Source organism: Vipera berus (genome assembly GCF_964194415.1).
Source record: "Vipera berus genome assembly, chromosome: 4".
Taxonomy (NCBI): domain Eukaryota; kingdom Metazoa; phylum Chordata; class Lepidosauria; order Squamata; family Viperidae; genus Vipera; species Vipera berus.
The window spans coordinates 102,329,034-102,473,212 of record NC_138206.1 but is presented as its reverse complement, the minus strand read 5'-3'; positions in this window follow the sequence as shown (position 1 = coordinate 102,473,212).

The window sequence follows — 144,179 nt, the reverse complement described above, 5'->3', positions numbered from 1 at the left end:
TGGATGGAGAAACAAGGTCTTTTCTCGCATTTTCAAAGACACCGGATCAGGCAAGCGCTACTTAATACTTGGAAAAAAATTAGATCTCACAATTACACCAAAATACCGGTCTGGCTATCCACCCTTGAAGCGATAGTTTACCCAAATCTGTTTGATTTGGGTAACATAATCTCATACAAGGATATTCTGAATGAGGAGGGGGAATTGAAACTTAGGAATGAACTAGAATTACAAGGTATAAAACTCGATTGGTGGGCCTACTTACAAATCCAATCGAGATTTAGGAAGGATAAAAATGAATGGGGGATATATACCTCTGAAACAGCATTGGACAAAATATTATTGGGACCGGACTCTAAACAAATAAGGAATTTTTATAAATTACTTTTGGGATATAAGCTGTTTGAAGAGCAAATGAAAGACCCCATGTTGACCTGGGCTAACAATTTAGGACATAACATCGACCTAGATACTTGGCAAACAATTTGGGATAGGAATAAAAGGATAACACTGGCCTCATCGTATAAAGAAAATTTATTTAAAATGTTTTACCGATGGCATCTTCCCCCAGCCCGCTTAGCAAAAATGTACACAACAGCATCTCCCAAATGTTGGAAGTGTTCTGAAGAGATAGGCACATACTTCCACACGTGGTGGTCTTGCAGTAAAACACAAAAATTCTGGAGAATGATTTGGATTTGGCTGAAAGAAATATTGAAACAAGATCTGGAGTTTAGTCCAGAACTTTTCTTGTTGGGAATCACGAAAGAGAAATATCCTAAAGATGTGCTATACTTAACGATCCATATTATCACAGCAGCTAGAATATCATTTGCGCAAAAATGGAAAAAGAATGAGATCCCAGGACAAAAAGAGGTTATTAGGAAAATTTGGGATTGCGCTGAAATGGACAAATTAACTTTGGAATTAAAGAATAAAGATCAATCAGACTATTATAGAATTTGGAACAAATTGTATCTTTGGATGGATAAAAAGAAAGGTCTCTATTAGGTTTTACAGACTAGCTCACTGTTTTAAATATTGTGGTATTTCACCGATTTGTAATCTAAGTGTATTTAAGTGTATTTTTGATGTACATATATACATGTATATATATATATTTAAACATCGTAGACAAAAAGGTTTGTCAGCTCGCTGGTACTGTGTCCAATGTTTTTAAATAATAAATTTAATAAAATTTAAAAAAAATAAAAAAAATAAAAAAAACAAAGCATTACATATATATTTTAAATACATTGACATCAGTGGTTATAAGCAAAGGTAAATTTGAATTGATTACCTTTTTTGCTATTTTTGATAAAGATAAATACAATGAACATCTTTCAGGATAAAGTAGAATCAAACTATGTTGGGCTTATAACCAGGTTAATACCTGAATGGGAAATCATCAGAAAATCTCAGGGTTATAGGCTACACTGGATATAAAAACAAATTGGGAAACAATGGCAACATGGCTATGTCCATGTAGTCACAGGAATCAAGGCTGACAAGACAAATGTTATTTCCCCCCCCCCCCCCCGTTGAATTAAAAGACATTAAAATGGTCAACCTGGGTTAATTCATGTCAAAATTCTAAATCCTTATCTATATAATAATTACATTGGGGTGCAAACATTTTGATCGTGAAGTCATACAAGCTGCCAGGATAGATCAGGAAGCAGCACTTATGTATGAATTCATTCTTGTCACTCTTTCATTCTCTCTCTTTCTCTCTCCAACACCCCCATGTTATATCTATCAAAATTTTCCACAATGTCTCAACATTGCAGAGACAGCTCCATACAGTATAATGTGTCATCCATAGCCTCACTGTCCTCCCAGGTAATGAGGTTATTGTAGTCTGTGTGATGCCATATTCTTTAGCATTCATTCTCCCCACCCCCCAGGAAAGATAACAAGAGTGCCCTTTGATGCTCTTCATTGACCTTGATCCAAATAATTTTAGGTTTCATTCATCAGCTGAATTAAGTAGGTGTCATTTGTTTTAAAATTAAGTCTTGTAAATTCAGCACCTTGCTTGGTTCCCCTGACTTTTTAAGGGTAAATAATACTTTTTTTTGGCTCTATATTTTGCTGTAACATTACTTACTTCTGATTTCTCAAAGCCTACAGTCAATGAAACCAGTGCATTTTTAAAAGATGTTTTTAATATAAATATTGCCAATGATTCCTTTAATTTATAAAACCACCAGAAATATTATCTGAATAGGCAGCTGACAAGTCTTGGCATATTCATCTTATTAATGGTCAATTCCAAGATGTAATAAATATAAATGATCTTACCGGGTTGAATAACCACATATTTCTACCTTTTTCACCTGAAATTAAATATAATACCCTTTTAATGATGTGTACAATCCGGCTTATATCTGTTTTAGAAAACTATAGTTTTATTATGTTATGGACATGAAGAGCCATGGTGATGCAGTGGCTAACATGAAGTATTGCAGGCTAACTCACTGCTCACTTCCAGTGACTGGCTCAAGATTGACTCAATCCTCCATCCTTTCAAGGTCGATAAAATGAGGATCCAGATTGTTGGGGGACAATATGCTGACTCTGTAAACTGCTTAGAGAGGCCTGTAAAGCACTGTGAAGCGGTGTATAAGTCTAAGTGCTATAGGTAAGTCTTTTTTAAATATTTAGTAATCAGATTTATCTTGAAACAAGGAATATTTATTGAGCAGCACTTAACAAAGGCTTGCTGTTTAAATTGCAGTGCTGATATCAGTACAGAGAAAGGGAAGGGAAGGAAAAATACAACCTGGAGAAATATCCAATAGTGTTATCTTTCTGCTAGAGCCAATCTTCACCACGTCTCTCTTGGGCTAAGACTAAGACATGACTGGGGATTCCTAGCCAGAGGAAGGGAGGCGTGGCAAAGGTTGATTGACTTAGTCTCTAGAGCAGAAAGGCAAGATCAAACCATTTGCGGATTCCCCACTCGTCATGCTGGAGAATCTGTGCATCATGATCTGTCACTGTTTTGGTCTTCACTTGCTGTGGTTGGAGCAATCTTGCAGGCTAGAAGTATAGAGCCTTTACAATGGATTGAACCCATGCACAAGGACAGTCTGGCAGAATGCTCCAAGTCAATAGCCAGATCTGCAAATGTCACATGTAACAGTTCCAACTCTTCTCACTCTCTCCTTCTGGATGAGATCTCCTCTATCTAATACAGTTCATTTTCCATTTCTTGTTGGTTTCCTTAACCTTTGAGCTACAGGTTCTCCTCAACCTAGAACAGTTTATTTAGTGACTGTTCAAAGAGTGACTTATGATCATTTTTCTCACTTACGATGGTTGCAGCATCCCCATGGTCATGGGCAGTGGCGTAGCGTGGGGGGTGCAGGGGGGGCCGGCTGCACCAGGCGCAACATCTGGGGGGGCGCGCTCGCACTGAGCTGCTCAGGGAGCCCCAAGGGCTGCACAGAGTCGGCTTGGCTCCGCTCTCGAGCTGCTCTTTCTTGCAAAGCGAAACGAGTCCGGCAGGTGAGATGGGCGGCCACATAAACTGAATAAAATAAATAGAAGCGCCCAACTCTCCGCCCAGGCTCAGGCCAACCGCAAGCGCCCCGCAGGCGCCCCGGCAGGCTTGGCCGAGCGAAGACGGACCCGCCGGCCGGCTGGCCTAGCTTCGTGCGCATGCGTGGCTTTATTTAGCGGGGCTCACGTGCGAGCTTGAATGCAGCGGCTCTTGCAGGTCGGAGCCCTGCCCAGCCGCCCTCGAGAGGGACCCGGAAGCATCCCGCATGCGCGCGACTCTTCTTGGAAAGTCTACGCCGCTGCGGGACGCGTCTTTTCGGCGGTGCCATGACGTGACCGGGTTAGGGGGCGCAAATTGCCCCGGGTGCTGACAACCCACGCTACGCCACTGGTCATGGGATCAAAATTCAGAAGCTTGTCAACTGACTCACATTTATGACATTTGCAGTGTCCAGGGGGGAGGGTTCATGTGATCACCTTTTGTGATCTTCTTACAAGGCAACTCTGTGTTACTGACTTAACAACTGCAGTGCTTCGGTTAACAACTGTGGCAAGGAAGATCATAAAATGGGCAAAACTCACTTGACAAATGTTTCACTTAGCAACAGAAATGTTAGGCTCAATTATGGTAATAAGTAAGGACTACCTGTGCAATCTCCTTCCCTAGCTGATGCCATGGGCAAATCATTGTTTGTGATTCCCCCAATTTTCTCAAACACATTGGCATTCTTGGTGGTCTCCCCCATGACTGTGCCCCTGCTGCTTCCAAATTCTTTGCTGGCTCACTTCTGCCACCTGAGGTTCCCTTGCATTTCTACACTGCTTCTTTTCCCAGTTTCACTAAAGGGGGAATTCATGCCTTCCCCTTTGCAGAGGTGAAAAACCTATTTATTCCTCCTTTTTACCTCTTGGCTTGCTCATGGGTGTTTTTGCCCCTTCGGTTTCAGAAAGAGAAAAGATTTTCTATTTTTTGCTCCTTATCTTTTTAGGTTACTTCCCTTAGGCTACCTCTCTCTATTTTCTTGCCATGACTCCATTTGCCAGTCTGGCCTTCTGCTCCGTATCTTTCCCTGCCCAGTGTATCTTCCTGTGCAAAGGGCAACACACTCCCTTTGAGAGCTCCTACAGTAAGTTGTGTTTCTGCAGTTTTGCTCTTCTAAAAAGGACTTATTTCTTCACTCACTTCATTCTGTTTAACATATGCTTTGCTAACTAGTTATTTGCTCTGTATTTCTAAGGTTTTAATTTCCCTTGAATTCTTCACAACAAGAGTAGCCTTTTAACTAACATACAACTAAAGTCAGATTAGTTTACATCAAACTTTAACACCATAAATTATTCCCAAATTCTGTTGCAACCAAGAGGTTTTGAAGGAAGACCTAGGCCCATCTTTGACCTGATCCTTTCAGTTCATTCTCAGACATATAGTCTCTCTCTCTCTCTCTCTCTCTCTCTCTCTCTCTCTCTCTCTCTCTCTCTCTCTCTCTCTCTCTCTCTCTCTCTCTCTCTCTCTCTCTCTCTCTCTCACACACACACACACACACACACACACACACACACACACAAACACATACACAAAGAAAGAGAGAGAAAGCATGTAGAATCACAACATTTAGTCTTTTTTTCTAACCATTCTAGATAAAGGAATGTATTTGAAGTACAAAAAATGTTTTATTTTGAACCCACGGCAAACAATTCACTACTATCAGAACATTCAGAATTAGCAGCCTTCCAAAACTAAGAATGTCACCAACATTCACAGTTCTGTACAAAAATAAAATCCAATACTTTTGAGGTTCTGCATGGGGAACACTGTACATGTTGTATAGGAGATCCAAACCTTCCCTTTGCACCACAAAAAAAAAAAACCACATTCAACATTGCAGAATAAAAGAAATAAATGTGTTCAGAACATTCAGTCTCTGAGATCTGTTTTTTTTCCTATTTGCAACTTTCATGTATAATGGGGAAATACGTGCAGTATTTAAATTCTCCCAATAATGGGATGGGCCAAAAAAGTGAGTATGATCAGGCTTAAATTCCCTTTAAGTAGGGAAGAAAATCTTTATAAACTTGCAAATGGAATCCCCATTTTAGTGCAATTATATAAAATGGGTTTCAAAGAAGAATTGTGCATCAGATGCAAAGAAAATCCGCTTACTGAAGTTATTTTAGAACAGAAAATATATTATTTAGTTTATCACCTGTTTTTTAAGAGTAAAATTAAGTTGGGGGGAAGAGGGAGAGAGAAAGAGAGAGTTTTTTTTTAGATTACTATCAATGAAGGAGATTATTTGTAGCTCAGGAATGAAATGAGGGGTCCTTGGTGCTTTCTTAGCCTGCTTGTTTTCTTGCTAGCACTGATGATGTTACCTAGTTAGAGTAATGAAACATCTGAAAGAAAACAAGCAAGCTCAGAGAGCACCAAGGACCCCTTAGATTACTAAATTTTACTATGGCATGTTCTGTAACTTAAAGCTTTGCATATTATGAAGATTAAAGTAACTACAGAAAAAAAAGCTTAAGTATGGAAACATGCCAAAACACATTATATTTAGCGACGTTTGTATAAACATTTCTCCCAAACAGGAATCTTTGTGAGAGGATAAGAGCAAACTTCATTACATAAAGAAGAGGGCAATCACTCCTTGGTTGCCATGTCCTCTAGCCAGCATGATTAAGCCAAGATATCCAGAAATCAAAAGTTCATGTACTTGTCCATGTTCTCAGGTCTCACAACCAAAGGGATTCAAATCAGGTCAAAATGTGAAGAAACACCTAAGTACACCAAACGCAACATTCAAGTCAACAAAAAAATGAGTACTTTTATTCTCCAAAATCTGACCACTAGATCTCTGTGGTTCCATTACATTTTCTTAAGCAAATGATAATACAGTCATTCCTTAACCTGCAAAAGCAGGGATCCCCAACCCCCAGGCATGGCCCACTAACAAGCCATGGTCTTTTTGGAACTGGTCTGTGCAACTGGCACATTTCAATTTACCCAAGTCAAGCTGCACATGTGCATGCTGGCCCACTGCTCACGCAGCCCGGTTCCCCTCTTTCCTCCCAGCCAGGTCACCAAAAGTGCAAAGGTTGGGGGCTGCTGTGCTAAAGAGCTTTGCTAGATGGATATCACAAGGTTAAATTTCTTTGTAGCCTTCACAACCACACAGTAGTTATGTTTGCTACTGTACATGCTCTGGTATTGCTCAAATACTCTGAATTGTCTAAATCAGATACCTATGGCTGCTCCAAGAGCAATGAGCCTGAATAAGTTATTTAGGTAAGGAGTCCCTAGCTCAGAAACATACCAGAAGTGACAAAGAGAATCAGCACACCTCCTTGACCCTTCTAATCAAGCCAATGACTAGGACTATATAAGAACAGTCTCTCAGTCCTAACCCTTCTGTTGAAAACAACTCTCTGACTCTGGCCCTGAATTCCTGTCATTCTTGCTGTTTGCCCTCTATTTAGCCCCCAAACTTACAATTGAAGTAGCTCAACCTTGGGATGCTATAGACAGTTCTTATGGCTCTTCTGCCTGCAGTTGTTCACAACACAAGTTACAAGGCAAGCCGGACTTTCCAAGTCTGGCTAATTATTTGCATGACTGCTAGTGGGAAATTTATAACATGGCAATAATGCCTTTCAAACTTGTAATTACCTGCTTTCTATTTTGTGTTGGCTTGTACAGGACATTGCACTAAATATGGACAAAGTCTTATGTCTTTTGCTTTGAGCCATTCCCTGTTTTGCTATCTCACCTGGAAACTCAGTCTTTAAAAAAGTAATTGACTCACGACCTCATCTCTCTTGCCAATCCTTAAGTCAGTTTAACAGGATCACAGGTTATGGTTTCTGGAATATCACCTAGAATATTGAAGAATCCATCAGCTTTCAGTAATTGTCCAGAGCTTGGGTCATATTAATGAATCATTCATCCCTATGGGAGCAATGAAATCATGATACCATGGTTTTGCTACCTTATAGCTTGACTTATTATTAACCTGTGCAATATCCAGGCCTTTTCAATCTGCTTCCCTTGTTAGCCTGGTCTTAATGTTTTCTTGCTGGTGAAAGAGTCATTATGCTTGTGGGAATTTTAGATAAGTGAAAAGTCATGCAGTGATGCAGCTAAGGAGAGTTTGTGTCATGTTGGTATAGATACTCCCATATTAACTGTCAGGGCTGAGTTAAATAAGTTAATCTGTCAAGTCATTGTGCATTAAGGAGGAATCATTTCTGACCTTGAAGAGATGAAATGGGATGGTGTGGTGTGATCACTGTGGTACAGAAGAAACAATCTAGCCTTTGGGGGTTGTTTGTATTACTGTTTCCTCAAAAGTAAGACCTACCCTGAAAATAAGCCCTAGCTTGATTTTTGGGGGTGGGGTAGGCCTAATATAGGCCCTACCCCAAAAATAAGCTCTAGTTTTGGGGTGAGGCATACACCTAATAATCAAGCTAGGGTGTGGGTGGGAGGTTGGAGTTACTCCACAAGCCCCACACCTGCTTACATGGCACCCAGGCCTCTACTTGCTGGCCCACTTATTCTGCAGTCTTCCGCAGCCAGGCCTGCATTTCTCAGCCACAGGCCTTTCCGCAAGGCCTGTGCAGCCAAGCTATGGATTCAATCCATAGCTTGGTTCTGCAAGACCTCTGCAGCTGAAGACCAAGCTATGGATTCAATCTACAGCTCGGTACTCGGCTGCATAGGCCTTTCAGAAAAGCCTGACTGCAAATGTAGGCTGGAATGCAGCTGCAGAATGAAACTGCAGCTTCAGCAATGGGATTTTCTTTGCATCTGATGCACAATTTTTCTTTGAACCACATTTTATATACTTGCACTAAAATGGGGATTCCATTTGCAATCTTTCTAGTACAGTAAGTTTTAAAGATTTTTCTTCTTCTTCTTCTTCTTCTTCTTCTTCTTCTTCTTCTTCTTCTTCTTCTTCTTCTTCTTCTTCTTCTTCTTCTTCTTCTTCTTCTCCTTCTCCTCCTCCTCCTCCTCCTCCCCCTCCTCCTCCTCCCCCTCCTCCTCCTCCTCCTCCTCCCCCTCCTCCTCCTCCTCCTCCTCCTCCTCCTCCCCCATCCCATTACTGGGAGAATTTAGATACTGCACGGATTTCCCCACTATATGTGAAAGTTGCAAGTAGAAAAAAACAGATCTCAGAGACCAAATGTTCTTAGCCCAACATTTATTTCTTTTAATCTGCAATGCTGAATGTGTTTTTTCTGTGGTGCAAAGGGAAGGAGTGGGTCTCCTCTACATCATGATGTACAGAGTTCCCCATGCAGAGCCTCAAAATATTGGATTTTATCTTGTACAGAACCTTGAATGTTGGTGACATTCTTAGTTTTGGAAGGCTGCTAATTCTGAATATTCTGATAGAACGTTCTTAGTAGTAAATTGTTTGCCTTGGCTTCAAAATAAAACATTTTTTGTACCTCAAACACATTCCATTATCTAGAATGATTGGGGGGAAAAAGACTAAATGTTATGGTTCTACATGCCCTCTCCCCCCCCCCAGTGTGTGTATCTGTTTGTTGCTATCTCTATCTCTTATTGGCACTTTCCAAAATGTGATAATACAGACTTATTATATAGGAACCACTGGCTATCATATTGGAAATTTATAAGAATATTTTAAAAACCCCACTTTGTTAAAAATGAGGGATTACTAAGGCTTCTATTTTTAAGGGTGACAATTATCCTAGTCAATGAAGTGATAAGAGTTTGTTTGTTTGAAGGAGTTTCACTTCTTGAATCAGGCTAACTCCTAGAGGACCTTGGAAAGAAGGTCATGATAGCAGAGAAATTGTCTCATTATCTCGAGCTAGCAAATCAATTATCTCCTCCTTTTTTATTATTTGCCTTGCCTTCAGCATATAAAACACAACATTTTTTGTTTTAATTCATTCTTTTTTCTTCAGGAGAGTTGGGAGTGTATGAAAGAAGGAGCTTTATGGATTTGTACAATTATTGGTCATAGAGTTAGGGACAGGGAGATAAGTACTATAGTGATCCGCAAGATTTGTATGTCATGTTTGTGTTCTTGTCTGAGGAGGATTCCAACTGTATCTGCACTAAGTGCAAATTCATTACACTGTTGAAGGAAAAAGTAGATGGTCTAAAGGGCTAACTGATACGTTGAGACGTATTAAGGAAATCAAGGAGTTTGTAGATTAGACAACAAAGGATGTCTGGAAAAAGAAGACAGAAATGAAGACACTATTATCACCTCCCCCCTCAAAAAATAGGCCTATGGAGGAGGTCTGGTAGCAGGTAAGTAGAAGCACTAAGAGAACCAAGAAACAACTTCTATTGCTGGAGCTCTGCAATCACTTTCAGGTCCTCCTCCTGATAAGTGATTCACAGATTTCTGAAAAATGTATTTTCACACAATGTTTTGAGAAGGAGAGAAATTTGGACTTCCATGGCAATGAGGAAACCAGGTAGTTAACCTAAAGAGGAAAAGAGGTATAGTGGTGATGGGTGATTATTAAAAAGGTATTTGATAAAGTATTATATTTATATTTATTAAACCTATATACCGCCCTTCTCCCGTAGGACCCAGGGCGGTTCACAAGGCAATTAAAACAACATTACAATACAAAAATTAATAGCAATTAAAATAGATTAAATTTTCCTTAATTAAAATCTAAAACCCCTATAACTCTGATTAAAAACCCAATTACAATAAGTTAAAAAGAGAAGGCCCTCCCTGTGGGAGCACACAGGACGAAGGGAACTTGATGCCGGCAGCAGGTGTTCCCTCAGATATCCCGGACCCAAGCCATTTAGGGCTTTATAGGTCATCACCAGCACCTTGAATTAGACCAGAGTCTATTTATTGGTAAGATAGAACAATGTGGATAGACAATATCACTTATGAGGGGGATTTGTAGTTGGGTGACCAACAACAATGAACATGTAGCACTCAACAGAACTACATCTACATGGAGGGAAGCAAGTAGTAGGGTACTTCAAGGTTCTGTCTTGGGCCTTGCACTCTTCAACATCTTCATAAATGACATCGATGAGGGGATTGATGGGACAGTCATCAGATTTGCAGATAACCCATGCTGGAGGGAATTGCTAGCACTTTGGAAGATAGACTCAAGATTCAGAAGGACTGTCCTCCACAGCAGTGGTCCCCAACCTTTCTGGCTTTGCGGACCATCAGGGAGGGGATGGTTCCATGCAATCATGTGCTTGCCTGCCACTTTTGTGCCCTGGTTCTGAACGGGCCACAGCCTGGTACTGGGCCATGGCCTGGGGATTGGAGACCCCTGCTCCACAGGACCAATAGGAGCAAGTGATGAAATATAACTAGACTGCATTTGACACCAGGATGCATGCATGAAAACGTGGTGTTTGTACCTGTTGTCACGTCTCACACAAATAAATGTCAATGCCTAGGAAACCACTATAATTAAGAAAGAGCTTTATTATTTGCATGTTATAGAGGGGAATAACATGGAATGGAAGATTTTATTTATTTGTTTATTTTATTAGATTTATATACCGCCCCTCTCCAAGGACTCGGGGCAGTGTACAGGGCAATTAAAACGCTAACAACACACAAGGTATAAAAATTAAAATAAGATTAAATCAATAGCCCTAAGTAACAAATACATTCTAAAATTTAAAATTTTTAAAATTTAAACTCTAAAATCCAATCCCTCAGTCCAGGCCGGCCTGTTCAAACAACCAAGTCTTCAGGTCGCAGTGAAATGAGCGAAGGTTGGGAGCCATCCAGAGCTCAACTGGAAGCTGATTCCAGAGGGCAGGTGCACCCACAGAGAATGCTCTCCCCCTGGGAGCCCCCAGTCGACATTCCCTGACCGACGGCACCCTGAGGAGGCCCTCTCTGTGGGAGCACACAGGGCAATGGGAAGTTAACGCTGGCAAGAGGTGCTCCCATAAATAACCCGGACCCATGCCATTTAGGGCTTTATAGGTCATCACCAGCACCTTGAATCTCACTCAGAAGACAACTGGAAGCCAATGCAGCTCATGGAGCAGAGGTGTTACATGGGAGTATCGGGAGACCCCCATCACAACTCGCGCGGCCACATTCTGCACCAGCTGGAGCCTCCGAGTGGTATTCAAGGGCAGCCCCATGTAGAGAGCATTGCAGTAGTCTATCCGAGAGGTCACGAGCGCATGAGTGACTGTGCATAGGGCGTCCCGGTCCAAATAGGGCCGCAACTGGTGCACCAGGCGAACCTGGACAAAAGCCCCCCTAGTCACAGCTCCTATATGATCTTCAAAATTGAGCTGTGAATCAAGGAGGACACCCAAGTTGCGAGTCCTATGTACGGGGGGGTAACACCTCACCCCCTATAGATAAAGATGGAATAGAATGGACAACCTGAGATGCCGATACACACAGCCACTCGGTCTTGTCGGGATATAGACGAAGCCTGTTCCTCCCCATCCAGACCCTCACCGCCTCCAGGCAATGGGACATCACGGAGAGGGCATCACTGAGTTGATCTGGGGTGGAAATAAAAAGCTGGGTATCATCAGCGTACTGATGATACCCCACCCCAAAACCACGAATGATCTCGCCCAGCGGCTTTATATAGATGTTGAACAGGAGAGGCGAGAGGACCAACCCCTGAGGGACTCCACAAACGAGAGGCCTCAAGGCCGACCTCTGTCCCCCTGTCAACACCGACTGCGAACGACCCAGAAGGTAGTAGGAGAAGACAGTGTAAGACAGTGCCACCCACTCTCAACCCCCTGAGGCGTCGCAGTAAGATACCATGGTCGATGGTATCAAAAGCTGCTGAGAGGTCTAATAGGACTAGGACAGAGGAGCAACCCCTGTCCTGAGCCCGCCAGAGATCGTTCACCAGTGCGACCAATGCTGTCTCCGTGCTGTACCCGTGCCTAAAGCCCGATTGGTAGGGGTCCAGATAATCCGCTTCCTCCAGGAACAGAGGAAGCTGATGAGCCACCACACTCTCAACAACATTGAGCTATATAAATTTGCCCTTATTTAAAGTGCTATTGGAATTCAAATGACTTTTTCTTCTCTTTGTGGTATGTGTACATCTTGGAAACATTTCACTATGCACAACTTTTAAGTTATACACAATTCTTCACAATGACATGTGGCAGGGCCAATATTCAGCTTACTCATGGTAGAGTTAAACATATAAAATCATTCAAGAGGCCCCTATTGTATAGAGTGGTTTGTAGGTCACAACATTCATTGTGCACAATCAGCAGAGGTGGTGTGGCTAGAAAAACCTTCATTGGTTTTTGAAATAACTGTGCTACTAGAATGTTCCAATCAATGAAAACTTGAACTTTTATTGATTTGCATCCCTCTGATAACATAAACTCTCTTCTGTCTTTCCATTCGTCTATCATGATTTATTGTTCTGGGAAAAATGGCTAAAATATGCGACAGATTTATCTATGTAACTATACAGTTCAGGCAAAATTTGGAACGTAGGCTATACATAACTGATTACAAAATAGACATGCATGGTACAAGTCTATATATTGGCAGCCTCCTTGTAACTGTGACAGGAATATCCAGAGTGACTTTTTCCATGACCTTGCTTGCATCGAGGGGTCTCATGTATATGTGAACTCCAAACAGCTGCATCGACATTGAACAAGGATGTTGCATCATTTGTGTGAAACCATAGTTTTGATTAATACACCAATCTAATTGAAATTATCCAGAAGTGAGGGTCCTAGCAATCAAAAATTGTAAGTTGCTTAAAAACTAATAATGGAACTACAACTAGTCTGGAATGTTGAGGACACTAAATTTCACTCTCCCATCTTCAGGTAGGCAGTTATTTATTTATTTGCTTATTTACTTGTTCAGTTTACATGGCTAACAACATTTTTTAAAAAACATAAAAACTACAAAAAGCAGGGTATGTAGAAACAGACTCATCAGTCACAAATCAGCATAATAAATGTACAGGCTGTTAGGAATTGTTGTGCAGAGGTCTCCTTATGCTAGCAAAGAGTTGCACAGACAAGGAAGGGTACTGAGAGCAGTAAGAGTCACACAGTAACCACAAGAGTACACTGAGTTGTGAAAACAGAAAGTATTTTACTTTTGAGGTGGTGTAAAAACAAAAATGCACGGTCAAAAAGAAAACGGTCCAGGTCATACACAATAGTAACAGTCCAAGGAGTATTCCAAATACAAAGTCTTCTTACTGGTCCAGAGGTCAATACACAGTTCAGGTTTATCACAGTAGTAAACCAACAGCAAAACAGCAACAGTAGAGAGAGCAGTGAATTCAGAGAGAAAGAATCTATGTTCCTAGCTCCCTCTTATGGCCATGAGAACACTTACACATTCATTGGCCAATTAACATCTTAAAGTCACAACATCATAGTTTATATATTTTCAACCCAACTATGTAGGCTATCACCATATACCTAACACAGGCTCAGCTTCACCTCTTGGCCCCCAGGCCCAATCACAAAACCAATTCTTTTAAGGGCTTATGAAAGGCCTGCAGCATTGGGAATAATCTGATCTCTGGGTTAATGATCTTCCAGAGGGTAGACGCCATCACGGAGAAGGCTGTCTTACTGGGCCCTGTCAGATGATACTCTTCAGCAGACTCAGAAAATGAGGCAACATTTATAATATCATATTAACACAATCACATTAACATATACACAAAGATCACATTAACACAATACAACCACATAATCAGCAGCAGCCCACTTGTATTGTACAGGGAAGGAGACGAACAGTTCAAAAATAAGAAAAATAAACAAATAAAATCTCAATACCTGAATATTTGCTTAAACAATTAAGCATTTCACTCTACCCTTTTCTTTCTTTTCCCTCTCTCTCTCTCTCTTTAGTGTATCTCTTATTTACTTATTACTGTTATTTTTTCACATTCCTTTTTAAAAACGTGTATGGCTTTTATTCTGTAAAAAAATCCTGTAATAAAAAATTAATTTTAAAAAAGAAAAGATTGATAATTTAATAAGAATTACTTTAATAGTAATTCTAATTTAAAATATATTTACCAAACACTAACAAATTATATATCTATCTCTACCTCTATCTCTATTTGATTGAAAAGAAATGTATACTGCAGTATGAAATGGAGACATTTCAACCAGAATAGTTAGAATAGGTTTTCCATCAGGTGTTAGACTTACAACTCTCATAATTCCAGAGGTGTCTGCACTCTTGACTTTTTTTTATCCTTACAAGAATGCTTGTGCATGCTGGAAAACAACAATTTATGGAAATCACCTACTGCAAAAAGCTGTGTTAGAAAATTCACCTGGAACCACAGAAAAATCATTCTAGCAGATCATAAATGAGATAAATGCTATTTTTCTCTTTCTCAGAAAAGTTCTCATTGGCTATTTTTTAAAAAAATCACAGCTTGTTATTAAAAGTACATTACTCATCTATTGTTCTAATGATGGTAACTTTTCATTTTCACAAAATGTGTGAGGAAACCTAGAAGATAAACAAGGAGACCATAAAATTTTGATGCATTTCTGCAAGATGAAGTATGCTCCAGATGTTTTGAAAATCAGTTTCCATCACCCACAGGCAGAAAAGCCAACTTTAAAATCTTGAATGCAGTTTCAGATGCTCTGTTTTTTTAGTGGGATAAAGGATCTTTGAAAAACATCTGAGGAGTAATCACTATTAAACTATATTCAATCAATGTAATTTTAATTAAATGTATATTAATTGAATCAAATTGCATCCAAAATATTGTCCAATCATTATGTGCAGCCCTTAGCTGTACAGAATTAAAGAATAACAGAGTTGGAAGGGACCTTGGAAGTCTTCTATTCCAACCCCCTCCTCAAGCAGGAGACCCTATATTATTCCAGACAAATGGCTGTCCAGTCTCTTCTTAAAAACCTCCAGTGATGGAGCACCCAAAACTTCTGGAGACGTGTCCTTCCACTGGTTGATTGTTCTCACTGTCAGGAATCTTTTTCTTAGTTCTAGACTGGATCACTCATTGATAAGTTTCCATCTGTTACTTCTTGTCTTACGCTCATGGGCTTTGAAGAATAAGTGGACCTTCTCTTCTTTGTGACAGCCCTTCAAATGTTGGAAGACTGTTATCATGTCATCTCTAGTCCTTCTCTTTGTTAGACTAGACATACCCAGTTCCTGCAAGTACTCATCATATTCTTTAGCTTGCAGTTCCCCAATAATCTTTGTTGCTCTTCTCTGCACTCTTTTTAGAATCTCAACATCTTTTTTGCATTGTGGTGCCCAAAACTAGATGCAGCGTTCCAAGTGTGATCTTACCAATGCAATATAAAGCGGTACTATCACTTCACGTGATCTTGATATTATCCCTCTGTTGATGCATTGGCTTTTTTGACAGCTGTAGCACACTACTGGCTCATACTTAAGTGATTGTCCACTAGGACTCCAAGATCCCTCTCATGTTGAGCCAGGTACCACCTATTCTATACCTGCACATTTGATTTTCTTGCCTAAGCATAAAATGCTACTTTCCCCCCTGTTTTATTGTAAAATCTAAAACATTACAATGAAAGAACTAATTAATCAAAGATTTTCTTAGAATTATTTTCCCCAGCAAAATATAATATTAGCTACCAAAAAGCCCCATTTGTTTAGTGTGTTTCAGTTCCTTCTACTTTTCTTGTTTTTCTACAAACAAAAATTCTAGTGATCAATAAAAAGTTTCTGTTTTCCATTACTGAGTCATCACAAACCTCAGTACAATCTTCCAGAGAGGCTGGCTGAGTCAGAAGTATATTTTATCTTACACCTTGTTTGTTCCATGGGATTATCAGAAGACTATAATTAGCCCCTTATAAAATAAGCCCCTTATATAAAGCTACTTTTATATAGCAGATTTAGTCATCTTAGATTATTAAAAATTTGCACATTGGTTCACCTAAGAATGTTTTCCCCTCATTCATGAAGGACTTTGCCATCACAGGTAACTAAAATAACATTTCTGTAATACCAAATATTGTCACAGACATTTTGTTTTGTTTTCTTATTATTTCCAACTTAATTCATTTTTTTTTAAAAAAGAGTTTTCACAAAAAAGGGTAAATATCTAATACCAAATTAAGCCTTTATTGTAGCCAAAGACCAGCATAAGAGGTGTGGGGTACAAGGGATTATAAAGCATAAAAATGCAACAAAATAAAATTACACAAAAAGCTAAAACATAATAAAAAACCCTTAAAACAAAAAACCTAAAGAGGTCTTAAAATAGGATAAAAGGAATCAATGGAAATAAAAACAATATGACAAACTGAATATGATAATATAAAATACAATAACTAGCTAAGTCATGGGTAGGCAACCTCGGCTCTTTTATGACTCATGGACTTCAACTCCCAGAATTCCTGAGCCAGGAATTCTGGGAGTTGAAGTCCATGAGTCATAAAAGAGCCGAGGTTGCCTACCCCGGAGCTAAGTGTTCATTAAAACTGCTTTGAGGCATAGGTCACTTTCTGATGGATTTTAGGTGCTTCTGCATAGAAACTGGCAACACTATATCTTGTAGCAGTGTTGCTACCTGAAAGCAGCAGGAAGTTGTAAAGTTGTTCTGTGTTCTGTTCTGCTCTGGGTATTTATACAATAATGATGAAATAAATGTGTCCATAGTACAGGCACTGGGGGGGGGGGCAGAAAAGAGATGTTCTATGGTTTCTACATGGCCAGAGTGGCAGAGACATTGTCTTTCTTCCTGTATTGATACTCAAGGACAGCTGAGGGGAGGGTGTGACATCCTGCCAGATTAAAGGCCTTCGGATGATCAGGTACTTCAAGATTTATTAAGTATGCCATAAGGAAGGCAGAGTACCTGTTGGATTCACCAGCAATAAAGGTTGGGGGCCTGGCTAGGTCCAACTGGTACTCTGGGCCTGCTACATGTTTAATAACTACTTTGACCTGATCATATCCCATGCTGAGTAAAAGATCTGGAAGCCCAAGGATGAAGGCAGGGCCACTTCCTTTTCCCATGTGGACTGAAAATCATCCCTCATGGTTAGTGGGGCAAAGGCAAGGGAAAAAAAGGATAGTCCAAACCAGTCGTTGGGTATAATCATACTCACACTCTACTTTTATGAGGTCTACTTCTAACCTCAAGGTGGCATTAGAGATGCATTTTGGGCCCTGAAGGGCTGATTTTAGGTATTTGAACTGAACAAGTTCTAATAGTGCAAAATGGGAGAAGGGGCCCAGATGGGCATCATAGAGAAGATGTGCTATTGGCTTAACTTAAAATAATTTGAGTGCCACAGCAATGTGGTGGCCAGCTCTTGTCTTGAAGAACTTAAGGATGGCAGATGAACTTTAAAGGGTTTATTTGTTTACTTCGTGGAATGCTTGTCAACTTATTAACAGTAATTTAATTTCTAAGGCATATATAGCATTGAAATAAGAGCATTATTTCCCTACTTTGTTCAAAATGCACAGTTTAGCCTTTTGTTTCCAGAGTTCAATCATTTGGCCACAATAATCTCCTGATGCTCTAACCCTGTTTATTACAGCCCTGACTAATAGATTCTCTGTTTCTTGACTCTTCCTAGACTGAGAGGATGACAAAGTTTTGTCATTTTTGGATAATGTGGGCTAGAAGGGCAGTGACAGAATTATTGACACTTGTTTCACTTTTTTTTGGGGGGGGGTTGGGTATGAATCCTTTTGCCATTGTACTGTAAAAAAATGGGGAGAGGGCAGGAGGGCCATCTTTCCAGTGTTCCATCAGTGAGCCTGTAAAAAAAAGGACCTTGGAGTGAGGACACAGAGACTAGAGGGGAGGGACATTCATAGGGAAAGCCAAATAGCCAATTAAAGTCTGTCTTCAGTGGAATGAAGACACAAGTCAGAAAAGACTACTTTTCATGTGTAGCAGAAAAATACAGGCATGGCTACAAGACATGAGGGCAAGTTGGTATTGCAGATCAGCCAATTAAGATCTGCTGGGCAAGAGGGAGAAACCTCTCCCTGGAGGACTAAACAGACTGTTTATCAGAGGATTTGAGACTAGTCTAAGGGCCACTACATAGATGATCACATCACAGCCCTGGGGGAAAATAAGCATCTTTGGAATGTGTTTTCTCATTGTGGAATAAATGTAGGAGATGACCAGGTTGAGGCTGAGAGAACGGTCCAATGTATCATAAGCCATGAGTCCCTGTACACTCGCAAGAGATCTAAGTCCAACCCACCTTGAATGCCTCTTATTTCCTGCTCATTTCCCTTGTAGTCCTGGTTCAGATTAATGAGACAGTTAAACAAACTTCAGGCACTTTTTTATGTAAAAAGTCTTAATAATGAAATGCAGCATCGGCACTCATGGATGGATACCAGAATCTGAATTCTCCTCCCCTTGACACATCATATCCTACAGAATCTCCCTCCCTTAATTACACGTCATGAATCACATTCACCAATTAGTTTTACATATGAAGTTTCACTTCCCTTTCTGTGCGCGGCTATTTCTTATCTTCTCAAAATAGCCATTTGACATTTCCCTCCCTTCTGTGATTCAAAGCGAAGCAGTTTAAACAAAAGGCTGTCTCTTATATTGTCAATGCAAAAACATGTCAATGTTTGCAGCATTGACACCTTGACTGTTAGTAGCTCAGATTCTTGTAGAGAGCTTAATCTTGCAATAAATCTTTATACACATTTGAACTGCCTGAATCTCCTGATTTCCCTGGCATTTGACAATAATGCATCTTATCTCCTCACAAGGATGAAAAGTAGTCTGCCATCCAGCACCATTTTCCTATTGTAGGGAATTGCAATATATAATCCATTACACCAGTGCAGAACTTTGACATTTTAAGTTGATTGTATCCACATAAATGTTTTTGTGAATTATTTTCTCAGCCAAAAACTTTCATTAGAGGTTAGTGTTTAGTGGATTCCAAAACATCTGATTAACTTACTACAGAATACTACAATAAATGTGGAAGAGAGAGAGATAAACAAGGGGAGGGAGAGAGAGAGAATTGTCACTTAAATTCTATGGGTTTTATATTAGCATTTTGAGAGCCATAACAATTTTACATTTCATTTTATCGAGGCAGAGATCTTTAAAGTAGAACTCATCAAAGATCTGTAGTGCAATAAAATTGGCCAGTTCTGCTGATCTATTTGTCCCTGCACTATTTAACAAAATTAATTAGGCTGTAATCCTATGTAAACTAACATGAGTGATAAGCTCCATTGAACACATTTCTTTGTACAGATGGAAAAAGGGTTAGGTGATTGTAAATGCTGGCTGATGCTTTTGCACTTTGTACTTTTACATGAAGGATTTAGTTTTGTTTTAGTTTTGCTTTAGAGCTTTTTTGATCTAGATAATAAAAGTACAGTTATTTCCCCTAACTATTGAAAATAGTTATTGAGGGTGGGGGGTATTCATGATAAAATTACCAGCAAAAAATATGACTTGGTACTTTGAACTCCTTTGATATTTATAATTCAATTATATGCAAAGTGGTTTAATTAATAATTTAATTATTTGCCATTTAACCATTGCCCACCAGCGTTTAGATTGTTCTGCTCCAGAATTGTTTTAATCTAATGAAATGGCGGGAACAAGGATTCTTAAATTGTTTTGTCTAATGTTCATAATACACTTTCCTATCAGGACTTTACAAATCATTTTTATTCACAATAAATGCAAAACATTTATGTTTGTTTTGGACAACATCTGTTTGGCTATGATTTGCTTCCCTATGTATCTGCTTTTTTATTTCTCTGTAAAAAAAATGCAAAATCTGTGGTTTCACTTTTAGTAGACTAGGAGGTCTAATTTTAGTCAGAGATATATTCTAAGTAAATTAATGGACCACATCACAACAGTAGCAGTATCTAGATCAGTGGCAGTATCTTGCTGATACTGAAAAAAATCAGTTACAGTTTGATTAGGTGAGTAATAACTAGGAAGCTTTTAAAAATGCCTTAAAAAAGGAATAGCAAATTACTTCAATATTGATATGAAAAAAACAATATGGATGACTCCAGACAGACAACTCTCAAGCTTAACAATCTACTTTTTATCTGCCTCCATTGAAGTGCTTTACAACTCCACAACCTGAAAAGAAAATGACAGAATTATCTAATTCTAAGTACCATTTGTGGAACTGAATTACTATAAAAGGTAAAGGTAAAGGTTCCCCCGCATATGCCATGCCATGCCATGCCACTCCCCGCTGCTGGGAGGTGGAACCAACCAGGTGGTTCCGCCCCAGGTGCCTGATGGACCCAGATAGGTTCCAGATGGCGCTTGGACTGATTCCTTCCTCCCTTTCCCACAGCCCGGTCGAGACCTTAGTTGATGCCTGGCAACGGGCTGCTTCGGAGGCTTTCGACCGTGTTGTGCCTTTGTGGCCTCTGACCCGGCGCAGATCCCGGCTCACTTTTTGGTTCTCCGTGGGCCTGCGGGAGATGAAGCACCGGAGAAGGGGCCTAGAGAGCATTTGGAGGTCCAGTCGGTCCGAGTCTGACCGAACACAGTTAAGATCCTTTTCTAGATCTTATCTTGTGGCAATGGAGGTGGTGAAGCGTGCTCACTTCGCCACCCTCATTGCATCCGCAGATAACCGCCTGGCTGCCCTGTTTAGGGTGACCCGTTCCATTTTAAACCAGGAGACGGGAGAGGACCCCTTGCAGGGACGTGCCGAGGAGTTTAGTGAGTATCTGGTGGATAAAATTGCTCAGATTCGAGCTGGCTTGGACTCTGACTGGGCAGTATCTGACGAAGGGGAAACGATGGGTTTGGCCGATAATATTTGGGAAGAGTTTGATCCTGTGACTCCGGATGAAGTGGACAGGATCATGGGGAAATTAAGTGCCGCCACGTGTTTGTTGGACCCGTGTCCCTCCTGGCTGGTTTATGCAGCTCGGGAGGTTACACAAGGCTGGCTCCTGGCAGTTATCAATGCTTCCTTGAGTGAGGGGTGCTTCCCTGCCGCCTTGAAAGAGGCGGTGGTAAGGCCCCTCCTCAAGAAACCTGCCTTGGATCCAGCTATTTTAAATAACTTTTGTCCTGTCTCCAACCTTCGCTTCCTTGCGAAGATTGTTGAGAGCGTAGTGGCACGGCAGCTCCCTTTGGTCCTTGAGGAAACTGAGTATCTGGATCCGTACCAATCGGGTTTCAGGCCCGGGTACAGCAAAGAGACGGCATTGGTCGTGCTGGTGGATGATCTCTGGCGGGCCTGAGACAGGGGTTATTCCTCTGTCCTGGTCCTTTTAGACCTCTCAGCGGCTTTTGATACCATCGACCATGGTATCTTGCTGCGACGTCTTGAGAGGTTGGGAGTGGGAGGCACCGTTTTACGGTGGTTCTCCTCCTACATCTCGGGCCATTCGCAGACGGTGTTGGCAGGGGGGCAGAGGTCAACCCCTAGGCCCCTTAGTTGTGGGGTGCCTCAGGGGTTGGTACTGTCACCCCTCCTGTTCAACATCTATATGAAGCCACTGGGTGAGATCATCCGTGGTTTTGGGGTGAGGTATCATCAATATGCTGATGATACCCAGCTTTTTATCTCCACCCCGAACCAACCCAGCGATGCCCTTGATGTGATGTCCCGTTGCCTGGAAGCGGTACGGATTTGGATGGGGAAGAACAGGCTCCAGCTCAACCCGGCCAAGACTGAGTGGCTTTGTGTACCGGCATCTCGACTTGTCCAAGAGGTTCCATCTTTGGTTATGGGAGGAGAGGTGTTACCTCCCGTTGATAGGGCACGCAATTTAGGCATCCTCCTGGACTCACGACTCAGTTTTGAAGATCATATTGGAGTCGTGGCCAGGGGGGCATTTGCCCAGGTTCGCCTGGTGCGCCAGTTGTGCCCCTATCTGGACCGAGATGCCCTACGTACAGTCACTCATGCACTTGTTACCTCTCGGATAGATTACTGCAATGCTCTCTACATGGGGCTGCCCTTGAAGACCACCCGGAGGCTCCAACTGGTGCAGAATGCGGCCGCGCGGGTAGTGATGGGAGCATCCCGATACTCCCATATTACACCCCTCCTGCGTGAGCTGCATTGGTTACCGGTTGTCTTCCGGGTGAGATTTAAGGTGCTGGTACTTACCTTTAAAGCCCTACATGGCCTAGGCCCGGGATATTTGCAGGACTGTCTGCTGCCGGGGACGACTTCCCATCGCCCAGTGCACTCACACAGAGAGGGCCTCCTCAGGGTGCCATCAGCTAGACAATGTTGGCTGGCGACCCCCAGGGGGAGGGCCTTCTCTGTGGGAGCGCCAGCCCTATGGAACCAACTCCCCCTTGAGCTCCGGATGGCCCCGGATCTCCGGTCCTTTTGCCGCAACCTCAAAACTTTCCTTTTTCATCAGGCTGACCTGGATTGACGATGGGTTTTTAAAATGTTTTAATTTTTAATTGTTTAGTTAATTTATTTTGGGGCTGTTTGTTTAATTTCTTTTAACTTTTGTATTGTTGTTTTTATTGTTGTTAGCCGCCCTGAGTCCTTCGGGAGATAGGGCAGCATATAAGTCCCAAAAATAAATAAATAAATAAATAAATATGCGTGCTAGTCGTTTCCAACTCTAGGCGCCGGTGCTCATTTCTGTTTCAAAGCCGAAGAGCCAGCACTTGTCCGAGGACGTCTCCGTGGTCATGTGGCCGGCATAACTAAATGCCAAAGGTGCACGGGATGCTGTTACCTTCCCATCGGAGTGGTCCCTATTTTTCTACTTGCATTTTTACGTGCTTTCGAACTGCTAGGTTGGCAGAAGCTGGGATGAGTAACAAGCACTCACTCTGTTACGCGGCACTCGGGATTCAACCCGCCAAACTGCCAACCTTCTGATCGACAAGCTCAGCGTCCTAACCCACTGAGCCACCGCATCCTTTTTGAATTACTATACATAATTACTATTATTATAAGAGTATGATAGAATTTTGAGGAGGAGGAGTAACAATGTCATGGGAAGCCAACAATAAACCACATCAATATTGATTTATGGTGGACCAGAAAAACAAACAAACATGCTCATGACCATGAAATGACATGGAGTCCAGCTGAAGGGGCTCCCAGCTATAGCAGCACCTAATGAGCTTGAATGAAATGGCAGCTGAGGTGGTGTCTGGGGCAGGGCTTTTGGATTAAAAGGGGACTTGTAAAAAGACCCCATCCATGCAAGCAATCACTGCTGTGTCTTCTCTAACACTCCTTGCATTGTTGTTGTTGTTAGTTGCGAAGTCGTGTCCGACCCATCGCGACCCTATGGACAATTTTCCTCCAGGACTTCCTGTCATCTACCATCTTCTGGAGTCCATTTAAGCTCACGCCTACTGCTTCAGTGACTCCATCCAGCCACCTCATTCTCTGTCGTCCCCTTCTTCTATTGCCCTCAATCTTTCCCAGCATTAGGCTCTTCTCCAGTGAGTCCTTCCTTCTCATTAGGTGGCCAAAGTATTTGAGTTTTAGCTTCAGGATCTGGCTAGAATTGTAGTGGAGCTCAGGGAGCACAAATGCATATGTGGGTAGCTTTAGCAAATCTAATCAATAAAACCAGTGTGTTCTTGTGTTATCCATTCCTGCATAAGATTTGAATTCAAATCTGTAAACACAATGTTGCATTTCCTGGTTGTTGTTTTTCATCAAAGGAATAATCGGATTTCTCCTTTGTGGCAAAAGGAAAAGCTCCAAACTTGATAGGGAGAATTTAATGCAGTATTTTTTTTCCACTCCTGGTTTGTTTGTTTGTTTCTTTGCTAGTTTTCCAATTTCCAGAAGAGAGGAAAATACGTGCAGTAAGAATTTGGCAGAGGACTTTTCAGGATCAGGAAGAAGAGGAGAATGAGATCCAAAAGAACAGGAGAGGAAATGATGCAGACCTCTCTTTGCCAACAGCATGACATTGGATTTTTCTAAGACTAACATTTGAACTCTCCAAGGGATAGTTTATTCTGTTCATAAATCAAATATACATAATGTAACTTTATTATCCTAACCAAGAATGCTTGCTTAAAATGTTTCAATAACATGGATAGGACCTCTGGGGTTTATTCCGGACAGCCATCAGATAAAGTTGCTCAGAGCTGAACACATCTTATGGATGTTCTGAAGTTATAAACCTGCTTCAATATCTTGGAAGAGTTTGAAATTGTTAGTCCAGATGAAGTGAAGAGTCTTTGGAGCTGGGAATTTGGACACCTGTATCCTTGTCGTTTCTCCTTATTCTTGTTGTTCCTTGTTGGTTAAAGTGTGATCGCCCAGGTGAACCCCCGTTTAGAGGAGTTGGAACCAGGACTATTTGATGGAGATGGCATGGTTCTCCTGGAATACCTGGAGAGTCCAGGGCTCAGGAAGGGGTCAGCTGCAGAGGGCCAGTGGTGATGACGGGCTACAGATCACCTCCGATGAGGAACAGCTGACTCCCCTGCCTGATCTGCAGGTGCAGAGGGTGAAGGGAGGCACAGGGGAGGTTTTTGCGGTTGCTTGCGATGAAGTAGCTCAGTCTCTCTTCACCGGGAACAACTGGTGTTGTGTGATTTAGCCAGATGCTGGGGGAAGGTGCATTTGTTGGGAACACCTGTTTGCTTTGGCACACACTTTCCCGGCTTTTGTGGACCCTGTCTTGTTAACCTTGGTTTGTATTTTTGGGGGGGCTCTAAACCTTGGACTTAGCTTGAGGACTTTGGAGTTGACTTTCTGCTTTTGGAATCTTGGACTGTCTTTTGGTGTTCAGAACTTTAGACTTTGCTTTGTGGGTTCACAATTTGTGAGCATTGTGACTTCCCTCTTTACTTTGTGAGCCAACTTGGACCTAGTTTGTGGTTCTGACTGAGGGGGACTGTGGGCAGGGAAATTGGAGTGGATCCTTACCAGTACCATTGGTGGGTCACTTGACGCTGTGTAAGTTGCACAATAAACTGATTCTAACTGGCATCTGTCCTTGCCAGTGTGATTTGGGTCAGAACATTGGTTGGGTCCATGAGGTGGTTAATTGTTTTTTGTGGGATGGGGTGAGCCACATACTTTGCAAGAGGTGTCCTTCAACTTCTCCTTAAGACGTCTTTGCAGGACCTAGCAGCACTTTCATACTGTTTCTCATCTTCCTTTTGGAAGAGGATTGTGGCTCTGAGTATTCCCAGGACTCTGCCAGCTTAAAACAGATTGCCCACCACAACTGCTTACATCAACTTCATGCAATGTTGACAAGCATCCTTCAAAGTTATTTCGTCCGTTCAGTTTAAGGAGAACAAAATCCTGTGGGCTCTGACTAATAAAAGTTTCACACTTCCATGGACAAATTATTATTAATGAGATTTAGAAGTGCTCCCTGTGTCTATAATATTGCATCAACAGCTGTATGTATAAAAAAAGAAATTGGATATTAAATTAGAAGTGAACTAATCACCAATTTAAAATATTTTTCTGGAATACAAATATATTTGTGCTTGCAGCTTTTTCTCAAGTATGGATGGAAATTGTTAGTAACTGGGGACCAATTATGCTATTAAAATGATTTGTCACATTACCGTTCTTACACAGAGGTAATAAACACAGATGGTGGATCTGCTGCTTCTCCAGAGAATTTCTTCCCCTCCTAGATCTAACACCTAAGCATTAATTTTTCAAGTTAAACTATCTCCATAGGAATCTAATTATTTTCATTATTTATATATTATGATAAAAACATGCAAGATTATTTTAAATTAACAGGCTTCATATTTTGCAGAAAACTGAAAGTCAACTGAGAGGTAATTTTGCATTCCCTGGAAGATTCTCAGTAGACTTATTCATTACCCAAACATCGTTTAAAATATGAGTATGGAATTGTCACAAAATTATTAACTGGGTAGTACTATTAATGTAAATTGTATATAATTAAAGCCATAGTAATTAAATGGTTTGCATTTGAACAAATAAATACTTACAAAGTGATCTTCGCTGTACAGAACATTACACATATTTCAGTAATCAAATTTCTTACATACTGCTCCATATCAGGGCAAGATTTTAGGCTGATACATATTGACTTTATAATTTAATTTGCATGTTCTGTCACTGAACGTGATGAGGGAGAGGGTCTATTGCAGCTTGACAGGTGAATGGACAGGGTAGAAACCATTAGATTTTTTCCTTGTAATAGGAGGAATAACATCTTGATATTTCCTCTGATTTGAGTACATATGACTAGAACATCAATATCAGTTATTGACCAAGTCATCTTTTAATCAAAGCATGCCGCAAAATTCCTAATCATACTGATTGTAAGAAAATGGTTCTATAACTTTAAAAATAGTTTCTTACTCTCTCTTCTTCTTTTAGAGGTCAATCTCTCAGTTCTTGGGATAGTCCATCTGTCTTTCCAAATCTCTATATAAAACAAAGATAAGCGCAAGGAATGTTGCACATAAACCAAACCAAGGTGTTTTTTTTATTTTTTATTTTGTAATATACAGTATGCTTTAAATGAAGTTCTGCCGTTTTACAACAGAGATTGATTTGTTTGAAATAATTACTCAAGTTATTCACCCTCTTGTTAAAGCAAGGAGTATTAATTTTTTTAAAATTTTATAACAAATTTTATTATTTAAAACTTTGGACAAGGTGCTAACGGTTTGACAATCCTTCTTGTCATTACATCATTTTTGTATTTTATATACATATATACACTTCATGTACATATCATTTATATACAGTTATAGAATATTCAATCTTATCAACCACCTTATTCTAGTAATATGTGAAATCAGCATCCTGTGTGTTTCTGTTGTGACCTTCCTTTCTGATCCCACCATGAGTAAAACTTATTCCAAATTTTGGAGTAATCTGACTGGTCTTTATTTTTAATTTTCAAAGTTAACTTGTCCATTTCTGCGCACGCCCAAATTTTACTTATCACTTCATTCTCTTCCAGTATTTTACTGTTTTTCCATTTCTGGGCAAATGTCATTCTTGCTGCTGTGATGATATGTATTATTAAATATAACTCTTCTTTGCTAAGAGTATTGCAAGGAGTATTAATTTGCTGTGTGCTGCACTTCTGGATGTGAAGATTCACACTTACAGATAGAAAGGCCAGTTGTTCTGATAGCTATTGAATCTGCTTGCTGAACAGTAGAGTGTATCTTAATAAATAATAATTTAGCACACTAGATGGGTAAATTGTTTGACCTGAGCTGCTATTTATCTTGTAAGTGTTGTTTCTCTTCTAAATGATTATCCTCCAACCAGCTTTATGGATCTTTTGGATTCAGTGTGATGCTACTGTTTGCTTCATACCTGCATTGTCAGAAAATTCAGTTGCCAGTTCTCCTATGCATATATATATATATATATATATGTATATATATGCATCCCTATGTATATATGTATATATGTATATATATATATGTCAAATGTTAACTATTTAGATTACCTTGCTAGGCCCCAAACATGGGGCAAATCTTTATTTCCTGTTTTCAGCCTATCTTGAAGGCCATCGAACAGGCAGTAGTCACACTGGACAGCTCATATATTTGTGTAAATTACTAACAAAGAATTAAGGGAGACTGAAATGCATTTCTAACTTATTAGTTTTCATCAGTCAGCCATACCCTTCTGAGATTCGAACCTGGGCTGATTGCACGTTAGGCAGTTGTTTTTACCTCTTGAGCCACAGGATCTCTCTCGCTTTGTTAGCTTCTGCAAGGGGAGAGATCCTGTGACTCAAGAGGTAAAAACAACTGCCTAATGTGCAATCAGCCCAGGTTCGAATCTCAGAACGGTATGGCTGACTGATGAAAACTAATAAGTTAGAAATGCATTTCAGTCTCCCTTAATTCTTTGTTAGTAATTTACACAAATATATGAGCTGTCCGGTGTGACTACTGCCTGTTCGATGGCCTTCAAGATAGGCTGAAAACAGGAAATAAAGATTTGCCCCATGTTTGGGGCCTAGCAAGGTAATCTAAATAGTTAACATTTGACATATATATATATATATACATATATACATAGGGATGCATACACACACACACACACACACACACACACACACACACACACACACACACACACATATATATATATATATATATATATATATATATATATATATATATATATATATATATATATATATATATATATATATATATATATATATATATATATATATATATATATGTTTTCTGAGGTTTTCTGAGGCCAGAGGGGGTGTGTTCTGTGGGTGGAGGCTTGGCTGTGTTCTGATGGGGTGGAGGTGTGCTCTGATTGGGTGGGGGCTTAGCTGTGTTCTGATTGGGTGGGAGTGTGTTTTGAATGGGGGCTGTGTTCTGATTGGGTGGGGATGTGTTTTGAGTGGGCTGGTCTCAGCTGCCAGCCTTAGACCTGAACTGGTGAGTTGTGCTGCTTTTGTTCGGCTCCGTGTTTGTGGTGGTGCCATGTTTATATAGTGGGTGTCAGTTTGCTTATTGTGTGGTTTGGAGGGGTTTAAAGTGGCTAATGTTGCAGCTGTAGTTAGGTTTCTGTTTTGTGGTTGTGTGTCGTTATCGTTGTGGGTTTGGATTTGCTTTTTGAATGGTTGTGTGGTGGTGGAGAAAGCTAGAGAGTTCCAGAAAAACATCTACTTCTGCTTCATTGACTATGCTAAAGCCTTTGATTGTGTGGATCATAACAAACTGTGGCAAGTCCTTAAAGAGATGGGCATACCAGACCATCTTATTTGTCTCTTGAGAAACCTATATGCGGGCCAAGAAGCAACAGTGAGAACTGGACACGGAACCACTGATTGGTTCAAAATTGGGAAAGGAGTCCGGCAAGGCTGTATACTGTCGCCTTGCCTATTTAACTTATATGCAGAGCACATCATGAGAAAGGCAGGGCTAGATGAATCAAAAGTTGGAATTAAGATTGCCGGAAGAAACATCAACAACCTAAGATATGCAGATGATACCACTCTAATGGCAGAAAGTGAAGAGGAACTGAAGAGTCTCTTGTTGCGAGTGAAGAAGGAGAGTGCAAAACTTGGGTTGAAACTAAACATTAAGAAAACCAAGATCATGGCATCTGGCCCTCTCAATTCCTGGCAAATAGATGGGGAAGAAATGGAGGTAGTGACAGATTTTATTTTCCTGGGCTCCAAGATCACTGCAGATGGGGACTGTAGCCAAGAAATTAAAAGATGCTTGCTCCTTGGGAGGAAAGCCATGGCAAATCTAGACAGCACACTAAAAAGCAGAGACATCACCCTGTCAACAAAAGTGCGTATAGTCAAGGCTATGGTCTTCCCAGTTGCAATGTATGGCAGTGAAAGCTGGACCATAAGAAAGGCTGAGCGCCAAAGAATTGAAGCCTTTGAACTCTGGTGCTGGAGAAGACTCCTGCGAGTCCCTTGGACTGCAAGGCGATCAAACCGGTCAGTCCTAGAGGAGATCAACCCTAACTGCTCTTTAGAAGGCCAGATCCTGAAGCTAAAACTCAAATACTTTGGCCACCTAATGAGAAGGAAGGACTCACTGGAGAAGAGCCTAATGCTGGGAAAGATTGAGGGCAATAGAAGAAGGGGACGACAGAGAATGAGGTGGCTGGATGGAGTCACTGAAGCAGTAGGCGTGAGCTTAAATGGACTCCAGAAGATGGTAGAGGACAGGAAGGCCTGGAGGAACGTTGTCCATAGGGTCGCGATGGGTCGGACACGACTTTGCAACTAACAACAACAACGTGGTGGTGATGTCATGTGATGTTATCATGAGTTTGGGTCTGGTATCATTCTTGGTGGTTGGGACTCATCTGTCAATCAAGGCGGGTTTCCAAATGGCTGGTAGGCAAGAGGTATCATCTTGTTTGTTCATGCTGTGGGGGCGTTTTTCTATCTCGATGGCTTCTTTGATCATTCTGTTGTTAAAATGTTCAATTTTGGCGATAGTTCTGGTTTTTTTAAAATTAATTTCGTGTCCAGTGGCTTTAAAGTGTTGGAACAGGGATGAAGTTTGTTCTCACTTTCTGAGTGAGTTCCTGTGCTCTTCAATGCGTGCACTTATTCTTCTGTTGGTCTGTCCTGCTGCCGGCATCAACTTCCCTTCGTTCAGTGCGCTCCCACAGAGAGGGCCTCCTTAGGGTGCCGTCGGTCAAAGAGTGTCGACTGGTGGCCCCCAGGGGGAGGGCGTTCTCTGTGGGAGCGCCAGACCTTTGGAACCGTTTACCGGTGGAGCTCTGGATGGCTCCCGACCTTCGCTCCTTCCGACGTGACCTAAAAACATACTTATTTGAACAAGCCGGCCTGGTCTGATGGGTTTAGGGGTATTTTAACGTTTTGTATTAATCTATTGAATTGGGCTGTTGTATTTAATATTTCTTTTAATTTTTATATATTGTATTTTATTGTATTGCCCTGTACACCGCCCTGAGTCCTTCGGGAGAAGGGCGGTATAAAAATTAAATAAAATAAATAAATAAATAAATTGATAATTTTGCATTAGTAAAAATGTGATATTTTGCTAACACAATGGTCTTCAACTGATGATGTATAAAAAAAGGTAAAGGTTCCCCCGCACATGCATGCTAGTCATTTCTGACTGTAGGGGCCGGTGCTCATCTCCGTTTCAAAGCCGAAGAGCCAGTGCTTGTCCGAGGACGTCTCTGTGGTCATGTGGTCAGCATGACTAGATGCCAAAGGTGCACAGAACGCTGTTACCTTCCCACTGGAGTGGTCCCTATTTTTCTACTTGCATTTTTACGTGCTTTCGAACTGCTAGGTTGGCAGAGGCTGGGACGAGTAACGGGCGCTCACTCTGTTACGCGGCACTCGGGATTCGACCCGCCAAACTGCCGACCATCTGATTGACAAGCTCAGCATCCTAACCCACTGAGCCACCGCATATTAATTAGTATGTATCACACATACTAATTCCTTATTCCACCACCTCCACCACAAGGTCCTTGCATATCTAACATAGTGCTAAAATTTATTATAGTCATGAACCAGCACGTCCATTATACAGTAGTATTCTAAGTACCATTTATAAATAAATGTTATAGGATAATTGTAGAGAAAGATGTTTAGATCCTCTTATTCTGCAGGTTAGAAAGAGAAATGTAAGGGTATATTCAGTAAATCAATATAAAGAAATCATTATATCACCATTGTAATCAGTGTTGAAAAAATTGATCACAGGTCCCCAGGATTTAAGAACAATAGATAATTTGGTTATCCACTTGTGTCTTATATTCTCCTTCCTGCTACGTAAAGATTAAAATAATCAGAGAACATTCTCTTCAAATTATTGTGCTGGCTAATGTATATCCTATCCATACCATATTCACATTTGCAAAATATTTTACACAACCCAGCAAAAATAAAAAAGAAATCATGGGTAAATGAAGCAGCTGTTTATTTAATTTTTATATGAATGTTCTGTTCCATATGCCACTCTATTTTGCCTGCAACAGCACCAGTTTTAAAACCTGTCAAATTAAAACAATTATGCATTTTATGAAATCTTCTCCAAATAGTTGAGCCATTTCATCTATTTCAGGATTGGCCCACAGAAATGTGGTACCTAAGTAGGTTCAGACAAGCTGTTCATAGTTGTGGATGAAATTGAAAAAGTACCTTAGTTTGATGCTGCCTTAAGTTTTGAACCAATTCTAAATGAAGAAAGGACTTTGGAGGCAGTAAAAATAAAAAAATGTATTATTTCTAAAACTGTCAGACTAATAAATTCTTCTCTAGAAATGTAAGTCATGATGTTTTTTGTCAAATCTCAACATGCTGGGTTTAACAACTGTAAAAACCAGATGCAAATTCCACTGTTGCAAGTAGAGATGATTAAGTTACAATACATTGTTTGAGGTCTTGCTGGTTTCATGATCCTGATATGATTAAACACCACATTATCCTTAATTCATCAGATTTAATTTCACAGATTCAGGCAGTTTCTCTGCAGCAGTGTCTAAATTCCCATGTTTCAATTGCAGCCCTATGCTATTAACCTTGGTCAATCAAGAATATATCTATATAAATTTATGTGAATTTATATGCTGCCCAGTTTCTAGCAAGTTTCATAATGTGGGAACAGCCTGTAATGAGTTATACTGTAAGAGAAGATAGTTAAGAAAATAAAGCTGCTCCTCTATCATCCAGTGGGGCAATATTTAGAAAAAATGTTATTGTCCAAGAATTTAACAGTTCCCTTTATAGTAAATCATTTTCAAAATGATTTGCAGAGCTTATGCAATTACAGTATGCATTACTGGTACTTGAGTATTATCAGAGACAAATCTATTAAAACTTTGTCATACTGCCTTTTTTAGAGAGAGACGGAGAAATACTCAGTAGTATTAAAATGCTTAAAAACTGAAATCATGGAATGAATATTCATTAATAAGGCTGTATGGAGCTTCAAAGAAGCACTCAATTCAACAAACTTCAATTGAAACCTCCCTTCAAAGTAAAGTATTGAATCAAAGTGGAGCCCTAGAGTTAAGTATTGGATTGGAGTGGTTCTACCATACTCGGTTGAGATAATAAAGATGCCTTTTGCATATATGCACACATGCACGAAACACAATTTCCTCATTTCAAAGCAGCTGATCAAAGCAAATTGATCCACTTTTATGCTGTGATTTGAAGCATCAAAGTAGTGTCCTTCTTTTTCAAATTGAAAAGATGTTGGGAGTCAGATTGAAGCCGATCAGCATAGCCCTATTTATTGATCAAATTGATAGCAATGATATTGGTTTCATCCACCCTGTAATCATGAGAAGCCCAGCTTCAAAGGAAGAGTGATGGAAGCAGGGAACCCACATCACTGAAGGAAGCTAACAGGGAGAGAGAGAGAGAGAGAGGAAAAAAAGGCCAATTTTTGTGATTAAAAAGAAAGGAAAGATTACATGATACCAGCCTATCCCAGAAAAGAAATAGCTGCATCTGGTAGGCGAAAGATATGTTTCAAAGTAAGATCCCTTCCCCCCACCAAAAAACAAACAAACCTGAGATGGTGGGAAGAAGAGACAGAATGACTGGAGCAATTTCACCAACTTTCCTTCTGGTCAGTGAGTGTGTAGTAAGTGGCCACAAATAGGTAACAAGTAAGCCCCTGAACAGTAGCCATTTTTGAAGACACCAATGACAAAAATTAGTGTGGAATAGGGAAATTTTGTCTCCATCTTTTGATTCAGAATTTTGTAGCAGAAGACTGAGCTGGGAGGAAATATCAAAGTTAGACCTCACTTGAGAAGACCAGGCAAGCAAAGCAAGGCAGCAGGAAACAGGACCTTGGACCATTTGTGTGAGTTCATTTCTCCCATATTAGAATAGCATATATCATAACAGAAGTGATAAACATTATACGGCATACCTGCCTTTCAGGGACAACTCAATTTAGGTAAGTGATGCCATAACAAATAAGCTTGCATATTAAAATATTTTACAATTTAATTCCATTTCTGGATCCTTTTATATCCACACCTCAAAATGTACATAATAATTAAAATAATGTAGAGAAATCAGGGTAGATTGTTGTAGAACTACCTATATTAGGGAAAACTGCAGTAAAATAAGCATATATAGATATTAAAATAGCTACAAAAGATTCTCCAATCTCTTCAGTGTTGGAAGAGGTTGGACAACCATTTGTCTGAAATGGTATAGGGCTTCCTCCCTAAGCAGGGGGTTGGACTAGAAGACCTCCAAGGTTCCTTCCAACTCTGTTATTCTATTCTATTCTATTCTATCCAAAAAATTGGGCAGAGCAAATTTAAAACTGTAAATGAGAAGTTCAAACTATCAGGTTTGCACATTCCCTTCCTGAGTAAGCTTTAAACTTTAGTTTCCTAACTAAACATTCACTATTTGAAGAACTGGGGAAGAAGAAGAAGGAGGGGAAGTAGCAATGCAGGGAGAAAAAACCAATTAGCATTTGGTAAAACTCAACATAAGAATGATTAGCTGGGTGAGAATTAAAATCAATGATAACTATTTTTAAAATGACTGTAATGATACCTGCCTTCCTTCAAGCAATTTTAACTAAGATGCCACTGCTAATTTAATTCTGGAAGATAACGCAGTGTATTGCCAGAATCAATAATTTTTACACAAATTTGTACTGACGTTACATGGCTAAACTGAATATATAATATTAAAAACTGAGCTTTGTTTGAGCCTGAACCAAGCCAATCCACTTCTTCAAAATAAATAAGCAAATGCTTTTTTCAAAAATGTGGCATATTTGTCATACATAATTATATGCTGATTCATACTTTCAAAATGCCATACAATATACCAAATAACACTTTTAAGGTGATTTATAATATAATGTGTTTACTGTGTTGTTTTCCTGAGAGAAAACAGATATATCCCATATAAAACCAAAACCAAAGAAAATAAGAAAAAGTTTTACTGCCAGCTTGGTGTCGTCTGCAAATTTGATGAGTTCCCCATCTATCCCCTCATCTAAATCGTTGATGAAGATGTTGAAGAACACTGGGCTCAGAACAGAGCCTTGGGGCACCCCACTAAACACTTCCCTCCATGTAGATGCAATTCCATTGAGGACCACATGCTGAGTACGGCCAGTCAGCCAGCTACAAATCCATCTGGTGGTGATGCTGTCTAACCCACAATTTTCTATCTTATCAAATAGTAGGTTATGGTCTACTTTATCAAATGTCTTACTGAAGTCCAAATAAATTATATCCATAACATTCCTCTGGTTCACTAATTTTGTCACCTGGTCAAAGAATGCAATAAGATTTGTCTGGCATGATCTGTTTTTGACAAACCCATGTTGGCTTTTAGTAATGACTTTGTTAGCCTCTAGGTGCTCGCTGATTCATTGTTTGATTATCTTTTCCAGAATCTTCCCAGGTATAGAGGTCAGGCTGATAGGTCTGTAATTTCCTGGATCCATTTTTTCCCCTTTTTTGAAGATGGGAACTACATCAGCTCTTTTCCAGTCCTCTGGTAGTTCCCCAGTGCTCCAGGATCTTTGAAAGGTCGATTACAGAAGAGTTGACTTTAAAGTTTTTTGATTTGGGATCCTTGGTTAATTTGGAAAATTATTTGTAAGAATGTTATATCATGGAATGGATAAAATGGATGGAGTTTATTTAGGATAAGTATAGGGTTGAGAAGGGTTTTTTTTTTCTTTTTCCTTTTTTCTGTTTTTAATATATGTTTAATACTATTAAGGTTTGTTCCATTCTATATAAGCTAGAGAGTGTCCTTTTCTTATTCTAGTTTTTTTATATATATATATTTAATATTGTTAAGGTTTGTTTTATCCTATATAAGCTAGAGAGTGATGGATTTTAGAATTTATAGTTGTTAGTATATGGTTGCTTAGGTTTGCTTTTTTTTATATATATATACCTTGTATTCAGCTCTGGGAAGTAGGGGGGGGAGGGGGGGAGGTGGGGGGGGAGGAGGGAGGGGGGAGGAGGGGAGGTAGGGGGGGAGGAGGGAGGGGGAAGGGGGGTTTTTCAAGGGAAAATTGTATTTTAAAACTTTTCAATAAAAAAAAAAAAAAGAATGCAATAAGATTTCTGACAAACCCATGTTGGCTTTTGGTAATGACTTAGTTTGCCTCTAGGTGTTTGCTGATTCATTGCTTGATTATCTTTTCCAGAATCTTTCCGGGTATTGAGGTCAGGCTGATAGGTCTGTAGTTTCCTGGATCCATTTTTTTCCTCTTCAAAAAAGGATAATTAGTAAAACTTTACAATGCCTTGGTAAGGCCACACTTGGAATACTGCATTTAGTTTTGGTTATCACAATGTAAAAAAGATGTTAAGACTCTAGAAAGAGTACAGAGAAGACCAACAAAGATGATCAGGGGACTGGAGGCTAAAACATATAAGGAACAGTTTCTGGAATTGGGTATGTCTAGTTTAATGAAGAGAAGGGCTAGGGGGGACATGATAGCAGTGTTCCAATATCTCAGGGGCTGCCACAAAGAGGAGGGAGGCAAGCTATTCTCCAAAACACCTGAAGGCAGGACAAGAAGCAATGGATGGAAACTAACCAAAGAGAGAAGCAACCAAGAACTAAGGAGAAACTTCCTGACAGTTAGAACAATTAACCAGTGGAACAACCTGCCTCCAGAAGCTGTGAATGCTCCAACACTGGAGGTTTTTAGAAGAGACTGGACAGCCATTTGCTTGAAATGTTATAGGGTTTCCTGCATGAGCAGGGGGTTGGACTAGATGACTCTAAGACCTCTTCCAATTATTATTATTATTATTATTGTTATTATTATTATTATTATTATTATTATTAAACTTTTATTCATAAAACATGAAACTCAGTCAACTGAACACTCAAATTGACTGGCACTAATGGTTGACACGGGTTGCTGCCAGCATCCTAGGTATCAACCAGGTATCTCCTTAAAATGTAAGATGTTCTGAGTAGTGCACTTTTTTTTAGCTTTGCTGGAGTTATTGCAGAAAGCTGCAATTTCTTGACGTATTTTGCAAAGTTTTTCGACATAGTTCCCAGTGTCCTGATAACAATGGGTATCACTGTTACACATTTCATCCATAATCGTGCAGTTTTGATGGCCAGGTCGCGGTATTTCATATTTTTCCCCAGTTCTTTTTCTTCAACTCTGGCATCTCCTGGTACAGCAATATCAATCAACTGTACGCTTTGGTTTTCTATGACTGCGATAACTGGCAGGTTGTGTTCCAAATGGCGATCTGTCTGTATTTGGAAGTCCCACAAGATCTTCACCCTCTCATTCTTGACAACTTTTTCCACCCTATGTTCCCATGAGTTTTTGGACACAGACAAGTCGTATTTTTTACACAATGCCCAGTGGATTAGTTTAGCAACTCGGTCATGTCTAGCTTTGTAATCAGTTTGCGCAATTTTGCTGCACTCACATATTAAATGTGAAACAGGTTCAACTTTGTCATTGCAAAGTCGGCAATTTGGATTGTCAGTAGATTTTTGTATCTTCGCTTTCATGGCATTAGTTTGTAGTGCTTGTTTTTGAGCTATTATTATTATTATTATTATTATTATTATTATTATTATTATTATTATTATTATTATTATTATTATTATATTTGTATCCTGTCTTTATTATTTTTACAAATAACTCAAGGTGGGAAACATATCCAACACAACTTCCTCCTCCTATTTTCCCCACAATAACAACCCTGTGAGGTGGGTTGGGCTGAAAGAGAATAACTTCCTCAAAGCTACTCAGCTGGCTTTTATGGCTAAGCTGAGACTAGAACTCACAGTCCCCTGGTTTTTAACCTGGGGCCTTAACCATCAGACCGGATTGGCTCTATATGCAGACAGAAGTTAAAACCAAGAATAATGACAATTATATTGCAAGAACTTTAACAAAGAATTAAGAGTTAAAAACCCAAGCAAATGATAACTCAATTTAGTGTGCAACAGTTAAGGATATGTTAATACTTCCTCTACTGAAACAAATGGTATTTTCAGTCCATTGCTAAACTGTGTCATTTAAGTTGTTTATCTGAAAGGTATTGCTCATTGGTTAACTCCTATGTAAAAACGGAGATCCAATTTCACCAACTGCAATCAGAGGGAATGAAAAATTGATTAACCCTAATTGTGTTCAGACTTTACCACTGCTAATTTAATGTACTTTTAATTAACTAGAAATATTTTAGCTGAATTCAACTGTTTTGTGTTTCTGTACATGTGTCTGTGTATATAAAGTTTAAATTATGCTTGTTTTTCCAAACTTCCCACGAGACCCAGAGTCGGCAATAAACTCATATCCAGTTAAATTGTACTAAAAATTCAGTCTGAACAAAAGCACATCTCAGTTTTTCAAAATATCACATTTTACTACACAATGAATTAGTTCAAATGTTTTAAAAAGAAATAATTTAAAAATGATGCCAGAAAAAGTAATTTGATATAGTAAGAAGAGACAACAGTGAATATTGTCCAAAATTAATTTGAAAGAAAAAAAAACAGGTTTAATAATGTTAACTACAAAAAGGAGAGAAGACAGCAAGCTAGCAGAGCAAAGCTTTGAGGCATACATAAAGTTTTATAGTATGAGATGCTCAATATTTGATACACTTCTCAATTTTTCTTAACATTATTATAGCTTATGAAGATTTTTCACACGACCATTGCCGCATCCCATGGTCATGTGATGAAAATTCAGATGCTTGGCAAATGACTCCATATTAATGTTTGTTGTAATGTCCTGGGGTCATGTGATCAGCTTTTGTGATTTTTGTGGCAAGCAAAGTCAATAGAGATGAGTTTCACTAAACAATCCTATTACTAACTTAACAACTTCACTTAAGCAATTATGGCAAGTAAGGTGGTAACACAGGGCAAAACTCACTTAACAACCTGTCTTGCTTAGCAAGGGAATATGTTTGGCTCAATTGTGATCGTAAGTTGAGGACTACCTGTATACATTTGACTAATAATGCTTTTCCCTCATTTTTCCCCCTAAGCACCTTTTAGAATTAGAATTAGAATTCTTTATTGGCCAAGTGGTATTTGTCTCCGGTGCATACACTCTCAGTGTACATACAAGCAACGAGTGATAAATCATGATCATAATCATCATAAAATTCATCATAACTCATAAGATACAACACTCAGTGATTGTCATAGGATACTAAATAAGCAATCAACATAAATCATACTAAATGAAACAATTAATATAAATCGTAAGATACCGGCAACAATGTTATAAGGTAAGGAAATAGGTAATAGAAAAGATGATAATAGTAATGCAGCTTTACAAGGTAGTTTGACAGTGTTGTGGGAATTAGTTGTCTAGCAGAGTGATGGCACAGGGGAAAAACTGTCCTTGTGTCTAGTCGTTCTGGTGTTCAATGCCCTATAGTGTTGTCTTGAGAGAAGAAGTTGAAACAGTTTATATCCAGGATGTGAGGGGTCTGTAGATATTTTCACAGCTCTTTTTCTGGATCGTGCAGTATACAGGTCCTCAATGGAAGGCAGACTGGTAGCCATTGTTTTTTCTGCAGTTCTAACTATTTGTTGAAGTCTGCGTCTCTCTTGTTTGGTTGCAGATCCAAACCAGACAGTTAGAGAGGTGCAAGTGACAGACTCAATAATTCCTTTGTAGACCTGTATCAGCAGCTCTTTGGGCAGTCTGAGCTTTCTGAGTTGGCACAGGAAGAACATGCTTTGTTGTGTTCCCCCCCCCCGTTCTATAATTCAATTTAAATAAAAAGGAAAGCTATATTGAAACAGCAAATGCAGTTTTCCAACTCAAAAGGCAAAGAATCATCTTTGCTGGTATGCTATTCAGCCTCTGGCCATCCTGCTTTTAATGTGAAGAGTGTCATAGTACAAACTTGGAAATCCTATGGTGTCTGCAGCAGTACAGTTGTGAGCCATCATTATGCAAGCTTTTCTTGAGCTAAGCAAAATTTGGAATGGCCATTATTTATTTTTATTGCTGACAACAATAACACATTTAGCGTTATTAGTTATGTGTCAGAAAAAAACACATTTTTCATCTTGATAGCATTTTAGTGACATGAAGCTCTGTGGGTCATGGAGGAAGTTAAGAAGCATTTGAAGGAGAAAGCAATCCAGGTCGCATTAAATAGGTTAAACAAAATGGTGACTCAGATTTGATTTCATGGAGAGGTCCTAGAAGTCAGTTAAAAACTTACATAAACATAGAAAGCTTCATGTAGACCTATTATAAAAATGTAGTTCAGGTATTTATAGAGTTCTGCTAAATGCAGATGAGAAAAAATGATTTACTGATAAGAAAAAATGGCAAACTTGTCTGAAGCTGTAATTTGATAAAGGCTTCAACAACAAGGGCAAAATTCCAGTTCAGTTGTCTTGTTCCACATAATTATTTTCTTCAAGAAAGTTTCCCAGCTTCATATTTATATTAAATTATATTTTTTAAAAATAATTATAATAGGAAAATCTAATATAAACTAAAAACTGAACTAAAAAGGGAGGCCCCTTCATGGATTACTGCCTTGTCGTGGTGAAGGGGCTTGCGTATATCAATAAAGCTATGAGCTATGCTGTGTAGGGCCACCCAAGATGGACAGGTCATAGCAGAGATTTCTGACAAAACGTGATTTACTGGAGAAGGAAATGGCAATCCACTCCAGTATCTTTGCCATGAAAACCCCATGGACAATACCAAAACTACTAGTAGCACCGGAAAGAATGAAGCAACTGGGCCAAAGCTGAAAGGACGCTCAGCTGTGGATATATCTGGTGGTGAAAGGAAAGTCCGATGCTGTAAAGATTTTTTCTCCATAGGAACCTGGAATGTAAGATCCATGAATCAAGGAAAGCTGGACGTGGTCAAACAAGAGATGACAAGACTGAACATCGACATCTTAGGAATCAGCGAACTAAAATGGACAGGAATGGGTGAATTTAATTCAGATGACTATCAGGTATACTACTGCGGGCAAGAATCCCTCAGAAGAAATGGAGTAGCCTTCATAGTCAATAAAAGAGTAGGAAAAGCAATACTGGGATACAATCCCCAAAATGACAGAATAATCTCAGTTCGAATCCAAGGCAAACCATTCAATATCACAGTAGTCGAAGTCTATGCTTCAACCACAGGTGCTGAAGAGGATGAAATTGACCGGTTCTATGAAGCCCTTCAGCACTTTATAGAACTAACAACAAAAAACGATGTCCTTATCATCATGGGAGATTGGAATGCTAAAGTAGGAAGCCAAAAAATAACCAGAATAACAGACAAGTTTGGCCTTGGAGTACAAAATGAAGCAGGGCACAGGCTGACAGAATTTTGTCAAGAGAATACAATGGTCATAGCAAACATTCTTTTTCAACAACCCAAGAGACGGCTCTACACATGGACATCACCAGACGGTCAACACAGAAATCAGATTGACTATATGCTCTGCAGCCAAAGATGGAGAGTCAGTAAAAACAAGACCAGGAGCTGACTGTGGCTCAGACCATGAGCTTCTCATTGCAAAATTTAGGCTTAAACTGAAGAAAGTAGGGAAAAGCACTAGGCCACTCAGGTATGAACTAAATCACATCCCTGATGAATATACAGTAGAGGTGACAAATAGATTTAAGGAATTAGATCTGATAGACAGAGACCCTGAAGAACTATGGACGGAGGTTTGCAACATTGTATAAGAGGTAGCAATTAAAACCATCCCAAAGAAAAAGAAATGCAAGAAAACAAAATGGCTGTCTGAGGAAGCTTTCCATATAGCTGAGGAAAGGAGGGAAGCGAAAGGCAAGGGAGAAAAAGAAAGATACACCCAATTGAATTCAGAATTCCAGAGAATAGCTAGAAGAAGGAAGAATGCCTTCTTAAATGAACAGTGCAAAGAAATAGAAGAAAACAATAGAATAGGGAGGACCAGAGATCTCTTCAAGAAAATTGGAGAGATGAAGGGAACATTTCATGCAAAAATGGGCATGATAAAGGACCAAAATGGCAGGGACCTAACAGAGGCAGGAAGAGATTAAGAAGAGGTGGCAAAATTACACAGAACGAGCTTAACATCCCTGATAACCATGATGAGGCGGTCACTGACCTCAAGCCAGACATCCTAGAATGTGAAGTGAAGTGGGCCTTAGAAAAGCTGAGCAACAACAAAGCTAGTGGATGTGACAGTATTCCAGCTGAGCTATTCAAAATTGTAAAGATGATGCAGTAAAAGTACTACACTCAATTTGCCAGCAAATTTGGAAAACTCAACAGTGCCCACAGGATTGGAAAAGATCAGTTTACATTCCAATTCCAAAGAAAGGCAGTGCCAAAGAATGTTCAAACTATCGCACCATTGCACTCATTTCACATGCTAGTAAATTTATGCTTAAAATCCTACAAGCTAGACTCCAGCAGTATGTGGATCAAGAACTACCAGAAGTACAGGCAGGATTTTGAAGAGGCAGAGGAACTAGAGATCAAATTGCCAACATACGCTGGATCATGGAGAAAGCTAGGGAGTTCCAGAAAAATATCTACTTCTGCTTCACTGAGTATGCTAAAGCCTTTGATTGTGTGGATCAGAACAAACTGTGGCAAGTTCTTAAAGAGATGGGCGTACCAGACCATCTTATTTGTCTCTTTAGAAACCTATATGTGGGTCAAGAAGCAACAGTGAGAACTGGACATGAAACCACTGATTGCTTCAAAATTGGGAAAGGAGTCCGGCAAGGCTGTATACTGTCACCCTGCCTATTTAACGTATATGCAGAGCACATCATGAGAAAGGCAGGGCTAGATGAATCAAAAGTTGGAATTAAGATTGCCGGAAGAAATATCAACAACATAAGATATGCAGATGATACCACTCTAATGGTAGAAAGTGAAGAACAACTAAAAAGCCTCTTGTTGCGGGTGAAGAAGGAGAGTGCAAAAGTTGGCTTGAAACTTAACATTAAGAAAACCAAGATCATGGCATCCGGCCCTCTCAATTCCTGGCAAATAGATGGGGAAGAAATGGAGGTAGTGACAGATTTTATTTCCCTGGGCTCCAAGATCACCGCAGATGGGGACTGTAGCCAAGAAATTAAAAGACGCTTGTTCCTGAGGAGGAAAGCCATGACAAATCTAGACAGCACACTAAAAAGCAGAGACATCACCCTGTCAACAAAAGTACGTATAGTCAAGGCTATGGTCTTCCCAGTTGCAATGTATGGCTGTGAAAATTGGACCATAAGAAAGGCTGAACATCAAAGAATTGAGGCCTTTGTACTATGGTGCTGGAGAAGACTCCTGCAAGTCCCTTGGACTGCAAGACGATCAAACCAGTCAGTCCTAGAGGAGATCAACCCTGACTGCTCTTTAGAAGGCCAGATGCTGAAGTTGAAACTCCAGTACTTTGGCCAACTAATGAGAAGGAAGGACTCACTGGAGAAGAGCCTAATGCTGGGAAAGATTGAAGGCAATAGAAGAAAGGGATGACAGAGAATGAGGTGGCTGGATGGAGTCACTGAAGCAGTAGGTGTGAGCTTAAATGGACTCCAGAAGATGGTACAGGATAGGAAGGCCGCAATGGGGTCGCGATGGGTCGGACACGACTTCGCAACTAACAGCAACAAAAAGGGAGGAGAATGAAAAGGAGTAAAAAGTAGTTAGAAAAAGAAGACAAAATACAGAAGAAAGAGAAAAGTCAGAATATAATATAAATAAAAAAGGAATAGTAATGATTTCCAACCTTCATCATAAGTACAAACAAATAATATTTAAAATTGTTTGTAAGATTACAAACAATTATGTCTTCATCCCATATCTCATCTCTATAAAATATCATCTATTTGTTGTGATTCAGGGTCAGCCTGTGGGTTCGGCAGTTGGGTCGGATGACTCGGATGACTCAGATGAGGGGGAGGAGGGGGGTGTTGAAGAAGAACTTGCTGATGATGGCTTGGAGGCTCCGCAGAGCCCTCAGCCAGGCCCCTCTTACTTGGTGGAGACCCAGCTGCGTGAGCTCGACAGTGTGGATGAAGATGACCCACAGCTGGCCCTGTTCAAGGACGCCCGACGCAGGAGGCAGTCAAGTAGGAGCAAGCAGAGAAAGGCTGTGAGACTTCTCGGAAGGAGGCAAAGAGAGGCCACGCCCTGAACTCTTATAAAGGGAGTGTTTGGGGGAGGGCTGGTTTGCTGAAAGCAACCGCTCCGATAGAGGATCAAAGCTCCGGTATCTTGTTTCATGTTTTGTTTGTTTGTGTAATAAATTTGGCAGACGTTTTCCAGCCTCTGCCATTTGTACAGGGGTTGCCTTTCTGCAAGGCCGGTAGCAGGCTGGTACAGAACACTATTTGTTCTGGTGTCAGCAGAAATTTCATAAAGCGTTGCCAAAAGTAACAACATTTTTTGTTTTAAATTTGATCAAATAAATGAACTTTATATTCCTTCTTTATTTCTAACACTCTTAATCTTTCGCTCATTTGATTACTGGATTTGTCTTTGTCATGGTAATAAGCCTCTTTTGTAAATCCAACAAGAAAGACAATTGTCTTTCAGTTTGTTATTTGTATTTCTCTTTTAAATGTTTTCTTGGATCCAGTAAAACATCCTTTTCTAAGTCATCCTCTTGGCTTGTCAGTTGTTAATCCACTGAAACTTCTCCAACTTCTGTTACTGAATCTAGTCTTGCTTTAGCTGTTGTTTTCTCCTTCTGTTATTATTCTTTAACAATAACATTTTATTATTATTCTAGAAAACGTGGGCTATATGATCAGGGAAAGCAGCAATTTTAGAAGGATAATGGATGAGAGTGGAACCATTTTTTAAAACTCTGTCCCAACAACTGGAGTGTTGTGGTTCAAAACATTTTGAAAATATCTTCCTTATCCATTTTGGATAAAGTTATCATTGGCAGTGTGCTATACAGGACTATCATTCACTTTCTGCGTTAATTAACAATTAACATAAGAGTTCATCAGCAGTTAATATACTGTAGTGTCCTACTGGATCAGGGATAATTGTAATCAGACATTTGTTTCAAGGGTTTTGTTTCAATCAGTTGCATCCTGAGATTTTACAAGCAGACAAGTGGGTAATGGATAAAGATGGTCACTGTGCAGAATTTTCTTTGCAACAATATGTAAATGTTATGCTACTGAAATTTCTGAAGCATTTTATTTTATTTTCAGTATACCCATTCTTAATAAACGTTTTCAACTTTTTCTGTCAAGCAATGGCATTCAGTGGTGCTTCTTTCATTCAGGAGATAACATACAGACTCCAAACCTTGTAATAACTGAGAGCCCCATCCTCCATGAATTCTTTTTTAAAACCATCCAAATTGGTGATTCCTTTCAGCTGGTACTTGTGAATTTCATAACTTAATTATGTGTTGGATACACACACGTTTTATTTTGTTGATTTTGAATCTCCTCACATTTGAATTCATGTTTGGATGGAGGCAGATATGAATGCTTTTCTCAGCTAAAGAATATACTGTATAAAACAGATAGATGTGGCTAAATATTTTAGGTAAACTAAATTCAGATACCAGTGAAAATTCAGTAACAACTTGCATTTATTAGTGGGCAATTTTTAATCTGCCATGGCTTAATGATGGAGGCCTTTGCAGCATTAAAGGTTGATATCGTAGTAGCAAAATAGATGTATACCTGTAAACTACAGAATGAGACAACTCACGTGGGACAATGTGCCATGACAATTGACCACAAGACAACTTGCCACAGAACAATTCAACAATTCAATATAATTATTTTTTTAAAAAAATAGAAATTATTTCTGTCATTCACATTTCATTTTGTCCCTCCTTTGGCATCCTTTCTTTTATTCCACCATTTCTTCAATATTAGGGTAACTAATATTCGCGATGGTAAGAAACGAGGACCAGTCGCCGACAATAACCAATGGCGTACTGACGAACATCCTATTCCCAGGATGGTGGGGAACGGCAGAAGGTGCACAAACAGAGGGCCATATCGTCACTGGGAGTGTCATCTCCGCTCTGTACAAGCGGTGAGACGCTCCGACCCTCTGTACTTCCCCGGAGGACCCGGGAGCGAAGGTGTGCAGCCTCCTATGCTAAGGCTGGTCTACCTGAATGCCAGGTCCGTAGCTAACAAGGCACACCTTGTTCGTGACCTAGTGGAGAGTGAGCACGCGGACCTGGCTTGCATCACGGAAACCTGGCTGCGCCAAGAGGGTGGTGTCCCTCTGGTTGACCTCTGCCCGCCAGGTTTCCAGGTGCTGCACCAGCCTCGGACCCATGGGAGGGGCGGGGGAGTGGCAGTTATCATCAGGGAATCCCTTAGCCCGCGAGAGATCACCGTCCCTCAGATGGTCGGGTGTGAGTCTCTCCTACTGAGATACGGCCCGGGGGCGCAGTTGGGCCTGCTGCTGGCATACCTACCACCTAATCGTGCAGCGGCAGCCCTGCCCGAGCTACTCGATGTCCTCTCAGGGTTGGTGGTTGAATTCCCAAGACTCATGGTCTTGGGCGACTTTAACCTACCGTCCCTGGGAGGATCGTCCGATCTGGCTCGGGAGTTCATGGCTTCCATGGCGGCCATGGACCTGTCGCAAATAATTTCTGGACCGACTCATGAGAGAGGCCACACCCCAGACTTGGTGTTCTTGTCTGGACGGTGGCGCGATGATATCGGTGGGGGTGCCACGACTGTTATGCCCCTGTCATGGACCGATCATCACCTCGTGCGGCTAGACTTCCCCTTTGCCACCCCCCGCCGTGGGTGCGCAGTGCCAACCAGATGGTACCGCCCTAGGTGCCTAATGGATCCTGATAGGTTCCAGGCAGCGCTTGGGGACGCACATGCACTCCCTGCTCACAGCTCGGCGGATGCCTTAGTGGAAGCCTGGGAAAAGGCAGCCACGGAGGCTCTGGACCGAGTTGTACCCTTGCGGCCTCTGACCCGGCGCAGATCCCAGCGAGCCCCATGGTTCACCGCGGAGCTCCGGGAGATGAAGCGTCGGAGACGGGGCCAAGAGAGCCGTTGGAGATCCAGTCGATCCGAATCCGACCGATTGCGATTAAGAATCCTCACCAAGTCTTATCTCACTGCGATAAGGGTGGCAAAATCCAACTACTTTTCCACCCTCATTGCGTCCGCAGATAATCGCCCGGCTGCCTTGTTCAGGGTGACTCGCTCCCTACTGAACCAAGAGGTGAGGGAGGAACCCTTGCAGGGTCGAGCCGAGGAATTCGGTCAATATCTGCTGGATAAAATTGCTCGGATCCGAACCGGCCTGGACTCCAACTGGGCTGAGCTGGAAGAACAAGGCATGGACAGTCTTGTCGACGTCATCTGGGAGGAATTTGATCCTGTGACTCCTAAGGAAGTGGACAGGATTATGAGGAGGTTGAGCTCCTCCACATGCTTACTGGACCCGTGCCCTTCCTGGCTGGCATATGCAGCTCGAGAGGGGACACGAGACTGGTTCCTGGCGGTCATCTCCGCTTCTCTGAGTGAGGGTCACTTCCCCACCGCCTTGAAGGAGGCGGTGGTGAGACCTCTCCTCAAGAAGCCCACCTTGGACCCATCCTCATTGAATAACTTTCGTCCAGTCTCCAATCTTCGCTTCCTTGCGAAGGTTGTTGAGAGCGTGGTGGCGCACCAACTCCCTCAGATCCTGGATGAAGCAGTTTATCTAGACCTGTACCAATCGGGCTTCAGGCCGGGCTACAGCACGGAGACGGCATTGGTCGCTCTGATAAATGATCTCTGGAGAGCCCGGGACAGGGGCCATTCCTCTGTCCTAGTCTTATTAGACCTCTTGGCGGCTTTCGATACCATCGACCATGGTATCTTACTGCGACGCCTCAGGGGACTGGGAGTGGGAGGCACGGTTCTGCGTTGGTTCTCCTCCTTTCTCCAGGGTCGCTCGCAGTCGGTGTTGGCAGGGGGACAGAGGTCGACCCCGAGGCCTCTCGCTTGCGGAGTCCCTCAGGGGTCGGTCCTCTCGCCTCTCCTGTTCAACATCTACATGAAACCGCTGGGCGAGATCATTCGCAGCTTTGGAGTAGGGTACCATCAGTATGCTGATGACACCCAGCTTTTCATCTCAACTCCAAACAACATCAGTGATGCCCTCAACGTGATGTCCCGCTGCCTGAAAGCGGTCCGGGAATGGATGGGGAGGAACAGGCTTCAACTGAACCCGGACAAGACTGAATGGCTGTACGTACCGGCAAGCCAGGATACTCAGAACATCCCATCCCTTAACATCGGAGACAAGTTACTACCCCCTGTTGATAGGGCCCGCAACCTGGGTGTCCTCCTTGACTCGCAGCTCTCCCTGGAAGATCACATAGGAGCTGTGACCAAGGGGGCCTTCTCCCGGGTTCGACTAGTTCGCCAATTACGGCCTTATCTGGACCTGGATGCCTTACGTACAGTCACCCATGCTCTTGTGACCTCTCGCCTCGACTATTGTAACGCTCTCTACATGGGGCTGCCCTTGAGATCCACTCGGAAGCTTCAACTGGTGCAAAGTGCAGCGGCACGGACACTCTTGGGAGCCTCCCGATACTCCCATATCACACCTCTCCTCCGTGCGCTGCACTGGCTTCCAGTTGCCTTCCGTGTGAAGTTCAAGGTACTAACAATGACATACAAAGCCCTACATGGCATGGGTCCGGACTACCTACGGGAGCACCTTCTGCCAATGTCAGCACCCCACCGTCCTGTGCGCTCCCACAGAGAGGGCCTCCTCAGGGTGCCACCGCTCAAGGAATGTCGGCTGGTGGCCCCCAGGGGGAGGGCATTCTCAGTGGGTGCGCCAGCCCTCTGGAACAGCTTACCAACCGAAATCCGGATGGCCCCCGACCTCTGCACCTTCCGACGCGAATTAAAAACTTACCTGTTCCAGCAGTCCGGCCTGGCCTGATAGCTCTAACTGGGGTCCCAGTTTGTATTTTACTATTGTTTTTTTCACTATTGTTCATTCTGTATGCCTACCTTATTCTGTACACCGCCCCGAGTCCCTCGGGAGAAGGGCGGTTTATAAAAACAAATAAATAAATAAATAAATAAATAAATAAACTCTCGCAATGAGTTGTCCTATGGTGAATTGGCCATGCGAGTTGTCCTAGACCTGTAAACAATACAGATTTTAATGTATGTGGTGTGTAAATGTTTCTGTAGTTAAATAATTACATTTAAAGGTAAAGCAATCAGTTTGTCTTTAAAGTGAGAGGATCAAATCAGATTGTGCTGAAAATATGAAATTGAATCTTTCTTTGAAGAGAGGCTCACTGTTAATTAAGGAGTTTTATTTGGGTAAACAAATCCCATCAGAATCAACAGCCCTTCTAAGTAAAAATACATAATACGCTATCAATTTTATTCCTTACAATAGCTTGCCATGATGCAGTGTCAGAAGGAGATGAAGGTTGAACATATTAACTGTCCAAAGATTTCAGATCTTAGTTTTAAATCCTAGTTGGAGATTATAGGCTAAAGTGGACTGGAGATTGTCTTCAATATCTGTGTCAAACAATTAAATCTTTATTACAGACCAGTGAGTTGTATCATTTGACAAATCCTGTGACAATTTTTGAATACCGTATATATATAACCTAATTATCTTTTCCAATGGAAAACTGATGACGTTTTGGGTGTCTCTTTAAGCCAATGTTGAGATTAGATTGGTTTGACTTCAGGCAGAACTCATTACTTGAAGAAGTTCTTCACTTTTTCACCTTTGACTTCCAATCATTTAATCCTTTCTTTCTGTGCAAATACTTTAACCCATCTTTAACAAGAGAACAATGACACAATGGAAATCCATAGTGTAAAAGTGGTTCTAAATCAGTCCTAACTGATTAATTTCATTTGTATTCACCAAACTTAACTCATGCTGACTGAATCAATCAAAAAGCTATTACTTTCATACTTGCAAGTGTTGCCTTTAAAATCAATAAAAACTGAGTTCATTTTTAAGATACAATATATTACCAAAATAAAAATTCCCATTTACTTGAGTGATAAATTTTTCAAAAAGCATTGCAGTCAGCAGAAATCTGTTTGTTGACCCCACTTCCATTCCACTGTTTGCACTCTTCCTACTTTTCTGCACTCTTACATTTATTTCAGAAACAAGAACATTATTAGTTCTGTAGTTTCTTCCTATGTCTTTCAAGAAGCAGCTTAGTTTATGATCAATGAGTTCCCTGGAGGTCTTTCTGCCTCATAACCTTGAATATGTATTATATTTTTGCAAACTCCATTTCTATCAGAAAGATGATTCATTGCACACTCAATGTTTTATCTATCAAACTTTAGTAGGTATAACACATTCCTTCACCAAAAACTGTATGGTAGCAACAAATATGTCCCCCACAACTTACAAATCCTTCTTTTATTCCCACAGCAGAAAAAAAGGTTTAAAAGTTTGCAAGATTATGTCTCTTTTAAAGTTCACTGGTAATTCATTGCATATTTGCTCTTCTGCAAAATAACAAGCAATGACTGTTATTGATTGCTTATTAGGCTTGTGCAGGTCTTTGAAAGGACATTTTGCTTTGTCAAGACTTTAACTGAAACATCCCTTGCAAGGAAACCAGACTTGTGAAGTGGTTCCTTACTTCTGTTTCTCAAAATAGAAGGATTATCTTACTTTGCTAGGTCACAGTGACTTCTGGCATAAGCGTAACATGCAAGGCACTTTTAGCAAAGTGGGATGGCTGACTGAGATATTTTGAGCCCATCATAACTCTTTGTTCTGGTAAAGTGAAGGCTTTCCATCAAATTTTAATTGCAGTGATATTCATGTATCTGCATATGTATCTTCATGTATGTACTTATCTGACTGAGTTGCCGAAAGGATGCTTGATCTAAACATCATAGAATCATAGGACTGGAAGGAACCTTAGAGATAATCTAATTTGTAAATAATATGTGTACATTAGATGTTCATAATGGAGCATTTACACAGAGACCTTCAGATGAAGGTCTTTATGCCTTTACTAAGGGGACGCGGTGGCTCAGTGGGTTAGGACGCTGAGTTTGTCGATCAGAAGGTCGGCAGTTTGGCGGGTCGAATCCCGAGTGCCGCGTAACAGAGTGAGCGCCTGTTACTCATCCCAGCTTCTGCCAACCTAGCAGTTCAAAAGCCTGTAAAAATGCAAGTAGAAAAATAGGGACCACTACGGTGGGAAGGTAACAGCGTTCCGTGTGCCTTTGGCATCTAGTCATGCTGGCCACATGACCACGGAGACGTCCTCGGACAAACGCTGGCTCTTCGGCTTTGAAACAGAGATGAGCACCTAGAGTTGGAAACGACTAGCACACATGTGTGGGGGAACCTATGCCTTTACTAAATATGTAGGTAGAGAGTCAAACTGGATTACAATAGTCATAAACACTGACCTATAAAAATAAACACCTGCAGCATTCTTAAACAGTATTTTTCCTTTTCACTAGTTAGAAGCCCATTGTCTTTCACATTTGTAGAACTATAACTTCTACCAGCCCCTGCAGTGGCCAATGGAGAGGATGGTGGGAGCTGCAGTTTAGTAAAACTGAAAGCACTATTTAATTGTATTAATTACGGTTTCTAAGAGTACTACATGGTTATGTTCACACAGTACCCAAATTTTTCGTGGGATGGAGGATCAAATTGATCTATGCTGAAATAAGTAATGATGGGTTCAAATAAAAACCCTCATCCAAAATGTTGATAGGCTGAAGGCTCTTTCGAAAGTAGTGAATAGTAACAATAGGTCAGGTTTCTGCACTTGTCTTCTGTTCTTCTCCAGAAAGGTCAGACTAAAATGAAAATAGTATTGTATTCTGGAGAGACAAGATTTATGAAGTCTGATAGACTTGAATAGTAAAATCATCATCATCGTCATCATCATCATCATCATCATCATCATCATCATCATCATCATCATCTTTGGGAAATGTGCATCAGAGCGCCTCTTTGCATTCCAGAAATAAGTAAAAGAAAATAAATTGGTTGTTATGGTAGATGAATGTGGAAATATGGCCTCAGTTTACACACATTATATATTTTTTTTAGATTAATGCAATATATGTAGAAAATAACTTCAATATCTGCTTAGAAGAATTTTGAGGGAATGAAGAGTCAGTCAGCACAGTTTGCCGGGCAAGAGGCTTCTCTTGTTAGCGGCGTAATGGGCCTGAGATTGATAGATGTAACTTTCATCTCTTTTCATTCCTTTTCATGAAACAGATGTCCTGCAGACTGCTGAAACCTGGATGTAACTTGTAACCCACCAAATAAAATTCTATGTTGCCCCCCCCAAAAGCTTCATAAGCTTTTTTTGTTTCCACAATGCAGGTAGAACAGGAAATGGAAAAGTTATTATAATCCATTTCTCCATTACAGCACCATCTAAAGCATATCTTTAAAGTCACCCTATTGTCATGGTTCCAATTAATGATACAGTTCAAACAAAATTCAGGCTGCCTCTTATATTGTCAGTGCAAAAACATGTCAATGTTTGCAGCATTGACACCTGTGGCCTATGCTTGTTATAAGAAGCAACAATTGGCTAAAGTTAAATTCTTACAGCACAAGAATAATTATTTTTTTTTATGGATGCTGTTCAATTGATGTAGATTTTTAGTCCTTGTTAAACACAAATTGAACATGTTTCCAAACCAATGTTTCCAAACCAACTAACATCCAATCCCAAATATTTTTACAACATTACAATTTATTGGAATTCTGGATACAACGTGATATTGTGCAATCTATTTAGTAGAGTGATATAGTGCATGTACATAGATTCCAGATTTATTAATCAACATTTTTCTATTTTTTTTATTTTAAACTGTACACCTACAATTCTTCATCAACAGGAGACAGATAGTGATGGTACCATTGTAGCCATAGGTCTAAGCCCAAAGGCTGGTATTTTATACTTGTTTCCCTGCCTTGGTGTAGATACTTGGTACTTATTCCTGCTATCATTTATTTTGGGGGAAAATGTTTTTACTTCAACAAGTAAGATAATAGATAACTCATATCCTGTGCACCTTGATTGGAAGAAACCACACCAAAGCAACAAAAGCAAAAATGAGAGGTGGTGGGGAGGGAGGGAGGGAGAGAGATAGAACTTCTATAGCTATCTGTAGCTCTGGAACACAGAAGCATTTTACTAAGAAAGCAGATTATTTCCACATATTCCACAAGTTAATTGTTCTCACTGTCAGGAAATTTCTCCTTAATTCTAGGTTGGTTCTCTCCTTAATTAGTTTCCATCCATTGCTTCTTGTCCTGGTCCTTTGAAGAATAGGTTGACCTGGTCTTTATGTCAGCCGCCACAAATATTGAAAGACTTCTATAATGTCAGTCCTTCTTTTCACTACACATTAGATACTCAATTCCTGCAACCATTCTTTATACGTTTTAGCTTCCAGCCCCCTAATCATTTTTGCTGCTCTTCTCTGGACTCTTTCCAGAGTCTCAACATCATTTTTATATTGTGATGACCAAAACTGGATGCAATATTTCAAGTGTGGTCTTACCAAGGCTTTGCAAAGTGGTACAGACACTTCACGTGATCTTCATTCTATCCCTCTGTTAATGCAGCCTATGATGAGAAGCATGGTGTACATGATTCTCATCCTAGGCTTTATCCTTTATACATGAGATAATATAAATTGCTTTTAGTACTCACATATAAAAGCCATCAGTGGTTGAGGAATTAAAGATAAGTGCTACTGAAATCACTGATAGCATCTTAAAAGAAACTCCCTCCCACCATATATTTCTTTGATTCTGTAAGTCAAGAAGCTGTTGCCCTCCACTGGGCGGATGCTAAGTTCATCAGATGATCTCTACCCATTTCCCCCAAAATAAGACCTACCCTGAAAATATGCCCTAGCTTGATTTTTACACATGTGCCTAGTATAAGCCCTACCCCAAATATAAGCCCTACTTAAGACTCCACCTACTCCATTGCACCTGGTTGTATGAGGTGGGGTGAGGCACATGGGTAAAAATCAAGCTAGGGCAGGGAAGGGGAGGTGGAGCTGCCCCACACACCCCATACCCACTTACCTTAGGACAGTTGTAACCAGTCCTCCCATGCCCTGACACCTCTTCACCTCATCAGCCCACTTCTGTGGTAGCTAGCATGCATCACCCCCGACCCCCATTTTGCCATCAGAGGCCTTCCAAAAAGGCCTCTGGAGCTGAGAAATGAGCTCTGGATTGACGAGTGCAGTGTCCCCCAACCTCCATTTCACCTTTCGGGAAATGCCTCTGATGGCAGAACAGAGGCTTGGGGGGGGGGCACCATGCACATTGATCCAGAGCTTGTTTCTCAGCTGCAGAGGCCTTTCCAGAAGTCCTCTGATGGCAAAATGGAGGCCAGGGATGACGCGTAGGAGTGGTGGTGAGTGGCTGCAGAAAAGTGGGCTGGTGAGGTGAGGCAGATGTTGGGGTGTGGAGGCCTGTGGTGTGGTGGTCCTAAGGTAAGCAGGTAAGACATCCCCTGAAAATATGACCTGGTCCCTCTTTTGGAGAAAAAAAATAAGACATGGTAGTATTTACAGAGATCAGAACACTTCCCTTTTCCCTGCAGATTCCACCAAATACAGCCAAGTTACTACTGCTGCCCTCACTCCTATCCTGGATCATCCTTTGGTTCCACCAGCTGCCATATAAGGTGGCAGGGAAGAGGAATTCATGAAGAAACAAGTCTCCCAGGGTGGAAGGGACAGCTTGGAATACCAGATTCATTGCAAGGCATAGCTGGACTTATAACAGAGAGCAGATGGCATCTATGTCCCTTTGTCTGTCTCCATAATAGTATCCTCAGAAGCAGAAATTACATGTCTGGCCTCACATTCTAATTCCAGTTCCTGTTGACAGTTTTGATTCTGCAGGGAAATAGACGGCTGTATGCCTGATGAGAGAAAGAAACAGAAAACTGCCCCTCCTCCCAGACAGGATGAACAAAAAAAAAAAAATCAGGTTTGGGCTAACAATGCCTGCAGAGTAGGCCAAATGGACAAGATGACAACTATACACTGCAACCGAAGCTCCTTTTGTGCATATGTTGACATTGCACACATACCGAATTCAATCCTGATACCACAACAGGCCTCTGTGGATGCTACTCAATTGTAAATAACTGTTGATAAAGAAGTAAGGAAGATAGAATTTCCCCCACTTGACATTGCGTGGTCAGGGTGATATCTGCTAAGCTTGTAAGCCGCCCTGAGTCTTCGGAGAAGGGCGGGATATAAATGGAATTAAAATAAAATAAATAAATAAAATATCTCTCTCTCTCTCTCTCTCTCTCTCTCTCTGTAAATCCAGAAAGGCAGGAACACTCTCCAATGTCAGCCACAGAAGAACTATGCATGGTGTAGTAGGTGATGTCCTGTGTAGGTTTGAATCAAAAGCTTGCACTAAAATTTTGATCTAATTGTGCTGAATTCCTAAAGTTTCTGTTGTTAGCTAACTGTTGAATGGTATTTGGGCAGAATTGATTATCAGAAACATCTTGATAAAATGTTCTGCATGGTTACTCTAAACTAAAAGGGCCTGCTTTTCCTTCCTAGCAATTTCTGAGATGCCACTTCCATTGAAACTTTTCACTTCACTGAGAACACAGGACATTGTCACCATGAAAATAAACAAGAAAAAAATAATCAAGAACTCCAGCAACTTCATATATCTTTAAAGTAACTCTTCCTTCCATTCATCTTTCCTTCCTTCCAACAATAATAATTAGGCTATATTCCTGCTAGATCTCAGCTTGCTGTGATGGACCTGCTAGGAATAATACCAAATTGACTTCCGGTTAAGATCTGTAGGTAAATTCTTTCTTCATGGCTTTTATCCTAATGTGATCTCTTCTTGCCATTCTTATGAAGTTAAGCTAGATTTACATCTGCTTCAACAGGTCTACTTCAAAACTTCAGTTCCAACATCATCAGTTATACTCAGTCACAATGTTAAGCTCTCCTTTAGCTTTTACCCTGTCTGGAATAGTATAGGGTCTCCTGCTTGAGCAGGGGGTTGGACTAGAAGACCTCCAAGGACCCTTCCAACTCTGTTATTCTGTTCTTTTAGTTGCAATGCACAGAAGGTGGGGCAACAAAATGGTGCATGTGACATGAGGGATAGAACTAGTTTGTTCTAGCCTAGTCTCTGCTTGCTTTATTAAAAAAAAGATCCTTGGGCAATGTTAGTTGCAGGGCTAAGCTGGGATTCAAGGCTTCAAAAATTTATTGACTTTCAATGTCCAAAACAAATATGATTTTAGAATATGGTTTTACTAACTTCTTATTACATGACTTTATTCCCTAACGACCAGTGTTGTCTTTCCTGCATGTTTGTTGTTATTCCTCTAAATATTTCTACATAATTAGCAAACAACTTGAAAGATTTGTTGATTTCTTAGAATAAACTAATAGGAGAAAGAAGGAAAAAAAATTGAAGCCAAATTAACCCCAACCTTCTAAATTAAAACAAAACCCATTACCCCTCACTCTTATATTTGATTTGAACATAAGGGTTTATAGCCAAAGTAAATAAATCATAGGTTTTTAATTCACTAAGTTTCAAATTCATTTAGGCCTGTCATATCTCACAAAAGAAAATTATCAAGGATAAAGAAGCAGTCAGCCATGATATTAAATAGCTGAACTTGTCAAAATAATCGCTATGTAGTTATGAAGTTCTGTTCCATATTGCTACATGAATTTGCTATCATGTTGTCTCCCTGCCTTAGGAAATCTGATTTGTTTTGAGATCCCTTCCTCATGGCATGCAATTCCTTGATTAGATAAAATTAAACCAATAAATGGCATTGTGTTTTATTTGATATCCCAAGAAGAATAGCTTAATGCTTAGGTGGCCATCTTCTTAGTGTATCTATTTCATTGTTTTTAATTGCAAATCAATAGCAAAACTATTCAGTTGAAACAGTTCCTGTGGTGCAGCTAAATGATGGAAAAAAATAAACACTATTAAAACTAAAGGAGCTTGACAAATAAAAAAGTCATAAGCAGTAACAGCAAGAGCAATTTTAGATACTGTGAATAATGTCCTTTGACATCCTCTTTTTGGAAGATAATGTATCACTTCGTTTAAACATTAGATATGCCAGTTTTCTGTTTTGGGGCCTTAGATCTCTGCTCCCAAATTCTAATAGAACTACTTATTATTTTTATTATTTTCTTATTGTAAATGATGCTAGTAAGCACTTTAAAATCTGGATGTTTGCATATTTCCATTGCCTTACAAAGCTCTCTTACAAACATAATTCTTGTGTTGCAGATTTGAAGCATAACACCCATGCTTGCCCCCCTATTTAAGACCCATTGTAGATTTTTGTTTTCTTAACATTATTACTTTTCTCTATGTGACTCAAAAAATGCAATTATGAAGATTTTCCTATGAGTGGCAGGATAGAGGATTACTATACAGAAACAAGTGGAACAGCAAATTACTTCATGAACATCAATAATATTCTGTTTTGTTCTTGTCCATGATTATTTTTCCCCTGGGTGTTGATAGCATGTTGCAGCTTCCCTAGGCAGAAGCAACAATACAGAATAACAGAGTTGGAAGGGACCTTGGTGGTCTTCTAGTCCAACCCCCTGTTCAGACAGCATAAAGCAGTACTAACACTTCACATGATCTTGATACTATACCTCTGTGGATGCAGCCTCAAACTGCATTGGCTTTTTTGGCAGCTGCAACATACTGCTGGCTCATATTTAAGTGGTTGTCCACTAGGACTCCAAGATTCCTCTAACAGTTACTTCTGTTGAGCCACAAAGTACAATATCAATATTATTAACATCAATCCACCTATCATTTATATTTAGAAAACTTGTGATTTGGGAATATTAACCAGCATTTTGTTAAGCAGCAATGTAGGTATTCTTTCATGGAAGCATGAATTTAGTATTGCTTATGCACCACAAATTATTTACGTGCAGCTACTGTTTGTCTGCCTTTCTTAACATCTTTCTTTTTTTACTTTTACCTTGGTTGGGGGGAGGGACTTGTTTCCATCTAAATTCTCATTGCTTCTTGAGCTTGACGGGAAAACACAGCAACTTTAGGCAGATGGTTGCAGCTGAGAGATTGTATTAATGTACGGACCATTAGCTGAACTGTTGTGTAAGTCATTAAAGACTTAAGTGGTTTAACAAATTGATATCTATGCGGGGGGGGGGAACCCCAAAAGTTCTATGAAATGATGTGTTAGTTCTTATTGGCAGTTTCTGAAATCAAGAGGACAGGCTGATACCAAAGGGAAATGTGCTTAAAAACAAACGGAAACCTTAAAGCAAAGTCATTGATGGCTTTGAACATAGAATTATAAAACACCTCAATATGTTCTGAGACTGTATTGTCCCTGCTGTCTTATATATATCCATATTCTATTTCTTCTCTTTAGCCCAGCAGCATTTAAAGTGACATAGAGAAGCCTGTAAGTTATACCTTCCAGATATACCATGGTACCAAGAACCCACACAGATTTGGTGGTTTTTAAGATGTAAGAGTAGGGAATAATAATGAAAGAATCAACTCCTATGAGGCAGTTGAATGTCTATGGAGATTCTCAGTCATCCAGGTCATGGTTGACCCAAAGGTGCTTTTTTACGAGGCAACTGGACTTTCTGGTTTTTCTTTGAAAATATTTTGCTCCTCATCCAAGAAGCTTCTTCAGCTCTGACTGGATGGTGAGGAATAGAAGGATTTATACTCCTTGCAGACAGCTGCTGATTTGCATTCTTTTATTGAGTTGTTGATGCCCCTGGAGGCTTATCTGTGTCATCAGGGTCACCTGAGAGGTACAAATGGGTGTGGAGCCTTTTTGGAACAGTTGAAAGGACTGTGTTGTAGACTAGAGATAGATCATGTCATATCCGTCTCCCTCTGTTGAGAGAGGCTGTTCATTTTTGATATAGATGGCCTCTTTGACCCCTCTTTCAAACCAGCGGTCCAAAAGGTGGACTTTGGTGTCTTTGAAAGAGTGGCCTTTGTCTTTTAAATGCAGATGGCCTACTGAATCTTGTCCTGGTGGGTTTGTTCTCCTATGTTGTGCCAAGTGTTTATGAAGTTATCTGTTTTGTTTTCCCAGTGTGTAGATATGCACATGGCTCCCTGCATTGTACTGCATACACCATGTTGCTCAGTTTGTGCCTGGGTGTTTTGCCACTTCTGCCTTAGTGTATTCTTGGGTTTGAATTGTGCATATTGTTGTGTTGGCTAAAGATCCTCCTGAGCTTTTTCGATATTCCTGCAACATATGGAATGACTATGTTGCTTCGTTTATTGTTTTCTTTGTCTGTTATGGACTAGCTGCTGCTGGCTCTTTTTTGAGATTTGATATGAGGCAGCTGCTTTGAAGAGTATGTATAAGTAGCAATTGATTCAAAATGCAGCAGCTTTTCCCTTAACTAGTGGCATCCTTGAAATCTAGAACTCTTCAAGAATTTTCCCAAGGACTCCTCTAAATAATTTTCTAGGTCAGTTAAACTGATGGCTTAGAAACCCCCAGGTTACAGTATTTGATCTCTTCAGATAGAGCCAAACATGCAGGCGTCTGAAAACTTTCTATAAATATGTGGCATGTTAGCATTGCCATTCCAGGTAGTCCTCAATTTACATCCACAATTGGAACCAGAATTTCTGTTGCTAAACAAAGTGGTTATTAAGTGAATGGTGCCTGATTTTGCAACCTTCTTTTGCCATGGTTGTTAAATGAATCACTTCTGTTGTTAAGTGAATCATGTGGTCATTAGGCAAATTCAGCTTCCCCATTGACTTTGCTTGTTGGAAGACACAAAGATTATAAATGGTGATCGCATAATCCCTGGATGCTGCAATTATCATAAATACATGCCAGTTTCTAAGTGCCCAACTGTATGACTGGGGGATGCTGCAATAGTTGTAAATGTACAATGGCAGTTTTCAGTGCCATTGTAACTTTGAACGGTTACTAAATGAGTTAATGCAAGTCAAGGAGTACCTTTATTCAGTGTCAGACTGATGCCCAATATATGGGATTCATTGAAGTAGTAAAGAAACAGTCTGATTATTAACTGCTTAATTTCATCACATCAGTCTAAACATTTCAGAATAGAAATCGGAAACGGAAAGGCTCAAAAATCCACCTTGTAATTGTAAAATATTCAATAAAATCTTCATTACACAGGTACTTTAATTAATTCATTGTGTAATTTTTAACTCAAGACTTAATTGTTTAAATTGGAAGAAAACCATTCATTTTTTAAAAACCCATACAGCAAAATAGATCATGTCAGTATTCTCCACTGACCAGGAGAGGAAATTCAAAATGGTGCAAAAACTTTTCCTTGCAGTGTTTGGCAGATTCACCAAGAGAAAATCTTATGATTTCTCTTCATGTTAGTTTATAGTGTGGATTACATAGGTGGCTTTGGGTGTTAGGGTAACTGAATTATACTGTATAGGTATTTGGTTCATTTTATAAAGCCAATGAGCTTTGCTTTCAATTACCAGCTCTGATGTTCCATGTGGAATTTATGCTACACCTGTACAAAAATGGATGACCCTGTCTGCCTGAAACTAATTGGTCAGTGAGGGAGCAAATGACCTTCAAGAATTCACCAATTTTCTTTCTCAGTTTTTGCAGGTATTAATACCTCTGTGATGAGCTGATTTTTTTTAAAAAAAGTGGAATAAGTACATTTAATAAATACATTTTTACTGCAGTGACAACAAATAGGGACACAAATGTATAGATTTTTGGGAGAAAAAGGTCTTTTTCTCCATCAGGTATTAGTGGACCAAAAAAATATAATACATAGCAACAGTGATAGAAAATCCAAGTGGTGGACAGGGTAACAAAATGCCACCTGTTAGTTCATTGAGCATGAATGATTTGCCATGATCAGATCAGAAAATTCACATTGAAGATGACAGGAAAATGTCTCATTTCCTTTGTATTAGTTTCAAGGAACAAGATGTCACTAGGAATCAAAATACCCACAGCAATTTCAGACACATCAGCTAGTAGGATAAGACTCTGGGAGAAGGGAAAAATAATATTCAAAATATTGTTTGTCTGTTAGGAAGAGAATTTAAATAATAAGTCTGATGTTCATAGTTGGCATCTGAATAAACTGGAACATATTAAGCATGGACCTTCTGGGGCAGGTGTTGAGGGAAGGAAGAAGCTATGACTATACAACTGAAGCCTTTCTTTTTTTACAGGACAGACATAAAAAGGCACAGGACTTCAACTGCACAGTCCCAGCTGCCATCTTGATTTTTTTAATTATTATTTCCTTTTCTCCCCAGATCCCCTCAGCATTGACAAAGTTGACAGATTAATACAATTTTGATTCTATCTGAAGATGGATGCCTTTGGTGGCTTTTATATCTACAAGTATACAAACAAAAATGCTCAAAGTGCAGTTCATTTCATGGGTGAAATTTCCTCAATTATTCCCTGCTTTTTTTGGGGGAAAAAATCTAAACTCATTTGAAATGACATAATTCTATTTTCTTGACTTTTACACATTATACCACAGGTGTTACATAAAAAAGGCAGAGCTTATAATAGAAACTTGTATTACTAGTCAGAAAAATGAAATGATTACAGTACAATTATTAAATACTGAAGTGATTATGGTGCCATGTCTCATCTGTGTCCCATAACCTTCAGAATGGGTGGTGACTAACTTTCAATCAGTTTGAAATTACTGTGGATTTTTGTAAGGGACTCTGCGTAATTTCTCCAAGGTATTTCTGTGACTCTGCCTACCAAGAAATCCCAGGGTTATACGTAGACTAGATCAGTGTTTTTCAAACTTGATAATTTTAAGAAATGTGCACTTCAAGTCCCAGAATCCCACAGCCAGCATGCTGGTTGATGAAGCCCACACATCTTAAAGTTGCTAAGTTTGAAAAACTTGGAACCAAATTATAAAGTTGAAAAAAAAAACAATCTTGAAGAAGGCAGTGGCAAACAACTTCTATATTATTTAGTAAGAAAACAAGATGGATGTGTTCATTAGCTAAGTTTGCCTTGAGAGAGCTTTTGATATAGAAAACGTCTGCCCTCATTAATTGAGATTTCTTCCATCAGTCATGTCGTGTTACTTGCATTGAGAACCTCAGTAACAGCAACACAGAGCAATATATAATTTTTGGTGGCAAAAAGCAAAAAAAGTAATTCCATGCTATAATGAATATGCTCACAATATCATTAGTACAGATTTCCAGCTGAAATCCTGTGATATTTATTTTAATTGCCCAATTAACTAAAAGCAATATTTTTTTTTTACAAAAAACCTTAATCTTTAATTTAGACATTAATTTACATTCTGATCAATTATTGTTGGCTCATATGTGATTTCATGTTGAAAGATGGGTGAGTCTTGCTTATTTGCATTTGGCTGGAAAAAATATTGATTTTTGCTTGTAATAGCTTTCTACATTTATTTATTTGTTATATTGACTAAAGGCAGCATACATAACATTCCCCTCTGATTTTTTTCCCTTGCAACAATAACTCTATTGATGGATCCAAAGTCCTCCATGGCTGAGGGTGGAGTTAAATCTGAGTCTCCTTTAACCACTACACTACAGTTTAGGTCATTGAGTTTCTAGAATACCTTGCCCTAAGCTAGTTCTATGATCTGTATTCTCTTGCAACTTTTGTCCAAGAATATATGTATGAATTGTTGATTCATTCTAGATGAGAAAGATAGCTTCTGGGAGTAAGTTATGGAGCAACCACAACTTACCTCCAGAAGTTGTGGATGGTCCATCACTGGAGGTTTTCAAGAAGAAACTGAACAGCCATTTGCCTGGAACGATACTAGCCCAATTATCGTTGAGAACATAATTTGAATAAATTTATGGCAACAGGGTATGAAGGTAGGTGCACACCATTTTGTGCTTATCAGTTGCATTTTTGAATTGAATGGAATGGAATAAACATTGCACCTAACATCAGGAAGGATCTCTGAATTTCAGTCAGTACTAATTATTCTACTAAACTTTCCCATCAGTAATGCTTGGACAGAAACCAAGCTGGATTTGTACATATATACACAAAAGTGACGGGCTCAAATAGTAGAAAAACAAAACAAAACGATCCTCTCCACAAAATATTTTCCTGATCACCTCTCCCTTTGGGGGGGGGGCTTTCCAATTTTGTGCAAACACAATCCTAGCTGTGGTGGTTATATGAATAATTAAATATGTTTTCTCTTTGCTATATTTCTCTGGTAAAATACCCAACAGGAATGATTCTGGTCTTAGTTCTATATGTTCTTGTATCATCTTTTCTATCCATGTTCTAATTATATTCCAATATGTTTTAGCTTCTACACACCATATGATAAAAAGAACCTGGTTTTTGATGGCATTTCCAGCATTTCATAGATCCATCCTTGAATATTTGAGCTAATCTTTCTGGAGACATGTGCCATCTATAAAACATTTTGTACATATTTTCTTTATACTCTGTTGCCATTGTCAGTTTATAGTTTCTTTCCCATAACTGCTGCCATCTATCTAATTCAATCGTATATCCAAAATTTGACTCTTTCACTTGTTTCTTCTCTAATTCCGTATGTAGTAACTATACATTTTTTAAATCCATTTTTCTTCAGTTCCCATGAGTATTCCATCTAACTCTGTTGTCCCCAAATTAAAACCATCTATTTTAACATCTTTTCCATATCTAGATTGTATTTGGTGCTCATCTACCAATCCATCTTTATTCCTTGTTCCTCTAATTGTTGTTTGGTTTTCAGCTCCCCTGTGTCTGTTAGTAAGTCTTTATATCTTGTAATATTTCCCATATTAAACATATTGCGGTGTATTAGCACTTCCATAGTTGAGAATCAATTTGGAATCTTCAAATAATGTTTTCTCTTTATTTTCTCCCAAACCACCAATAAAGAATTCCTTATATAATGTCTCTGGAAATAGCTATGTATTCTATGTTTTCCATACCAAATAAAAGCATTCCATCCCAACTGCAAATCATGTCCCTCTAATGTCCATAATCTCATGTTCCTCAATAAGATCCATTCTCTCATCCATGATAGTGCTGCAGCCTGATAATGTAATTCCCAATTAGGTAGAACAAACCCACCTCTGAGTCCTGCATCTTGTAACATTTTTACATTAATCCTTGCCTTTTTCTCCTGCCATATATACTTCAGAATTATTTTATTAAGCCCCTCGAAATATTTCTTTCCCAATCTTATTGGTATTGTTGAAAACAAAACAATCGTAATATATTCATTTTGATTATCACAATCCTTCCCATGAATGATAATTGTACATTTTTCCATTTATCCAAATCTACTTTGATTTGTCTTTTCAATTTGTGATAATTATCCTCTTTAATTTTTGCACATTTTGCTGTCAAGTGAATCCCCAGATATTTTACCTTCTTTACAATCTGTATATCTAGCTTTCCCATCAATTCTTTTTTTTTGTTTTTCAGTAATGTTTTTCACTAGCATTTTTGTTTTATTTTTTTATTAATCTTCAATCCTGCTACCTCACCATATTTTTCTATTTGTTCTGTTAATACAGGTTCCGTCTCTAGTGGTTCCTCCAAGATAAATACTAAATCATCTGCAAAAGCTTATAGCTTATATTCTTCCCTCTTTTTCATACCTTTTATGTCATTATTCTGTCTTATACTTCTGTTTAGTACCTCTAATGTCAAGACAAACAATAATGGAGATAGAGGGCATCCCTGTCTTGTTCCCTTCATAATATTAATCTTCTCAGTCATATCTCCATTTATCATTATTTGGGCTGATTGCTTTTTGTAAATTGTTTTAATTACATTTATAAATTTCTCCCCAAAGTCCATAGTCTGTAATTGCCTTATCATGAATTGCCAGTTCACATTGTCGAATGCCTTCTATGCATCCAGGAACATCAATGCCATCTGTTTTTCCGGGTGTGCTTCATAATATTCTAATGTGTTCAATACAATTCGCATATTGTCTCTAATCTGTCTTTTAGGTAGGAAACCATTTTGATCCAAATGTATAAATTCATTTAAAAACTTTTTAAGTCTTTCTGCCATTATTGATGCAAATATTTTATAGTCCACATTCAGTAAGGAAATGAATCTATAGTTCTTTATTTTCTGCATTTCCGTTTCTTCCTTTGGTATCAGGGTAATAAGTGCTTCCAACCATGAATCTGCTATCTTAGCTTCAGAGAGAAGTTCATTATAGAGTTCCAGCATTACATTGCCTAGCACTTCCTGCAATGTCTTATATAGCTCTGCTGGTAATCCATCCAGTCCTGGTGTTTTGCAATTTTTTTGTCTTTTAATTGCTTCTGTTAATTCCATCATTGTTATTATTGTTTTATCCTATCATCTGGAACTGTTTGTTGCTTATATAAGTTCTCATAGTATTCCCAAGCTATTTTATTCTTTTCTTCATTCCAATGTTGTAAAGTCCCCTCAGCATCTTCCAGTTGTTTAATCCATCTCCTCTCTTTCTCCTTTTTAATTTTATATGTCAACCATCTCCCTGGTTTATTTGCATATTCAAAAAAGATTTGTTTGGCTGCCTTTATTTTCATTGCCACTTCTTCATTTTCTATTAAGTTCATTTTATGTTTGTTCAGCTCCATTAAGCTTTTAATCTTTTTGTTTTGTGTATCTGTAATTCTTTCTCAAGTGTCTTATATTCTTCCTCCAGTTTTTTTCTTATTTTGTCTTTTCTGTTTATTCTTTTTCCCCAAATAAGTCATTGCAAGTCCTCTCATATACGGTTTCGCCATGTCCCAAACATTTTGGAGTGAAGTATCTTCTTTTTTGTTTTCCTTGAAAAAGGAAGTCATTTCTTTTTTCATATATTGCTGAAAGTCTTTTTCATTCAATACAGTTTGGTTTAATGTCCATCTTGTTCTCTTTTTTTGTCCTTTCCATATGATTGTAACTGGATTGTGATCTGCCCATGTGCTTGTTTCTATGGCTATATTTTGCATATTTATAAATAAGCCTGTTGACATCCATATCATATCTATTCTCGACCAGGACAGGTGGCTGTTAGAGTAGAATGTATATTGCTTCTTTTCCGGGTATTTTTCTCTCCATACATCTAATATATTTAATTCATCCGCCATATTTTGAAAAGATTTTGGAATTGTTCTCCTTAGGGTCTTGGTTTTTTTTTTTTTGTTGTATTATAATCCAGCTCGGGCTTTACAATAGCATTAAAATCACCAATCATACATATACTTTCATATTCTAATTCTATAATTTTCTTGTGTAATTTTGAATAGAAATTTTCTTGGTTTTCATTTGGTGCGTAAAACACTACCAATAATGATTTTTTTACAATTCATAGTTAATTCCACCATTAAGATTCATCCTTATTTGTCTGAGTATATCAATTTAGTTTGTATTGCTTTCTGAACATATAATGCCACACCTCTTTTACTCTGATCTGCAAGTGAGGTATATAATTCTCCCAATTTTGGATATTCTAATAGATTTTTATGTTGTTTCCTAATATGAACTTCTTGCAAACAAGTTATGTCCATTTTTAATTTCCCCAGTTTATTTAGTGTTCTTTCCTTTTTATGGCTGAGTTTAGTCCATTTATATTTATCAAAATTGCTTTTATCTCTTCTTCCATGATTAAAGTTTTAGCTGATCTCGTCATTCTCATCTCTCTTTGCTCTTTTACTTCTTTTGCTCTTGTCCCTCCTCTCAAAACCCTTTCCTCCTGTTCTTTACTATACTCACTCCATTGCTTCTCTGTCTCATCTCCCTGATATCTAATTTCTCTTTCCTCTCTCAGCCTTTCTTCTTCTTGCTGCCCAAAGTAATGATCATAAAAGAGTTCTGTTTTCTCTAATGTGTCCAGTCTATGTCTCTGTCCTTGCCAATTTACCATTACTCTCTCTGGTATTAACCATCTAAAATTTATCCCTTCTTTAATTAAGCATTTCATCAAAAATTAGTACTCCTTTCTCAAATCTCTCACTCTTCTTGGAATCTGTTTTAATATCACTATCTCTCTTTATATTTTACTGTGGCAGTTCTCAGCTTCTGTAATATATCTGCCCTTAATGTTTTTTTAGTAAATTTTATATGAACCTCTCTAGGAAGATTATTCCTCATCGCGTATCTAGTATGTATTCTAAATATCTCATCTATATCATTAATTATCTTTTCCTTGCTTTCCTCCAATGCTTCTGCTAATGTTTCCACCATCACATCTGCTAAGTTCTCTCCCTTTTCTTCTTCAACATTTTGGAATCTTAAATAATAATCAGCTCTATCCATTTCTAAAAAGATAATCATTTTTCCCTGATTCTTATCTGTTAATATAAGTCGATTATCCATCTCCTCTACTCTCTTATCTGTTGATTCATTTTTTTTCCTTCCACTTGTTGCAGTCTTTGCTTGGAAAGGTCCTTAGGACCTCCTCTCCTGTGCAGATGTTGCAGTCCTTATGTTAGTTTTGAGCTCATAAAAATCATGGGTTATAAATGAATGGGTACAGCATTTGGAAGGCATCCAGTTTTCTAAAGTACAAAAGTTGTTGTCTGTAACTTTAACTCTTTGGTAGTCCCTTCTAATTTTGGAGCTGCAAATATTTATTTGGGAGGTCTGCTATTTGCCTCAATCAGAATATCACAAATATACAGGCAGTTGTACTGAAGCTGCCTGAATATCTCTGGGCAACTGTTCTATGTGCTTGGATGTAGTTATTTGTCCTGTGCAGGTGTGCTGATTGCCTTGACATTATATACTGAGTATTAGAATTGACATTATCTACCAGAGGCCATACTTAAAGCATCAGAGCCAAATGGCTTTTGAGCATCTGTTGGGTGAAGTGATACGACTGTTCCAATCACATACGGTAAGTAAAAAACAACATAGATACTCTTTCCTGGATTGATTAATTTGACAGAATCCCTTTTGAATTACAATTTTGCACTGAAAATTTTCACAGCTCACATAATGATGCATTTGGAGAAAATGGGAGGAAATATGATGGCTTTGCATATTTTCCAAATAAGCATGCTTCAGCCTTCGTAACACCAAATGTTGCATACTGATAGATGTGCACATGGCAATTATATAGTAACCTAAAGTAATCTAGATTTTATCTTGCATACCCAAATTAATTTCACTTGAAATTGGTCTTATAACACCGATAAAAAAACTTACTGCTTTAATGAACCAAACACATCTAATAGCAATGTATCTTTTATTACAAAGTATTAAATGGGTTTAAAGTATAATTAACTCCAAATTAATGTGATGCTTATGATAATGTAAATTCTGACTTAGATTTCTTTTGATCATTTGGTTTAATCTCATCAGTTTCAGCCCTGGGAAGCATTATGGTTTTGCTTTATACAAATATAGAGAATATCCTGTAAAATAGCCTCTATCTAAATTTTGCATAGCCATGGGCATTTACGGAAGTAAACATAATAGAATGGTTATTGTAATATTGAGATAGTAGTCATGCAAAAAGAATGATGTTGTCAACTAGGAAAAAAATAGCAATGCTAACCATTTAGGGAAACCTGAGATTATATGTACAAAGTCAATCTAACTAATTAAAACATATTATCTCTGACAGTCTTTAATGAACTGTTATCACAAGTCGTGACACTGTTTACAAGGGAGCCCCTGATATCTCTAGTAAAATGTTTCATTTGAAAACATTGAAAAAAGCCCACTTCAAATCACATACAGAAGACCTAGTAAATAAAATCTTTTTCCTGTCTAAATAGCTACATTGCTCTCTGATTTGCTACTAAGCTGACCTCAGGCTACTTCTTACCACTACAAAGTCTTATATAGCTTAGGAGTTGGATATCCCTTAAGTTATACCCCCTCAACTAGGTTCTAGTCACAGGTAAATGTGGAATCATGTACTGAGGTGCAACATTTAGCTGTAATTTGATATATGGCAACCTGGGTGGAAATATTCTTGATACATATGATTGGTTGGGAAATTCCTGTTGAGTATAAGTGCCATAATTGTACCTCTTTGTCAACAGTTTTTTGATGTTATAGGTTAGTTTTGCTTTATTTTATTGAATGTATTTTTATTAGTTAATGACTGAACTAAAATTTATGTCAACCTCATCATCTCAGCATTTGGTTAGCAGGTATTGCTGCGACTTCTAATCTGCCTCAACATTGATCTTTATTTTGGTTTTCAGCATGCTTTCAGTCTGATATTTTAATTCATTGTAATTTCTCTATAACATTTGTTTTAAACATTGAAAGACAGATTAAAATGGGATGAATGTTTAAATAAATGTTTGATTATAGGATCACTCAACCAGTTAATCATCCACGTGAACTGCTCATTAAGACTTCCATTCACATAAAAAAGGAAGAATTTCCATGTACTTAACTTAGAGTACTACTGCTATCTGATTCTTCAATAATATACTCAAATTTCATCAACATTATTTATGTACAATGATACACTTGCTGCACCAGTTTTTTTAAAATTGTATAACATACTTCTTCCTTTTCATACTTCTTAGAACATAAAATTCCCAGAAGGCATAGCCTTTACCGGGCTTCTGTGAAGCTTTGATTTGAAGCTTTGATTGAAAGGTGATTCTCTGAATCACTTGCTTGAATCAAATTTTCAGGTTAAGCCTAGAATTGGTTTGTCATGTCAAATTGTACCAGACACCTTCAAATTATTTCAACAGTTCAATGCATTTTTGTCCATTCGTGCATGTACCTTTATCAAACTGAATTTTCAATCTGATTCAGCAATTCAAGTAGATGATTCAGCTCCACCACTCAACTTTTTAAATAACACCGACAGTTTGACTGACTGAATCAATGATTTAATTCATAATGACAACCTGAATCAGATGTTGCCTGATTTGCACCATATCTGCCATGATTTCCACACTAAAGTTCCAGGGTAACTTGATACATATTCTCTATGATTATGAAAGGCATTAACTTCTAATCAGTACATAGCTAGAATATAAGCTCCAAGATTCAACTAGTGTTACCAGTGTTGGTAGAAGGGTTCCTGATATGGGAGAAAGTGGGATTTAAATCTACATGACAATTACAACCACATCCATACATAATTATAAACAATCATTCTAAAAACACCAAGATTATGAATTATTTTTTTTCTGGGGAGGAAGAAAGAGAGAGGTATTGGAAAGGGCAGTAATTTGCTATTGTTGTCTTGTAAATTCTCATTCAGAGTTTCACCATTAAAACTGCAAAGCTGGATCCATTACTTGCGGGATTATTAAATAAATTTAAACCAAGCATGTATTGGAGAGCGAGAGAGCGAGGGAGGGAGGGAGGGAGGGAGGGAGAAAGAGAGAGAGAAAGAGAGAGAGAGAGAGAGAGAGAGAGAGAGAGAGAGAGAGAGAGAGAGAGAGAGAGAGAGAGAAATATAGATAGATCACAAGATAATTGGTTATTTGGTTACTCAAATCTATATTGTACTATTATTCCTTAAAAATCATTTGGAATCCTTGGTTTCAACTTGGAGAGATGAGGAGAGAAATAGCATAAGAGACCAAAACCATTTTAAAAGTCCATGTAACCAACAGACATGACATCTCTAGAAGACTTTAAATTAAAATGTTTGCATTAGAGGTAATTCTTAATCATTCTGATTGAGAAAGAATTCTGGAAGTTTATCTTAACTGGATTTTTTTATATTTTTTTTTGCTGTTACTGTTGGATTTTTTTCTGTTTTTTGTATTTTATTCCTATCAAATACAAAATAAAACATAATAAATACAGTATATAAATGAAAAAAGAAAAAAAATATATTTACTACTGCACAGCTGTCATTGTAATTTAGTGAATTTTCATGGGCATCATTTGAATGGTAACACCAATCCCAATTCTTGTTGAATTCTGCACCTGTGCCATCTTTTCCTGCAAGGGGGGGAGGGGGGAATGGAAAGAAAATTGTTGGGAGCCATTTGAGCCTTTCAAGGCAGAAATTACATAAACACCCATTCCCTTCTCCATGAATAATTTTATATTGAGTGTTCCCTTTACCAGGATGACTTAATCTTCTGCTCTATGGCTTGTGTGACTTATATGGTACGGTGAAATAAAAGTTACAGCCTTTATATAGTTGATGTCTGTGGGTATAGAAAAAAAGTATAACTGCACACATTAGCACTTAATTTTCTTCAACTGCCTGTCAGATGAACACCCCGTAGGATTGTATTTAATTTGTATGTGGAAGTTGGAAGGCATTCTGCTTTTGCATTGCTATAATGCACAGCTAGTTTTCAATTAAAACTCTCCCCTATGATATGCTTTACCTGCATAACGCTAATAGAAAAGGGATTGGCTAAAGAATTAGACATGTGTGCCAGCTTTGTTAATGTATCTTCAAAAAGGTAGCCAACTGTCGTTCATCTCTGTTGCCCAATGGAAAAATATATTTTCCATGCTTAGCTTTTCCACTTGAATTAATTTGGCTGAATTAGCTAAAATTGACATGCCTTTTTTATAATATCCTTTAAGTGATAAAATGATTTTCTTTCAGTTGTGGTTTATCAAAAAATACCTTTAAGCAAAAAGAAAAAAACTGAGCGGACTTCCGGTGGCTGCGCGGCGCCGGAGACAGCCTTCCCGGGCTGCCCGCGGCTCAGCTGTTTGTTTTTTCGCCCGAAACAGCGCCGATCAGCTGTTCGGGCGAAATTGAAGCCCCCTCCTCGGGAGAAGAGGAGGGGGTGAGGTCTCAGGTAGGGGTAGAGTTCTCCGGGGCCGCCTGAGCTTGGAGCTTGGGCGGCTGAAGGATTGAACTCCCCCGAAGCCTGGGCTGCTCCCAGCTGGCCGGCGTCTCTGCTCCGAACTTCTTGGAGCAGAGCCAGGCGTCTGCGAACCATCCCTGCCTGAGGAAAGAACTATGATTTAAAGGAGCAGGCAGAGCGGTGCAAGAGGGAAAGGTGAAGAGGATTATTTTACTATACTTTCTAGCTTTTTGGACTTTTTAAACTTTAAGTGAAAGTGCGTCATAATTGAGGACTAAAAGATGGCGGCGAAACCTCCCCCTAAAACTCTTCGGAGCGGTGGATCCTCGCCGGTGCAACAATCATCACTACAGGCGTTGCACCCTTCTGAAGTGCTGACACCGAAGGATTTACGAGATGCTCTGGATAAACTTTTGGAATCAATCAATCAATCAATCGGTGATAAATTTGCACAGATGGAGGAGAAATTGGAGAAATTGGAGGAGAGAATGGAAGAGAGGATGGAACAGAAGTACAGCGTGATGAAGGTAGACATTTTGTCTTCAGTGCATAAAGTGGCGGGATGTGTGGAAGAATTAGATGAAAAAATGGATGATCTGGCTCAAAGGAACGCTATATTAGAAGTAAAAGCACGGGAGAATGAAAATGCAAGAGACAAAATGGAAAGGGAGTTAAGCCTAGCCCAATATTACCAGATGCAGTTTGCTGTTAGAATCAGAGGGTTAAAAGAGAATATTAAAGAAGATTTAAAGCAGCTGATTTCTGAGGCTCTTGAAGTGGTGATAAACCAGCCAGCATCTGAAATAAGAGCAGCTATGGATAAAGTGTTTCGGGTGAATTCATGGATTGCCAGACAGAGAAAATTGCCTAGAGATGTGGTGGTTTATTTTGCAAAAAGAGAGATTAGAGATCAAGTTATACAAGCTGCCTATGATGCTAAAGTGGTGATCGCTGAACAAGAAGTCTTGGTTTTAAAAGAAATTCCTCCAAGGATTTTAAGGGGAAGGAAGGACTATACATTTCTTGTGCATGAGCTTAAGCAAAGAGATATAAGGTTTAGATGGGAGATTCCGGATGGGCTGATGGTGATGCATGAAGGTAAAAGGTATCGGCTGATTACTGTGAAGCAAGCGCGTGATTTCTACAATAACGTCTTAAAGGCAACCCCATCAGCACTTCTGGAAGCTGGAAAGGGATCGGGAGAAGGAGAACATCAAGAGGTTGAAACAGAGGAAAGTGGCCCTGGAGTAGATCAAGATACAACTTCTTTGGATGATCCTAGAGAGCAAAGAGTAACGCGTGCTGCTTTAAAACGAGCAAAGAAAATAAAAGAACAAGATCAGCAAAAGTCTTCAGATTCTTCACAACGTACGCAAGCTGTGGGAGGAGCACGGCCTAAAGAAATCAGCCCTATCAAAGCTGTGCTCCAAGAGCTTTGGGAGGATATGCATGGCAACTAAATTTCTAACCTGGAATGTTAATGGACTAAATTCACCGCAGAAGAGGAAGAAAGTTTTTCAATATTTAAAACAATTTAAGATAGATGTTATATGTTTGCAAGAAACGCATATTAGAGTTTTGGATCAAAAGTATTTATTGAACTCGAGACTGGGTACGCAATTTGTTGCCTCTGCAGAGAATAAGAAAAATGGAGTGGTTGTTTATGTTAAAAGTGCCTTAACAGCAGACTTAATTGAAGTAGATAAGCATGGAAGATATGTTATGATTGAGCTGTTGTTAGAAGGCAAAAAGACGCTTCTAGTTGGATTATATGCACCTAATCAACAACAAGCGGATTTTTTTAGTTTGCTCCACACAAAGCTTACCCAGTTGGATTATAAATCTTTTATTCTTATGGCAGACTGGAATGGTGTCTTGGATGCACAGTTGGACAAGGCTGGAGCTTTTAAGCGCATTCCAAGTCATGCTAGATTGCCTAAATCTTTTTTTGAAATGAAGGACGACCTGGAATTGAGAGATATTTGGCGTGAGAGGCATTTGCAGGAGAAGGATTATACTTTTTATTCTGATAGACACCAATCTTTTTCGAGGATTGATTTTATTTTGTTGACTAATGATTTTTTTTTGAGAACTAAAAAGGTGAAGATTTGTGCAAGAACTATTTCCGACCACAGTCCAGTTTGGTTGGAGATTGATAAGGAGAAAAGAGACAGGCGCTCATGGCGTGTAAATGAGAATTTGTTTAGAAATCAGAGAAATGTGGAAGAATGCAAACAGCGGATGAAGGATTTTTTTGAGATTAATATGAATAAGGGTACCTCTATGGATATGGTTTGGGATGCTAGTAAGGCATATATGAGAGGGGTGTTGATATATATGAATAATAGACATAGATGTGCAATGGAAACTAGAAGGAAAGAACTAGAGAATGAAATAAAGGAAAAAGAAAAGGCTTTGATTCTGAATCCAGAGGATGTGAAGGTTAAGGAGGCTATTAGACTGCTAAGAGGACAATTTGATAAATTAATGGCAGATCAAGTGGCAACCAATCTGCGGTTTGCTAAGCATAATACTTTTTGCAACGCTAATAAGCCAGGCAGATGGTTAGCTTATAGACTGAGGAAAAAACAAAGGGCCTCTAATATAGATAAGATTGAGTATAAAGGAAGGGTTGTGTTTCAACAGAATCTTATTAAGGATGCTTTTGTGGATTTTTATTCGAAATTATATACTAAAGAGGAAATTAATGTAAAAGATATTGATATATATTTGGAGAATGCTAGCATCCCAGTTCTTACGCAAGTACAAAAAGAGGGGATTAATCAACTGATTACAGAAGAAGAAATTCTTACAGCAATTAAGGAATTGAAGTTGGATAAAGCGCCAGGTACGGATGGCTTGACTGCAGCCTATTATAAAAATTTGCAATTTGAGATGATAAAGCCGTTAAAGGAACTGTTTCAGACAATTCAGAGGGAGGGAAAGGTGCCACCGTCTTGGAGAACAGCTTTTATCACTTTGATTCCGAAGGAAGACCAGGATGCTACTCAAGTTAAAAATTACAGACCGATATCGCTTTTGAACACAGATTATAAGATATTTGCTAAGGTTTTGGCTAATAGACTGATGAGGGTTCTGCAACAGGTGATTCATGGGGATCAAACGGGGTTTATTAGTGGTAGGCAAATGAAAAATAATGTGAGACATATAGTTGATGTTTTAGAGTTTTTGGAAAGGCACAACCAGATCTCTGCAGCGCTAATTTTTTTAGATGCTGAAAAGGCCTTTGATCAATTGAATTGGCAATTTTTGTTGAAAGTTTTAGATAAAATGGACTTTGGGGAAAATTTCTTACAGCCGATTAGGGCATTATATCAAAAACAAACTGCCCGAATCATAGTTAACAATAGCCTGACAGCAGCATGTAACATTGAGAAAGGCACAAGGCAGGGGTGTCCGTTATCGCCCTTGTTATTTGTGTTAACATTAGAGATATTATTGGTTAAGATTCGGAGTTCGGGAAAAATTAAGGGGATACAAGTTGGGGATCAGGATTATAGATTGAGAGCATTTGCAGATGATCTGGTTGTTACAGTGACCCAGCCAGAGCACTCTGTTGTGGACCTGATGGAGATAATAACACAATATGGGAAGGTTTCTGGATTTAAGGTAAATATACAGAAAACTAAAATTTTGGCTAAAAATATGACAGTTTCACAGAAGGCTCTCTTAGAAGGATTAACTGGATTTGAGATTGTTAAGAGGGTTAAATATTTGGGGGTGATTTTGTCGCCCTCTAATACAAAGCTATATAAAAATAATTATGAAAAACTATGGGGGAAAATTCAAAAAGAATTGGAGAGTTGGCAAAAATTGCAATTGTCTTTGTTGGGACGGATTGCAGCAGTGAAAATGAATGTCCTGCCCAAATTTTTATTTTTGTTTCAAATGATACCGATTCTTAAGAAAGATTCTAATTTGGAGGAATGGCAGCGTGGTATCAATAAATTTGTGTGGGCAGGGAAAAAACCACGAGTTAAACTTAAGATTATGCAGGATACTTGTGAGAGAGGTGGTCTTAAACTGCCTAATTTTAAATTATACTATGAAGCTGCTGCATTAGCAGGAATAAGTGATTGGATTAATTTGACGCAAGGGAGGTTATTAAATCTTGAGGGCCATGATTTGTGGTTTGGCTGGCATGCATATTTGTTGTATGATAAGAAGGTAGACAATGTGTTTAGGGTGCATATTTTAAGACAGGCATTGTTGAGAGTTTGGAAGAAGTATAGGCATAAGTTGAGTTGCAAGATACCATTGTGGGCAATTCCAAAACACGCAATAGAAAATATTCATGCTGGCTTCAAACATGATGTGACTACGTACAAGGAGATTTTAACTTTGGAAAGAAATGTTTGGTGTTTGAAATCATATAGCCTCTTGCGAGAAGAGAAGGTTGTTCAAAATTGGTTTCAATATATTCAGCTACGGGCCAGGTGGAAAGAAGACCAGAAAAATGGTTTTACAATGACTGATGAAAATTTGATAAAGCAAGTTAGAAATCAGGGATCAGCACATATCAAACGGATATATCTTGCATTGATAGAGATGGATTCAGAGACAGAGCTTGTTAAGGATTGTATGATAAAATGGGCCCAAAACATCCAAGAAGTTATCACAATGGACATGTGGGAAAAGATTTGGGTGAGGAACGTAAAATTTACTCAAGCTCAAAATCTAAGAGAGAACTTTTATAAAATGTTTTATAGATGGCATTTAGATCCTAAAAAGCTTGCAAGTATGTATCCGAATTACCAGCCTAAATGTTGGAGGTGTGGTGATGAAGATGCAACATATTTTCACATATGGTGGACATGTAAGAAGGTTAAGGCTTTTTGGATAAAAGTCTGGTGGAATATGCAGAAGATTTTTAAACAGAGGATAAAGTTTTGTCCGCAGCTTTTTTTGTTGGGAATAATTGCAGACGCTACAGTTGTGGACACTAAGTTGATGTTGAACCTAATTACGGCAGCAAGACTTTTGATAGGCCAATATTGGAAGAAAGAGGAATTGCCGACCATAGAAGAGTGGACTTTAAAGGTTTCCGACCTGGCAGAGATGGCGAAGATTTCGGCCTATTTGAAAGATCATTCGCAAGAACGCTATATTATGGAATGGAGAAAATGGATTGAGTTTATCCAGAACAAGTATAGGGTTAAGAAGTTTTATGTAGCATTCGAATAAGTCTTCTTTCGTTTTTTTTTTCCTTTTTTATTTTAGTTTTTTATATATAGTCAATATTGTTAAGGTGTGTCTTATCCTATATAAGCTAGAGAGTAATGGATTTTAGATTTTATAGTGGGTAGTATATGGATGCTTATGATTGCCTTTTTATAGATATATACCTTGTATTTAGCTCTGGGAAGTCGGGGGGGGAGGGGGGGATGGAGGGAGGGGAGGTTGGGGGGAGGTAGGGAGGGGGAAGGTGGGTTTGTTAAAGGAAAATTGTATTTTAAAACTTTTTCAATAAAAAAAAAAAGAAAAAAACTGAACAATTTATTTGTGTTCATCTGTATGTACTGTATATGTCAACATGTGTATGAATATAAGAATATAAGAAAACTATTTATTAATTAGCCTTTTTTGGTAAGCAATAGGGCGAATAAAAAAAGAGATTAATGCCTAATTTAGAAGCATAAGTTAGTTATTACATTTATAGTGAATGAACACTGAAATTGGAGATTTTACTCTCAGCTGAATATGTTTAACCTTAAACTGGTGCTTTCAGGATAACTTGGGAAACATTGGCTTGGATTCCTGGGAGTTGCAATTACAATACATCTGCATGACGTTAGAAATAATGACCTCAGTTACTGAATGCAATAACTAGAAAGAAGCACCATAATTATTATCTCTTGCTTGTTATATAATTATTTCCCATTTTTGAAAAATCCATACTTCATAAACTCTGATTTCTTCTAGGAGGAAAAAATGTCTGAAGCCCTTCCCAATCTTTGAAGAATAAGTTATTTATTTATTATTTATTTATTGATGGGATTTATATCCCGCCCTATCTCCCGAAGGACTCAGGGCGGCTAACAACAAAACATATAATAAGTACAGAAATCAAGATAAAAATGAAATTGAGAACATCAGTGCAATAAATTAAAATTAGGGAATTTAAAAAATGAATTAAAAATACTAAATATAAATTAATTAAAATGCCTGTCAGTCTAGGTCAGCCTGGTGGAACAGGTGTGTTTTGAGGCCGCGGCGAAAGGATTGGAGGTTTTGGGCCATCCGAAGCTCAGGGGGGAGCTGATTCCATAGGGCTGGCGCTCCCACAGAGAAGGCTCTCCCCCTGAGGGTCGCCAGCCGACATTGCCTAGCTGACGGTACCCTGAGGAGGCCTTCTCTGTGTGAGCGTACTGGACAATGGGAATTTGTTCCCGGCAGCAGATGGTCCTGCAAGTATCCCGGACCTAAGCCATGTAGGGCTTTAAAGGTAAGTACCAGCACCTTAAATCTCACCCGGAGGGCAACTGGTAGCCAATGCAGCTCACGCAGGAGGGGTGTAATATGGGAGTATCGGGGAGCTCCCATCACAACCCGTGCAGCTGCATTCTGCACCAGCTGAAGCCTCCGGGTGGTCTTCAAGGGCAGCCCCATGTAGAGAGCATTACAGTAATCAATACGGGAGGTAACGAGTGCGTGGGTGACTGTACGTAGGGCATCTCGGTCCAAAAAGGGGTGCAATTGGTATATAAGACGGATCTGTGCAAATGCCCCCCTAGCCACGGCTCCAATGTGATCTTCAAAACTGAGTCGTGAATCTAGGAGGACGCCCAGATTGCGTGCTCTATCAATGGAAGGTAACATCTCTCCTCCTATAGTCAGAGATGGAACCTCTTGGACTAAACGAGATGACGGTACGTACAGCCACTCAGTCTTGGCCGGGTTGAGTTGAAGCCTGTTTTCTCCCATCCAAATCTGTACCGCTTCCAGACAACGGGACATCACATCGAGGGCATCACTATATTGCAATAAATCACCAGGCCTATTTGCATGTGTTCCTTAAAGCACTTTAATATTGCCAATCATTTGTCTTCTATCCTGGCAGTTTCTTAGTCAAAATATACTCAAGTAAAAATGAACAAATCCTCAAATACAGGTAGTCCTCAACTTATCACCATAATTAGGATTAGAAATCTGGTTGTAAATCATTGTGTTTGTAAATCAAGTTGCCCACATGATCAGACATGTTTTTTTTTCTGATATTTTCATGGCAGTCATTAATCAAATTATTATGATTGTTAAGCAAATGGTACATGGTCATTAAACAAACCCATTCTTCTGAATTGGTGTTTTTGCTGGCAACCAGCAAAAAAGGCTAAAAATTGTGGTCATGTGACTGGGCACCTGAAATGCTGTCACATGACCAAGGGAGAAATATTTTATGATGGCCAGAAATGCTTCATTGACTATAAAGCATCCATTCTGAGTCCAAGGCTGTTGTAATTCCCAGAATAGTCATAAAACAATTGGTCGTAAGTCAAGGTCTACCTGTAGTTTATTTTTATTACCAGCTCTTAGACTGCAGGACAGCTGGTAACAGCAATGACATAGTCACGTGTCCATTTGCCATAAGGACTCCTGCCTTGGCCTGGGGGTTAGCCTAGAAGACCTCCCACCTCTAGCCTATGAGTCTATGATTCTAAGCCAGGGGTCTTCAAACTTGGCTCTTTTATGACTTGTGGTCTTCAACTTTTGTGGTCTTCAACATTGTTTCCCTAGAAGTTCAGATGACGCTCTTTAATAGATGGAACCCAGAGCATTTTGTCCTGCAAAATTTAATAGGATAGATTGAAACTACTGGAGAAAGTCCCACCAATAGCCCGGCCCTATGCCATTATAGATGACAACCACCATCTACATATTGAAATTCATAGTTCTCTAGTGTACTTTGCACAATGCTTGCATGTGTCTTCCCTGCTATTTGTTTGATGCTCAAAAACTAATAAATAAAAGTGTCCAAGATCAAATGTGAAATATGTAGCTTCTCCCTAAGGCAAAAATATTCAATAATTTTATGCATTCATATGATAAATAGGAAGTTAGACACCTGGGTGTTTTATGCGACAGATGTTTGGTGAACCTCTCTACTGTAAAAGAACCAAAGTCTACTAGTAATGATTCAACCTTTTATGCTTATAAGAGAGACTGGAGTACATAAATAACAGTGGTAGATGAACTGGATATGTGAGACATCTGCTTACTGTATCCTTTGGTCAATAAAAATATAATGAGGTCTGCAGTGCTTTTTTTGTAAACAAAAAAGGTGCCAGAACTCACACATGTCATACAACCCGCCTTGCCTACCCTACAAGGTTCCATCCAAAAAAGGTGCCGAAATTCCATTCTGATTGTTCTATGAGAAAAATAGCCCTGGAGGTCTGTATGCTATAGAAAAGTGGTAAGCAATAGTCAGTCACTAACAAGGTCTGTTGTTACCTAATGAAATGCAATAGCGCTAAAATGATTTCACAGCATTTTCTTTTAATTTCTTTCCCATTTACCAAAAGAACTCAATTTTCTAACAAGTGCAAGCATTTAAGTGCAGTTATTCCATGGATCAGTGCAATGGTTTGTCATTTAGAAACTGGGACTAATGGATGAATACTGAGTAAAAAGAAAGAAAAATAACACTACATTTAATTTCCTACTATCTCCCTTTCTTTCAGGCCACTAATGTAACCTTCTTACAATGCAGACTTACATTATCTAATCTCCCACTGATTTAGTTCTAGCGTACAAGGAGGTAAAGAGCAATAGAAACTCTGCCATACATTCTTCCCCAGATATTACAGTCACAGACAAAATATCAACAGAATATGTCTCAGTGGATTTAGAATAAAAGAATTATGAAGAAATTGATAGGAATGGGTGGAAAGCACCAGCTTTGTGTTGTCTTTGCTGATCATCACTGAAGAGATAAAATATTAAGATCTCTGACATGACAACAATGGCAATGTTTTTATGTGATTCATAAAAAAAGATTTGAAATGGATTTTGCAATGAATTATTAATTTATTCCCTGTCCAGCGCAGGAAGCCATTGCTATTCTAGCATCCCAGCAGATTACTAGTTGTTAAAGAAGTGAATAAGATTTTCCTCATCTCTGTTAGGTGGTTTGCTTCATTGTTAAATAGCATCTAGCAAGCATCTAGTAAGGCCACACCTGGAATACTGCATCCAGTTTTGGTCACCATGTTGTAAAAAAGATGTTGAGACTCTAGAAAGGGTACAAAGAAGAGCAACAAAGATGATTGGGGGACTGGAGGCTAAAACATATAGGGAACAATTGCTGTAATTGGGTATGTGTAGTTTAATGAAGAGAAGGGTGTGGGGTGACATGATAGCAGTGTTCCAACATCTCAGGGGCTGCCACAAAGAAGAGGGTGTCAAGCTATTCTCCAAAGCAGCTGAAAGCAGGACAAGAAGCAATGGATGGAAACTAGTCAAGGAGAGAAGCAACCTAGAACTAAGGAGAAACTTCCTGACAGTTAGAACAATTAACCAGTGGAACAACCTACCTCCAGAAGTTGTGAATGCTCCAACACTGGAAGTTTTTAAGAAGAGACTGGACAGCCATTTGTTTGAAATGGTATAGGGTTTGCTGCTTGAGCACGGGGTTGGACTAGATGACCTCCAAGGTCCCTTCCAACTTCTTCTTCTTCTTCTTCTTCTTCTTCTTCTTCTTCTTCTTCTTCTTCTTCTTCTTCTTCTTCTTCTTCTTCTTCTTCTTCTTCTTCTTCTTCTTCTTCTTCTTCTTCTTCTTCTTCTTCTTCTTCTTCTTCTTCTTATTATTATTATTATTATTATTATTATTATTATTATTATTATTATTATTATTATTATTATTATTATTATTATTATTATTATTATCTACCATTAGCATCTGCTGCAAATTTGTATGCTGTAAATAAAACCACTGATTTCTAATCCCTTTTTATTTATAGACAAATGACTGTAGGTTCCACAATGGCTCAGTAGACTTTGTTAAGAAATAAAATTGAAAGGTAACTACAGCTGATTCTTTGCTTGGAAGAAAACAGACAAAAGAAAATTGGGCTGGCAAAGAGCCATTTCTCCATATTGCCTTTGCAAATGAGCCTTTGTGGACCCTCTCCTAATGACATTCATTTTATGAAAACGCTCACAATGTGCTTTAAAACCTCAAATATGTTCATCAGGGCTAGAGTTACTGTTCACATACTGCTATATTATTGCTAGAAATTGACCATTCCAAAGAAAAATGGATATGCATGGCTGGTAGATGAGGTAAGTCCAAAGTTTTCATCCAGTGCTAAAATACATTGTCCCCTGTCCTGAGAAGGCAAAGAAACATTGCTGTATTTGTTTGCCATGGTTCTGCTCAGGCATTTTTAAAATAAAATGGACAAATATTCACATTTTGTTTAGGTTGGGTTTTAAAAGGAAAACTTAAGGTTGCCTGTATTCCTTCTGGAGTTTAAATAAATATAAAAGGGAATGAGGGAGGGAGGAAGGAAGGAACAAAGGCTAGAAAATAAATTCCTTGAAGAAAATTTTGACAAATATGCAAATCACATAATTAAATTTAATTCAATTAATTTTTCCCCATGCTTTTCTGAAACATTTTAATAATGTTACTCTACTTTACTATTCTCCCAGTGTTGAAGTGTACCCTCCGTTTATAGCTTTATAGTCATCATTATGATGTATTAATGTGGTTCTTGCTGCTTCATAGTTTTCTGGCTCATTGAGACAAGATACTTCATTCAATTGTTTTAGACTGGAATTGAAATTCTCAACAATAAGAACTGCATTTGTAAAAAAATATTTTTTGAAACAATGTTGCAAAAATGTAGCTATAAGTAAACCGTAATTTAATGCAATAGGTTCATATATGTAGTTTAATACATCAGATGTATTACTGGGGATCATATAGTAAAGACTGTTGTTTCATAATGACAGTTGGAAACACAATGTTTATAATTTTCCTGAAGCCATGTTTCACTTCAACTAAAACAAATTAGGTCACATTATTTGTTTTATTGCATTAGCTTAATGGGAATCCACACTGGTTTACTTTAGCAAATAATAACATTGTTTCTTTTCCAGTTAAGGGAAAACAAAACAAAACAAAATCAAAGAATGCCAAGCACCAGGGTGCTTTTATCTCATAGACTGAGTTAAAGAGAATTGCTCTTTTAAATTGGGTCAATGTGCAAATGCTTGTTTGGTTGTCAGGGCTCTGACTACTCAGCCATCTCTTGAGCAAACCTTGGTTAATCCACATCTTCTCAGGTGATATGGCCCAGCTCTACAAATCATCAGTGATCTAGAACAGGGCTTTTCAACCTTTCACCCATTATACCACTTTTAGGATATGGCAACATCCGAGTACCACCAGTCGCCTAGGAAGGGGTCAAAAACTTGATAAAAACAGTTAGTGACTGTTCAAAGTTATAATGGCACTGAAAAAAGTGCCCCACAAGCCACAGCCGAGCAAGACACCTGTCTGCTTGCCCGGCAGCGCTCTTCCCCCTGTTTGAGGTTTTCATTGTTGTGAGCATTTTTGTTGAGGACTGGCAGTGGGGGTGGGGTGGGAGGTGTTTGGTTTTTATCACCCCCCATCTGCTGGGTGGTTGCAGCAGGTTTTAGTCACTTCACATGACCCTGGGATACTGTGACCATCATAAGGAGGCTCCAGCTGGTGCAGAATGCGGCTGCATGGGTAGTGATGGGAGCATCCTGATACTCCCATATTACACCCCTCCTGCGTGAGCTGCATTGGTTACCGGTTGTCTTCCGGGTGAGATTTAAGGTGCTAGTACTTACCTTTAAGTAAGTGGCCCATGGCCTAGGCCCGGGATATTTTTCAGGACCATCTGCTGCCGGGGATGACTTCCCATCGCCCAGTGCGCTCACACAGAGAGGGCCTCCTCAGGGTGCCGTCGGCCAGACAATGTCGGCTGGCGACCCCCAGGGGTAGGGCCTTCTCTGTGGGAGCGCCAGCCCTGTGGAACCAACTCCCCCTTGAGCTCCGGATGGCCCCGGATCTCCAGTCCTTTCGCCGCGACCTCAAAACTTTCCTTTTTCATCAGGCTGACCTGGATTGACGACGGGTTTTTAAAATGTTTTAATTTTTAATTGTTTAGTTAATTTATTTTGGGGCTGTTTATTTAATTTCTTTTAACTTTTGTATTGTTGTTTTTATTCTTGTTTGCTGCCCTGAGTAAAAATAAATAAAATAAAATAAAATAAATAAATATGTATCAGTTACCAAGCATCTGAATGTAAATCACAAGACCCTGGAGATGCTGCAACATTCCAGCTGATCAGTGCTTCTTCTGGACTCATCCTCATGCTTCCACTGACAGCCCTGCAGCTCCAGTCATCTCTCGCTCAGGCTTGTACGGTGTTGCCACTGGTTCAGCTCATTCCCTTCCCCCGCTACCACTTTTCTAGGATGGTCACGTACCACCTGCCAGGTGTCAATGTACCACAGGTGGTACCTGTTCCACTGGTTGAAAAGCCCTGATCTAGAAAGTGTCACCATGAGTCACTCTTCATGGTATATTTCATGTTTCATTTTATGCACCTCCAACAGTGACCACTTCCAGGGCTGAGTGATCTTCTCTCAGTGACCTCCACCTGGGGTAATAGCACACTATCTTGGAATAGACATTGATAGAGGAAAACCTTGTTAATCTATTGGAACAAAAAACAACAACAAAGGTTTTCTGAGTAAAACAGGTTTTATTAAGTGGCAGGAGCTTTAATCAGCTGCAGCTCACTTCATCAGATGCAAATGGGTAAATTGATGTGGGATTTAACTTGGGATGGGGGAGGATAGGAAGAGAAGACAAGTTGGTCATGCAGATGCAGGTTACATGTAAGTAGCTTCATTTATTAAAAATAGTGGGCTTAAAACCCATTGTATTTGCTTTTTGTATACAAATAAATTCAGCAATTTCCCACTCATTGGTGCAAGTCTTCCAAAAGACATTACTTTGAGGTTTACCATAGAATATCCTGGAAGGTTAAAATATTATTTGTCCTTCTTTTGAGTTGTAATGCCAGACTTGCGTCCACCAATTCTTTAGCATAAACTTTGTTCCATTTGCATAATATTTGTCCCTATGTCCTATGTACAATAAATCCAGAGGAACTTTGTTAGCAAATTACGATATATATCACATTAGAGGAACAACATATGAAGGTATCTCTAATCTTTCGTGTTTATTTGTTAGGCTTGTGATATTGGTGTAAGTATAAGATAGGCATTCAAGTTAGTTTCAGGGTGTTCCATGTTAATTATTGTTATGTTATTTCTTGTTGCTTGTGAGAATCTGCTTTGGCTTGTGTAGTTGTCTGCTTACAAGTGTGGGCCTGAAAAAGTTCAGTGTTGTTCAGTATGAGCTGTAGTTATTAATGAGTGGTTTGAGCTGTGAGCTGTAGGTAACAACTAGTGATATTCTGTTCTTCTGTTTCTGTGCTTGTCTTTTAATAGGTTCTCCATAGGAATTGATTTGGCTTTATTGATTTGTCTATTTTCACTAGGCGGGTTGTTCAGTTCCCCGAATGCCTGGTTTAACTGAGCATCTCTATCAAGTAGGTCAGCACGAGTGCAGTTGCAGCACAGAGTCTGGCTAAAGATGATGGATTTAGTAATGTATGTTCTAGGTAGAAGCTGGAAGAATGGAGACACGTGAGGCAATCCGTGGGTTTTCTATATAATATGTTATTTATGTGTCCATTATGGAGCTTTGGGGTAGAACACATATAAGTGTCACTAGTCCACTGAATTCATTGTACTCATAGTTCAAGTCCCTAAATGCCTTGAGTGTCATAGGTTTGCACAATCAGTGATAGAGCTGATTATTTCTATTTGAATATAATTAGCTCTCTGGAGAAGTCTCTAGTGCTGGGGGGAAAAAGGAAAGTAACAGAAGAAGAGGACAACCAGCAGCAAGGATTAATTACAGCAACTGATATAACGTTGTAAGATCTGAAGGACCATGTTTGGGGAAAAATATTCTGAAGAATATATATGAGGTCACGGAGTTTGATATGATGCCAAATAGTAAATCACTTGTGCATCCAGAATATTTAGGAAGAGTAGGGGTTCAGCTTAATTGTAAAACCAGGCTAGTTTCTATTTGGATTTCAAGACTGTTTATCATGGTTCATCTTTCATTAGCCACAAGTATTGTTTCATTTTATTGAATCTTCTTGCAAACTTGTTTGTTTAATTAAATTGGTCCAAAAAGTTTAATACCACAGTAAAGTGATCCCTGAATCTAGGTTTTACAATAGTACCATTTCTTTGCATTTTCTTCAAAGACTTATATGTACTTTGTGAATTGCTGTTTCCGAATCTAGTGGTGGTTAAGCAGGGAGGTTTGTGCATCTTAAACTGTTGAAGAGATTAACATTAAGAACAACCATATAGCTATGCTTTTAACTCTTGCAATGCTTAAGTAATCTTGGTAAATTCAAGTTCTACATAGGCACTCCACAGCTCTGTATTTTAAATTCTATTCTTAAAAAGTGCTACAATCCTTAATGGTTAAGTTTCTGTTTGGCTATGTTTCTGTTTCTGTACTAGGGTTTTATAGAAATTATCTGACCTGTAGAGCAGAAATGCAGAGAATGTAAACATGACAACCATATTCAATGGATGGGATTAAGACTGTGAGAAAAGGAAGTCAGAGACCTCACTCCAGATAGGACAGTGACCTAAAAAAAGCATGCAAAACTTAAACCATGGTAATGGGATAATAATTCTATATCATCTTTCCTGCCTTCTCAAAAATTGTCAACATACTTAGTTCAATCTCTGTCTAGTTTCTGTCTAGTTTATGCCTGTCCCGAAGGACCCTAACATGCAAAGTACATTGATATCCAAACTTACCTATCAACAAATGGAGCTTTATCTTCACAAACTGCTTGAAAGTTAAGAAAGTAACCTAGGCTTTCTGCATTTTTCAAAATAACTTATCAGCCAAAACATTGATCCTTTTTCCCCCCCTTCCTTAAATGGGTTTATTTTCCATATCAACATTGGCAATGACTTGTTCTCTAAGCTCACCTCATCATCACCTTGTTAAGTAAAAATTCTATTTCATTTCAGTTCGGTTGTTCATAATGTGAGGCATTGGTGCTCATTTTTAAATGGTGGCATTTTTTAAAATGTAGACCAGACTTTATGAAATAATAACTTATCAACACCTATTGATCACTTAGGGACACGGTGGCTCAGTGGGTTAGGACGCTGAGCTTGTCGATCAGATGGTCGGCAGTTTGGCGGGTCGAATCCTGAGTGCCGCGTAGCAGAGTGAGCACCTGTTACTCGTCCCAGCTTCTGCCAACCTAGCAGTTTGAAAGCACGTAAAAATGCAAGTAAAAAAATAGGGACCACTACAGTGGGAAGGTAACAGTGTTCCGTGCGCCTTTGGTGTCTAGTCATGCCGGCCACATGACCACGAAGATGTCCTTGGACAAGCGCTGGCTCTTCGGCTTTGAAACGGAGATGAGCACCGGCCCCTAGAGTCGGAAACGACTAGCACGCATGTGCGGGGGAACCTTTACCTTTACTTATTGATCACTTGCCAGCTGATAATGTGGGCAAGACTGAAAGTATTGTGCATGATGACAGTATGACAACAATAAAGGTGCTCTGTGATATTTTGGGGTAAAATATTTTCGAGCTTGAGAATATATCCTACAATATTTTACCAATTATCTGCATTTGGTAAAGTGTTTAAGGAAATTATTGTGTCCATTATTGCTTAATCTTGATAAGATGCTTAAGAATGTACTTGATGTCCACATTCATGACTTCATAGGTTGTGGGTTTAAGTTTTAGCCTTGTGGATCATAAAACAATCCAGTAATGCAAGAATAAATGTACATTTGGTTTTTATTGTGAAAAAAAGATCTCCCTGCCTATATAGTTTCTTGTAATCAGTCTGACAGATTGATGTTCATTTTAGAAACTCACATTTTTATTGGACTGGACTTTACAGAAGAATGGCTGACAATATCCAATTTAGTTGACATATATCTAGACACTGCTGTGACTGTTAATATTATCCTTATCCTTTTATTATCATCTAAGCATATAACACCAATATCATTTACAATTCTGCTGTAAAGAGAGAGAATTTTCAGAAAATGAAATAAGACTCAGTAAGATCTAGTGGAGCTGAAAAAAGCCTGGAATCTTGAAGAAAGAATGCAGGTGAATAATGCTTTAACGGTTATATCATATATCTAGAAATGAAAAGCAAATAGCCATCAAGCTTACAGAGCAATGTAACTTATTGCTTAAGGTGAGAATATATAGCCATTCTATATTAGGCCTAGTTGAAAAACTGACAGCCCACGTGAGTACCAACAACAAAAAATCAGTAGGAAAGACTGAATCTGAAACAGAACTATGCAAAAATGATGATTATATTATTGCTAAAAGATATAAACTTTTATTGAAATATGAAATGGAAGAAGAAAAAGTTTGTATGGTAAAATGGACTAAAAAGTTTGGATACAATATACACATGAATCAGTAGGAAAATATGTGACTGAAAGGTCTGAAATTTACACTGGGTGTATCTTATAGATTTCTGGCTGCTAATCACAAAAATGCCTTGTAATTTCACCTATTGTACACCATTTTATAGAAATCTTCTGGTTTTACACAATAGCAATGTACACCTTCAGTACCTGTTGACTATGCTGCACACATGAAAGAAACATAAGGAAATATGAAACTGTTGTTGAAGCACATCCATACCCAAAGTACAACTGGAACATCTGTGGTGATCTAAAAGTAGTAGCTCTGCAGCTTGGTATGTAGTATGAATAGTGTTGTTACATATGTGAAAGGGACAACTGTGCAAAAGTGTTGCATTACATTAAAAAGAAATGGCCCCTTCAAAAGCATTTTCTGCCCTGGTTACAGGGCAGAAAAACATGACATATGAACCACTTGTTGACCCAACAAAAATATTTTTGCATCTGCTTCACATAAAACTTGACTAAAGAAAAAAAAGTGAAAGCAATGAACAAGGCAGATGAAGGTTTTCATTATTTGAGACAGCTATTTCCAAGAAAAAAATGATGCCCAGATTAAAGGAAGGTATTTTTTGTTGGTCCACATATCAGATATGTCATGAATGACAAGCAGTTCAAAGATCTGTTAGTATAGCCAGGGCAAGTTGCTTGAAAAGCATGCAAGAATGTTGTTGAGAATGCTGGCTTCCGGTGGCGACGCAACGCCGAAGACAGCCGTTTTCAGGCTGCCCGCTCCGCAGCTGTGTTTTTCCATCGTAAACAGCGCCGATCAGCTGTTTAGATGGATTTGAAGCCCCCTCCTCGGGAGAAGAGGAGGGGGTGAGGCCCCAGGTAGGGGTTGAGCTCTCCGGGGCCGCCTGAGCTGAGAGTTTGGGCGGCTGAAGGATTGAGCCCCCCCGAAGCCTGGGTTGCTCCGAGCTGCGCAGCGCCCCTGCTCCGGGATTTATGGAGCAGAGCCAGGGGTTAGCAACCACCCCTGCCAAAAGGAAATACTTTTGATTATCAAGATGCAGGCAGAGCGGTACAGGAGGTCAAGGTGATGTGGACTCTTATCTTTACTCTCTAGCTCAATGGATTTTATAGCTTTAAAGTGAAAGTGCGCAATAAGTGAAAGTGGGGGAAGATGGCGGCTAAAACTTCTAAAGCTCTTCGGAGTGCGGGGTCTTCCCTGGTGCAACAGACCTCATTGCAAGCTTTGCTTCCTCCTGCACCTCCTCCGGCATTGACGCTTAAGGATTTACAAGATGCTCTTGGAAAGCATTCACAATTGATGTCTGACATGATGGATGAAAAGCTGAAAAAGTTGGAGGAGAAACTGGAGAAGAAGATGGAAGAGAAGTTTAGAGCAATGAGGGTGGACATGTTGTCTATGATTGAATCTGTAGCTGAATGTGTGCAACAGCTGGATGAAAAAGTGAAGGATCTCAGTCAAAAGAACTCTATATTAGAAGCAAAGGTATCAGAAAATGAAAATATAAGGGATAAAATGGACGGAGAATTGAGCCTTGCTCAGTATCATCAGATGCAGTATGCTATTAGAATCAGGGGTTTAAAGGAGAACTGTAAAGAAGATTTAAAGCAGCTGATTTCTGAGGCTCTGGAAGGGGTATTGGGCCAGCCAGCATCTGAAATTGAGGGAAATATGGACAAAATCTTTCGTGTAAATTCATGGATTGCAAGACAAAGGAAGTTACCCAGAGATGTGGTGGTCTATTTTACAAAGAGAGTAATTAGAGATGAAGTTATTCAAGCTGCCTATGATACTAAACTGGTAGTGGCTGAGCAAGAAGTCTTGGTTTTAAAAGAGATTCCTCCGAAGATTTTAAGGAGAAGGAAAGATTTTGTATTTTTAGTACAGGAACTTAAGAAATGTGATATTAAGTTTAGATGGGAGATTCCAGTTGGACTGGTGGTGACGCATGAAGGTAAAAGACATCGTCTGGTTACTGTGGCCCAGGCACGTGATTTTTATAGCAATGTGTTAAAAGCAACCCCCCTATCATTTTTGGAAGCTGTTAAGGGATACGGTGAGGGAAAGCTTCAAGATGTTGCAGACAGACAGATAGAGGACAATGGTGTTGGAGGGGATCAAGATACAGTTTCATTGGATGTTGCAGGAGGCCAGAGGAAGACGCGTGCCGCCCTAAGAAGAGCGAGACGAGAGCAAGAGCAAGACCAGCAGATAGTTATGGAATCTCCAAAGTGTATTTACAGTGAAGATGTGGGAGGGGCGCGGTCCAAAGAAGTTTTGGGGGTCATGACAGACGTGCTCCAAAAGTTTTGGGGCATTAAGATTGCTGATTAAATTTTTAAATTAGTATCTTAATGGATTAAATTTATCATAGAGGAGAAAGAAAGTTTTTTTTTAATATTTAACACAATTTAAGATGGATGTTATTTGCTTGTTAGAAAAGTATATTAGGGTTATGGACTAAAAGTGTGTGTTGAACTAAGAAGGGGTATGCAAGCTCCTAATTAACAACAAGTTGTCTTACAGACTGCTTAACCCTTTTTTTTTTTACTCTTTTTATTTGAACTCAAGGATGACTTGGAACTGCGAGACATTTGGTGCGATACATGCAAGAATTATTTTTGATTATGGTTTAGTTTGGTTGGAGATTATTAAGGTTAATAGATAGGCGCTTTTGGCGCGTAATTGAGAATTTGTTTATTTTTTTTTCTTTGAAATTAATATGAATAAGGACTGGGATTAAGAAAATCTATTCTGAGTAAAGCTCTTTTCTGTTTTTCTCTTTTTCTTTTTTACTTTATTTGTAATATTAATATTGTTTGTATTCATTTTACATGAGCTAGAGGGAGATAGAACTAATAGTTTATTGCTGATAACATAGGGGTGCTTATGTTTGTTTTTTTGATTTTATACCCTGTATTTAGCTCTGGGAAGTCGGGGGGGGGGGAGGAGGGAATTGGGGGAAGGGATAGGGAGGGTTGGGTGGGGGTGGGGGAGGGGGGGATTAAAGTCAAAATGTATTGTAAAACTTTTTAAATAAAAAAAAAAGAATGTTGTTGAGAATTTTCTTGGCAACTACATACAATGTACCAGAATGTACCAAACTACATTCAGCTGGTTGACAAACTTCTTACAACATGCACGACCATGAAATGCAACATGTCACTGAAGATTCATTTTCTGTATTTATACTCGGACTTCTTTCCTAAAAATCTAAGTGGCCAGTGAAAGGTTTCACTAGGACAATGCCACTGTGCAAAGAAAAATCTTCATCAGGATCTAGTCCAAGCTGGGAATAAACAAAATGTAGACTGCCTTAGAAAGAAGACTGTAGTTTATTGAAGAGGAGAGACAGACAGAAAGATGCCTCTGGGAAAACTGACCACATGTAGCAGGGAGTGGTGGGTTTTTATACCTTCTGGTGTTGTTGCCTGTTCCTATTTGAGGCTTTGTATTTCCTGTGTCATGTACTTTGACCTGAGTCTGAGTGTGCCCTTTTGGTATTGGTGGGTTAATCTGATTATTTCCTGTCCTTAGAATTTAGGTGGGGGTACATAGATTTTAGGTGTCTTTGTCTTCCTAATAGCTTTCTGGCTCCAACCTTCCTGAATGGATTATTACATCTGCATTTCTAAAAGCTGGCCTCTGCCTAGTTTTTGCTTGGGGGAGAGGGGCTAGGGTGGATTTTGTCTTTTTAAAGATCTTCTCCATTATTCCTTTGGGGGAATATATTCTCCTTTTTTAATATCCCCCAAAATATTTCTTCCTCTGGATTCTTCCCATACCACAATGGAAAAATGGTATCAGGGCAACTGGAATCCATCAATGCTGGCTGATTTTTGTTGGACAAAACAGCAAGGTAAGGTGCATTGAACACTAAGTACAAACAAAATTCAGCAGCAAAACACTTTTAGCCCTGTTGAATTAATACAGCATGTTGGGAACATTATGTGATTAAATACATTGCAGTCATCAGGGCTTTTTTTCTCATAGAATGCTCAGAACGGTGTTCTGGCACCTTTTTTTGCAAAAAAAAAAAAAAAAGCTTTTGCACAAACTGTGCTGCTATTGGCTTTCGAAAGCCTATTGCAGGGATAGGCAACCTTGGCTCTTATGATTCGTGGACTTCAACTCCCAGAATTCCTGAATCAGCTATGCTATTGGCTTTTGAAAGCCAATAGGAATTGCTGCTGAGCATGCCAAAAGACCTGGCCAGCAAATGTTGCACAGGCAAGTTGCAGCAAAGGCAGGAACTTTGCACTCCTCCCTGCTCCCCAACTACACCATCTCAACTAGGTAAGTAAGATATTATTTGCAAATAGGATATCCAAGTATGACTGAAGGAAAATTTCCCTGCATGGAGGGAGTAGTGGTTTGTTTCACGTTGTTTTACTTTTCAAATTGCTGTAGGGAAGAAATGATGATTAGAAAAAGGCAGGAAGTTATTTTTATTAAGAAGAATTCATTTATCCCATGCTAGATCTTTGGGAGCTTAGTACCACCAGCACAGAACATTTGCTTTTCTGAAACTTCATTCAAATTCAATTCCTGATAGGGGCATTTGAAAAAAAAAATGTTATTTATTAAATTTATATGCTGACTATCTCACTAGGATGATTCTGAAGTCAACTGTGAATCCATGCACAGTGGGGCCATTAAGCCCATTTTTTCCACTTTATCAAAAAGGAGACTATGATTTACTTTATCAAATCCCTTTAAATTAACTTCTGTCGAGCCCTGTGGGCCTGACACTCAATGGGGGGGCCTCTTGAGCCAGCCTTGCGCCTCCCTGTCCGACCACGAACAGTGTCCAGGTGGGGCCTACCGCCGGGCGGCCGTGTCACTCACCCATTCCCACTGATGCCATCGGCCTTCCTGGGTATCTTGCTTCATTAGCCAGTCTCCAGCCACCTCCTGGATTTACGGTGGGCGTGGCTGCGCAGACGGACAATCCGGCTGGGCCTGCTGAGTACCAGCTGCTCCCTGCTTCCTTGGCTGCCTGCCAGCTGCTTCCAGGAATGCTGGCAGGCCTAGCTGAGCGAACGAGCCTTCCTGCCGGGTCTGCCGACTGCCAGGAGATCCCTATGTCCCCGACTACCTACCAGCTGCTTTCGGGAATGTGAGCAACGTTGAACAACCGGACCTTATTGCCAGGCCTGCCGCTGAACAGCTGTTCCAGAGTGCAGGACCGGACCTCCTCGGGTTTGCGGAGGGTGGTTTGGGGTGCGGCTCCCCTTGTGTAGCTGGGTGTGGTGGGGTTGGGCACCTGGGGTTAAGGGTAGGGGTTACCTGGTTTACTTACCTGGCTGGGGGTGAGTTGCCGGACAAGGGGGAGGCGGGCTGACATACACGCGTGGGGATGGTGTCTGGAGAGGTTTATATGGATGTGTGGACAGATGTTGGTCTGTGGATTGAGGGCAGAGCCCCTGTACCTGACAGATATGTAAGCGTTGGGAGTGATGTGCTATTAACGCTGACTTTGTTTTCACTTTACGTGCGTTGGAGCTGAATAAAGCAACCTCTGGTTTGTCACACTTTCCTGCTGGAGATTCGTGTTTGCTTCCATTCGAGGATGTGTATTGACAACTTCAGCCCTTACAATTGCTAGCAACCCTGGCTCTCAATTATTATAATGAGAGGCTATTGTATTGTGAAAAAAGGAAAAATCCGTGTTGAATTGCTTTAACACACTGCATTTAAAAGTTGATATCTCCAAAAAGAAAAGCAAAAAACAAAAACCTCACAAAGAAAAATAACAGAAGGAAAAGTCCAAGAAACAGAAATAGTTCATCCAATGGAAAAGTGAATCATACATTAGTTCAGAAGAAATAAAGTTTTGGAAACAAAAACAACAAAGAACAACAGATTTGTTCCAGGTTCAAATAAGCCACATTAAAAAAAATGAAAGACACCAACTCAGCTGTAAATGTCAGCTGACATTATGTGTCAGCAAGTGTTCCCAAAACCACATTAAGTCCTTGCATAGATCTTCCATATTCTTTGTACATTTCAGTTAAGAATCTCATCCCTTTCTCTCTCTCACTCACTCACTTTTCCCATAATATCTTCTATTTTGAAAATGCTGGAACCAGTCATGGCCACACATACAGTACATGCACATACATGTAGTTGTGGGTGTGTATGCACTTCTGTGTATTATGCCTGATAACAACTGTGGCAAGAAATGTTCAGCTTTTCTTCAATTATATGATCAATTTACACTGCTTTATCAACCCTGCTATATCGTATTATATCAGCTCAATTACAATTCCAACTTTTTATAAAAAATAATCAACATTTTCACTTTTTCTGAATAAGCATACCTCTACAAATGTCATTTGCTCGTTCACACACTCACTTACTGCCCCATTGCTTCTAAACGCTTCCAAATGACTTTTGCTCATTCACTCACTCACTGCCCCGTTGCTTCCAAATGCTTCCAAACGCCATTTGCTCACTCACTTACTGCGCTTGGAAGCGACGGGGCAGTAAGTGAACAAGTGCCAGGACCGGAGGCCATCAGCTGTTTGGCGCTGGAGACGCTAGGTGGCCTGACACAACGCTTTGTGTCTGGAGCATCTTCAACTGGTGTCAGGGATGATGTCAGAGGCCGTCAGCTGTTCAGCACCAGAGACCGCTGCCACGAGGAACACAGCTCTGGGCCGGGGTTCAGAGCAGCTCTGGGTGGGGGCTCAGCATGGGCTGCAGTGTGGCAAGGGAAGGGAATCCCCACGGTGGCTGTGGGGAAGGGAATCTCCGCAGCCTGTGTAGCTTAAATAGCATTACTAAAGAAATTTAATTTAATTGTTGTTAGCTGTGAAGTCATGTCTGACTCATCGCGACCCTATGGACAACGTTCCTCCAGGCCTTCCTGTCCTCTAACATCTTCTGGAGTCCATTTAAGCTCACACCTACTGCTTCAGTGACTCCATCCAGCCACTTCATTCTCTGTCGTCCCCTTCTGCTATTGCCTTCAATCTTTCCCAGCATTAGGCTCTTGTCCAGTGACCCTTTCCTTCTCATTAGGTGGCCAAAGTATTTGAGTTTTAGCTTCAGGATCTGGCCTTCTAAAGAACAGTCAGGGTTGATCTCCTCTAGGACTGACCAGTTTGATCGCCTTGCAGTCCAAGGGACTCACAGGAGTCTTCTCCAACACCATAGGTCAAAGGCCTAAATTCTTTGGCACTCAGCCTTTTTTATGGTACAGCTTTCACTGCCATACATTGCAAATGGGAAGACCATAGCCTTGACTATACGCACTTTTGTTGACAGGGTGATGTCTCTGCTTTTTAGTGTGCTGTCTAGATTTGCCATGGCTTTCCTCCCCAGGAGCAAGCGTCTTTTAATTTCTTGGCTACAGTCCCCATCTGTGGTGATCTTGGAGCCCAGGAAAATAAAATCAGTCACTACCTCCATTTCTTCCCCATCTATTTGCCAGGAATTGAGAGGGCCGGATGCCATGATCTTGGTTTTCTTAATGTTAAGTTTCAACCCAAGTTTTGCACTCTCCTTCTTCACCCGCAACAAGAGGCTCTTTAGTTCTTCTTCACTTTCTGCCATTAGAGTGGTATCATCTGCATATCTTAGGTTGTTGATATTTCTTCCAGCAATCTTAACTCCAACTTTTGATTCCTCTAACCCTGCCTTTCTCATGATGTGCTCTGCATATAAGTTAAATAGGCAGGGTGACAGTATACAGCCTTGCCGGACTCCTTTCCCAATTTTGAACCATTCAGTGGTTCCATGTCCAATTCTCACTGTTGCTTCTTGGCCCACATATAGGTTTCTCAAGAGACAAATAAGATGGTCTGGTACGCCCATCTCTTTAAGAACCTGCCACAGTTTTTTATGATCCACACAATCAAAGGCTTTACCATAGTCAATGAAGCAGAAGTAGATGTTTTTCTGGAACTCCCTAGCTTTCTCCATGATCCAGCGTATGTTGGCAATTTGATCTCTAGTTCCTCTTCCTCTTCAAAATCCTGCCTGTACTTCTGGTAGTTCTCGGTCCACATACTGCTGGAGTCTAGCTTGTAGGATTTTAAGCATAACTTTACTAGCATGAGAAATGAGTGCAATGGTGCGATAGTTTGAACATTCTTTGGCACTGCCTTTCTTTGGAATTGGAAGGTAAACTGATCTTTTCCAATCCTGTGGCCACTGTTGAGTTTTCCAAATTTGCTGGCAAATTGAGTGTAGCACTTTTACTGCATCGTCTTTTAAGATTTTGAATAGCTCAGCTGGAATACTGTCACCTCCACTAGCTTTGTTGTTGCTCAGCTTTTCTAAGGCCCATTTCACTTCACATTCTAGGATGTCTGGCTCGAGGTCAGTGACCACCTCATTGTGATTATCAGGGACATTAAGCTCATTCTTGTATGTGTAATTTTGCCACCTCTTCTCTTCTGTGTAATTTTGCCACCTCTTCTTAATCTCTTCTGCCTCTGTTAGGTCCCTGCCATTTTGCTCCTTTATCATGCCCATTTTTGCATGAAACGTTCCCTTCATCTCTCCAATTTTCTTGAAAAGATCTCTGGTCCTCCTATTCTATTGTTTTCTTCTATTTCTTTGCACTGTTCATTTAAGAAGGCATTCTTATCTCTTCTAGCTATTCTTTAGAATTCTGCATTTAATTGGGCATATCTTTCTTTTTCTCCCTTGCCTTTCGCTTCTCTCCTTTCCTCAGCTATTTGCAAAGCTTCCTCAGACAGCCATTTTGCTTTCTTGCATTTCTTTTTCTTTGGGATGGTTTTGGTTGCTACCTGTTGTACAATGTTGCGAACCTCCGTCCATAGTTCTTCAGGCACTCTGTCTATCAGATCTAATTCCTTAAATCTATTTGTCACCTCTACTGTATATTCAACAGGGATATGATTTAATTCATACCTGAGTGGCCTAGTGCTTTTTCCTCCTTTCTTCAGTTTAAGCCTAAACTTTGAAATGAGAAGCTCATGGTCTGAGCCACAGTCAGCTCCTGGTCTTGTTTTTACTGACTGTATAGAGCTTCTCCATCTTTGCCTGCAGAGCATATAGTCAATCTGATTTCTGTGTTGACCGTCTGGTGATGTCCATGTGTAGAGCCGTCTCTTGGGTTGTTGGAAAAGAGTGTTTGCTATGACCATCGTATTCTCTTGACAGAATTCTATCAGCCTGTGCCCTGCTTCATTTTGTACTCCAAGGCCAATCTTGCCTGTTATTCCAGTTATCTTTTGGCTTCCTACTTTAGCATTCCAATCCCCCATGATGATAAGGACATCATTTTTTGGTGTTAGTTCTATAAGGTGCTGTAGGGCTTCATAGAACCGGTCAATTTCATCCTCTTCAGCACTGGTGGTTGGGGCATAGACTTGGACTACTGTGATATTGAATGGTTTGCCTTGGATTCGAACTGAGATCATTCTGTCATTTTGAGGATTGTATCCCAGTATTGTTTTTCCTACTCTTTTATTGACTATGAAGGCTACTCCATTTCTTCTGAGGGATTTTTGCCCGCAGTAGTATACCTGATAGTCATCTTAATTAAATTCACCCATTCCTGTCCATTTTAGTTCGCTGATTCCTAAGATGTCGATGTTCAGTCTTGTCATCTCTTGTTTGACCACGTCCAGCTTTCCTTGATTCATGGATCTTACATTCCAGGTTCCTATGGAGAAAAAATCTTTACAGCATCTGACTTTCCTTTCACCACCACAGCTGAGCGTCCTTTCGGCTTTGGCCCAGTCACTTCATTCTGTCTGGCGCTACTAGTACTAGCCCTCTGCTCTTCCCCAGTAGCATATTGGATGCCTTCTGACCTGAGGGGCTCATCTTCCAGTGTCATATCTTTTTGCCTTTTGGTACTGTCCATAGGGTTTTCACAGCAAAGATACTGGACTGGGTTGCCATTTCCTTCTCCAGTGGATCACGTTTTTTCAGAACTCTCTGCTATGACCTTTCCGACTTGGGTGGCCCTGCATGGCATAGCTCATAGCTTCATTGAATTACGCAAGCCCCTTCGCCACAACAAGGCAGTAATCCATGAAGGGGTTTAATTTAATACCATGCCTATATGAATGAACTCACTTTTGCTTCAAGTTCTTTTTCTCTCTGATAGTTTCCATATCTGTTTAGAAATTAGGAAAACATCAGAAAGTGTTTGCATATAATATATGCACAGTTTACACATTTTTCTGTGCAATTTTCTCACTGCAAACCTCTTATCTCTATTCTCCTTTGCATGACTTACTCTACTTCATTTTATGCACATCGATATGTGTATTTTTGTATCATTCTCCTTAAAAGGAACTCACTGTGTGCAGTTTTTTTCTATTTTTTATAGGTTAAGGAGTAGTTAATTCACATAAATATTGAGATAAAATTAATTTTCTGAAATTCCCTAGAGTCCAGCCATAACAAACAGGGTGCTTTTCAGTCCTTACCTTTAGGTTATTTGATTTTACATAACTGCATCTGGGTGAATATATTATTGACAGAACCCATGCATGTCTTTGTGCCTCTTATTGAACCTGAATCAGGCTCTCACTCCTCCTAGCAATGCATATGGGAATAACCTCCATCAATTGGTATTAATTTGCCATTATTAAACCTTTTAATAAGAGTGTTTACAGTGTTCAGATTGAATGAGATTTTTCAAACACTATTTCAGTTAGTAATAGAATACACATAGTCCTTGATTTACAACCACAAATGAGCCCAAATTTGCTATTGCTAAGCAAGACAGTTATTAAGTGATTTTTGCCCCATATTATGATATTTATTGCCACAGTTGTTACATTGTTAAGTTAACAACATGCTTGTTAAGTAAATCTGGCTTCCCCATTGACTTTGTCAGAAAGTTGCAGACGGTGATCACATGACTCTGGGACACTGCAACCATTATAAATACTTGCCAGTTGCCAAGCAACCAAATTTTGATCATGTGACCATGGGATGCTGCGACAGTTATAAGTGTGAAAAACAGTTATAAGTGTGAAAAACAGTCCTAAATTACTTTCTTCAGTGCTGTTGTCACTCTGAATAGTCTCTAAACAAATGGTTGTAAGTCAAGGACTGGGTCAATAGCTACTTTGCTTTGAGTTCAGTAAGTAAAGATAAATATTCCCCTGCACATGTGTGCTAGTCGTTTCCAACTCTAGGGGCTGGTGCTTATCTCTGTTTCAAAGCCGAAGAGCCAGCGCTTGTCCGAGGACCTCTCCGTGGTCATGTGGCTGGCATGACTAGACACCAAAGGTGCACGGAATGCTGTTACCTTCCCACCGTAGAGGTCCCTATTTTTCTACTTGCATTTTTTACGTGCTTTCGAACTGCTAGGTTGGCAGAAGCTGGGACAGGCACTCACTCTGTTATGCGGCACTTGGGATTCGACCCGCCAAACTGCCAACCATCTGATCAACAAGCTCAGTGTCTTAACCCACTGAGCCACTGCGTCCCTTTGAACTCAGTACTGCACATAAAATCTGCAACTGTGAGGGGGGAAAATAGTTACACATAGCCATGTAATGCCGACAACAAAAATGGGAAGAGAGTTTACTTGAGGCACTAGATTAAAAGGCAACTAAGCAAGTTCATATCATCATAGGGCTCTGTTTTGGGCCCAATGCTCTTCAACATCTTCATCAATGATTTGGAAGAGGGGATAGAGGAGGAAGTCATCAAATTTTCAGACGACACCAAGCTGGCAGGAATAGCCAACATTCCAGAAGATAGGCTTAAGATTCAGAAGGATCTTGATAGACTTGAACATTGGGCTCTATCTAACAAAATGAAATTCAATGGTGAAAAAAGTAAGGTTCTACATTTAGGCAAGGAAAACCAAATGCACAGGTATAATATAGGTGTTACCTTGCTCAATAGTAGTAACTGTGGGAGGGATCTCGGAGTCCTAGTGGACAGCTGCCAAAAAAGCCAACACAGTGCTAGGCTGCATTAACAGAGGGATAGAATCAAGATTACGTGAAGTGTTAATACCACTTTTACTGTATCCAGCTTTGGTCACCATGTTGTAAAAAATATGTTGAGATTCTAGAAAGAGTACAGAAAAGATTAACAAAGATGATTAGGGGACTGGAGGCTAAAACATATAAGGAACGGTTGCTGGAATTGGGTATGTGTAGTTTAATGAAGAGAAGGACAAGGGGTGACATGATAGCAGTGTTCCAATATCTCATGGAGTGCCACAAAGAAGAGGAACTCAAGCTATTCTCCAAAGCACCTGAAGGCAGGACAAGAAGCAATGGATAGAAACTAATGAAAGAGAGAAGCAACCTAGAACAGGGGTATCAAATTGCCGGCCTGTGGGACGGACACATCATCTGGAAGCCGTGCCCACCCCATTGCCAGCAATGGCAAAACCGTCCCAATATGTTGGGTGATGTCATGTGACATCGCAAGGTTGATATATCTGACCTAGAACTAAGGAGAAATTTCCTGACAGTTAGAACAATTAATCGGTGGAAAAACCTGCCTCTAGAAGCTGTGAATGCTCCAACACTGGAAGTTTTAAAGAAGAAACTGGACAACCATTTGTCTGAAATGTTATAGGTTTCCTGCCTGAACAGGGAGTTGGACTAGATGACCTCCTAGGTTCCTTCCAACTTTATTATTATTATTATTATTATTATTATTATTATTATTATTATTATTATTATTATTATTATTATCCAGTAGTTAGATGAAATTGACAGGTAAAATCCCCTATTAAATTATAGAAAATCTTATTTGCCATGGAAGTAGAATTTGTCGTGGATAACTAAATATGCTATTTTCCAAGAAAGCAAAACAGAACAAAACAAAAACTGGCAATCTAGTTAGACCTTGAGACATATAACAACAAAAATGCTAGGCTAGGTGATACTTTTAACAGCAGCGACCCAATGTTTTAAGAACTCTAGAGCTCAGGGCTCATTTCCATTTCTTGTCTCAGGGAGCCAGTATTGTCTGAAGACATTTTCTGTGGCCAAGTGGCCATCTTGGCTATACACCAAAGGTGTACAGAATGCTGTTGCCTTCCCACTGAAGTGGTACCTATTAATCTACTTGCATTTGCATGGTTTAGAACTGTTACATGGGCAGGAGCTGGAGCACATTACAGAAACTTACCCCATTGTGTGCCACTTAGGTCTCAAACCTCAGCTCAGCACCTTTAATAGCTGAGCCATTATCCCCACCTAACATTTATTGAAATATCTTCAATCAATGAAACAATGAGGAAAACGATCAGAAATCACCGATTTTTGTCAGTAAAATATGGCCTCCTTTTTTAAAAAAAAATCAAGATTATGGTAGGAATTTACAAACCTATACACATATCAAGACTTCTCTATTAATAAAGCTAGCAGTAGATTTTGATTCTCTAGAACAGAGAAACTATTCTATGCCTGCCAGTTTTTGGACTTTATGTTTTAAAAGCTGCAAAATGTTATTATTAAACTCTAATCAAATTTGAAACGGAGATGAGCACCGGCCCCTAGAGTCAGAAACGACTAGCACGCATGTGCGGGGGAACCTTTACCTTTACCTAATCAAATTTGATTAAATTAGTGGCTCTTTGTAAGTTGAGGAAATAATTGGGTGTTAGCAAGGAGGCATTCAATCAATCCTTTCTTTAACTATGGGAAAATATATTTGTTCAATATCTGGTTTTGAGGAGATGAACTTCCCGTTTTTTTCTCTCTTTAACTAAGATGGGGTCAAACTTATTAGCCTGAAGCAGTTTTAATATGTTGAGAAGCAGCCTCAGGCATTTAAGTCATTAGTTCCCAACATAGTTTTTTTTGTCTCTTACCTTGCTTGTTGAGATGGATGAAGGGAGAAGATAAGTTTGGGGGGAGCATCAAGGCACACCAGAATTCTTGAGAAGTCAATGTTCTTTGTAAAAACATGGGGGCTTGCCAAAGTAGCTGATTCCCAGCACTGATACTCAGAACAAATTTTCAAAAATGTGGGAGAGATATGCCAGCAAACACATTCATAAGGTATGCTGACAGATGGCTCACCTGAAAATAAAAAAAGTCACATGTGCAGTTTCCCAAATATTATGCAGCACATTTTGCTGTTCCTGTTATTTTGACTTTCAATGTGCAAAGTTTTGTTTCCAGAGTGCTTTTGATGTGCTGTCTCCATCTTTGAATAGTAGACAACTCCCGTCATTCTTTTTTTAAAAAAAAACATAATAGAAAATAAGAAAAATTGGAATTTGAGAGGACAAATGTAGTAATGGGAAGACTCATGTACATTTTTCCAATTTCCCTGAAAGTCTGAGAATCTTCCAGATCTCTCTCCCCCACACACATAATTTTTTGTTTCTTTAAATCATTGTGATCCATGTATGCTCACAATCAGTGCAGCTGGGAAGGACTATTTATCATCAACTCAGAATCTGTGTTGCTGTTACTCAAATGTAGTTATACATACATACATACACACACACACACACACACACACACACACACACACATATATATATATATATATATATATATATATATATATATATATATATATATGGTAAAGGTTCCCCCGCACATGCATGCTAGTCGTTTCCAACTCTAGGGGCTGGTGCTCATCTCTGTTTCAAAGCCGAAGAGCCAGCGCTTGTCCAAGGACGTCTCCGTGGTCATGTGGCCAGCTTGACTAGATGCCAAAGGTGCATGGAACGCTGTTACCTTCCCACCGTAGTGGTCCCTATTTTTGTACTTGCACTTTTTACATACTTTCGAACTGCTAGGTTGGCAGAAGTATATATTTGCTTGGTTCAGTAATTTCTCATGATATTTAAATGAAAATTTAAGAGAAGGATGAGAGGGGACATGATAGCAGTGTTCCAATATCTCAGGGGCTGGTACAAAGAGGAGGGACTCAAGCTATTCTCCAAAGCGCCCAAAAGCAGGACAAGAAGCAATGGATGGAAACTAATCAAGGAGAGAAGCAACCTAGAACTAAGGAGAAACTACCTGACAGTTAGAACAATTAACCAGTGGAACAACCTGCCTCCAGAAGCTATGAATGCTCCAACACTGGAAGTTTTTAAGAAGAGACCGGACATCCATTTAATAATAATAATAATAATAATAATAATAATAATAATAATAATAATAATAATAATAATAATAATAATAATAATAATAATAATAATAATAATAATTTTATTTGTATACCGCCCTTCTCCCGAAGGACTCATTTGTCCAAAATGATATAGGGTTTCTTGCCTGAGCAGGGGGTTGGACTAGATGACCTCCAAGGTCCCTTCCAACTTTATTATTATTATTAATATTATTATTATAAATCCAAAGTACCAAGCAACATATTAGTCAGTGTGTGCAGAGAGAGAGAGACAGACAGACAGACAAAGATCTGGCTTGTAATATTTTGCACTTTTTGGAAAGATGAAAATTGGTAACTCAAGAAATACTAGAGATATTGGGTTCATCTTTTTTTTTAATGTGGATAGATGTAATACCAACAGTAAAAAAAAGGACAAGAGACAACTAGTAGATAATTTTTTCCTAATGCATTCATATACCTGATAAGCTCCAGAATGTCTTTCCACATAACTATCATTAGTCAGGTCCTCTGCAAACAACATCTTTGCACCCACAATTCAACACAGAGGAGTGAGCTGAGATTTAATTTATGACTATACTAGTTAATTTTCAACATTAACTTTAGACATGTACTTCAGTTACATCATAATAAAACATAAATGCAAGAGGAACAGATACACACCGAGAGAGTTTGCTTTATTTTCTTCTTGGCATTTGGTAGCCATAAAACAGGACAAGACCGATTACAAACTACAAACGTGACTTTTGCAAAGGAGCAGAAATACATAAATCTAGTCTGAACTACATTAAATGTGCAACTGAACTGCTTGAGTTGAAGTTGAATGTGCTAAAAATTGATGAGAAACAAATGGCAATGAAACCTAGTTCCCAGGACAGGGTCTACTAAGTGAAAGCCTTCTAAACACAGAATTAAATACTATTTAGGCTAACAGAGGCATTATGATCTATAGTTGTTGAAACAACATGATTATTTATTTATTTATTTATTTATTTATTTATTTATTTATTCGGTTTATATACCGCCCTATTCCCAAAGGACTCAGGGCAGTTTACAAGGCAAAATTTAAAAACAATCCAATATAAAATTAAAATAAAATTAAATTAAGTCTAGCCACAAAAATTAAATCACAATTTAAAAACATTAAACCCCTCAGTCCAGACCAGATAGCTCAAAGAGCCAGGTTTTTAGGTCCCGGCGAAAAGAACGAAGGTCGGGGGCAGTCCGGAGTTCCGTTGGCAGTTGATTCCATAGGGCAGGCGCGCCCACAGAGAATGCCTTTATTGGGATTGACAGAAAATTTAGACGAGCAATCAATAGATATGCAAGAGTCTCTATTCTTTTCTGAATTTGATGATACTTGACTGTGAATCTGTTCAACAGCAAGGCTTATTTCCAATTTCAGTACCCCAGAGGCTTGGGAAATCTTTGGATGGGGAAATAATGGGCTACTTTATTGCCTTTTCTAATGATTTGTGTGTGTGGGGGGAAGTGAAATACAACATCACTCAAAGTCAGTTCTTCCCTTTCTCCCACTGCTCTAGAGAATCTCATAATATTTTCAAGCTCAGACAAATGGACAGACAGACAGACAGACAGACAGACAGACAGACAGACAGACAGAGGAAGTGCAAAGATGGAGAACTTCTCAAGCTCTCAAGTCCATCTGCTGATGGAAACACTTCTATGATCATAGTAAAGATCTGATTTGCTATGATGAGCTTGTATTTAATTGAATTAAATGCATGTTATAATTTATAAAAAGCTATATAGCTTCAATACAAAACTAAAACAGCTATTGCTCAATTGACTAAGCAAACAAAAAGAAACCCAATATTATTTAAAAGCTAATGGCTTTTCAGGCACTGATGAATATTGCCTTTGTTATAAATAATAGCTCTGGGGTTAGTCTTTGGGAAAAGGTACAGAAATACACCTGTTTTTTTTAAATAAACCTGTTTATGCACCAGTGATGGAATAAGGTAGTTATTTTAGGAAATTTTTGGTAATTATGATTAAATTCCAGGATATTTACTTAACCTATTACAGGAAGATTTCTCAATTTTTTGCCATGAAAAGCTGGATTCGTTTTGGCCTTAGTGAATTTTTGCAAGATGCCTCTTCTATCTTAGCTAAAGAGCCACTCTGATAAAAAAAGGTATATCGTGTGTCTTTGGAGATGTGATTTCTTTTAAAAGGGGGTAATAAATCATCATTACATAAAGCAGAAGCATATACAGTACGTATAAGGTTGATAATCACAATCATCAAAACAGCATATAACTGTTTCATTTTCAAGACCTGAATATATTGTAGCAAGCTCAGAAAATCAATTTTGGAAATGCCAGGCAATATTCTCTGTGCCCATTTATTAAAAACATGCCTGTTGCATAAATCCAGAAACCAACTGAGACAACAATTTTTGCTTATGTATAAATTATTACATATAGAAGAAAAAGAGCTATAAAAATACATAAGAGGTAGAAATAAATGCAATATGAAAAGACTTTTATATATGTGTAACATCTTTCCCCAAAGTGATGTACTGCAAATGTGTTGGATTGTAGCCTTTATCCTACACTGAGAAGAGATCACAGAAGTCAAACTTCAGGAGGTCTGGAAGATACCATGATAGTAAGACTGACCTATAATCTAGCACTATCTCTTGCTTACAGTGGTAAAAATATTCCATGAAAGTGACCCAGATAATCACATGGTATTTTAAGAAGATAGTATTGTTGCATTACCAACAGCAGTTGCTGACACTGGAATCTAATGACCCTGGCTGATCAGAAAAAAATGCTAAGCAGAATGATGCTTAGTTGCTGGGATAGGAGACAAATACGTAGGTATCAAAACTAGGTTTACAGAGTTAGGTTAGACCGGGAAGCAAAAGAAAAGCATTATAAGCTTCGGTGGGAAATGGCAATAGAATCAGGTATCAGTATCCTGACCATACTCAGTTTATCCATCGTGAGCCTAAATCAGACATGTCAAATCCAGCCCGTGATGTGTTTAGATCTAAGGAGAGTAGTAGTAGCAGGTGAGTAGTTATCTCCTTGCTTCTTTGAGTGACTTGTCAATGGCAGCAGCACTAGCAGAGGACAGGCCATGGGAGCCTCTTCAACATGTGGAACTGTGCAGCAGCAATAACCACAGGGATGGTGGGCATGGCTAAAACACCCACTCCCTGAGAGCAAGTGGCTGGCGAGAAATGGAAAGGGAAGGAAAGAGAAAAGATGGAAGACACTTGGGTCATGTGTTTCTTCAGTCCTCACCCCTCCCTGTCTCACTGCTTTTCCCACTTCCTTTTTCTTCTCTGTGCTGCACTTTCCCACAAGTAGCTGATCACCTCGCAGACTTTTCCCTGAAGACACAAAGAAATGCAAGATGGGAGGCTTGCGCATGCCGGGACTAATATGATACATAGTCTTACATGCAACTGGTCCTTTGAAGGCAACCATAATGCTGATGCGGCCTTCAATGAAAGTGAGTTTGACACCCCTGCCCTACAGGAGATGTGGTTGAGCACTGTCCTAGTACCTAGAAGCTGTGAAGATTTGTGTGGAAGAACATACTCAGCTAAATTCCACCATAACAAAATCACCCTACATTCAAAAACCAATTGAGGCCAGCAATATTGCCTTTTGAATGGGATCGTGCTATCTTTTGCTAAACTGGCAAGTAAATCAAGAGTCTTACTAGAGTCACATCTCCTGCCTGAGAAGCAAGTGACATAATGTGGGTATATGGGTACGTAGTTTGCAGAACTTTCTTCTGTATGGCAGTTATGACCCTAATGAATCTGGAGGACTCATGTCTTGTTCATCTTTTGATGAAGTTAGTGCAACGTATGTACATGACTGCTCTTGAGTGACATCCTGGAACACAGAATTCAGTTTAGAAAGTATGGACATTTCTCATTTTGCCTGAGTGACAACTGCTATTCTGAGAGAGCTGTTCTGGTTACCCATTTGTTTCCAGGTGCAATTCAAGATGCTGATTGTCATCTGACTTCTTCACATGGCTCAGGATTCTCTGGGAATAGCTTGCTCCTACTGGAATTTGTGTGTGTGCGTGTTCTTGGCAAGATTTTGGAAATGGTTTGCCATTGCCTCCTTCCCAGAGCATAGAGACAGTGACTGTCCACCTAGCTGGCTTTGTGCCTAAGGCAGGACTAGAAGTTAAAGTGCCCTAACCTGATGCTTTAACCAGCCCACTAAACTGACTCTCTAAAAATTACTAGAATTGATTTAACAACTTCTGGAAAGACGTTCTCCTCCAACGAGAGTCACCATTAGTGAAAAATAAAGTGGATCATCTCTATTGTTGTCCTCCCTGTTTGAAATCAGATTTACACCAACACAGTTAGATCCAGGTTTTTTTGTGATTTTTTGATGGGGGGGAGGGCAGATAAAGTTGGGTCTTCCCTCAATGAGGCTATTAGTTTTACTGAGTTTTGGACTGCTGCTCTCTGACACAGGATAATGGGAAAGAATGTTATTGTTACATCTGGGTTTATGGTTTAATCCTTTTTATTGTAAACTGAGAGTAAGATGAATTACATCAGTTATGGTTGGAGCAGCCTACATGCCTATTATTCATTAAATCCCAGTTATATATTCTTGCTGAAAAAACTACAGTAAAATACCCCTGACAACCATAATTGATACATGAAATAGTCATATCAAGGGCAATGGTGTTTCTTTAAAAAAATATTGATATATTACATATTTAATTTAATTTAATTTAATATTTGCATTTGTATACCGCCCTTTCCCTGAGGACTCAGGGCGGTTTACAGGGAATTAAAAATCAAAACAAACAAAAGTTAAAACCAATTTAAAAAGCATTAAATTCACCCTGTATATTAAAACCCCAGTTAAAATTTTCTCCTCAGCCTGGGCCCGAGAGCTCAAAGAGCCAGGTCTTCAGGCCCCGGCGGAATGATCGGAGGTCGGGAGCAGTCCTCAGCTCTACCGGCAGCTGGTTCCAGAGGGCAGGCGCTCCCACTGAGAAGGCCCTATCCCTGGGTGTCACCCGCCGGCAATCTCTCACCGGCGGAACCCTGAGCAGACCCTCCCTGTGGGAGCGCACTGGGCGAAGGGCGTTTGATGCCGGCAGCAGGTGTTCCCTCAAATAACCCAGACCCAGGCCATGTAGGGCTTTATAGGTGATAACCAGCACCTTGAATTTCACCCAGAGGGCAACCGGAAGCCAATGCAGCTCGCGGAGTAGAGGTGTTACATGGGAGTATCGGGAAACCCCCATTACAACTCGCGCGGCCGCATTCTGCACCAGTTGAAGCCTCCGAGTGGTCTTCAAGGGCAGCCCCATGTAGAGAGCGTTACAGTAGTCCAAACGGGAGGTCACAAGCGCATGAGTGACTGTGCGTAGGGCGTCTCGGTCCAGATAGGGACGCAACTGGCGCACCAGGCGAACCTGTGCAAAAGCCCCCCTGGTCACGGCTCCTATGTGATCTTCAAAATTGAGCCGTGAATCCAGGAGGACGCCCAAGTTGCGAGCCCTATCAACGGGGGGTAACACCTCACCCCCCATCATTAGAGGTGGAATAACTTGGTTAACCCGAGACGCCGATATGCACAGCCACTCAGTCTTGGCGGGATTGAGACGAAGCCTGTTTCTCCCCATCCAGACCTGAACCGCCTCCAGGCACCGGGACATCACGGAGAGGGCATCACTGGGTTGGTTCGGGGTGGAAAGAAAAAGTTGGGTATCATCAGCGTACTGGTGATACCCCAAAACCACGAATGATCTCGCCCAGCGGCTTCATGTAGATGTTGAACAGGAGGGGCGAGAGAACCGACCCCTGAGAGACTCCACAAATGAGAGACCTCGGGGCGGATCTCTGCCCTCCTGTCAACACCGACTGCGAGCGGCCCTGGAGGTAGGAGGAGAACCACCGTAGGACGGTGCCTCCCACTCCCAACCCCCTGAGACGCCGCAGCAGGATACCATGGTCGATGGTATCGAAAGCCGCTGAGAGATCTAATAGGACCAGGACAGAGGAGCAACCCCTGTCCCTAGCCCTCCAGAGATCATTCACCAGCGCGACCAATGCCGTCTCCGTGCTGTGTCCGGGCCTGAAGCCCGATTGGTACGGGTCCAGATAATCAGTTTCCTCCAGGAACAGAGGGAGCTGATGCGCCACCACACTCTCAACAACCTTCGCCAGGAAGCGAAGGTTGGAGACTGGACGATAGTTGTTTAAAACAGCCGGGTCCAAAGCAGGCTTCTTGAGGAGGGGTCTCACCACCGCCTCCTTCAAGGCGGCAGGGAAGACACCCTCCTTCAAAGAAGCAGTTATTACTGCATGGAACCAGCCTCGTGCTCCCTCCCGAGCCGCATAAGCTAGCCAGGAGGGGCACGGATCCAACAAACAGGTGGTGGAGCTCAGTCTCCCCATGATCCTGTCCACATCATCAGGGGAAACAGGGTCGAACTCAGTCCAGATAACGTGCTCAAGACCGCCTGATTCCTCCACATCAGACTCTGCCCAGTCAGAGTCCAAGCCGGTCCGGATCCGAGCGATTTTGTCCGTCAGATGATGACTAAACTCCTCGGCTCGTCCCTGCAAGGGATCCTCCCTCACCTCCTGGTTAAGGAGGGAGCGAGTCACCCTAAACAGGGCGGCCGGGCGATTATCTGCGGACGCGATAAGGGCGGCAAAGTAGTTAGACTTCGCCGTCCTTATCGCCGCAAGATAAGACCTTATGAAGGTTCTTAACTGCAATCGGTCAGATTCGGATCGGCTGGATCTCCAACCGCTCTCTAGACCTCGTCTCCGACGCTTCATATTTGGGATACTGTGTTCCTCAAAACACAGTATAATTTTGTTTTCAGCTTCATTTCATTTCCCCACTCCAAATTCCCTTATTGCGGTCCATCTAGTATCTTTTACGGACATAAACACATTTGGAGAATTGGGTAATTCTTAATGTTCCATTTTTTTTATTAATGTATGCTCTTGTTTTTAATGGGCATTTTTGTCTGTTTTATAAGAATTATCATTCTGTCATATAAAGTTGTCTTATGCCAAGCCAGGCTATTTGAGCTGATGGGAGTGGTCCTCTCTCCTCTTTTGTGGCCCTTATAATTAGAGATACAAAGAGATGAGATACTATTTGGCAAATCACCCAATAAAAGTATCAGTGTGGTATAGTGATTAAAGTACTAGATTAAGAGTGGTGAGATCCAGGATCCAGGCTACTCTCAGTTCAATGGATCTTCCTCTCCTCTCTTCTCCTCTCTCCTCTCCTCTCCTCTCCTCTCCTCTCCTCTCCTCTCCTCTCCTCTCCTCTCCTCTTTATTTCACAATTTCATGGAGCTGTTGTTCAAGGACAAGGAAAATAGGAGGACACTGCTCTACACACCTTCTGAAACTAAGGGTATATATTTAAATAGCAATAGCAATAGCACTTAGACTTATATATCACTTCACAGTGCTTTACAGCCCACTCTAAGCAGTTTACAGAGTCAGCATATTGCCCCCAACAATCTGGACCCTCATTTTACTAACCTTGGAAGGATGGAAGGCTGAGCCAATCTTGAGCCAGTAAGAATTGAACTGCCAAACTGCTGGCAGCTGACAGTCAGCAGAAGTAGCCTGCAGTATTGCATTTTAACCACTGCATCACCACAACTCTATATTAATAGCAATAATATATCCAAGGTATTGATTTTTGATTCCATCACATATAGGTCCTTGCTAAAAGTGATGACACAACTGATAGCAGCAGATTTTCAAATACATGAAATGTTAAATGTTTAACTGTCATTCAGAAGACATGAAGAAGAAAAAAAAAGACATGGAGCTTTGGCCAAGTTTCACTGTGGGATGGCGACTTTGACTTCTGTATTGCCTTCCCAGATGATAAGAATGATTGATGACACAGCAGTGTGATGGTGTTATAAACTGTAAAGGAATTTCAGGGATCAGGTTAAAAGCTCCTAACCTCAATACATTTTCCCAGGAAAAACAAACTACTGGCTTAGCTGGATGATATCAATTATACTCTTTGCAAAATCATTTTCCCATAGAAACTACATTGTCAACTTAGCCATAAAACATTTGGAAGGGCAAGGAATGCTGATAAGCTTGGAAAAGATACTGTGAGGCCAGAGCTCTGGGAAAGCAAGAGAAAGTAACTCCCTAGAAGGAAACTATGCTCATGAAATATTGCTTCTGTGTTCTTTCAAAACACCATTGTCTTTATAGTCCTTCCCCATTACTTCATACTTACAACCCCATGAGGCATATGATGTATTAAGTCCAATGAAATATTTGGCTGCTATAGTCAATCAAATATGCACTCTAATTTGCATGAATCCATAAAGGGGGAATGTGACCCCTCTCCTCTTTAAGCCTCTTTTTCTTTCAAGACTGTCAATAAACCAGTTTGTGCTCCAGATGTAATACATCTTAGTCTTTGGTAAAAATGAATTCCTTGTAAGGAGAATTTTCCTACTACTACTGTAATTTCTTCCTTTGAGTTCTCATAGGAAAACTACTGCTGGATTAAGGAGAGATCAGGTTCATAAACCATACATATTTGGAGATATATCCGTATGTAATTTAAAAAATGAACACAAAGAACTTAAGAGTATCCCTGATATTCCAATCATCTCTTTGTTATTCAAAACACAAGACAAATTGAACATATTTACTTGTATTTTGCATATTTAATGTTATATCTTTCTACTATATTTGTCTCCTTGGTCTTCTGATGTCAATCCACCTGGCAGGAAGACAAAGCCTGTTAGATCTGCTTGCTCTCGGATCCAGTTGGGTTTTAGAGAAGCTGGGATTTTCCATGAGGATCTAGTGAGCAATATGGTTGAAGTCTTGGTTGCACCATAAAATGGTAAATGACAGAGGTAATATTTCCCTTATACGGCTTTTCCTCTTGTGCTAATCCAATGCCTTCTCATTTTCTGAGAGGCCCCAACAGATGAAACATAACAAGAAATGCTTAGAATGCCATTGGAGAAAGACAAAGAGTAAAACTGGCCAAAGACAAGTAAGAATTTATATTATGAATCACATCATGGCAACAAATAGAGTGAAACACCATTATTACTCTGCCCTTATTACATCTGTTGATAGATACCTGGCAGGTCTGTTTAAAGTGACCTGGTCCCTACTGAGGAGGGGAATGTCATAGTGCTATCTGTGGGGCTGTTATGAGAACAACAAGATATTTGACAGATGAAGTTCCATGGATCTGGGAAGAGTTGGACTCCATTTGGACAGCTCCAGATGAAATGACAAGGTACACTTATATAGGGTTATCTGGAGTGAATTTGACTCTGTGACTTTTGAGGAAGCAGAGAAGATCCTCCAGTCTATAAGCTCAGCTACCTGTTATATCCAGGTTCCTCATAAATGGTTCAAATAACTTGGGAGATGACATGCAGTGGGGTCTGCTTCTTTGTGGGAGGAATGATTCTCTCAGTCTTGAGACAGGCTGTGGTTGGAATCTGTTTGGCTCTTTTGTGTTATGGGATCAATCTTACAGTTATTTGTACTCTTTTTTATTTATATGCTGTTTTCTTTTATAGATAGTCCCCAATTTATGACCTCATCTGAGCCTGGAATTATGGTCAAAAGTCATCCTGGTCATTAAGTTGGTCATCACATGATTGTGCTTTATTTTGGGACCTTTTTTGTTAAGTGAATGCTGCAGCCATTAAGTAAACACATTTTTAACAATGGGGATTTTCTTCTAGAAACTGGAAATAAATGCTAGCTTTCAGCAAAAACATAATAAATCACAGTCATATTACCCCAGGATGTTGCAAAAGTGAAATGGTTGCTAAGCCCCAAAATGTGATCACATGACCATAAGGGAGGCAGCTTTGAATCTTAGTCTTATGTAGTTCTGGGCAGGTCCATCATAACAGAATAAGAGTTGGAAGTATCTTCGAGGTCTTCTAGTCCAAACCCCTGCTCAAGCAGGAGACCCTATACCATTCCAGACAAGTGGCTGTTCAGTCTCTTTTTAAAAGCCTCCAGTGATGGAGAACCCAGAACATCTGAAGGCAAGTTGTTCCACTGGTTAATTGTTCTCACTGTTAGGAAATTTCTCCTTAGTTCTAGGTTGCTTCTCTCCTTGATTAGTTTCCATCCATTGCTTCTTGTCTTGTCTTCTGGTGCTTTAGAAAATAGGTTGACCCCCTCTTGTTCATGGCAGCCCCTCAAATATTGGAACACTGCTATCATGTCACTTCTAATCCTTCTTTTCACTAGACTAGATATACCCACTTCCTGCAACCGTTCTTCATTTCTTTTAGCTTCCAGGCCCCTAATCATCTATTACTCTTTTCTGCACTTTTTCAGAGTCTCAACATTTCTTTTTTTATAATACGGTGACCAGAACTGGATATCAGTATTCTAACTGTGGTCTTACCAAGGCTTTATAAAGTGGTACTAATACTAATGCTAACACTAAATCTTGATTCTATCCTGCTGTTAATGCAATCTAGGATTGTGTTTGCTTTTTGGGCTGTTGCTGCACACTGCTGGCTCATATTGAAGTGACTATCCTCTTTGACTCCAATATCCCTCTCACAATCACTGCTTTGAGCCAGGTAACTTTGAACAGTCCCTAAGTATCCTGCCATATGTTAAGGACTATCTGTAATTCCTTTTTAAATGTAAACTGCCCAGAGACACAGTGGAACAGCTGGCTTTGAAACTGAAACCTTAAAATTAATTTTTTTACCTTCCTAAAACATGTTTTATATTACTTTCATTCAGAAATTTCTATATTTTATTTCATCAACCTTCTATATACATTCATTTAAATCAGGTATCCATTGCCTCCCATTAAAAATGTCAAGGCACTTCATAAAACATACACTTCCCTTCATTAACTCAGTCACAGTGTATAATGTGTGAGAAAAGCTACAGTTAGAACTTATGATTAATAATGCAGCAGCTGTACATACCACTTAACTGAATGTTTAAAGATACCTGTTTGTTCATGAAATCCCAGCTGCCCCTCCTCCTTTTTCTTGGCAAAATCTACCCAGGGGAACAGAACTTTTAAGAAAATAAAAGTTATTTAAAGTCATCTGTAAAATAAAGCTTGTTTTGTTACATAATCATAATAAGTAAAAATAAACATAAAGAAATTTATTAGTCTTTAAAGTCTTATTCCCCCACACACGCACATACATACACACATGTTCACCTCATAGTTTTGCTCCAAGAAACTAATATTTTCATCTTTGGAAATTGATCTACGTTAATGATTATGTGTATAACTGGACAACCATTGAGTCATTGTTTCAGAGATATTCCCTTACTTAAACAGAGAAACAGAATGATCAGGGGTGGACAAAAAAGCAGTGGAAACAGGATTGGCTTTCAGCTTCGTGCCAATTTCCCCATTGTGTTTCACAGGAATCTGGCAGGGAACATTAGAAATCTTCCCTTCCCTTCCCTTCCCTTCCCTTCCCTTCCCTTCCCTTCCCTTCCCTTCCCTTCCCTTCCCTTCCCTTCCCTTCCCATTCTTTCCAGAAAGTAGGTAAGTAGCTGCTGTTGGGTGAGAGAGGGAGCAAGGGATTGCAAGATTGGTTGGGAAACTGTCACAGAAGATTGAAAATGAAGATTGTGTGATTGCAGCAGACCGGGCAGTATAGCATAGCCAGTAGCATTGAAGCAGCTACAACTTATTGTAAGTTACCCAGAGACATTGTATCAATGAATTGGGTGGCATAGAAATATAATAAATAAACAAATTTCCCCAAAATTCATTCCCTTGGCTCTAAATTTTGAACACATTTTGTATGGTAACCCACTTGAGGCACCATGGTTCAAAAACTGTTGCTTTAGAATGCATTATTTCACCCAGTAAAAGGTCATGACAACAAGAGTGTGTGTAGTATATAGACAGATATTGGAAATAGGCAATCATTTGTTCTTGAACATTTGTTTCATCTTAGGAAGAAATTGAATGCAAACTAAATCATAATTTAATTCCAGGTAAATGTAATCAAACCTAGATATATACAGTATGTTGGTTGTTTCTCCATCCCATCCTTCATAGAGTTTGTCCTAATACAAGAATGCAATATGGGCTGCCATAGATTTTTCTCCCCAATTACCACAAAAGACCCTCCTGGATTCTGATTGTATTGTTGCCAAGTTCACCACCACTGGAATTCATTTGCTGCTGTCTTCCCAGTAATCAAATGACATGGCTAAGGACTAAGCTTTATTGCAAGCAGATTAGTGGCCAATTAAGATGATTGATCTCCTTGATCTGACAGTGTAGAACTCGTCATATAAACAGACTAAACCTATTTGCTAGATTTCCTGCAATTTTGTTAGCTGATCCAATTCCAGTTGTATGTTTCTCCTTCACTCCTAGTCTGTAGATTTTCTCCATTCTTTTCATTCTTTCTCACAGATAGACCAAGTACAAATATAAAGATCTAAGAAACAGTCTTCCTTTCCAAAGCTGTGACACTTGTCTTCAATTGGATTTTGAAACAGAAAGAAATGTGGTTCGCATATTGTACTAAGCTTTAACAAATCGCTGTTGCTTGAGTTCCAGCTTTTCCTAAGATGGTTTTGGATCTCATATACTGCTATGATATGGCTAGACTTTATGAGATTTGAAGTCCAGTATATCAACAAGGCAACCCTTGTAGAAACAGATCTTCACCTAATATCCTAGAATTAGGCCACTACTGTTACAGATCTATGCACCATCCAGCTACTAACTATTGTCCTCAAAGCATGTCTTAGTTATATTACTACCTCTGGCAGTTCCCCTTTTTATAACCATGTGCACAAATAGTTATTATCCATTTTTTACCAGCTTCTAATAGGCAGGGAAGAGGGAATCTTTCTTCCAGAGCTACCAAGATTAGACATCAGTGCAAACCATGTTACTAGCTTGATCATAGTAAACTTTCTCATAAAATTGGATGTGAAATCTGTTTATGCTACTGATAGAAATGTAGCATGATTTATTTGCTATTTTAAAAATGTTGACTGGGTTGAGTTTTCAAGATGTAAACATGGACAGCTACAAGAAAAACCTAAATGCAATTCTATCCTAGAGATAATCAACAACAATATGAGTTATTTAGAATTTTCTTATTCTGCAAAGGCATAAGCAAACTTACCAAACCTTTTTTTTTGCTCAATGGTGTTTTATCTTTGAATAAAAACATAATAATCATCTCAATAATTTGTATATTTCAGTTTAAATTTTTTGAACAAACCTTATTTCTAGATTATTTCTAAATTCTCAGAATAGTATGTAATGGACAATGACGTCCACTTCTAAGTTACCAATGCATTTAACTTTCATTCATGAATGTTATTCAGTTTCCCACAAAGTGTCCATAATAGTCAAGCAATGCAATCTCAAAAACATTAGATTATAGCTCAGCATATGATCCAGCAAAGGTATTTTTTTTTATTGAAAAGTTTTAACATACAATTTTTCTTTAAAACCCCCCCTCCCCCTCCCTTCTCCCTCCCCCCCTACCTCTCCCCCCTCCCCCCCATCCCCCCCCCGACTTCCCAGAGCTAAATACAAGGTATATATAAAAAAAAACCAATCATAAACAACCACATACTAACAACTATAAACTCTAAAATCCATCACTCTCTAGCTTATATAGGATAAAACAAACCTTAGTAATATTAAATATATATAAAGAAACTAAAATAAAAAAAAAGAAAAAAAGAAAGAAGACTTATTCAAATGCTACATAAAACTTCTTAACCCTATACTTGTTCTGGATAAACTCAATCCATTTTCTCCATTCCATAATATAGCGTTCTTGCGAGTGATCTTTCAAATAAGCCGAAATCTTCGCCATCTCTGCCAGGTCGGAAACCTTTAAAGTCCACTTTTCTATGGTCGGCAGTTCCTCTTTCTTCCAATACTGACCTATCAAAAGTCTTGCTGCCGTAATAAAATTCAACATCAACTTAGTGTCCACAACTGTAGCATCTGTAATTATTCCCAACAAAAAAAGTTACGGACAAAACTTTATCCTCTGTTTAAAATTCTTCTGCATGTTCCACCAGACTTTTATCCAAAAAGCCCTAACCTTTTTACAAGTCCACCATATGTGAAAATATGTTGCGTCTTCATCACCACACCTCCAACATTTAGGCTGATAATTCGGATACATACTTGCAAGCTTTTTAGGATCTAGATGCCATCTATAAAACATTTTGTAAAAATTCTCTCTTAGATTTTGAGCTTGTGTAAATTTTACGTTCCTCACCCAAATCTTTTCCCACGTGTCCATTGTGATAACTTCCTGGATGTTTTGGGCCCATTTTATCATACAATCCTTAACAAGTTCTGTTTCCGAATCAATCTCTATCAACGCAAGATATATCCGTTTAATATGTGCTGGTCCCTGATTTCTAATTTGCTTTATCAAATTTTCATCAGTCATTGTAAAACCATTTTTCTGATCTTCTTTCCACCTGGCCCGTAACTGAGTATATTGAAACCAGTTTTGAACAACCTTCTCTTCTCGCAAGAGGCTATATGATTTCAAACACCAGACATTTCTTTCCAAACTTAGAATCTCCTTGTACGTAGTCACATCATGTTTGAAACTAGCATGTATATTTTCTATTGCGTGTTTCGGAATTGCCCACAGTGGTATCTTGCAATCTAACTTATGTCTATACTTCTTCCAGACTCTCAGCAATGCCTGTCTTAAAATATGCACTCTAAACACATTGTCTACCTTCTTATCATACAACAAATATGCATGCCAGCCAAACAACAAATCATGGCCCTCAAGATTTAATAATCTCTCTTGCGTCAAATTAATCCAATCACTTATTCCTACTAATGCAGCAGCTTCATAATATAATTTAAAATTGGGCATTTTAAGCCCACCTCTCTCACGAGTATCCTGTATAATCTTAAGTTTAACTCGTGGCTTTTTCCCTGCCCACACAAATTTATTGATACCTCGCTGCCATTCCTCCAAATTAGAATCTTTCTTAAGAATCGGTATCATTTGAAATAAAAATAAAAATTTAGGCAGGACATTCATTTTCACTGCTGCAATCCGTCCCAACAAAGACAATTGCAATTTTTCCCAACTCTCCAATTCTTTTTGAATTTTCCCCCATAGTTTTTCATAATTATTTTTATATAACTTTGTATTAGAGGGTGACAAAAACACCCCCAAATATTTGACCCTTTTAGCAATCTCAAATCCAGTTAATCCTTCTAAAAGAGCCTTTTGCGATACTGTCATATTTTTGGCCAGAATTTTAGTTTTTTGTGCATTAACTTTAAATCCAGAAACCTTCCCATATTGCATTATTATCTCCATCAGGTCCACAACAGAGTTCTCTGGCTGAGTCACTGTAACAACCAGATCATCTGCGAATGCTCTCAATTTATAATCCTGATCTCTAATTTGTATCCCCTTAATTTTTTCCGAATTCCGTATTTTAACCAATAATATCTCTAATGTTAACACAAATAACAAGGGCGATAACGGACACCCTTGCCTTGTGCCCTTCTCAATATTACATGCTTCTGTCAAACTATTATTAACTATAATTCGGGCAGTTTGTTTTTGATATAATGCCCTAATCGGTTGCACAAAATTTTCCCCAAAATCCATTTTGTCTAAAACTTTCAACAAAAATTGCCAGTTCAATTGATCAAAAGCTTTTTCAGCGTCTAAAAAAATTAGCGCCGCAGAGATCTGGTTGTTCCTTTCCAAAAACTCTAACACATCAACTATATGCCTCACATTATTTTTCATTTGCCTACCACTAATAAATCCCGTTTGGTCCCCATGAATCACCTGTTGCAGAACCCTCATCAGTCTATTAGCCAAAACCTTAGCAAATATCTTGTAATCTGTATTTAAAAGCGATATCGGTCTATAATTTTTAACTTGAGTAGCATCTTGGTCTTCCTTCGGGATCAAGGAAATAAAAGCTGTTCTCCAAGACGGTGGCACCTTTCCCCCCCTCTGGATTGTCTGGAACAGTTCCTTTAACGGTTTTATCATCTCCAATTGTAAATTTTTGTAATAGGCCGCAGTCAAACCATCCGTACCTGGTGCTTTATCCACCTTCAGTTCCTTAATTGCTATAAAAATTTCTTCTTCTGTAATCAATTGATTAATCCCCTCTTTTTGTACTTGCGTAAGAACCGGGATGCTAGCATTCTCCAAATATATATCAATGTCTTTTTCATTAATTTTCTCCTTAGCATATAATTTAGAATAAAAATCCACAAAAGCGTCCTTGATAAGATCCTGTTGAAACACAACCCTTCCTTTTTGCTCAATCTTATCTATATTAGAAGCCCTTTGTTTTTTCCTCAATCTATAAGCTAGCCATCTACCTGGTTTATTAGCGTTACAAAAAGTATTATGCCTGGCAAACCGCAGACTGGTTGCCACTTGGTCAGCCATTAATTTATCAAATTGTCCTCTTAACAGTTTAATAGCCTCCTTAATCTTCACATTCTCTGAGTTCAAAATCAAAGCCTTTTCCTTTTCCTTTATTTCATTCTCCAGTTCTTTCCTCCTAGCTTCCACAGCACGTCTATGTTTATTATTCATATATATCAACACCCCTCTCATGTAGGCCTTGCTAGCATCCCACACCATATCCATAGAGGTACCCTTGTTCATATTAATTTCAAAAAAATCCTTCATCCGCTGTTTGCATTCCTCCACATTTCTCTGATTTCTAAACAAATTCTCATTGACGCACCACGAGCGCCTATCCCTTTTCTCCTTATCAATCTCTAACCAAACTGGACTATGATCAGAGATAGTTCTTGCGCAAATCTTCACCTTTTTAGTCCTCAAAAAAAAATCATTAGTCAACAAAATAAAATCAATCCTCGAAAAAGATTGATGTCTATCAGAATAAAAAGTGTAATCCTTTTCCTGCAAGTGTCTCTCACGCCAAATATCTCGCAGTTCCAAGTCATCCTTCATTTCAAAAAAAGATTTAGGCAGTCTAGCATGACTTGGAATGCGCTTAAAAGCTCCAGCCTTGTCCATCTGTACATCCAAAACACCATTCCAATCCCCCATAAAAATAAAAGATTTATAATCCAACTGGGTAAGCTTTGTGTGAAGTAAACTAAAAAAGTCAGCTTGTTGTTGATTAGGTGCATATAGTCCAACTAAAAGCGTCTTTTTACCTTCTAACAGCAGCTCTATCATAACGTATCTTCCATGCTTATCTGCTTCAATTAAGTCTGCTGTTAAGGTACTTTTAACATAAACAACCACTCCATTTTTCTTATTCATTGCAGAAGCAACAAATTGCGTACCCAACCTTGAATTCGATAAATACTTTTGATCCAAAACTCTAATATGCGTTTCTTGCAAACATATGACATCTATCTTGAATTGTTTTAAATATTGAAAAACTTTCTTCCTCTTCTGTGGTGAATTTAGTCCATTAACGTTCCAAGTTAAAAATTTAGTTGCCATGTATATCCTCCCAAAGCTCTTGGAGCACTGCTTTGACAGGACTATCTTCTTTAGGCCGTGCTCCTCCCACTGCTTGGCTGTAAGTACGTTGTGGAAGTTCCAAAGACTTTTGCTGGTCTTGTTCTTTTATTTTCTTTGCTCGTTTTAAAGCAGCACGCGTTACCCTTTGCTCTCTAGGATCATCCAAAGAAGTTATAGCTTGATCTCCTCCAGCACCGTTTTCCTCTATTTCAACCTCTTGATGTTCTCCTTCTCCAGATCCCTTTGCAGCTTCCAGAAGTGTTAATGGGGTTGCTTTTAAAACGTTATTGTAGAAGTCACGCGCTTGCTTCACAGTAATCAGCCGGTACCTTTTACCTTCATGCATCACCATCAGCCCATCTGGAATCTCCCATCTGAACCTTATATCTCGTTGCTTGAGCTCTTGCACAAGAAATGTAAAGTCCTTCCTTCTCCTTAAAATCTTTGGAGGAATTTCTTTTAAAACCAAGACTTCTTGATCAGCAATCACAACTTTAGCATCCAGCAAAGGTATTAAATTGGTTTATATACCCAGATGCTGTTATTTGCAAATCATGGTGCAAATTTCAATATAGCAGTTATAGAAGTAGTTGTTGAAGCCACATTAAAAAAAAATGAGAAAGCTGAGGAAAGAAAGAACAAGAAAAAACCCACTGCCATAGAATTCTAGTTAACAAATAAATTCCTGTTTTATACTTTTTAGTTTACATTCAATACTGTGTGGATAATGTCATGCTGTATGAAAATTAAAACTGTGGTCACCATGCTGTGTTGACCTCTATAAAAATCCCAGTTATGATTAATATTTTATATTTGCACTGTAGGTTCAGAATGTTCTCTTATCATTTTGTGGAATATCAATAGTGTCACAATATTCTTTATTTGACATTTTGTGATTCCATAAGCTAGTGTTCTAACTGTTCTACAAACATGTCTTCACAGCAGTGTGGTGATAAAAGTAGATTTGAGTGAGCTAATCAGTTAGGGCACCGGTGTCAAACTCAATCCTGTCATGTGATTTATTGTGGCATATAGCGACTTTTTTGTCTTAGCAGAGCTGGGGTGGGTGTGGCTGGCACGTGATGCATCCAGCCCGTGGCTGCCACCTTGACACGCTGAGTTAGGGCAAACATGCACCAGAAGTTCACATTAAAAATCTCAACTCAAATGGGCAAAAGGTTTAGGGAGATCCATTTGTAAAATGCTTGCTACTTTTAATTATGTTTTTAAGACATACAAAATAAATAAATAAATAAATAAATAAATAAATAAATAAATTCAAGCACACTATACTTCTGTCATGATGAAAAATGATTCAATTTTAATCTTACTTATATTTTATCTCCTATTTATATTTTGGAAACTGTTATTTTTTTCTCTGTCTTTTGGAATGCCATTCCACCAATCAGAGCAGCTTTTTCCATTTATTTATTTATTTATTTGGTAAAGACCGCTTGGCAGAATTCAAGTATTTCTCTTGCATTCTTCATCAGCTGAAGCTTCTGGTTGCTCTTCAAAGACAGTCTCAGTAGAGCACATTACAGTAATCCATTCTGGAGGTGACCAGGACATGCACAATAAACCTCATGGTCCAGGAAAGATACATCTGGTGCACAACACAAAGCTGTGCAAAGGCTGTCCCCACCATGACTGACACCTGCTCCTCTAGCTGGAGTCAAGAGTCTAGGAAGATTCCCAACCAGCACCAAAGATGGTAAGTTCACAGATCCTGAAGCCCTAAAAATAGATCTACTCTATCTTGCCAAGGTTCAGTTAAAGCCTACTGTTCTCCATCCATACACCAAAGCTTCCAGGCACTGGGAGAAGTCATCAAAGAGATCACTTAATTTGCCATGGGCAGAGATGTATAAGAGGTATCCTCAATATGTTGATGACAGCCAACTATATACGGTAGCATGCTTATTAGATACATAGGATACATCACCTAAGGCAACAAATGACCTCACTCAGCAGTTTCATGTGGGTGTAGATACTAATAGGAGTACCATACCCTGTGGAATCTCATATAGTAAGGTGAAGGTGGGACCTCCCTCTCACTCCCAATCAACACTGACCTGTACCAGCTCCAAAGAAAGGGACTGAACCAGCATGTATGCTACCTACTTCCAGCCCATGGAAGTGATCCAGAAGAATACCACTGTCAATGGTATTGAAGACCACCAAGAGGTTAAGAAGAGCAAGGACAGATTTATTATCCCTGTCATGCTCCTGCCAGAGATTATCCAAAATGTGACCAATGCTGCCTCTGTCCCAAACCCAGACACAAATCCTGACTGAAAGGGATTCAGATGGTTTCTTTCAGGGCCTGCTGAAGTTATTGCAGTACCACCTTTTCCACAACCTTCCTTAAAAAGGGAGTTTGAACACTGAATGAAAGTGTTGATCTCCTATCAGTATGATGGGATCCAGCAGTGTTTGTTTGAGGAGCGGGTGAAGCAGTGCTTCCTTAAGGGATGGAAGAACAATCCCCTACTCCAAGGAAGAATTAACCACCATTAGGATTAAACCAAATCAAACCCCCCTCCATCCCCAGCAATTCTAACAAGCCAGTAGGGTTATGAGTCTAAGGGGCAGATGGTGGAACTTATAGTCATAAAGATCCTGTCATTTTCTTAGGTTCAAAAGGATCAAATTGCTCCCAGATAAGTAGGCAAGACTGAATTCAGTCAGTCTTGTATCAAAACTGGCACCCAAGTTGGAATGAATTTCAGTGATTTAATAATAATAATAAAGTTGGAAGGGACCTTGGAGGTAATCTAGTACAACCCTCTGCTCAGGCAGGAAACCCTATACCATTTCAGACAAATGGCTGTCCAGTCTCTTCTTAAACACTTCCAGTGTTGGAGCATTCACTGCTTCTGGAGGCAGGTTGTTGCACTGATTAACTGTTCTAACTGTCGGGAAATTTCTCCTTAGTTCTAGGTTGCTTCTCTCTTTGGTCAGTTTCCATCCATTGCTTCTTGTCTTGCCTTCAGGTGCTTTGGAGTATAGCTTGACTCCCTCTTTGTGGCAATCCCTGAAATAATGGAACACTGCTATCATGTCACCCCTCATCCTTCTCTTCATTAAACTAGACATGCCCAATTCCAGTAATCATTCCTTATATGTTTTAGCCTCCAGTCCCCTAATCATCTTTGTTGTTCTTCTCTGTACTCTTTCAAGAGTCTCAATATCTTTTTAAATTGTGGTGACCAAACCTGGATGCAGTGTTCCAAGTGTGGCCTTACCAAAGCATTATAAAGTGGTATTAACACTTCACGTGTTCTTGATTCTATCCCTCTGTTAATGCAGCCTAGAACTGTGCTGGCTTTTTTGGCAGCTGCAACACACTGCTGGCTCATATTTAAGTGATTTTCCACTAGGACTCTGAGATCCCTCTCACAGTTTGTTCTATTGAGCAAGGTGCCACCTGTTCTGTACCTGTCTCAACATCTTTTTTACATCATGGTGACCAAAGTGGATGCAGTATTCCAAGTGTGGCCTTACCAATTTTGTTCAGCAGATGTTTTGCCTGGTCTTATAGTTGCACTGTAAGTCTTTCTTCCACAGGAGAGCTTATGTCACCTTAAACAATGACATTGGAGGCTATCTGCAGATGCAATAAGAGTAGAGAAATATTGTTACTTCCTTGTTCTTCCCACCAAGAAGGCATCAAGATGCCTTGATGAGCATCTCACCTGTGTTTGATTGAATTCATCCCTTATCAACTTCCATCAGCAATCTAGATACCTCTTCTCCTGTTTCATATGCCTCAGCTTCTCTATGAAGCACTGGGAGCAATGGGATCCACGAAACAGGACAGGCTGTATGGTTGGAATGTAATCCAAAGCCACTCTCTCATTCCGAGTGGCAGCCAATACTTCAGCTGGACCATGCATGAGACTTACAGCAACATCCCACAGCTCTCTCTGGAACCCAATACAAAGTGATTTTTAATCTGTTACGTACACAAATGGCATTTTCTGCATCTACTATGTGTATGACAAGATTTTTGCATTTATGTGTGTATAATGAAGGGAAGGGAGGGGTAGAGAGAGGATCCTCAAATTTATAAGACATTTGACTATAAATCAAACAATTGTCCTTGTTTTAAAGGTATGGTATTTATCATCTCACTCCAGTGAACAAGATCCAAATGTCACTCTTCTGATATTGGAAGAGAAGAAATATGTTCTATGGCTCGGTTATATGACTTTCGGCAATGTATTCTTGTCAATACCTAATAAAATCTTTTCAGCAAGAGAACATTTGCTTCGGCTCTTAAATTACATTTCAACCCACTTTAAGGCAATGTCATTAAATGCCTCCTGACTTACACGGTGAGTCAGGGTCGAATGTGCTAATTACCCAGTAAATGAACTGTTCCTACCCAGTCTTTGCTGGTTTTTATTCATACCCAGTGGCTTAACTGCAGATATTCTGGCATAATTTTTACTCTTATTTGCCCCTTACAGTGAACGCTCCCTAATATTGAAGACTTCTAAGGTTAATGGTGTGTTCCACAGTGGGAGCGCACAATTTCTCTGACTTGGTCATGTCTAGCAGTTCTCTTTAAAAGACACCCCAGCAGAGTTACTTTCACTGCTAGAAGACATGGCCTGTAATTCTTTGGATTAAAGAACTCTAGCAGCAGCCCTTTCTCATTTCTTTTTAATGATGCATGCTGTATGCAGCTCCTTGCAAGGCTCAGATGTAGAAGCTACAGTCTGCAGGTGAATTCTCATCTCTTCACAGAAATATTCCAATTTTTTTCCAAATTAGGGTAGGATCTGACTTCATTTATTCTCACATCATTCATAATCTCTCCCAGTGTCATCAGTCACAAAACCAAATTCATGGTTGCTAGTTTTAAGTTCTGTTAAAAAAAAATCCAATTAACTTTCCACGAGCGTGCATGTAATTCCAGAAGGAATATCACTCTAGCATAGCATTTCTTTGAGGCATGCAGTATGACCTGGATTTCTTTATTATCATATGGGGCTTACAGTCTTGGAGAAAACAAATTAGGGAAAATCTTGTAGGCTGCCAAGGATTCCTTGCCCCAACACTATAAGATGGTGATTTTTTTCTATTTATTTGAAGCGCCCCAGCAACAGTGAATACAAAGAAAAATTGACCCACAACCAGCCTATGAACCCTTCAGAATCCAAATCAACCACACAGCCAATCAGAGACAGCACCGACATAAGACCCATCACAAGACCCACCACTCAACACACGCACAACTGAAGCCCTTATAAACAGAAGAACACTGACACTGATGTTGCCTAAACTCCACTGAAGTGTTACCCAGCCTGGTATCAAAACGTTCAGAAACCAGCCCACAAGCTTGGAGAACAAACCCTAATCCCCATTAAGAAAAATATTATTTCCAATAACAGGCTATTGTTAAGTGAGGTATGCCTGATTTTATGACCTTTTTGCCACAGTTCTTCAGCAAATCACTGGAGTTGTTAAGTCAATAAGGTGGTAGTTAAACAAATCTGGCATCCCCTGTTGACTTTGCTTGTTGGGCTGGAAAGTTTACAAATGTTGATCTCGTGACCCTGGCACAGTGCAACTGTTCATGAACACATGCCAGTTGTCAAGCATCCAAATTTTGATTGTGTGACTACAGAAATACTGCAATGGTCATAAAACAGTCAGAAGTCACTTTTTTCACCTCTGTTGTAACTTTGAACGGTCACTAAATGAATGGTTGTAAGTCGAGGACTATCTGTAGTCACTAAAAGGCATTCACTGAAAGAATAAACAGATGTCCCAGAATACTGGATTATTGACACCAACACAAACATATGCGTAAAATATTTTTGCTTACTTTTCTTCATGCATCTTGTGAATATTCGTATGTTGAATGAAAAAGAAAAACAAAAAGTTCCTCCCCAAAAGTTTGATTATATTCATATTTTCCATATTTTATATTACGTAAAAGAGAGATGGGGTTTTCATTTTTAATATACCGGTACATCATTTTGTTTTAAAACATTTAAAGAATGAAATGTAATAGTAGAATAACTACTCAAAAGAAAATGAGAAGAAACACGGGATGAAATCTGAAATATCACTAAGTAAACAGAATTTTCATTTGTCATCAAATGTAAATCAAATTCATCATTTCACTGATTAAAAGGCAAAGATAAAGTTTTCCCTTGTCCAGTTGTTTCTGACTCTAGAGGTCAGTGCTTATCTCTGTTTCTTAGCCAAGAAAGCCAGCATTGTTTGAAGACATTTCCATGGCCACGTGGCCAGCATGGCTATATGGTGAGGTGCATGGAACGCTGTTACTTTCCCACTAAAGTGGTACCTATTTATCTACTTGCATTTGCATGCTTTCATGCAGGAGTTGGGGGAAGTAACCAGAACTTGCCCCATTGCATGGCACGCTCTGGTCTTGAACATGAGCTGTCAGCTTTCCATCTGACAGCCTCAGCGTGTTTAACCACTGAGCCATCTCAAACCCTTTCTTTCACCGATTAACACAATAATTGAATACAGTATATAAAAGTAAATTAATCGTATCATATTGAGGAATAATTGTAAATCATTTCCTAACTCTGAACTTTAATACTTATATTGATATCACCACTATTTGTCATTATGTCCCAGCTTCTTCAGCTCTGACTGGATGGTTGGGAATGAAAAGATTTATATTCCTTGCAGGTAGCTGGTCATTTCCATTTTTTTGGAGAGTTGTTGAGGTCACTTGGAGGTTTGCCTGTCTCCTCATGGTCACCTGAATAGTGCAAATGGGTATGGAGCCTTCTTGGAACAGCTGGAAGGACTTGTGGGGCTGTGCTTTCTTGGATGAGAAGTTATTGCAGTACCACCTTTTCCACAACCTTCCTTAAAAAGGGAGTTTGAACACTGAATGAAAGTGTTGATCTCCTATCAGTATGATGGGATCCAGCAGTGTTTGTTTGAGGAGCAGGTGAAACAGTGCTTCCTTAAGGGATGGAAGAACAATCCCCTACTCCAAGGAAGAATTTACCACCATTAGGATTAAACCAAATCAAACCCCCCTCCATCCCCAGCAATTCTAACAAGCCAGTAGGATTATGAGTATAAGGGGCAGATGGTGGAACTTATAGTCATAAAGATCCTGTCTTCAAAGAAAAACAAAAAAGTCCAGTTGCCTCTTGAAAAAGCAACTTTGGGACAACCATGACCTGGATGACTGAGACTCTTCATAGATATTTGTCATTATTTAAAGTAAATGTAAATTATTTTTTTAAAAATAATTTATTAAATTTATTGCAGCTGCCCATTCTATTAGACTCTTACAGAGGCATAAACAGGCAGTTCAGACTAAAAGAAAAAAAACAGCAAACTAATTAAAAGCAATCACCCATTGTAAATTTTTGGATTTCACCAAATAATTCTTGCTTGGTCTTCTGTCTGTTTCTAAACTCTGGTTGCATGATATCTTATATGTAATTAACCTTTTCTTAACAATAATTGTTTCTAGAATAAAACACATTTAAGTTTTAAAATAAAGACAAGGTTGCTAGACTTGTTTTTCTGGTTTTACATATTCTTACCATGCTTTTATAATATGTCCTTTAAAGTTTTTATCTTCTTTTGTGTCCTGATACCACAAATATCTATAAAATCCATTGCATAAACTGGCACCTTCAAATATTGACATTTAGTTATTCAGGGATTCTATCCATTTGATTGTCCATGATAAATAACTTACACGGCAATACAGTTTAAAGCAGACATGTCAAACACAAGGCCCAGGGGCCAGATCCGGCCTGTGAAGTGGTTTCATGTGGCCCGCGAGGCCATCCTGGAAACAGTGAGGGAACGGCCCCCACTGCCTTGGTTCTGGCCCAGAGACCCTCCTCCTGCCAGAGACCCTCAGATCTGTCCCACTCCTGCCCAGGACCCCATAGGCACCCTTGATGCGAACAATGTGCAACTGGCCATGCCCACCCAGTAGGCCATACACACTCTAGCCATGCCCACCCAGTAGGCCACGCCCACCCAGGCCACACCCACCCACCCCCCTGAGGGCAACCGCAATGCTGATGCGGCCCTAAATGAAATTGAGTTTGACACCCCTGGTTTAAAGGTTAGGAGAGCAAGTCCACCTCTGTCTTTTGAAATTGGTGTTGTTGTTTTTATTTGACTCTTATGTTTTTCTTTCCAAATTTGTTAGGTTTAGTCTTCCAAATTTTTGGACTTTTACAGAACTTAAAACTCCCCTCTACTAGAATGTGTGATTTAGGTTATTATACACGAGGATCCGCAAACAGTATGCAAATGGAAGGCAGGAAGAAGCACATGCACCTGATTTCTGGAACTTTCTAAACTGGGGTTGTGAACAGGTTTGTTCGTATCAGTGAAAGTCAGGGCTTTTTTTGTCATAGAACGCTCAGAACAGAGTTCCGGCACCTTTTTTGGATGGAACCTTGTAGGGTAGGCAAGGTGGGTTGTATGACATGTGTGAGTTCCGGCACCTTTTTCTTTTACAAAAAAAGCACTGGTGAAAGTTATAACTTGAAAGTTCATAATGGAGTAATGTCTGTACTTGAGTTAAAGAGACAGCTAATGAGTTGGCTGTTTTTACTTGCTGTGATCCTGTGGTTAGTTGTTCATGTAAATAATCGAATGTTAAGTGATTTATACACAAACTCATTCATTCGCTTTAAATAAAATTGGATATAACATTGTTTCAGCTGTACTGTACTCCTTGCAAAATGAAGATATGGAAATTCTTTAATGAAAAAAGAATTGTTATTTCTCATGAGACTGGAATTGAGACCTTAGCTTAGAAGAAAAGGATGAGCCTCAGAACAAATCTACAAACTAAACTATTTAAGTTCATAGGAAACTCACCAGGAATTTCTATGTAGATTCTCAGTCATCCAGGTCATAGGTATCCCAAAGATGTTTTTTTTTTAATGAGGCAACTGGACTTTCTTGTTTTTCTTTGAAGATGTTTTGCTTCTCATCGAAGAAGCTTCTTCAGCTCTGACTGGATAGTGAGGAATGGAAAGATTTATACTCCTTGCAAAGGACCAGATTCAGCAGTCCATCTGCATTTAAAAGACAAAGGCCACTCTTTTGAAGACAGCGAAGTTCACATTTTGGACAGAGAGGAATGCTGGTTTGAAAGAGGGATCAAAGAGACCATCTATGTCAAAATTGAACATCCCTCTCTCAACAGAGGAGGAGGGATATGACGTCATCTATCTCCAGTGTACAACACAGTCCTTTCAACAGTTCCAAGAAGGCTCCACACACATTTGCACCATTCAGGTGACCCTGAGGACATAGAGAAGCCTCCAGGTAGCATTAACAACTCAGTAAAAGAATGAAAATGAACAGCTGTCTGCAAGGAGTATAAATCTTTCCATTCCCCACTATCCAGTCAGAGCTGAAGAAGCTTCTTGGATGAGAAGCAAAATGTCTTCAAAGAAAAACAAGAAAATCCAGTTTACTCATGGAAAAAAAGCATCTTTGGGCTCACCAGGAATACTTTTAAAAGCAATAAATCTGCCTTTGGATGCTGAACAGCTGAACTCTTTTTAAAATTACATTTAAAAATGAACTCAGAAAATCATCTTATTGCCAGTGGATTTTAAAATTGACATCATGGATGCTTATAGATTAAGAGAAAGCAGAAAAAATATCTCATGGAGATTTGCTCCTACAATTCTTAAGTTTTTTTTTGAAGTGCATTACTTGAGGACATATTTTACACTTTTCATGACCAGCTACTGAATTGAAATAGCATGAACATAAAACCATGATTTATCCAGATCCTCTTTTACAAGTGTTTTACCTAAGGGGAGAGACTTCAGTTTGCTGCACATACTAGCAGGGAACAAGAAAGTTAAATACCTTTATTTGCTGTCAGCAAAATTCTACTTTCTCAAAGCGAGATCAAAAGATTTACAAGCCCATCTGCATTACCTGATAAGTAATATTTTTCCCTTATTAAAGAAACAAACAATTTTTCCTCTCTCCCCTGTTTTCCCCTTTAAAAGGATTTTCTATAATATGACTTTAGCAATTACTTTCTTACATTATGCCTTTATTTTTGGGTTGGAAGGGGTACAGCTGCAATTACTGCAATATAAACTTGTACGTATATATACTGCTCAAAAAAATAAAGGGAACACAAGATAAGACATCCTACTATTAAATACAGTACATTGTGTTGTTTAAGTGTTCCCTTTATTTTTTTGAGCAGTATATTATGTTTGTTATTTTTTATTGGTTTTTTTCTTTTTTTCTTTGTTTGAGGTGGTTTTTATATCTATTATTTTGCACCCACGTGTTTGAAAAATTCAAATGCATGGGAGCAAAATTGGACTAGCCCTTATTTAGCTAGTCATTGTGGGACGATTTTTTTTAAAAAAAAATTGTATCAATGGAATGTTAATAAAGTCTTCTCCAAGTTGAATTCACCTGGTCACTTCCTTGACATGTCCTAGTAGTTTTCCTGATATTTAAGGGAAAGTGATTTTCCATTACTGAATTCATGTCATGGAATACTCAAAATACTTGAAATTCTTTCATTTCACTGCAGTGCTCCCTTTCCCAAAATTAAGGGTGTGAGTGCAGGAACATATTTTGGAATTGTTTAGATAATACTTGGGATAGGAGAGAGGAGAAAAACAAAAGCAGAGGGCATATTACACTAACTGAAATGTTTTTCCATAACACAAAAACAATCTTTGAAAGATATAATTAGATGAGAGGAAAGAGTGAGGGGATGGCACGATCTTGAGGGAAATGAAATAAGCCAAGAGTCAAGAAAATAGGAAAATAACAACAAGGAAAATAAATAAATTGCAAGAAATGGTTGGATAGGCATAGATCAATGTACCTGACACTCCTACATTGATGAGAGCTTAACAATTTCCCCAGTTTTTAAATCACCCTGCTGGTCAAAGATCTATGGAGATTCTCAATCATCCATGTCATGGTTGTCCCAAAAGTACTTTTCTTCCCACTTTCTTAGGGTTTTTTTTCCTTGAAAACAGTTTGCTTCTCATCCAAAAAGCTTCTTCAGTTCTAACTGACTGGTGGGGAATGGAAGGATTTATATTCTTTATAAATTTATATTCTTTATATTCTCGTATTCAAAAGAATACGAGAATAGAAATCCTTCTTTATATTCTTTATAAATTTATATACTTTATATTCTTATTTTCAAAAGAATAGTAAAGGTAAAGGTAAAGGTTCCCCCGCACATGTGTGCTAGTCATTTCCTCTGACTCTAGGGGCCGGTGCTCATCTCCGTTTCAAAGCCAAAGAGCCAGCGCTTGTCCGAGGACGTCTCCATGGTCATGTGGCCGGCATGACTAGATGCCAAAGGCACACGGAACGCTGTTACCTTCCCACCGTAGTAGTGGTCCCTATTTTTCTACTTGCATTTTTATGTGCTTTCGAACTGCTAGGTTGGCAGAAGCTGGGACGAGTAACAGGCACTCACTCTGTTACGCGGCACTCGGGATTCGACCCACCAAACTGCCAACCTTTGATCGACAAGCTCAGTCTCCTAACCCACTGAGCCACCGCGTCCCTTTTCAAAAGAATACAAGACTATAAATCCTTCCATTTCTGGTCCATCCTGGTCCATTATTTTAACCTGATTGACTCTAGACCCATGCATTCATGTTTGACAGCCCAGAAAGAATATCTGAAATGCTACATTGACAGTAACATACAGTAACAAACACCAAGAACAAAATAAAGCCACTTTAAAAGTCATGGAGCTACTTGGAATACAAATGATGGCTTGCCTTCAGTTCAAAATGAGAGCCTTTGATTTCTTTCCTTGAGCATAAGGAAGACAAAGCTCATCATTTTGAAGATCACTTTTTCTCATTCTGGTCCCCATCTGAAAGTAGCTGAGGTCTATCACTTCTAAAATAAGAAATGGGGGGGGGAATAATATTTTCAATGAGAGCCTACAGTGAGCCATGTACAGATCTGTGCATTGGGGAAACAAAACAACCACTTCATAAACGCATGGCACAACATAGAAGAACAAACCCATCAGGACAAGAATCAGCAGTCCATCTGCATTTAAAAGACAGAGGCTACTCTTTCAAAAACAGCAAAGTCCACATTTTGGACAGAGAGCAACAGCCTCTCTGTTGAACAGCTCTCTCTAAACAGTCTACAACAAAATCCTCCACTCCCATTTTCACTACTTAGGTGACCCTGATGACACAGATAAGCCTCCAGGTGGCCTCAATGACTCTTGCAGATGACCAGCTGTCTGCACGAAGTATAAATCCTCATGAAAAGAAAATCCTCTTAAAAGAAAAACAAGAAAGTCCAGTTGCCTCATGGAAAAGCATCTTTGGGATCAGTAAGGATGTTAGGATGAGAGGTTCTCCTGAAGAGTAGGGGAAATGGTTTGGATTACATTCAGTTTTTCTCCTAACTTTCCTTGCCTTCTGACAGTAAGCGCAAAAGGAGGGAAGATTAGCCAAGCATGCTAATAAAAATGTATTGGAAGCAGTCAGAAAGAAGTCATTGTAATTCTGCATGGTGTCCTTGCATGGCTGTGATTTGGTTGTTTTGGTTTGTTGTTTTTTTTTTAAACTGCCTAAAGGGTAAATGTATAGTGGATGTGATAAATGCTAAGAATGATTGCATGGCACAAAGGAGAGAACAGAAAAGATGTATTTCCTCCAGGAAGAGCAAAGTAGCAGCTCTTTCTTCTTAAAATGGATTGGGGTTGGATTTACAGTCTTGTTTTATCCTTTGCTTAATACTCAAACAAAATGATAGGGAACCTTCTCTAATTGAAAAGAGAAGGGCCTTTATGGAGGAGAATAGTGAGTTTATACTTAGAATGATTGACTGGCTTGCCCTTCCAAGTAACATTGCAATCAGTTTAGTCTTAGATACACAGGCAACCTAAACAGCTTAAAATTCACAGGCATTCTCTCTGATGCACAAGGCACTTTTCTGTACAAATTGAACGAGCACCAGAACTTATTCTTTCAAGCCTATGAAATTTCTGGGATAGAAATAAATAGCCTGCTTGGCATTCAAGGGAACTTGGGGCATTGTTTGATGAATCATTTCAATGTATTAGATGCTCGATATTAAGACTGAGGAGCTGGAGATCAGAGTGCCAAGATTACTCTTTATTGGCTTGTAAAATGTGGAAGCTCTCAAGGAACAATCAGAGAAAACTAAATTTGCTACTTAATCATTTCATCATAAAAGTTACTTGTAATGTTAAGATAAAATATAGGTGGCCTGGCATTAGGTTTTTAAAGTATAGCTGCTTATTTATCTCAACAAAATGAATTTAAATGGTACGATTAAATTCACATCTATTTTCAAAATTATGGTCTCAGTTGGGCCATATGTCTAGCACTACTGTGCCCTTTTCTCTCTTCTTATTTATATACACAAATATTGCTTAAATTTGCTTGTAGATGATTGACTACCTTAAACAGAACAATTTATTTATTTTATTTATTTATTAGTTGAATTTATATACCGCCCTATTCCCAAAGGACTCAGGGCGGTTCAGAGGGCAGTTAAAACAGTACAAAAAGGGAATAAAATGGAATTAAATTAGTACAAGCCCACAATTCATAATAACAATAAAATTTAAAATTAATTTAATATAATTTAATATGATTTAATTAAATACTTTAAAATTTAAAATCCCTCAGTCCAGGCCAGACAATTCGAACAACCAGGTTTTTAAGTCCCGGCGAAACGAGCGAAGGTCGGGGGGCAGTCCAAAGCTCCATCGGCAGTTTGTTCCAAAGGGCGGGCACACTCACAGAGAACGCCCTCCCCCTGGGAATCACCCACCAGCACTCTCTAACCGGTGGAACAATGTAGTCTGTAAGAGTGAGGTTATGAATTTATACATGCTCCACATTCTAACTCATAGCTCAGAGAACCCTAGATTAAACTATATACTGAATGAAATCAGAACTAATGCTAGATTTCATGAGATTTTAATGCTTCTGAAAGCACCAAGATAGGACCAAAGAAATAAATGGGAAAGGAGATATAAAAGGGGCACAATTGATTTGAATAGAGAGTACTAGGAACTCTTGAATCATATTACAATAAGGAATTAATATTAAGCTGCAGTTCCATGGAACTGCATGTATGAAAACATGCCTACATTATTAATTTGAGAAACATTTTCATTCTTTATCTCTCCCAACGGTACAGTGAAATTGGAATAATTATAAGGATCTTGCATCACTTTTAGGAACCAAAATGGCATCTTAGTGTTAGTGTAAACTTACAAATATGACATCTACAGCTAGATGTCATTCGGTTACTTTTTCGTAGCTGGGCTGCCAATTATGTCCATCTGGACTCAAATATCTTGATTATAGTTATCTGTTATCAGAGAGACATCCTGTTGGATTACACACATTCATACCTACATTCCTATCATGGTGTTCCCCTTCAGGCTAATCAACACTATCCATTATCTATCCTTCTCTAAAACCCATGTATCTTTGCAAGCTAAACTTGCAATGTTCATATATCTGCTTCATCCAATTATTTATGTTTTTTCACATATCTCCTTTTTCTCTTTTTCCCCCCATATGATCATGACTTGATCTAAAGAAAGCAGGTTGGCATTGTTCAGGTTCTCCTCTGACTCCATAATTATTGAACAGGTGCAACAAAGCAACAGAAGTACAAAACACAGCAATAGAGTGTTTCTTAGCAAACCTGATAGCTGACTGGGAGAATAGCATGAGACGAAGAAGGGCAAAACATCATATCTGCCTAAACAAGCTGGACAAAGAATTGCTGTCCCAATTCAACTTTGTGACACTTGGGCCTGAGGTGAAGAACCTACTTCGTTCTCTGAAAAGCTCCTCAAGTGAAAGGTTCTGCTTCCTGCTCCAGATTGGCTGGTTTCTATCCACCACAAGGAATTTGAGACTCACCTAAAAAAGTGTGTGCCTCTGTGCTTCCCTGTCAGTTATAACTGGCAGACATCTTGTGAACATGCATTAATTGAATATTTCAATTATATTAATTGAATATTTTACATTTACAGGAATTATAGCCCTTGGGATTGCTGCTTTATATTTTTGTTTTGGAGTTCAATCATTATTCAATCTCTCTGTATAATTGTGACAAGCCAAGGAGAGGCAACTCTTTAAACAATATAGCAGTCAACAAATCACAGTGGTTAATTGAATAGAATGTGCCCTAAATGGCTCTTTCACCCTCCATTGTGTGCTCAAGAAAAAACAGAAGAGAGAAATTAGAATTAATTGGGGTGAGAAGATTCCCACCAGTCATGGAGGTTTGAAAACTACCGTGACACTTACATAAGTTTATTTTTAAGGTGATTACCTTACATTGGCAAGGGAAACCAATGGGTGTGATTCACCCAGACACGGTTGATCAAATCAAATCTTGAAAACAGACATAAATCAGCATAAACTCAGGGTGAGTCCCAAGGCCTCAAACATTTGAGTAGGATTTTACTCATAACCTAATACTATGCTTCTCTCTTAAAATCAAGGCACAATTTACATAATTATTTACAAATTACAGTCAGCTATTTTGCTTTCCCAAACTTTTAATTCAAAATGACATAATCAAAATCACTACATTATTTCATGGGACATCTCCCAGAGCGTTCTTTCATACTGCAATGATCAAACTACCAGGATGTAATTATTTCATATTGAGCTCAGTTTTACATTCAATCCAAGTTCCTTCAAAATCCATCCATCCCTGTGCCTATCTCTTCCTGTTTTACTATTCATCTTACTTTCTCCTGATTTATTAAATTCTCATTTACATATAACAAAGTGGGCAGAAGTAATTCAATTATGCACAGCTGTTTTTACTTCTTTTAACAAACATTTATTCTTTACTATAGATTACTTACCATCTCCTTCTTTTATACCAGTATTTGCCATCCACCACCCCACTTTTACTAAGATAAACACATTCATTTATTTTGTGCAGTTTTTCACTATTCCATTCATTCATTATATTCATTATATTTTCAGTTTCCTACACTCTATTGCATCATACAGGGTATCTAACATTCATTGCAAATCATTTGGTTTTTCAGCTAACAACACAATATATATTCATTCACTTTTCTAATATCACAACAAGCATTCCCTAAAGATGAATCTACAAATAAGAGTCAAGGGGCATGATATAGCTTTATCTTACATAGTATAGGTAGTCCTCAGATTATGATGGTAGTTGGGACCAGAATTTCCATTGCTAAACAATGCATAAAGCACAATGTCACTTAGTGATGGAACTCCTGACAGTTCTCATTATTGTTGCTAACCAAATTGCAACAATTATTGGCAAGGACACACCTTGATCCAAGACATTCCTGGCTTGGTCCCTTCCAGCCCTGAACCTCAGTAAAATAAGGGACTGCCCCCTGTTGAATCACCCACCTATCTCTCTCCCTCCATTATGTCCTATTGACTAACTTGTAGAGCAGCATTCATCTGCCACAGTAGTGCCAACAGTGGTGCCAGGTTTAAATTAGAAGAAAAAGAAGTCTTTCAAAGCATCTCAAGAAAGCCACATATAGCATGCTCATTCTTGGGAAGAAGGCTGGGTGCAGCCAGCAGCTGCATTGTATAGGGCTAGACTGATCATGCCTCAGTGGAAAGAAGAACACGGTGAAGGTCAGTTGGGTCTGACAGAGCCAGAGGAGTAGAGGGTAGTGTGATGCTGGGGGGGGGCTGGTCACAGCACACAGTTTGGGGTGGCACTCCTTCACGTTGGCCAGCTAAGACTGATAAAGCCCCTGTGCCTCTACTTTAATCTTAGTACCAGGATGAGATGGAAGTGTGGATAAGTGGAGGGGAAATGAAGTGTCCTGTAGTCATAAGTATGGCTGCCCCAAAGGAGCTTTTTTCATGAGGCAACTGGACTTTCTTGTTTTACTTTGAAGACATTTTGCTTCTCTTCCAAGAATCTTCTTCAGCTCTGACTGGATGGTGGGGAATGGAAGACAGCTGGTCATTTGCATTCTTTTAGAGAGTCATTGATGCCACCTGGATGCTTATCTGTGTTTTCAGGGTCACCTGACTAGTGCAAATGGGTGTCGCGTCGAGCGACCGATCAGGGTTCCGGCCTCAACTCTTAGAGCCCCGTAACAGGGGTGAGAATTTAGAGGGACCCTCGCAAGGGTGAACACCTTGAATATTGAAGGATTTTGCCCTTTGCCACCGACCCAGTGTGCCGGACGTTCCAACGGTCACACTTGGGAACTGCGATAGCGCAGGAACAGAATCCTAGGACAAACTGAGGCACCAACACAAGTTTGTTCAAGGTGAGAGAGCACAGAGTGCCCGGGGTGGATGGTGTTTCCCCCCGAACAGCTTTGCACAGCACTCTTTTATTGAACAGTTTCACCAGGGAGGGGGAAGTACACACATGAGGAATTAACATATGGAAGGTCATAGGAAAACATAGCTCATTGCATACAACTGCTAATGAAGAGGGCAAAGGTCATCACAGGAAACAATAAAGCATAACTTATCGTATACAAATGCTAACAGAGAAGACAAGGGTTATCACAGGAAGGCATAACTTGAGCCAAGGACAATTACAGGAGACAGGAAGCCATATCTTGAGGCAAGGGCAATTACAGGAGACAAGTCTTGTTATATACAATTGTAAATGGAGGAGGCAGAGGTATTTGTTGTATACATTTGTAAATGGAGGAGGCAGAGGTATTATCACCAGAGACAGGAATGCAGAACTTTACAACTTTCAATATAGAAGGCAAAAAGGTCTTTGGGAGTCTAGGATAACTACAACTCCTCCTTTTCTGTTTTTTAAGGCCAATTACTGAGAAGGCCCCTCAATGTAGTCCAGAACTTTCTCTTCTAGGACACTTACGCAGGAAAAAGAGAAATCCTTCGATACCTCCTGTGCCGGCGCCAGTGTTCCTTTCAAAGAGTGTTGGTGTGAGGGTTCATCAGTCTCTGAGTCAGAAGTGAATTCTAAAAGATGATGTTTGTATAGGCAAGACACAAGGTAAAATAATGCATCCTAATACAATCATACCAATTAAAGCTACAATAGCTTGTAAACCAGGTAATTTGGGAAACCAGGAGCCAAGTAATTCCTGAAAGTTGAAACCATTTCAAGTTTGGACAGGAACATGAGCTACAGAGTTCACATAGATGATGATGGTAGACTCGTTAACAACATTTTGTTCCTTCTGGGTCCATGCGATGGGCAAAAACAGTGTGAAAAGAGTCATTTTTGACTGGAACCAATGTCAAAGGTGTGAGCCATTGTAAAGAACGGGATGGGATAGCTGGTGAAGTGGAGGCACAATGAAATGCTGCAGGCTGAGTAGGCGGCAAAACTTTGACGTCTGGGGTAAGCTTTCAGATGGAATTGTGTTTTAGTGGCATCAGTCAGTGGTGTTAAAGCTGAAAAAAGTCACAAACCATGCTGTCATCTTTAATGGGTTCTGCAGTTGTGTTTGTGGAGGCATGATACGGACGAACGTGGTGACCGGGGATCCACAGCACTTTGTCTGGCAGTTGAACAGCTGCGTAGCCTCTTCCCCAAGTGAGAAGGTCTGCAGGGCCTTTCCAAGTTAGGTCTGGAAGTTGGCGATACCACACTTTGGGTTTAGGCTGATCTGCAACTGGAGATGAAAAATGCTGCTCTGCAGCTGTGGTTAAGGGATAGCCAGTCAAGTTGGAAAAGTTTAGAGTGTAGAGGCAAAGATTAAGAGTTTCTTGCACTGCTGGGAGGTTGGGGTTTCGTTTTCCCCCGTTCTGATTTTTATAACGATCTAAAGCATGTTTCAAGGTTTGGTTAGCCCTTTCCACCAAGGCTTGGCCTTGGCTATTATATGGAATTCCGAATTTGTGTATTATTTGCCAATGATGACAAAATTCTGCCATGGCTTGACTGCTATAGGCAGGGCCATTATCTGTTTTGAGTTCTTTTGGACATCCCAGCACTGCAAAGGTCCGAATACAATGATTAATTACATGTTTAGTGGCTTCACCCCTTTGGGGGGTAGCCATGATGAATCCTGAGAAGGTGTCAATTGAAGCATGCAAATACTTACATGGGGCAAATGGTGCATGTTGTGTGACATCCATTTGCCAAATTTGGCAAGGCTCCAATCCCCTTGGATTAACACCCATAGGGATTGCAGTTGCTTGTTTGCTGCATGTTGGGCACTGCTGGCGAATTGCAATTGCTTCTGCAGCGGTGATGCCAAACTGCTTTTGCAAAGCTTTGGAATTTTGATGAAAATATGAATGGCCTTCCCAGGGGGTGAGGGGTTGCAAAGAACAGGCCGAAGGTCCGGAGGCAGCCTGATCTGCAAAATTGTTTCCCACTTGCAAAAAACCTGGGAAAGGCTGGTGACTGCGAATGTGAGCAACAAAAATAGGATGTTGGCGTGAGAAAAGCAACTCTTGCAGCGTGGAAAAAAGTTGCAATAACTCTGGCTGAATAGAGGGAGACAAGTAAGATCCAAAAATTACAGTGATAGTGTGATAGACATAGACTATCCACAATTAGGTTCAAGGGGTGAGCTGAAAAAAGTTGACAGGCCAAAATTGAAGCAGCCAGTTCAGCCTTTTGAGCTGACTGCTGGGGTGTTGTTTGCTTGGTTATCCATTGACCATTTTCCAACCAGGCACAGGCGCCACATTCCTTGCTCCCATCTGCAAAAACTGTAACAGCCAAATGTAGGGGGTTAGGAGACAAGGGTGACAACCAGTCAATGGGTACAGTGCGAACAATTTGCAAACAATTTGCAAACGATAATCGGGTGGTGGGTGGCAAGAAACCTTGCCATGCCAATCAGCTAAGGAAAATTGCAATTCACTCAAGGTTTGAAAAAATGATTCCCAAATTTGCAAAGACATAGGCACAAAAAGAGTGTCTATCTCCAGCCCAATCAAGGCTTTCGTTCGGTGACGAATTTTAAAAATCAATTGAGCCAATTGTGCTTCTCTGGTTAAAACAGAAACTTTGGGCGTATGGGATAAATGAATCCACTCCAAAATTTTCAATTGGTTAGCACATTGAACAATAGCAGCAGTAAATAGTCCAGGCGTGTTTAAAATAATAGCAGCAAAAGGAACATACGACTCCCATCATGCAACATCCACCTCTCACTTTCTTCTACTTCCCATGTTTCTCCCTATCCATATTTCTATAGTACATTCTTGTTCCTTCAGTATTCTAAGGCTTGTGTTAAGGCATACAATTCATGTATGCAATTCACAAATCTGTGCAAACCAACTTAAAAACCACTTTTCTGTTTCTCCCTTCTATTATCCATTCATTCACTGCCCTTCTGCCACTCTGGCCTAACTTCTGTCTTTTCTGCTTCCACAGCTTCTATCAACTTTTGTATGAGCCAACTGTTTTCCTTAGCTATTAATCAATCCTCTACATTTCTCTTCTCCAAAAGTATTGAAGATTCCATAATCATATTTGGAGTCAGTGTATATGTTCCCCTTTTCCTTTATTAACAATCTCAGAGCCTGTTGTAAGGCATAAAATCCACAGGCTAGTGCTGATTAAGGGAGGGAAATTCTCCCAGATATCACCTTCTATCAATGTGTCCTGCACACAGACACAAAAACATCAAAAACAAAAAAACAAAAACAAAAAAACAACTCCACAAAAAGATCAGAGTAATTTCTGTTGGGTGATGTTTAACTAAAACTCAAAGATTTCCAAAAACTTGCCCAACAATTAATCTCTCCTCTTTCGAGTAAAAAAAATTGCAAGCTGAAACTGCAAGAGTGGGCATCAAGTTTCACATCCACCCCCCTTTCTCAGACTGGAATTCTAAGCAGAGAAAAAAAAATGGTTAAAAGGACCAGCCACCCCCCCTCTTCTGGCTGTCTCTCCCTTTCTCACTCTTAAAGTAACACAGCGGGGTTGGGGGGGAGTAAAAGAAACGTTACAAAAATCTCACCACTAAAAAAAATAGTTTGCTCTCCTTTACATGCATTTTCTCTCACACATCATCCATGGCTTTTACAACAATAAAATCTGCAGTTTACTGTTCCTTTCACAGCCTGGGACGGGGTGGGGGGTGGTAGGTGGGTTTGAGGGCTAACACACTCACATTTACATATCAGCAAATTAACTCATTCACTTCCATTCTGACTGCTTGCACAATTTCACATACAAAAATTTCATTTCATACTTTCTCCAGACAAACCATACATTGTTAAATAAGGCCTTTTTGTTTGGTGTTATCAGAGAGGATTTTGACCCTCTTCCAAGTCTTGGAAATAACACAGAACAACACAGACAGACAAATATACACAGATACTATTAAAACAACATTTATTTAGACATTTGGCTTGTCCTACAAGAGGTGAGAAAAATCATGAGGTGATTCCCACCGAACATGGTTTCTATAGGGCCCTTTAACCATCTCCTATTTTTCTCACCATTCCAAGTCCAAGCTTAATGTTCCAAATGTCCATATATATATATATAACAAAACAAAACACACATATCAATTTGGGGTTTAGGCCAAAACAATAGTCCAAAAAGCTAGATTAAAAGAAAAAGATAGAAGAAAAACTTGGTTTTATTTCTTTGATCTTTCTATTCTTTAGGTTTACAACAACAACTACTTTCCTATTCTTTGATTTGGTAGAGCAGAATTGTCAATTTAGTTTGGCTCGGAGCCTGCAATGGGAAGCTAGATCTCAGACAACTCCAGGCAGTTGAAATCAACAGGCGCGCCCCTGGACTTTACTGAGAACAGCTCACCCCAAGAGGCTCTTTCAAGCCCCACATAAGCCAATTTTAACAGGAGTTCATTTCGGGCATATTTGTTGTCTATTTGCCTTGTTATTTCTTCCTGCAGTCAGATGAAGTAAGAAGATTTGTTAATTGGCCTCCTGGCAATAAGGTTGGAGAAGAGGAGGCTAGAAATTCAGATGACGATGAAGAATGTAAGGAAGATTTGTCAGAAGATGTTGTAGATGGTGCGGAAGGATAGGGTGGGGGGGGCTTCAGATGAAGGCGGAAGATCAGAAGAGTGATCAAGAGGTTTAGAGGTAGAAGATGTCAGATCTAAAGGAGATGGCAAAAGTTTTAATGCTGCCATCACTGCTTGCCATGCGGACAAAATGTCAGCAGGCGCCCTGGGATGATTGTGAAGATATTTACCTAGCTTTTCCCAGGTTATAACAGACAAAGTGCCTGATTCCGGATAAGCCGGACAATTTTTGTTAATATATTGTAAAAGTTTTGTAAAAAGTCTCTTTCCTACAGGATGGACCATGGTGCCATTGTGTTTTTGAACAAAATTAGCATTCTGCACTATATTAAAAAGTTCGTCCCTATGACCTGACGAAACTTTGGAAAGTGGGGAGCCCATTACTCATGATTAGAAGCCTTCTCCGAGGTGCGTGGTAACAGGAGTGCAGGCAGTACACCCCTGGACAGGAGTCGTACTGTGGAGTTGAAGCCGCGATCCCGGACGAGCCCCCAAATGGGTATGGAGCCTTCTTGGAACTGTTGAAAGGACTGCATTGTAGACTGGAGATAGATGATGTTGTATCCCTCCTCACTGAGAAAGGACAGTTCAATTTTGACATAGATGGCTTCTTTCATCCCTCTTTCAAACCAGTATTCCTCTCTGTCAAAAATGTGGACACTGCTGTCTTCAAAAGAGTTACCTTTGTCTTTTAAATGCAGATGGAGTGCTGAATCTTGTCCTGATGGGTTTGTTCCATCAGTTGTGTCATGCATTTATGAAGTGGATGAATGAGAATCTCCACAGACATAAGTATGGGTGGACTGCCAAGCACCCAAATTCTGATCATGTGATTATGAGGAGCACTCCACAACCATAACGTTAGGACTTGGCAAAAGTATCATTCATTCAGTGTAACCCTAACTTCAAACAGCTGCTGAACAAAGGGTTATTAAGCAAGAACTATCTGTACTCAATTTTGAAACATTTGCAAAACTTAGCATGATGCATTCAGCTACAAAACACTGCGTAATTCCATAGTCTGCTTATGCTATTGCATCCTTCTTCTAAATAACTTACAAGAAACTTTCTTCCTTTGGAAGAACAAAATCTGATCTGCTCATCCCCTACTGACACTTAACAAATAATTGAACAGTTTTATTCTCTCACCCTCTTTAATCAGAATACTATCAAGCACAGGCACAAAGTAACCCCCTTGTGATTTTTGCATTCATCTTGCCACTTTCCCATTTTTTACAGAGGGAACAATAATAGCATTCTTCCAATTACAATCAGAGATTCAGTCTTCCCATGAATGTCTACTGCACAGGTTAAGATAAACAAGAACATAATCTAGTCTATTTCAATGCTGGACATATATATTTCAATATCATTTTT